This window comes from Notamacropus eugenii, chromosome 4 (genome assembly GCF_028372415.1).
Source record: "Notamacropus eugenii isolate mMacEug1 chromosome 4, mMacEug1.pri_v2, whole genome shotgun sequence".
In the NCBI taxonomy this organism is placed as follows: Eukaryota; Metazoa; Chordata; class Mammalia; order Diprotodontia; family Macropodidae; genus Notamacropus; species Notamacropus eugenii.
In genome coordinates, this window is record NC_092875.1 from 303,590,355 (window position 1) to 303,734,533 (window position 144,179).

General features: G+C 37.5%; 1 protein-coding gene across 1 annotated transcript; it reads left to right on the top strand.

Moving 5' to 3' along the window:
* The first annotated feature begins 13,691 nt into the window (after positions 1 to 13,691).
* ZBTB10 (zinc finger and BTB domain containing 10) lies at positions 13,692 to 69,706 on the top strand. The gene is made up of 6 exons (XM_072604948.1): positions 13,692 to 14,782; positions 26,000 to 26,918; positions 48,640 to 48,738; positions 63,132 to 63,308; positions 64,176 to 64,348; positions 64,660 to 69,706. The coding sequence occupies exons 1-6, from the start codon at positions 13,799 to 13,801 to the stop codon at positions 64,963 to 64,965; spliced, it is 2,658 nt and encodes an 885-aa protein (XP_072461049.1). The 5' UTR covers positions 13,692 to 13,798; the 3' UTR covers positions 64,966 to 69,706.
* Positions 69,707 to 144,179: the final 74,473 nt, after the last annotated feature.

A 144,179-nucleotide genomic window follows, 5' to 3' on the forward strand; every position in this document is an offset into this window, starting at 1 on the left:
AATCAACATGCTATTTTGTCTGAAAATGTATGCCAGTCTGCTCTTCTAGCACACTGTCTATTTGCCATGAAGAAGCATATTTTATCATCAATTTTTGGAAGTTATGATTGGTCATTGCATTAATCAGAGTTTGGAAGTCCTTCAGTTGTTTTATTTAATGATATCATTGTATAATTTCCATGGTTTTGTGGATTTCACTTTGTATCAGTTCATATTCTTCTTCCAAGGCTTCTCCGAATCTGTAGCATTTGTCATTTTTTTATGGCATACTATTCCAATATATAATTTTGTTCAAGTGTTTACAATTGATAGGTACCCATTTTTCTTCTAGTTCTTTGTTAAAACAAAAGGTGCTTCTACAAATATTTTTGCAAATATAGGTCCTTTCTCTCAATTGTATGCTTAGTTGTAATTATCACTGGGTCAAAGGGTATACACAAGCATAATGACTTAAAGGACAGTTCCAAATTGCTTTCCAAAATGACAATGAATATTACCTATCCTTATTTGTTATCTGAATTTCTATCTAGCTATCCTTTAAAACCCAACTAAAACTCCTTTTCCAGAGAGCCAGGTTCCCCTTTTCCCTTCTCTTTTTATCCTCCCTCATAACACTTTGCACCTACTTATGCATTCATTATGTATTATTTTCTATCAGTTATTTTAATATGTAATACCTTTGTGTTGGATAGTGAGGTCTAGATTCACTACCTTAGCTAAACTGTCCTACCAAAATTTTTCTACACACTGACTAATGTTCAGCTGAGTTTAACCTCACCTCCACTTCACCCTCAATCAATCAGTTAAGTACTTATGAAGCACCTGCTAGGCACTATGCTAGAAGCTGGGAATACAAAGACCAAGGTGAATCAGCCCCCACTCTCCAGGAGATTGCATTCTAATGGGAGGTGGGGGGGGGAGGGGTCAGGGTGGGGAGTGGGACAACACACAAAGGGGTGTGGTGGCCAGGGATGGTTAGTTTGGTTTGAAAAGTTAGTTTTGAATGAAACAACTGGGGAGTAGATCAAGAAAACTTTCAGAGCAGTGTCAAAGTTGATCTGATTATGATTACCCAGCTGGAAGGGGGTGAGGAGATGCAGTGAAGACAGTATAAGCAAGACCACTGACAAAAAAAGATGGTGAGGGAGTAAATTTAAATGCCCTTATACAGGCACGTTGAAGAAAAAGGGATCAGGACAATTTCTGGAGGAAGAGAATGGTACTTCGGGAAAACTCAGGAAAGGCTTCATGTAGAAGATGGCACTTGAGTTTTGAAATAAACTGGGGATTCCAAGAGAAGGAGTTAAGGAGGGAGTACAATCTAGGCATGAAGGTTAGCCAGTACAAAGGCATGGAGATGAGGAACAGGAAAACCAATTTGACTGCACTGTGCAAAAAGGAAAGTAATGTGAAATAATGCTGAAAGGTGGATTGGGGCCAGGGAAGAGATTTTACAGTAACTGAAATTAATGTGACAGATAAAACTGAAATTCATCTGGCATCAGATAAAACAAAGACGTATTTCAGTCAATCAGAGTAGTGTTGGACATCACATTCAACAGATATACATGAATAAATGTTCAAAGGTTCACTAATATCAAACACAAAGTAATTCCTTATGTAGGAATGCCCTTATGTGTGTGTGTGTGTGTGTGTGTGGAGGGGTGGAGGTGGGAGTGGGGGTAGGAAGCAAAAATGGAACAGATGAACAATAAAGGTACTATAGTACAATATGTAGAAAATGCCTTTTTTTTAAACTGCAAGTTACTTTCTTTACTAAAGTACCATATACAGAATTGGGCTCCACAGTTTAAGTGATTTGTAGAAGCTGGATAGCAGTCAAAACAGAATCACAAAGATGATTAAAGGGTTAGCAAATAGGAGTTGGGATTTTTTAGCCTGGATTATAGAAAACTAAAGGGAGACTTAATAACAGTACTCAAATACATGAAGCGTTATTATATGGAGGCTGGTGACCAGCTGCTCTTTAACCCAACAAAATGCAGCATGAAAGAATTAAGTTAGATAGAAATAAGAACTTTGAGGACAGTGAGGACTGTCAGACTATAAGAATGCTGTGAAACTTTTCTCTGGGTAGTTTAAATGTGCAACTGCTTCCTATATCTAAGGTGTTTAGTCAACTCTACTGACCACAGGAAGGTGAGTTCTTGTTGAATAAGGGGGATTTAAGGGGGACATTCTGTGTTACGGAACACTATTGTTCCATAAGAAATGGTGAGCAGGCAGACTTCAGAAAATGTGTATGAACTGATGCTGAGTGAAATGAACAGAACCTGGAGACCACTGTAACAGCAACACTGTGTGAATACCAACTTTGTTAGACTTGGTTTGTTTTTTTTTAGCAATACAATGATCTAAGACGATTCCAAAACACTCATGATGGAAAATGCTATCCACATCCAGAGAAAGAACTATGGAGTCTGAATGCAGATAGAAGCATAATATTTTCTTTGTGGGTTTTCTTTCTCATGATTTTTCCCTTTTGTTCTGATTCTTCACAAAAAAATTACTGCGGAAATGTTTAATATGACCATACATATGTAGCATATATCAGATTGCATGCTATCTTGGGGAGAGGGGGAAATTTATAACTCAAAAGGTTATGGAAGTGAATGAAAACTAAAAATAAATTAATTTTAAAAAAATTAAATACCTTTGTCATTCTGGACACTATAGTTTAAGTTCAAGATCCAATTAGTTTTCTTGGCTACCATCAAAGTGTTGATTCATGTTGCACTGTGTTCAACAAAAATCTGAGGTTCTTTCAGAAGAATTGCTAATCAGGCATCTTTTGCTCTTCCATCCCCGTCCTAAATTTGAGCAGTTGTGTTTTTGTTTTTTTTTTTTATCTGATTTATCCTTTCAATCTTGAGATCTTTGGGCTCCTGATTCTATCATCCAAAGTATTGGCTCCATCCATCTCAGAACCTTGACATCAAAGAATCTGATGTATGCCACCTTTGCAATCTTCCAGTATGCTTTAACTCATTTGGCAAACTAAAGATGATGTTTGTGTAATTAGTGACCCAAGGTAAGTCTTCATACTTATTCAGTGATAAATAAGGATTATTCCAACTCTCATTCTCTCACACCTAATATGTGCTATAGTTATAAGGTCATCAATATATATACTGACACTTTTCATATACTAAGCCTTTGCATGCTGTGCTCTCATTTTTCACTTTTCCTCAACAGCTGTTTAGATAAATGTAATCCTGAGCATGAGATGCAAAGCAATATAAATTTAGTTATTCAATCTTCCAGTTGAAATTGAAAATCCTGAAATGTTTAAAAATCAATGTTTTGGCAGTTAGGTTACAAAATCAAGGGGAAAAATGTGCCATGCACTTGAATTGTACTTGTTCAGTGAGCCTCATTATTTTAATGGCCAGGGAGGCATAACAACCTTGCACAATGTAAAACCAATTGTGACTGGCCCAGGAGAGAAGTAATACACCTTATAGTTGGCCAGGAACTCCTAAATTCTAAATTATCACCCCATCACCCTAGTAGAAAAAAAAGTGACTCTCCTATTGTACTTAAAAGTTCTCAGCAATCAAAATAACACATTGTCCTTTAAACATGAAGATACCACAGATGAGCTGTGCATAGGGTAAGCCCTTTGAACTGTTTACAATGTGCTTAACCATCCATACTCTCCTGCCCAGTGGCATATTTATGACAGCTATTCCTTTATGTCTGACACCAGTGGTGACCTCTTCAAAAACGGAAGTAAAATTAGCAGTTACTGTATTTTCTGGATCATCCACACTTTGTAAAAATTCATCTTTAGGGGCTGAAGTAGTAGTGCTGGCATCTCTGTAAAATTATTTTTTTCTGATATGAAGGTGTAACCATCTAAAGATTCTTCAGAACAACAGAAAATTAGGATCATGGATTTAGAGCTAAAAGTGAGCTTTGAGATGAACAGGACCACTCCTCCCCCATTTTTAAAAGTTTAATTCATATCTTCTGTTTTGACATCACAGTATGTCCAGATAAACCCCTCCCTCTTTTCTAACCCCCCACATTTTGCGAAAGAAGAAACTGAACTCTGCAGAGGTAAATTACTTTCCTAAGGTCACAGAAGTATTAAGTCAACTCAACAACCACTTATTAACTGCCTGGTACTCATCTGGGACTTTAAGGATAAAAAGACAAAAATGACAATAGTTATCACTTTCAAGCACTTTGAATTCTAAGGGGAGAGAGGAGGAAATACAACATGTAAACAAAAAGTAAATTTAAAACACTGAAAAGAAAGTATGAAGTAGAGGTGAATCTGAAAAGGGTTCCTGCAGGACATAGTACCTGAACTGAGATTTTAAAATACAGAAATGAGGAGAGATTGCATTTGAAGCATAGGGTATAACTGTGCAAAGGCACGAGGGAAGATGAAACATCTAGTTTTATGAACTCCTAGTAGGCCAATTTAGGCAGGATGTAGAGTGCACGAAAGGGAGCAATGTGAAGTATGGCTGGAAAGGTAGATGGAAGCCAGAAGGTAAAAGGTTTTAAATACCAGGCTAGAGAGTTTGTATTTTCTCAAAGTAATTAAAGATTTATGAATATGGAAGTGACATGGTCATATGCTCAGGCAGTGAGGAATGTGCTTTAGGAATATTAAAGTGGTACATGAAGGCAGATGGAAAATGGGGAAGAGACTAAAAGCAAGGAAGCTATTGCAATGATCCAGGTGAGATGATGAGGACTTAAATGGTTATGTGAGAAAAGTGGGAATGGATGAGAGAGATGATATGGAGGTAAAATGAACAGGATTTGGCAACTGACATGATATGTAGGGTAAGGGAGAGTAAAGAATCAAGTGTGGCTCTAAAGTTGTGCACCTGAGTGACTGTAAGGATAGCAATGCTCCCAATAAAAATATAGGAAAATCAGGCAGAGGAGGTTTTGGGGGAGAAGATAATGTTTTGAGATGTGTATGAAACATTTATGTAGAAATGTCTAGCAGGAGATATGGACCTGGAGTTTAGGAGAGAGATATATAGATTGCCTGCAAAGAATAGATATGCAGGATAACTGAACTCTTGGAAACTTGATGAGATAAGAAAGTCCAAATTAGCTGAAAGGGGAGGAGGAGGTGATACTCACAATAGAAGCAGCAAAGGAGATGAGAATGAACAGAAAGAGAAGATGAGAACTAAGTGATGCCATGAAAGCTGAGGGGAAAGAAAAGGATAAGTAAGCAAGTAGAAGAGCCCAAGATCTTTCTTACTTCAAATCCAGCACTCTTTCAACTACAATATACTAACAATTTCCGCATAGTCTCTGTGCCACTGTTATTCCATTGGTCCTTTCACATTTCACACGTGGTCTTCTTTATGGTCAAGAGTTTACATTTGTGAGACAGCTGGTGAGGGTTAGGGCCCCAGCTATGGAACAAAGCAAAGTTAACTCACCCACAGGGGGAATAAAACCCATGACCTTGGCCTCATTAGCACAGTGCTTTAACTAAGTGAGCTAAGCAGCCACAGACTAAATATTTACAGTAGACCCACTAAAATAAGTTTAAAAGATTCTGTTATCTGTGATTTTATAAAATGCAGTTTAATAAAAATCTAAACACCAAATATCTATTACTATGTTTCTCCTACTTCATAGTTGCCTATAAAATGAAAAATTTTAGCATAGAAAGGATTTACAGAGGTTAATTTAATTTCCACTTTGTCTACTATCATAGAATAAATCAATGAGCAAAGTCATGTGAGAATAGTGGTTAGCCAGAGTGCAAAAACAGAAATTCCAAAATATTTTAACTTAATACTGTGATCTGAATTCTTTTAAAACTTGTACAAAAAGCATTCAGAGATTAGGAAATTACTGAATAGTCCTGAACTGAATAGATTTAAATATATATCCTCATAGTCCTAGACTTTATTAAAGTTCTTCACTCTTACTTTAATACTATGGGCAAGCATGCAAGCAAGCATACACACACACACACACACACACACAAAAATATTTATCTGTCAAGTGACTTGTAGGTTATTTTTCCTATATTTTAATATTACTTCTTGTATATATACTCTCTAGTTCAAACAATACAAGGAATTACACATGATTTATACACCCATATGAAGATGCACTTCTAGTCAACAAATATTACTTTTCTTCTAGTGCAAAGAAGTATGCTAGGCACTACAGTTGGAGACAAAAATAAAACAATAAAACAAGTCTCAGCTCTGCTTATTACCTGCGTGATCTTGAACAAATAACTTAACCTCTTCCAGCCTCAGTTCCTCATCTATAAACTGAAAGGGGTTGGACTAGATGGCTTCTCAAAGTTTCTTTAAGCTATAAATATATAGTGCTCTTAAAGAGCTAATAATATTCTATTGGTGAGCGGGGGTGGGGAACAGAGTCTAGAATGAAGAAGCATTAAACGCTATGCTGAAAAGTTTTTATTTTACTCTGAGGATAGACTGTATAGGATTTCAATCCAAACCTGAAAAATTCTGCAGAGTGGTCATCCACTGAGCAGACTCACTACCTGCTAAGGAAACTGGCCTAGTATTGGCTAGTTCTAGAGGTTAGGAAGTTTTTCCCTACAACCAGCCTAAAACTGACTTTTTGCAACTCCCACTTATTAAACCTAGTTTGGCAACTCTGAAGCCAAATAGTACAAGAAACTTAATAAATGTTTGTTCAATAGATTTAAAGTGTATCTTTGTAGGCTGTATAAGAATACGTGTAACACCCTATACTCTCTGAAGCAGAGAATTAAGCCATCAAGTTTCCCTCTCCTCAAACTTTCTTTCTCAGGCAAAACACTCCTACTTTTTAAAAGCAATCCATATGGCATGAACTTGGGCTCCTTGAGCTGGTTGTCTTTTTCTCTGAAAGTTATCCTAGATTCATGCAGAACTTAATGCAATACTCCAGTTGTAGCCTGACCCCAGCAGAGTAGAGCAGCCTTTTCTCCCTATTCTTTGATTTTATATCTATCTCAATGTAGTCTAAGACTGCAGTATCTTTTTTGGATCCCATTTCCCATTTTTTACTTATACTGGGTTGGCAATCCACTAAAACCTCCTATGAGACCTTTTTCAGATGCACCAACACTTTTCTTACCTTATATTTGTGAAGCTGCTTTTTTAAGCCAAAATTCAAATGCTGCATGTAAAAGCTAAACGTGAAGTGAACCATGGTTTAGAACCTTACTAAGGAAGCTTGCTAATGAAAGACATTTTATAAGTTCTTTTATAAAGCAAATAATCTCATGGCTTATGTTTTATTAACCTGTATCTGCTTAGTGAAGAACGTATATGTATTATAAAATTAATATGCAACAAACTAGTAGTGTGAAGTCCAGAAAGACAGGTAGAAGACTGGTGGAAGCCAGTGCAGTATCTAACATACTTAAGGCCAGGCTAAGGATACTGACTTTATTTTATGGGCAACAGGGGCGGGGCATTGAAGATTTTAGAGCAGGATAGGAACATTATTAAGCATTTAATATGGAGTAGATTATTTAGGCAATTATATAAAGCAACTATATAAAGGATGGGCTAGAAAAAAGGAGGAAATAGAGGTAGAAACCAGTTAGGAGGCTATTACAATGGTCCAAGCAACAGGGCATAAGGGAAATGAGGATGATGTCAGGGTGGGATGGATTAAAAAAATGTGGAGGTAGAGTTGATCAAACTTGAGGGGGGTTTCTACTTTTAGTTTCATAGCCACTGAAAGAAAACTTTTGCAGAGTTCCTGTAAAATAAAATAAATCAAATTACCCTGTGCTTTTAGTGTCTTTTTCTGAGTAGCTTAATCTGAATTAGTTCATTAGTTCTCACTTTTGAGGTACCTTCCAACTCCAAAACAGATCTGATGACTATGAATGGCACAAAATCTTGGAAGATAGGCCCCGTCAATTCTAAAATCAATCCAAAATTTTTATCTTTCATAGGTGGATTTTCTCAAAATCAATGTGCATTAAAATTAGGGAATAAAAGCATGAAGCTTAAACAATAACACCTGGAATTCTAATACCCTAGGATGATAAGCAGATGACACTGAGGCATTTTGACAAAAGACCAATACTATCAACTAAAACTATTCCACAGCTTTTGAAAGGATATTTAATTATGATCAGGAAAAACTTATTTCATTATAAGGTGCTAAAATTGACATTGCTAATTTTAGAAAATTATGAGTATACATTTAGATATTCTGCAGTTTGAAATATATCACGCAATCATGTATTATGCAACATTTTAAATTGCACACGATGTAATTTAATTGCTAAGACAATTTATAGTAGTGTATCATGCACTGGAATGGCAACCTGGAATTTTATGTACTACTTACTTCTTCTGACTCACTGAATGACCTTAGGCAAGTCATTTAACTTTAACCTGTCAAAGCTTCTGTTTCCTAATTTGTTAAATGAGGATAATAGCCACCCCTTAAATAATTCATATAGTTGTTGTGGGAATTAATTAATGTCAGTAATTCACTTTAAGTGTCTCAGAAAGACATTAGCAACAAAGCATTACTAACATATTTTAATTATCATAATGAGAGGAACCTTAGCAGTTGAGAGAGTTGGCCTGGGAGACAGGGTGATTTAGGTACAAGTCTTGCTCTCTGACACATACTAGCTGTGTGACACTGGGTAAACCAACTAATCTTTCAGTGTCCCCAGGCAACTCTCTAAGACTGAAAGTTGCATAGCAATTGCAAGATCTGCACTGGTAGAGGATGCTTCTCTCTAGACCAGTGAAATCATAAGTTCAGTCCCCCCCCCAAAAATTACATATATTTTTAAGGAAATTTAGCACAAAATTTAATTCAGTCATTTAACACATTCTTTTCCTTGCTCTCTTTAATCAAAAAATAAAAATAATGCTGAATTTCCCAACAAAGAACAGCATCCCAGTAGGCAGGTTAAAAGCAACCAATTCCATGGACAAAATCCCAGGTCACTGTGTTGTCTCTGAAATGGGAAAGCCAGCAGTTAATAAATGGCTTTTCTTGCTGTGCTACACAGCATCTGGACAATTTTCAGGGCCATGGTAGCTTTAGATAATCTGGTATAGTCAAGGGAAGATCAACAGCGGAACTTGGGTCTTGCTGCAACAGCTCAGCCTAGTTGATTCTGAGCAATAGTGGGGCAGGGTCAAGGTGACCTATGGCAGCTTTAAATAGTTCACAGGAAGATCATCTGAGGACAGAAAATTAGGGGAAGTCATCAAGATGAATGGTTTTGATACCAAGACTATAAAGGACAGTCCAACATATTTTGGTGCCCAACTGGGTACAGCAATACAGACCCTTAAACTGTCTTCATTATTTGTTTCAAGCAAATACTTTTAAGGTATTAAAAGTTTCTAACTCCATTTTAATATATTGCCAGGCAAGAGGAAAAATCCAAGCGTAGTATAAACCGTAAGATTTAAGTATTGCCTAGCTACACTAAATCAATCAATAATCAATAAGTATTTATTAAGAACTTACTAGGTGCCAGGCACTGTGCTAATCACTAACTCACTTGTTTCACATACAGTGACATTACATACAGTATGGCACAGTGGAAAGAGTAGTAGACTTGGAATTAGAAGACATAGGTTTGAGTCTGTCACTTATTAGACTGCTGCTATGGATCTAATCTCTCTCTGAGTTTCAGTTTCCTCATTTTAAAAATAAGAATAATTAAAATTGCTCCATTTCAGAGGGTGATGAGGAAGAAATGATATATATGAAAAAACTAAATGCTTTACATATATAAGCCAATATTATCAGAAGGCCTTGCCCTTTTGTTCTTAACTAATTTGATTTTCAATTTGCAATCTCAAAATACTCTTACAGGAATTTTCTTTCTATACCACCCTGTGCCCTCTGAACTTATCACACAAGAAAAAAACTTAAAAGCATTAAATATTAAAAAAAAAAATTAGTGTCACTCTGACACAATTAAGCTTGTCTACTTGCAAAAAAAAGCAAGGTGAGAAAAACTCAAGAGTGGACCTTAGGGGGCTTAAAAAGATTTAGCCACTGATGTAGTTTCAAAAGGTTTACAGGTCAAAATGTATTCAGAAACAAGTGAGCAGTGAATATAAACTACAGAGCAGAGGAGTAATAGCTACTACACAAAACAGATTCAAATTTAATGAGATGCCATAAGCAGGAATAAATATCTAATGAACCATAACTACTGAAGCTATGATCGTTTTAGTGGGGTTCAGTGGTTTGTTTCTAGATCTAAAGTGGGGCTCTCCCATCTTCCTGGGGTTCCCCAATAGAGTGGGAATTTCCTTAATCTGACAGAATCTCAAATAGGAAATGTAGATTTTGAAGGGTTAGGAGAGGATTTTTATTTGCTAGCAGGAATATGGAAAGGGTGGGGGAATTCCTAGGTGTCCACTTAGAGAGCAGGGGATCCCCATTTGCTTACCAGATTTCCTTCACTCGAAGATACTATTTCATGTCACCCCTCCTCTGCCTCATTTCTATCATCCTTTCTGGATCTCTATGACAACTGACAGCATTCTAGAGCTGTTTGGTGGCTAAGGATTCAGGGATTTCATGAAATGATAAAGCCACCTGTTGTTATCAACTGGATAATCATTTATCATCAGCTAAAATGTCCAGGTTTAAGTACAATACTAGGTAAAAGGCAATGTGCATATTATAAAAACATATGAACTATGTCAAAAAGTCACTTCCTGGCATATTTACAAGTTTGGTACACATCAAATTTTTGGTGCATTACCATCACAGATAAACATCATAGAAGATGAAAAGAGAGTCTTAATTTTTTTGCTTTAAGAAAGGGAAAATTTCTGTATTGAAATAAGTGAATGCAAAAATCAACATTTCATATTACTCCCAACCCTGGAAAAGTTACTCCTTACCTTTTTCCTTTAGTATGACAAAATTATTTCTTTGCAAAATAATATGCTTTTTTTTTAAAGTAAAAGGATCAATTTAGGAAAAAAAACGAATGTACTACTAATATGCTAAGTTGTTGTTCATCTGAAATAACGGAAATATATCAGACAGTCCTAAAATGTACAGCTAGAACATCATGGCAATGCAAAAGGGTCAGTCTTAAAGACTACTTAACTGATTCTGAGAAGAGAACAACAACCAAACTCCCTACACTTTCAGGGCCACAGATTACACTCTTAACCAAACCAGATATCTCTATTGTTGGTCACCAAGTGAGCCAAGTAATAATGGGGACATCACAACTAAATCAACTATTCTACCTCACTGGGCAAAAACCACAAAAATCATTGTTTTACCAGTGGTGAGTAGTGTCATCTTTACTTAGTGTACGAAGCAGAATTGATTTTGTTACAAGTTAAATGTTTAGAAGAGGTAACATTAAACATTCTACTTGAAACTGCATCGTATTAAATGAAAATTGCTTTTAGTAGATGGCTTTCTAAGCCAATGATATAAAGGCATATTAATTTAAAAATGTTAATTCATAAAATTTCTTTCAGAAAATCACATTTTAATTTTTAAGCAAATTAACTAGATATATGGTATATTTCCTAAGGTTTTATAATTGTTACCTTAGTAATGCATAGATGGGAGGTAGTATTATTTTTATTTTAAAATGAGAATACAAAAAAATTAAATTGCAAAAATGTCCTAGTAATCACAGCAAGAATCTCATAATCAAAAATCATAAAATGCTTAAAACTTTACAAGAGTCACTTAATTTTCACTAACTTTTATCACCCTTGGATATTACAGAAAGGCAATAGCCAGAAAAACCCAGGTTCAAGTCTCAACTCTGAAATCTACCTCTGAAGTGACCCAGGGGAAGTCATTTAACCTCTCAGGGCCCCCAGTCAAGACTAAATTACATACCACTGCATAAGAACTGCAGGATTTGTATTGATAAGGGGTGTTCCCTACACCAGTGTACTGACTTTGAAATGGTTAAAAAAAAACAATACCATAAAACTCCATATTTGAAATAATAATTTTACTTGGAAAAGTTTTGCAAAATGAACGAGTTCACAATTAAAAACAGGTAAGTGCAGGTTAACAAACATTAGGTATCGTTTAAATACACATAAGCACTTTTACTTACTATACCAGCCGTCCTCAAACGAGTAAAAGTCAGAAAACGTTTTCTAGACTACAGTAAAGCGCTTTATTTTCATCTCCAATTTGTCCCTCTCATTACTTCTGATTTACAATAAAAGCGAAACCATTCAAGTGGATATTTTTTTTAAATGAAGACTGTTATCTTAAATGCACAATCTTCAGCTGCACGCACTAATGCCGTAGAAGCTGACTCCTCCCCACTCCGGGGAAAACCCTGCCTAATATTTATAACGTTATGACATACTGTAATACTCACAAGGTGGTTGTAGAAATATAAACACAACTGGAGTTATCTGATTGGCTGCCGGTGATGTAACACCCATGTCAATACTTCCCAGCGAACGCACGTGTTCGACCTTTTATTTAAATTTCCATTTCATCACAGCAATAAGCCACTCGGGGCGGTGCATTTCTGTGAAATGATTACTGCCTCGGGCCCGGGGTGCTGCCTCCCGCACACGCAGACACACACGCAGACACAATGCCTCGGAGGAGGAGGTGTCCATGGTGCAGTCCTCTCGCTCCAGCCTTTGTGAAAGGACCACAACAAGTTCGGTTACTCGGGGCGCTCCCACCCACCACGGACCAAGCGCCAGAGGCCAGATAACCCGGCTCCTGAAGCGTCCTGGGGCGCTGAGCTCGGGGCCGGAGGGGAGCAGAAATGGGCAGGCAGGCAGGCGAGCCCGAGGCCAGGAGGGGCGAGTGGGCAGAAGGAAACGCACCCTAACCTGACCAGCTGTTCCTCGCGCCCGGCCCGGCCTTTCTCCTCATCCCACAGACCAAGCCCCCAATAATCCTCTCACCGTCTGGGGTGACACCTCCCACGCCCCACTCACCTCCTCCACCCCCGCCCCCACCCCACCCCCCCGGGTCCGGCTTCCTTTCCGCTCCCCCCCACAGGCCCAGCCCAGCCCCTTTCCCGTTCCCCTGGCGCCCCCCCACCCCCAAGCCCAGCCCCCCTCCCCAGCCCGGCCCCCACCCTCTCCCCCTCCAGCGGTTACTGCTACCCCGGTGCATTGTGGGCGCACAGTCCGTTGTTCATTTGCCATTCGACCTCCGCCAGGGCCTGGTCGGACGGAAACGCTCCGCCGGGTTCATTGTCGGTTTTTTATATGGTGGAAGCCGGCCGCCCGGCGCGCCGCGGGTCCTCTCGGCTCCGGAGGCTGGCGGCGGAGTCCGGACTCGTGCGCCCCGAGAGAAGGCTTCCTCTTTTCGCTGGCCTTCCGAAGGGGGCAGGGGAGGGTCTCCCTACTCTCCGCCTCTCAACTTTGAAGGCCCCACGCACCCCCGGTTGCCTCCTCGTCCACGGCCGCCGCCGCCGCCGCTGCCTCCGCCACCTCCCCCCGCCCCCTAACCTTTCCCGCGAAGCGCTTTTCGAAATCGCCACGGAGGGGGGCGGAGGAGGAGAACGGCCCAAGGAAGAAGCCCGGCGAGCGCCAGACGCGTGAGAGGGACCGTGAGCGCGAGACCGGAGGGAAGGGAGGGGGGAGAGAAGAGGAGCGCGAGACCCGGGCGTGAGGGGCGGGGGTAGGGGGTGGGTGGGTGGGTGGGAGGGGGGCGGGGGAGGAGGAAGAGGAGGAGGGGGGGAAGCCAAGCGAGGGAGCGCGCGAGACGGGGGCACGGAGCGAGCGCGAGACGGAGCTCGAGACCGGGCGCGAGCCGGGGGCACCGGGCGGCTGCGGCGGCGCGCGCCATGTTCGCTGAGATGAACCGCAGGACGCTGGCGTTCCGAGGAGGCGGGCTGGTCACCGCCAGCAGCGGCGGCGGTAGCGGCGGCTCCACGAACAATAACGGTGGCGGCGGGGAGGCCTCGGCCTGGCCGCCCCAGCAACAGCCGCGGCAGCAACAGCAGCTCAATGGGCGGGGGGCGGACGAGGAAGTGGAACTGGAGGGCCTGGAACCCGAAGACCTGGAGGCCGCCGCCGCGGCTGCCCCTGCCCCTGCTCCTGCCGCCGCCGCCGCCGCCGAGGAAGGGAAGGACCTGCTTCTCGCGCAGGACGGGGGCGGCCCCGCCTCGCTGGGCGGCGGCGGCGGCGCCGGGGGCCCCATGTTCGCCGAGAGGAACCGCCGGACTCTGGCCTTCCGTGGAGGCGGTGGCGGGGGTCTCAGTAACAATGGCAGCGGCGGCAGCGCGGAGGCCTCGGCGTGGCCCCCGAGGCACTTCAATGGGCGGGGGACGGCGGACGACGACCTGGAGCTGGATGTGCTGGAGGGGAAAGAGTTGGTGCAGGACGGGGCGTCCCTGAGCGACAGCAGCGAGGACGAGGAGGAGGGGGCGAGCCTGGGCGACGGCAGCGGGGCGGAAGGCGGCAGCTGCAGCAGCAGCAGGCGGTCGGGAGGCGATGGGGGGGACGAGGCGGAGGGCAGCAGCGTGGGAGCCGGAGAGGGAGAGAGCGTCCAGCACTTCCCGCTGGCCCGGCCCAAGTCCCTCCTGCAGAAGCTGCACTGTTCCTTCCAAACCTCCTGGCTGAAGGAGTTTTCTTGGCTGCAGTATTGCCAGGACACTGGCCTCATGTCCTGCTCCTGGTGCCAAAAGACTCCCGAGGATGGGGGCAGTGGGGACTTGCCCCTAGTGGGTCACGATGAGCTTTCGAGGGGGACTCGTAACTACAAGAGAGCCCTCCTTCTCCGGCATCATCTCTCCGCCGAGCACAGACTCCACGAATCCAACACGCAGGTACGGTACGGCGCGGACCCCCTTTCTTGTCCGGACCCTTTCCTGCGGGGAAGGCTTACCTCCCCAGGAACTCGTATTTCTGGGTGCAGGGGTCTGATTGTGGGCTTGGCGTGGGAGCCATTGGGGAGTCGGGGTTCGGGGAGCGGTGTTGGGGACTGGGTTTTGGAATGTTTGATAGGTGACTGACACTTCTAATTGTTATGCAGAATTAGCGTTAAAGACCAGTTTTACCTTCTGTGACTAATAAGCAGATTGCTTTACTATATCTTACCTGATTGGATCGAGATTAGAAGAAAAGGTTGCAGTTTCTATTCATCTAAGTTTATCAGCACTGACGACCCATTTAAAATATACCTGTTACTTTATGGATCCTGACTAATGTTAATATTACGTCTGGCAAGTGCTGAGCCAAGTCTGAAGGCTAGTAACCTTTAAGAATGAAACATTTAAGAATAACATCCTTTACTTCAACTTTTGGGACATCCCCTTAAATCATTTTTAAAAAAAATTAAATCAGGATAATGTGAAATTTTGAACAGATTGTAGAATAGGAGTTCTTCGGCAACAGGCACTTCGTTTCAGACTTGTGAATGAAATTTTTTTAATCATCTTCTTTGCCTAAAGAAATCTTGTTTACAAGCTTATCACTGGACGATATTCTTTTTCTTGAAGTTGTTGTAAAATAGCTTTTAAATAATGCTTATTAGATACTCTTGTTTTCCTCCGTGTTAGAGGTAGGATGATATGAGCAGATAGAGCTACTTACATCAAACCATGGACTTCTGCGTTTTTGTTTCCAAAGTAATTGACTGTTTGCCAAGGTGACAGAAGTCATGAATAGACCAGTTTGTGGTGACTGGTTATGGAGCTGCATGATATTATTCTTAGAGCCAAACATAATGAAATAATAGAAATTTGGAGCTCCGGCATGTTATCTTGATCTTATCCAGCTTCATTGAAGCTAAACTGGTTTGGGGATTTGGTGTAACAGTTGTTTCAGGTAGTAGGTAGAATTCATCTATAGAGGTAGCTGTCACAACATCACTGAATCATGCAGATGCAGACTCTCAGGTGTCTGCTGTGAATTGAAGTGATTAAAATGATGATCCATATTCAGAGATTTTGTAGTTGGTCAGGCTCTTATTTGATATCAGCATCAGAATCGGAAGTTAAAATTTTAACTTCGTGTGTAGTCTAAGTAAGCAACCGAATAAGTTAGCCTAGCCTAAGAAATAGCATTAGCAAGCCTCTTACAGACAATGGCACATGGTGATGACATAAATGTTAGTTGACCACGAAGTACCTCTGGTGGAGCTCTGTATTCTAATTGTTGGAATTCATTTTTTTATTATGGTACCTTACTGTTTTTCAATCTCTTCATTTCACTCGTGAGGTTAAGCCCCAATGATTTGCCCCAAATCACACAAATTTAGCAGTGGGGGAACTGACACCAGATTCTAAGTCTCTTAATTCTTCTTAACTTGAAAATTACAGGCTTTATACAAATGCCATTTTAACTAAAATGTTATTAACAAAGTTTTTCCTTATACCTTATATGATACAGAACTGAATTTGAAGTCAGGACCAGGGTTCAAATTTTTGTCTCTGGTACTACCTTTTGTAACCTTGGGCAAATCACTAAGTCTTTCTGGGTTACAGTCTTCATTTGTAAAATGATGGGGTTGGGCTAAATCAGGAGTTCTTGACCTAAAGTCTGGTAACTTGTAATTTGAAAACTATTTCGGTCTAATCTGTTTGCTTTGGAATGCTATATATTTTATTTTATGCACTTGAAACATTTTGATAAAGGGTCTGTGACAAAAAAAAAAAATGTTAAGAACCCTTGGACTAACCCCTGAACTAGATGGTCCTTTTCAGCCTTTAAGTTCTGTGAGCTCACTCTTCATTTTGGCATATACTTCATATACCACAACATTTGTGTGATGGAGGGTGTGGACCTCTGGTATTGTTCTTGGGTACAGTGCATCCTTATACTTTGTCTTCTGCAGTATGTATCTTATTGGGGATACAGTCTTATCAGTCTTGCATTAGTGCTTGCTTGTCTCTTTACTCTTTATTCCTAATCTGTACTGACTGTAACCCACTTTATTCCTGTGCCAGAATCAAAGAATATTGCACTTTTACGGGACAAATTTCACTTATGTCCAGAGATTGCTTTGACTCAAAATTCTTTAAAATATTTTACTGTTACAAATTGCAAGCTACTGACTGGTTTCACACCATTATTTTAGGTTAAATGCAAAATTGGACTGCTAATTATTTGTTTATAAAGCAACCCTGTAGTCATATGTGGGAACTGGTTGTTGTGGGAGGTCTGTTCATGTTACTCCAGATATTTCCAGGTGTATAAATTGACTTCGTTACTTGTCCTAAACTTCTGCGGAGTGTTTCAATCCTTAGCCATCGTTTGCAGTATTGTGCTTGCCCATAGGTGGCTGTTTTAATACTAGTTGAAGTTAATTCTTACCAGTATGTATTTGAAGGATTTGATGAGATGACGATTGAGTTTGAAAATAGGGAAAGTTTGTACTCAGATAACTTTGGTAAGTTGTTAGGTTTTGAAAATTTTTGAAAATGGAAATTAAAGCAGTCCCCATTTTATGTTTATTATAAAAGTGACAGCGCTCCCAAATCTGTAGTTAATATTTTTAAGAGAGCTAATTGATCAGACCAGTGACTCTTCTCCAGTTGCCCTGACTCCACTGACTTTTCACTTGACCATTATGTTTGAGTTTTTTTGCTGATAATTATATCAGAATCAGAGCTGAATGGCAGTTGAAGCAAAGAAAGTATAGCAAATCTGTCATTTTCCCCTTTATTTGGCATAAATAGTTCCCAGCAGTTGAACTCCTTCATATCTACAAATTAGAAGCAAGAGGGAGAAATAGTTAAAGATGAAGCTTACTCAGCATTCTTTTTATATATTACTTTCAGACTAAAGTAATGTTTTAGTATAACACTCTTTCCTAGCATTAATGCTGCCCAAGTCTCTGTTGCATTTAAGTTCTTATCAGAAAGGCACTGGAGGATACAGGTGGTAGGGACATAATTACTATTAATGCTTTAACTCTTGGCTTCTTCTAAATTACATTAAAATTTAATTTTTGAATCCTTGAAATATTAAAAAATAGCTTTTGTATGTGTAAGTGGTACGCACTATGGTTTTCCATGTGTTAGATGATACGCTATATAATATATTGTGATATATTGTACAACACAGTGTATTCCCTCTAGTTTGAGGGAATTGGGTGTTAAGATAAATCCATTAGTTATTGGTTACTTGTTTAGCAGTTGAAACTAAAGGGTATCTTCAGTTATGGTTCTTAAGAGGGTATTTTACTATACATTTCAAATATGTTTATGCTTTTTAGCAGTCTGGGTTGTGGTGAGAATAAAGTTTTTAGCCTTTTGTAATATTCTATAAAAAATAAATTTTTAAAATATACCAAGGATTCACAGTTGATTAGCTTGGGATATATAGCCTGAAGTTATTCTTTTTTTTTTTTGGTTGAAGAAATAGAAGTAAGCCTTTTATTTTTAAGCTGAATGTGATTGAGTCTCCCATGTAATCATTTTTAAATGCTTCCTTTTGTAATGTAAAGTTTTCCTTGAATCTTATTTTCTTTTTAGTTAATAAAATGAAAACAATCTGAATTATCTCTAAAAGTACATTTATTCTTTCATTTGAAATTCCCTTGACTTGCTCTAAAAGAGCTAACTCATGAGGATATGTTTTCTGTGTTTATCTTCCCATTTATTGGTTTCTGCATGTAATATTTTTTTATTATTTAACTTTTAACATTTATTTTCACAAAATTTTGGATTACAAATTTTCTCCCCTTTTATCCCCTCCCCCCCAAACCCAAGCATTCTAATTGCCCCTGTGACCAATCTGCTCTCTCTTCTATCCTCCCTCTCTGCCCTTGTCTCCGTCTTCTCTTTTGTCCTGTAGGGCCAGATAGCTTTCTTTACCCCTTAACCTGTATTTCTTATTTCCTAGTGGTAACAACATTACAGTTGATCCTAACACTTTGAGTTCCAACTTCTTTAGCTCCCTCCCTCTCCACCCCTTCCCTTTGGAAGACAAGCAATTCAATATAGGCCAAATCTGTGTAGTTTTGCAAATGATTTCCATACTAGTTGTGTTGTATAGGACTAACTATATTTCCCTCCATCCTATCCTGTCCCCCATTACTTCTATTCTCTTATGATCCTTTCCCTCCCCATGAGTGTCGACCTCGGATTGCATTCTCCTCCCCCCCACCCTGCTTGTGCCCTTGTCCCCCACTCTCCTGTGTTGTGAGATAGGTTTTCCTATCAAAATGAGTGTACATTTTATTCTTTCCTTTAGTGGAATGTGATGAGAGTAGACCTCATGTTTTTCTCTCACCTCCCCTCTTTATCCCTCCACTAATAAGTCTTTTGCTTGCCTCCTCTATGAGAGATAATTTGCCCCATTCAATTTCTCCCTTTCTCCTCCCAATATTTCTCTCTCACTGCTTGATTTCATTTTTTTTTAAGATATGATCCCATCCTCTTCAATTGACTCTGTGCACTCTGTCTCTATGTATGTGTGCGTGTGTGCATGTGTGTGTGTGTACTCCCACCCAGTACCCAGATACTGAAATGTTTCAAGAGTTACAAATATTCTTTCCATGTAGGAATGTAAACAGTTCAACTTTAGTAAGTCCCTTATGACTTCTCTTTGCTGTTCACCTTTTCATGGTTCTCTTCATTCTTGTGTTAGAAAGTCAAATTTTCTTTTCAGCTCTGGTCTTTTCATCAAGAAAACCTGAAAATCCTCCATTTCATTGAAAGACCATTTTTTCCCCTGAAGTATTATACTCAGTTTTGCTGGGTAGGTGATTCTTGGTTTTAGTCCTAGTTCCTTTGACTTCTGGAATATCCTGTTCCATGCCCTTCGATCCCTTAATGTAGAGGGTGCTAGATCTTGTGTTATCCTGATTGTATTTCCACAATACTTGAATTGTTTCTTTCTAGCTGCTTGCAATATTTTCTCTTTGACCTGGGAATTCTGGAATTTGGCCACAATGTTCCTAGGAGTTTCTCTTTTTGGATCTCTTTCAGGCAGTGTTCTGTGGATTCCTTGAATATTTATTTTGCCCTCTGGTTCTAGAATCTCAGGGCAGTTTTCCTTGATAATTTCATGGAAGATGATGTCTAGGCTCTTCTTTTGATCATGGTTTTCAGGTAGTCCCAGAATTTTTACATTGTCTCTCCTGAATCTATTTTCCAGGTCAGTTGTTTTTCCAATAAGATATTTCACATTATCTTCCATTTTTCCAATCTTCTCACTATGTTCTGTGATATCTGTCTTTCTCACAAAGTCCTTAGCGTCCATCTGTGCCATTCTATTTTTGAAAGAACTATTTTCTTCAGTGAGCTTTTGACTCTCCTTTTCCATTTGGCTAATTCTGCTTTTGAAAGCATTCTTCTCCTCATTGGCTTTTTGAACCTCTTTTGCCAATGGAGTTAGGCTAGTTTTCAAGGTGTTAATTTCTTCAACATTTTTTTGGGTCTCCTTTAGCAGGGAGCTGATCTGCTTTTCATGCTTCTCTTTCATCCCTCTCATTTCTCTTCCCAGCTTTTCCTCCACCTCTCTAACTTGATTTTCAAAATTCTTTTTGAGCTCTTCCATGGCCTGAGCCCATTGGGTGGGCTGGGACACAGAATCCTTGATTTCTGTGTCTTTGTCTGATGGTAAGCATTGTTCTTCCTCATCAGAAAGGAAGGGAGGAAATGTCTGTTCTCCAAGAAAGTAACCATCAATAGTTTTATTTCTTTTCCCTTTTCTGGGCATTCTCCCCAGCCAGTGGCTTGACCTCTGAATATTCTCCTCACACCCACCTCGCCTCCTGGTCCTCCCAGCCAGTGTTTGGGGACTGGGATTCAAATGCTGCTTCCAGTCTTAGGGCTTTTGGCGTGGGGGCAGGGCTGCTATTCAGTGTGAGATTGAGTTCAGATGGTCAGGGCAGGGCCACCTCTCAGGCTCTGTTCCCTCAGGGGGTTTATGCACAGACCTTCCACAATGGATCCAGGCTCCTGCCCGCTTGGGGAGCCCCTGTCTGCAGCCGCCTCTCAGCTTCTGTCTCCCGGGGGGCCCGAGCCATGGGGGCACCCCACTCCCCTCTCGACCCGCCAAAGAGACTCTCTCACCGACCCCTGTCACCTGTGGGTGGAGGGGCTTGTGCGGCTGCTGGAGATCCCGTCCTTGAAGCCTGCTCCGATCTTTCCTCTCGGTGCTGCAGCCGCTGCAGGGCTGCCCTCTGCTCCCAGTCCCGGCGCCCAGTCCACAGCGCAAAGGACCTTTTGCGAGAGGTTTGCAGGTCTCTCCGGAACAGAAATCTCCCTCGCTCCAATATTCCGTGGCCTCTGGGTGCAGAATTCACTGTGAGTTGGTCCCCTCTAGCCGTTCTGTGGGTTGTGGGCTCGGAGCTATGTGTATGTGCGTCTTTCTACTCCGCCATCTTGGCTCCGCCCCTGCATGCCTGAAGTTATTCTTTCGCAAGTATAAATAATACCGATTAGTTGGGTTTGCCAAAGTGAATTCCTCAGCATTTGTGAGAAATCAGAATGTGCTGCTAGGCTAACTTAAATTCATTTTTTGTGAACTTAAAGCAGTCTTGATATTTTTGGTATACACTTAGTCTCTTAACTATACATAATAATAACTGTACAATTTTTGCCTTGGAAATGTGTTTTCCAAACTTAACAGCAAAAAAAATATACTGTAGAATACAACACTGTAAAATAAAATACTATAGAACCCTGCTAATGATTTAAACCTTTTTCATAAAAAATTTCATAAAATCCATCCTTGATTATTTAGTGTCACTTATCCATATTGTTAGGATTTGGATCTACTTTATATCCCTTACTACTAGTTAGGTATTTCCCTGGCCATTATAGCCTTTAAACAGACTGTTGGGAAGAGGAAGGAAAAGAAAACAAAAACTCAAAAATCAGATTTGCTGTTTGGGTTCACCTTGGTTTCTGTGAGGAAGCTAAAGCTAATCTAAAAAATTTCCTTTTTAGCCAAGAATTTGATCTTTGTGCTCTGTTGCTTATGTTACAGTAAGCTGTTAGGATAATGTGATCTTGGCGAATATGGTCTTATTTGGGTGATGGGGAAGTTTAGTTTTGCTGTTCATTTAGGGGATCAAAAGGCACTTTTTTTTTTTTTTTTGCAGAAAAATTGTAACATATAGCTGGTTAAGCCTCATGGCACTTGTTTTCAAGGCAAGTGTCTCAACAAGGCATAAGTACAGCATTCATGCAGGGTTTGATTTGGAAGTATGTTGTGTATGTATGTGTGTGTGTGTATACATATTTATATATATGTATGTATATATGCGTGTGTATCTATAACTGTGTATCTGTGTCTATCTATCCATCTATCTATCTATTACTATATAGATGAAGAAGCAAACAATTCAGGCAAATGGATATTAAACTGTGTACCATCTTTTTCTTCCAGTCCAAATTCTGCTACCTAATTTATATTCACTTGTATGGAAGTGGAAGAAATGGTGAAGAAAGGTGCTGGGTTTTGTATATATGTGTATTTTCTCTCCTTCAAATTGCTGTTACAGATTGTTTTGTTATATAACAATTCTTAGGGAATTATTGCTTTTCCCTTTCATATGTATTCAGGTTTTAGATTTATTAAGGTGCTTTTAAGTGGGTTACTTGTAGAGCTCCCTATTACCATTCATTAACTTGGCTGTTAGCTAAAAAGCATGATTCCTTCCCCCTGTTACTCCTGGTCACAAAAGTAACAAGTTATTTGATCAAATGATAAAGTTTAAATGAGATTTCAAAGGCAAATAATAAAGCAAAATGTATAGTTGATTATATAGCCAATGATTTTCTGTAACACTTCTAAGTTCCAAAGTACTTTAATTATTTCATTTGATTTTTATACCAACCTTATGAGTAGGTAATTGATAGTACCTTCCATTTGTGTACTGTTTTAAAAGTTTTCTTTTTCTACATTCCTGTGATTTAGATTGTGCAAGTATTGTCCTCATTTTACTGATGAAGACACCAAAACTAAGAAAGGCAAGCTGATTTGCCCAATAAATTCAAACAACTACAAAACACAAGTCTGAATCTGATTTCACATCCAGCACTGTTTCCTAAGTAGTGACTCAATAGACAAGGAAATGAATCCAGAACAGAAGAGACCTTTTTTAGATTCCATCCAACATCCTTACTTTATAGATGAAAAAAATTTGAGAGACAGCTTAAGTGACAAGTCCAAGATCAGGGAGTCAGGTGATTCCTAGACTTAATCTTTTTTTTTCTTTCCACGATATAGCAACTCAGGTTTCTTTTGATTACCTCCAGATTACATAGATATTAATTGGAGAAGCCTGGGCTACGAACTACATCAAAAAGAATAAGTAAATATTAGGTTAATTATGAAGGGTGTAATAATGGATCACAAAATTTCAGAGCCTAGCCATTTTCTATCAGTGGATCTTTAAATTAGTTGATCTATTCATGGAACTCTGTGCTTTTAAAAAACACAATAGTGATTGAGACTATCATGCTTGGTTTCAAAGGAGAGAAATAGAACCAGTTGGGTGAAAAAGTTGCAAGGAGATAGATTTCAGTTCCATGTAGGGAAGAACTTTATAACAGTTGGAGCCTTGTAAGTATTTATTGGAAAGAGCATTAGATTTGAAGCTTGTCAAAGGTCATTGCAATATGTTTCTGTATGACTTCAGGCGAATAATTTAACCTAATCTCTCAATCTCAGTAATCTTTATTCTTATCCTTAGCACTGTTCTGGCTGAAGCTAGATGACCACATGTAAGAAATACTATAGATGATGAAGTAGGGGTTGGTTCTCTCTTCTAGTTCTTACCTTTTATGACTATACTTGTCTCAGAAAGTTAAAAACTAATAATCCACCCATCTGTATAAAGTCCTGGACTTACCTGAGTCTTCAGATTGTTCTTGTTCAGTTCTTGTTCATCTAATTTTAGTATTCGGGTAAATTTTTTTTTAACTTTTGGAACTTGAAACAGACTAGTCATGGGCATATTAGTTAGTGCTTTAAATTTTTTTCCACCATCCCATCCCTGCATACCGATTTTAGACCAAAGAAAAATCCTCCTACTCAGAATTTACCCACTAACATGAATTTTTATGAAAAACAAATATACAGCTCGGTTGACCTTTTAAAATTTATTGGTCTATTTTCTAATTTCTTCTAGGTGCCATCAAGAATTTGATAAGTTGTGTTTTTTATTTCATATTGTCACTTTTTTATAGTGCTGTATAATTGCTGATTCTTGTATTTTAATAAAATCCTCAAATTTCTCTTTGGGGACACGTGATTTAAAGGAAAAGCACTTCCAGTTTTTGTCCTCAAGAGTACACATCTTGACTTGACAAGCTTCAATTGAAGGGCATGTTTAACAGCTGCTAATAACAAACATATGGCACAGTGCTACTATTCAAATGTGAGTAGGAGGTATTGAACACAAAAGCAATGAAAACTTCTTTAAAACTGTTTGATAACCAACTAATCCAAACAATGAGAAAATTATTTTAATTTTACTTCAGGAATATTCTAGTTTGTTTGTGTATTTGTGCCAAAATAAATGGCACAAATTTTTAGATGTGAACGACAGCAGTTAATTCTTAACTTCATAGTATCTATAGCATAGAATAATGTTAGAATTCATGTTCTCCTTCCCCCAGCTTTCTTCGCGGTGGTGTAGGGGGGCAGATCTTGGTGTATAAAAGCAATTTATTTTGGCAAGTGAGAGCTCCCTCCACCTCTGCATATTAACTGTTCATCCCTAACTTGGAGTCTTGGACATGTGCTAGAGGTGCTGAGATGTCCAGTGACTGACCGTAATCATTCAACTAGTAACAAGGGCTATACTTGGACCTGGTTCTTTGATTCCAAGGCCAGCCTTTATGGATTGGCAACACTGCTTTCCTCCCCCTCATAGGAAACTTCTTAAAATATTACTAGAAAAGAAAATACTTTCCTAGTTTAAAATGATCAGAATTTTTTTATTTATCTTTCTAGTTAACAAAATATTTGTTTCTTCTTGAAAAAGATAATTCCTATGAGTAAAGTGGTTCTTTTTTTCACCTCAGTTTTACCGAATGCAGTGCATAAACTTTAACTGGAGCTAAGAACTATTGATTTCAGATTTTTAAAAGTATACCTACCATCTATTTATATACAGTCCTTGAAGGAGCTGTAAAAGTTCTTCACATTATCTCACTATTGTCTCATCTTTGAAGCAAGTACTACAGATATTAGTCCCATTTCTTAGATGAGGCAGTTGAAACTCAGCTGTGATTTGACTATGGGTACACATGAGATTTTGAACCCACTCCTCTCCTGATTACAGTGCTCTTTCTTTCTACTTTGACAGCATGCCTCTTAAGCAGAGAATAACAAGGTAAAGAGAATTTGTAAGATTTACATAGGCAGGAAAAGATTTTTCATCCTTTTATATCTGATAATTAGGAAAACTGAATTTTCAAAATAGCATACACTTTATTTGTGCTGGCTCTTAATTCAGAAATAAGTTAAAATCCTATTCCCAGATTAAAGAAATCTTTGCAGATAGGAAAAAAAATCTGTAATAAACATTCTGAATATAAGAAATTCAATTTGTCAAGTTGGTGTAGAAAAAATTCTAGGTTTGAAGTTGGAAGTCCTGGATTGGATTTTTAGTTCTTATACTTAGCCGAGTTTCCACACCTGTAAAGCATGAATAATGCTGTGTAAGCTACTGTATGAGTTGTCTTGAGGAAAGCAAGTTGGTGGTGGGGAAGGGAATGTTGAAATGGGGAAAAAATACCTTTGAACTGGCTCATAATCTTTATGAATGGTGAAAGAATTTATAATCATGAATTTTAGTTCCTTAAAATGCCCTACTGTAGATGCCCAAGCAGATCTTTCTAGTATTTTCCTGAAGTTGGTTCCATATTCAGAGCTATTAAGTATACTGGAACTTTGTTTTGTTTTCTTAGAAAATATCTTTCACCATTTCTTTGTCCCATCTTTGTGTTACTGTTAACAAGTGGGTCAATTTAACTAGTATTTTCTTAAATGATAGAATAGCAGCACTGCAAATTATTCATTAGAACTTTAAAAAGGAAATTGATTTCAAATTCATATTGTTTTTCTAATTACAGGAATCAGAAGGAGTACCATCGGAATCAACTAATGAAGAAGGATACTGTGATTATAACAGTCGGCCAAATGAGAACTCTTACTGTTATCAACTTCTTCAAGAACTAAATGAGCAGAGGAAGAAAGGCATTCTTTGTGATGTCGACATTGTGGTGAGCGGACGAGTTTTCAGAGCTCACAAGAACATCCTGGTTGCAGGCAGCCGTTATTTCAAGACTCTATATTGCTTTACAAACAAAGAAAACCTTCCAAACAAAGAAAATCGTAACCAAACCACTGTTACCCATTTAGATGTTGCTGCAGTTCAAGGTTTTTCAGTCATCTTGGACTTCTTGTATTCTGGTAATCTGGTGCTTACTAGCCAAAATGCCATTGAAGTAATGTCAGTGGCCAGCTACCTTCAGATGACTGAGGTTGTTCAATCTTGCCGCAATTTTATTAAAGATGCCTTAAATATAAGCATAAAGTCAGAAGCTCCAGAGTCTGTAGTTGTGGACTATAACCGGAGATCCATTAGTAGAGATGGTCTGCCTTCATCAAGGGATCAGAAGGTTGCCAGATTTTGGGCAACTCGAAATCTTACAAATTTGGCAAGTAGTATAAAAAGTGAAAATGATGGTTGCAGTATTGATGAGGGCCAAATAGAAAACTACCAAATGAATGACTGTGGTTGGGTCCAGGATAGTTCACCTGAAACTGCTGAGAGTGAATCCCAAGGTCAGTCAAAAGTGTTTGTTTGGAATGATATGGGATCACAGGGAATACCAGAAACTGGCAAAGCAAGGAGAAAAAACCAAACTACAAAAAGATTTATTTATAATATACCACCTAATAATGAAGAGAACTTAGAAGATTGCTCAGTGATGCAGACATCTGCTTCTTACCAAGAAGAGGATTTGCAATTTATTAAGGAAGAGCCAGGTAACTTTTATGATTCTTTAGATTTTTGGATTTTGAAAGAAGTATTTTAATTCTATTTGTTCTTTGTTGAAAATATACTCTTTATATTTTATATTTTAATGAAGCTATGAATTATGTACTAATATTGTTTTAAATGCATCTCTATATGAACTGACTTAATCGGTCAATTTATGTTATTTTTTTAAAAGCATGCTAAAAATACTTCCCTCGCTTTCCTTGCTGTTTGCTGTGTGCTTACCTTTAGATTCAATGGAGTATGGAAGTAGGAGAGTGGTTTATATTGAGTTTTGGATTTTCCTTAGTTAAATCTTCCAACTTAATAGATCCAGAGCTATCAAGCGTTGTTAAATATCTGTTCAGTAATTATTATAAATAATTCAACTTTTTCCATTGGTTTTACTTCATATGTTTGAAGAGATATAACCACTTTAGAAATTTGGTAACTGTGGTATATGTGATAGGGAAGATTATAAACCAAATTGACTTTGTTTAAACTCAATACTTTTGCCTCAATAAACTTAGAAGAGCTAGATGTCTATTATGATATTTGTACTTTCCCCTCCTTTTTTTTTTTCAGGTATATCTTAGTCCTGAGACTTTTTAGGAGTTGACAATAGAAGTTTTTCTTTCTCTTAGGATAGAAATGGGGGAATGTAGAGTGGGACTTTTTTCCTTTTGTGAGTGGAGTAAGGAGTGACATATGAGGTGAGGCAAGAGCAAAGCCTCTTTATAGAAAGATTTTAGGTTCATGTTTCCTTTGCAACACTGTCTGCTCCTAATTCCGGTTTATTTGAAGAAGCAGCCCAGTGGCTTTGAGGTTTCCTATGTATGCCTCAGACTTGTCCACCACTGTCAGATATGATTTAATGCTTATGTTGCCTCAAAGAATTGTGACTTGCTCGAAGTGTGATGTGCTTGAAAAATCTGGTTGCCACTGGCAACCAGATTAACAGCTGCAGTGACCGTGCTAGTGCTGTCTTCTTTCTGTTAGTGAAGAAGCCCTATCTTTAGTTCCCCAAGGGGCAAACCACCGTTTTTTGTAAAATGGTTCATTTCATGTTATTAGTTTTGTTTTTCTTCATTACGGTAGAAACATTTTCATTGACCGTATGTAACATGCTTTCTGCTCTACAACTTTGTTTCTGTTTTATTTAAGGGTTTAAACTAATTTTAAAAAGCCTGTTAAGATGCTGTTTTGAGCAGTAAAAGCCTATGTAATTTTTTGTTTCTTTTTAAAAAAGAAAGTGAAATTCTTTTCACCGGCCTAATTGTTATAGAGGATCTCAAAGGAAGTCTTGAAAATTAGTACTGTACTATAGGCAAGTGGCACATGCTATGCAGTAGTATTTGTAGAAAGGTGAGTTGCTGGCATTGGTGATGGCAATAGGCATATCGCCTTCTCTGTGCCTGGCAATGTGCTGAGCACTTTACAAAAGCTGGACTTGAAATCAGGGAGAGCTGGATTCTGGTACTTAGAAATTATGTGAACAGAGGCAATCCACTTAACCTCTCTAAACTTGTGAAGTGGCAATAGCAGCACTATCAGTTACTTCACTAACTGATCTCTGAACTTTATGAGGATCAAATAAAAAATAAGTGTTAAATAGATGTCAGCTATTGTTAGAATTTTTGTTATTACTGGCTTATTGTTAAATGACTTAATTTTTCTTGTTTATTTTGTGTAGTGTGTTCTTAGGAAGTAGTTGTAGGATTAAGATTTTGTCTTTGTGTTTCCTTCCTACCCTAAAGCACAGTGAATCTCCCTTAGTAGGTGCTTAATAAATGCTTGTTGAATTAATGAATTAAATCCTTAATAATGATTTATCTCTTCTTGTCTTAAAGGAATAGAAATTACTCAATTCATTTGGTTACAGAAGAGTTTTAACTTGAATTACAGGTTGATGACTTTGAATAGTATGACATTGTAAACTAAACAGTGTCTCCAAATACTAGGCACTTAAAATTTTCTGTGGCAAGGAAGTAACTTAGATACAGAAACGAGAGTGATGCTGCAGAATTACTTCTTCAGTATCCTATTAGATGATTCTCTAACTCTGAGTATTTATAGTGATAACTACTTAACAATGCAGCCATTTTCAAGTTAATATTTAGAAAATTCTCCATTAGGCCCAAATCTGTTGACCTGTAATTTGTTCCATTGTGGAACGTTGGTTCCACTTAAGAGCGTAATCATGGGATTTAATTGGATTTTACATATCATGTTATCTCCTCCCCTTCTTTCCATACATACATTTTATAGATGAGGATTATAGAATCATAAACTGAGCTCACTGAGTTAGAGAAATACTTAGGACAGAAGTTTGGGATTGGAATCCTGATCTATCTCCTTTCCTGTTCTTCCAGTGCTTTTTGAAGCAACAAGCAAAAAAATATGTTATTCCACATGGTTTCTTTTGATTCATTTAAAAAGACAACTAAGCTATCTTTTAATTTCTCATTTCTGGGCTTAATGGCATCAGTTCTTATATATGATTCTTAAATAGGTAAAATGAGTTTTTCTCCCTGCTACAGGGAGCTACATTTATTTCTAGTATTCTATATTATCCCATAACTAACCCAAAAATGAGGTTTTCAAACTGATAGCTGTCCTATGAACTTACAGGTTCATAGTAGCATAGATTTTTGAGCTGAAAGAGATCTCAAGAGTTCCATCTACCTGGAAAGAGTGAATCTGGAGGAAAAGAGCCTGGGCTAAATTCCAGACTTGACCTCTTACTTTCCTGTGTGACTGGACAAATCATTTTTTGTTTCACCTGTAAAATATGAGTGGGTTCCACTGCATGCTTTCTAAGATTCCATCCAGCTAGAAATTGAATTCAGTTCCCAACTCCTCATTTTCAGACAAAGAAAGATACCCAGGCCACAGAGCAGTAGAGCAAGAATAGGAAGCCAGGCTTTGGGGCGCCATGTTTCACCTCACCATGCTGCTGTCACTATTCTTAGAACGTGGCTTCTAGACTGGAATATAACATTCCAGACATGGTCTGACTAGCATTTGCCATCCAAATTAGATTATTTTCTTTTAGGAGCATTATCCTTCCAATAGGTAGTTTGACAAATCAGTGATATTTTACTTACTATGTCTTTTTTAGATCGATAGGCATTGTAATGGAAAAACATTAATCAGGAAGAAAAATGAGAAGGTTGGATCTTTGAGGGTCCCTTCTAACACTAATGTTTTAGGATAGGCATTAAAAATAGAAAAAGGTTTGGGAATTTTTGGGATTCTAAAATTTCCTGATTATAGTTAAAACCTACCATGATGATTTATTTGGGAGAACAGTTAGTAGGTGGATCATTGATATAGAAACCAGAGAATTTGGAATTTCAGTTTTACATATTAAGTATTGGCTTTCTCTGGTGAACTGCCTTAAATTTTATTTTTGTAGATTGCATATTTATCCCAAGTAGAGCTAAACATCGTTTTAGATCAAGTTCTACTTCTACAGCTTATACATTATTCTTGGGTTAATGAGGAAGGAGTTGTATTATTTAAAAACTTTAAGAAATAGAAATTTTTGTTTGTAAAGTTAAGTTTTGATTCCATTTTTACCTTTACTATCTGTAGTATATGAAAAAATGCTCCAAATCACTAATGATTGGAGAAATGCAAATTAAAACTCCTCTAAGATACCACCTCACACCCATCAGATTGGCTAACGTGATAGAAATAAGGAAAATGACAGGTGATGGAGGGGATGTGGCAAAATAGGGACATTGTTGGGGGCATTATGAATGGTCCAGCCATTCTGAAGAATTGTTTAGACTATGCCGAAGAGCTATAAAGCTGTACATTCTCTTTGACCTAGCAATACTATTGCTATATATACTGTATATACAGGATATATCTGTATTCCACAGAGATCAAATAAAAATGAAAAGAACTATATGTACAAAATTATAGTAATTCTTTTTGTGGTTGGAAAGATTGGAAATTTAGGGGGATGCCTATCAGTTGGGGAATGGTTAAACAAATTGTGGTATAATTGTGATGAAATATTATTGTATAAAAATTAAGAGCAGCAAAGATTGTTTCAGAAAAACCTATGAAAGAGCTATGTGAATTGAACATAGCCAGGAGATTATAGTATATATTAACAGCATTGTTCTAAGTGTGATCAACTGGGAAAGACTTGACTGCTCTGATAAATACAATGATTCAGATCATTCCAAAGGACTTCTGATGAAAAATGCTATCCACCTTCAGTGGGAGAACTGATGAACTGAGTGCAAAATTAAAGTAGAATTCTTTCATTTTCTTTATTTTTCTTACCTGTTGGGGGGGGCAACATTTCACACATATAGTTATCAATGGATAGGGGGAGGGGTTGGAGAGAGAATTTGGAACTCAAAATTTTTTAAAAAGAATATTAATAAATTTGAAAAAACACAAAGTAAAAGTGGGAATCTGCATTAATTTTACACAGCACTTGGAAGTAGCTTGGAGAGGCTTTGCCACCCCCATTAACCACTTCCAGCCCCATCACCCCCCTCCCGTCTTCTATGGCTAGAAGTGTTGGAGAGCAGGAGACAGAGAGTGATAACTGTTGCCTACCTCAGCCTTATTGAAGGAAGGGATTGTCCCTTGGTCTTCCTACCAAGGAGCATAGTACTTTGCTAGAGTAAACCTTAAGTGTTTTGTTGACGTTTATGTTAATACTTAGTTAACACTAGTGTGTGTCTGTCTGTTACCCCACTCCCCCACCCCCTCAAAACACACACATTTTGACTTTGGTAAAGAGAGGGGAGAGACAGTGGTTATATTCCCAACCGAGGAATATTGTGAAGCTTTTCTAGAAATTCCCACAAATGCAATTTTAATTAAAGTATTAGTAACATAATTGTGTCTCTTAGAAAGTTTTCTAAAGTATATAAAAATTTATTAAATGGGGCAATGGAGTAATCATCACAATTGACATGATTATTCTGTAGTAACTCCCTTGGACATTATTCTTTGCAAGCCTTATTTTATGTTTACTTGCTTTATTTTGTATGCAGCTTGTTTGTACATAGTTGTTGACCTCCATTAGATTGTGTGTTCTTGGAGGCAGGGATTATCTTTTGTCTCTTTTTGTATCCCTAGCACTTAGCACAGTGCCTGGTGCATAGAGGGTGCTTAATAGATGTTTTTTGACTGATGCTTTCCCTTTTTTTAAAAAAAATCATCTTTACTAAACTGATGAATTCTTAGTTTTCTGCAAAATTTAGTTTACATGAGGCTTTTCCTGATGCTCTCAAAAATTATTTTTTCTTTTACATATGGGGTGGAGAAAAAGAGAATGGGTGAATACATGCACGCTCTACCTCATCGAAATTGTAAGCTTCTTCAGGGCATTTTGATTTTGGTTTTTGTATCCCTAGCATCTAAGTAGAGTGCCATCTAGGTGGCTCAGTGGATAGAGTCCTAGGCCTATAGTCTGGAAGACCTGAGGACAAATCTGACCTCAGACACTTACTAGCTTTATGACCTTGCTGTCAGTCTCTGCTTCCTTAACTGTAAAATGGGGATAATAATAGCAGCTACCTTCTGGATTAAATAATATATGTGTGAAAGACACTTTGTAGCACAGTATCTGGAACATAATAGGTACTTAATAAATATTTCTCTTCTCCTCCCCTTTAGCTAGTGCTTGCTATTAATCCATTATTGTAAATAATCTAAAGCAAACACCAAAAATTTTATATTTGATATATCAAGTATAGCAGGAAGCTGCAACACAGATTTTCTTAATGCTACTTCATCAGCACAATCAGTTAGCTTTAACTTGCTTTTGTAATATACTGCTACTTGATAGTATTTGTCTCAGAGCTTTGGTTTGAATTGGTGGTCAAGTTAACTATAGCATTGCACTCACCTGTTACTGTCCATGTTACTAGGATCCTTCCATTCACATCCAAGTTCAGAATGTTGTAATCATCTTTAACTCCTTTCTTCTCTTTCAATTATGAAAAATTTATTCCCATAATTGTTAAGTTGTTTTGAACTCACCCTCTGCAGTATCTCTCACATTTCTCCACTCCTTTATCCTCTTACAGTTCAGGCTCTCCCATACCTGTTAGCCAGGATTATTGCAATAACCTAATTGGTTTCTTCTTCTACAGGCTCTTCCTTTTCCAAACTTTCCATAAGAATCAATACTTCAAAAACACAGAACCAACCATGTTATAACCCCTACTCCCTTCAACATTTCTTAATTCCCTATTTTCTTTGGAGAAATAGGAAATCCTCTTCTGGCATTTAAAGCACTTAACAGTTTAGCTATTTTGGTACTTCATATTCACTCTCTTCAAGTAAATTGGCTTGCTACCTGTTCCTGTATCATAACGTTTCATTTCCGGACTGCCTTTGTTTGCCCAAAAAGTTCCTTGTGGTTGGGTTGCACTCCTTCCTCATCTCTGCTTGGTAGAATCCTAGCTTATGTAAATTTAGGTGACATTTGCTACATGAGGACTTTTTCCTTATCTTCTGGTTATGAGCACTGTCTCCTTCAAATTACTTTGTATTTATTTGTTAGGTACCTGTTGTATCTTTTACAGTACCAACAGGTACTGTTTCTTTCCATTTATCTTGGTTTTCCCAGGGCATTGCACGTAACACAAGTGCTTCTTTTGAAGTATTTGTTAAATTTGATCTTATATCTGTAAAACCTTAAGTGTTCCTATAACTTTTTTTGTTTAATATTTATTTTACTTATTTGTTTAATATTTTGTTTTTTCCCCAATTGCATGTACAATCAATTTTTTAAAAATTGAGTTCCAAATTCTCTCCTTTCTTCCCCTCTCCCCTCAGTGAGAAAGTAAGCAATTTGATATAGGTTACACATGTGCCCATAATGTAGTATAAACATGATTAGACTAATGCTAGGTCAGAACAGCCAGGTGGCACAGTGGATAGATTATGGGGCTTGGAGTTGAGAAGACTTCCTGAGTTCAGATCTATCCTCAGACACTTAGTAGCTGTGTAACCCTGGTCAAATAATTTAACCCACTTTGCCTCAGTTCCTCATCTGTAAAATGAAGTAGAGAAGGAAATGGCAAACCACTAAAGTATCTTTGCCAAGAAAATCCCAAAATGGGGTCAAGAATTTTCCTTTATGGCTGAAAGGACTTACCAACAATAGTGCATTAGAACATTTTTAAAACATTGATTTGGGAACGTAAAATAATGTTAATTGTTTCTTACAACAGGACACATTAGATCCACGCAAAGTGTTGTCCTTCAAGTAGCCACTTAAAACATTTTTGAAATTCCTTCAGAGCTATTTTACCAACCACACACATACATATCAGTCTTGTCTTCGGGCAAAGGACATTCTCTCATGTTCTCCTACCTTTTTTTATTCCTTCTCTCTTTGCTCCACTTCATCTCCTTCTTTTCCCACATTTGAGCTATTAGCCCCAAGCTATCAATTCTGTTGCTTGGGACCAGTGACTGAGTGGGATGACTTGAAAGAGAGGAGCTGGGGCTGGGACCTCATCCAGAGTCAGGCGAGAGGAAGCCTTACCTGAAACACATCTGGAAGCTGTCTGACGCATAAATCCATTTGTGTGCTGCCTGTTTGCTATAAGTTGAGGTAAGTCCATATAATTGGCTTGAGGGCTGCCCGTATTTAGAAAGATTAAAGAAAACTACCCAATTCAAACTCAACTTAGTTTACTAGTTAGGAATTATCATCTAATCACTTTTTAAAAAACAATCTACATTACTTGATTACATGTGATTTGGTGAAGAGTCTCATTCCAACAGTGTAGATCCTCTTTCCCTTATTAGAGCATATCCTTGAGTTTCTGAGGCGCAGAAGGTGTCACCTGTGGTGTTATTAAGAACACATAGGGCAGATTAATTATCCATTGTTGAACCCATCCTCAAGGACTTGAAACTTGGACTTGCCAGACTTGCCAGAGCATTTGCTTTGCTGTGCTCTGCCTTTTAGAACCCAGTTATTTGTGTTTATGCCTTGAATAAAAAGGTCATTTAGTAAACTTAATATAACTGTAATTTGTATTATTCTCAATTTAAATGTAATCTTTGCATATACTATAGCAATAGCCCCCTTACCTGGTCTTCCTCTCCCAAAGATTTCCCTACTCCTGTTTTATCCTCCCACACTCTTGCCAAAGTGATTTTCCTTAAAGCAAAGATCTAACCAGTAAACTTCAGTGGTTCCCTTTTACTACTCCTAAGTTCAACCATAAATATAAACTCCTGTATTTGGCATTTAAAACTGTCGATTTACCCCTTTGTTTTTCTACTCTTGCATATTACTATCTGTTATAACAGCTAGCATTTCTGTAATGCTTTAAGGTTTGCAAAGTGCTTTACATTATTTCATTTGATCCTTCATAACAATCCTGGGAGGTAGCCATTGTTATCCTCATTTTACAGATGAGGAAGCTAAGGTAGAGGGTGAGTGTCAGGCAGGGCCACAGCTAGCATCTCAGGCAGGATTTAAATTCAGGGCTTCCTGACTCCAAGTCCAGCAGTCTAAGGATTGAGCTAATTGATTGCCAATACTGGACTACTTGGTATTCCTCTCACACAGTGCTCCATCTGTGGTAAACGCATCTCTTTCCTTACCTCCCTACTTAGGATTTCTATCTTTCATAATTCAAATACCTCCTTCTGTAGGAAGCCTTTCCTGATACCCCAGGTGCTGAGACCTTGCTTTTTAAGGCTGCTTTGCATCCATGACTATTTTGGTATATATTGTCTCCCCCCACATTAGAAGCTCCTCAATGATAGGAATTTTTTTTCTCTGTCATATTTTTAGTGTTTATTAGCTCATTACATTGGCATATGGTAAATACTTAATAAATGCTTGTTGACTATACATACAAATAGCGGTGGATGTATGGTATTTTCGTCAATCTTGGGGAAATAGCTCTAGCAGTGGGGTTGAGCAACTGGAAGTTAGGTAGGCTTGGAGTCTTTATTTGAATTACATCTTGACACTGACTGCCTCCCGACTGTTTGTGTTACTGTGTAGGTAGCACTATGTAGTAGTGGAATGAGCATGGGACTTGGACTTAGTTAAGACCTCAGTTCAAATTCCACCTCTTATATTAGCTTTGTGACACTGGCTCTTTGATCTTTTTTCCTCATCTGTAAAATAAGCATAATAATACTAACAGTACTTAGCTTTTGTAAAGTTTGTAAACGTTACCTAAATGTTAATTATTTCACTGTGAAGCCTTTGTACTCTGCTAGGGCTGGCTGTAATTAGTGGAAGTTTTTTATTAGAGTGTTTTTTGTGAGCCTTACCAAAAGTCTTTTTGTTTGAATGAATGAATGAAAAAGCATTTAAGTGCCTTCTACACACCAGATGCTATAGACCAATCTATACAAACACAAAAAGTGCCCTCTAGGAGTTTACATTCTAATGGGGGAAGACAATCCTCGTGGGAGATGGGTAGTAATCAGGGAATACATGTTTTGGTTTGCAGAGTTATATGTACCTTTTCCTAGAGCATTGACGTAGTTGATATAATTATGGTCCCAGAACTGGGATGGAAGAACAGGGTGTTAATCTGAGTAGGGTATGAAAGAGTTTGTTTCAAATGTTTAGACTTTGACATTTTGGGGTGAAGTATTGTCTGTGTATCATAAAGCAAAATATAGAGGATAAACAAGTAAGTCTTGTGTCTTGTTCCGCTCTGTAGATTATCTGCACTTGATTAGAAAATAATCTTAAAACCTTTCCAGAACCAGCAAAATGAGCTTTTGGAAGGAAGGCAATTTTGGGAATATGGAACTACTCTAGTGCTCTCAGGATCTGAGACCTGAGACTCTTGATATTCCTATCAAAATGACACACAGCTCTGTACCTAAAAGCTGTCAGATACAAGAACCGAGAGTTTAAAGAAAGTCATTTACTTAAAAAAGCATGTAGATATAGTGAATCAGTCACCAGTCTCCAAGTTAAGCCAAATTAACACAAATTGAGAGAGATTTTGACATTGTGGGTCCTCTCTACAGTTGTATGTAACTCACCCCTTTCCCATACCCTGTTCTGATGGTTAACCCTTTCTTCCTCATCTATGCAACATGGCCCTTCTCTTTAACAGCCTATGCTGTCTCACAATTTATCTGAATGCAACCAGCTTTTTCTGACCATAGATTTCCTGTATGATGCTTATTATTTCTTGTCTGCTAAACATTGTTGGTAATGTTTCAACCCATTTACACCCACCGCGCATTTCTCCATTGCCCTTTGTCTATCAGTTTTAAATCTTTGAAGATTACAGCGTTCCATGACTCATAATCATATAGTATCACCCATAAAAAAAGATGGGCTTTAAAAGATGGCTTTTTGTGTCACAATAAACATGGATATAACTGTATTGGCAAACATAATTAATTATAATCCATATTCCTACATACTTCTGAACCATATATTTTCAGTGCAAACTAATTTTTTATAAAAAGCACTTAAGATACAGTCTAAACAAAATATTTAAACAATTCGTTTAAAGATCCACCCTGAATTGGTAGATAATGAAATAATGCTTAGTATATCCGCTTAAACAGTGAAGAATCTTGGTTTCACTTAGCTAACTTGTGTATGTGTGTCTTTAGAGATAAAGCATACTTGTTAACAGCCTAAGGAGATGAAAATTCATAGACAACATCCAGCCTCGGCGCTCATCCTTTGTATACAGCTGTTTTAAACCCCTTTTCTAAACTCTTTTTAAGAGCGTAATGTGAATGGTACTGTTACCTGTTTCTGGAGCCACATTTATAATAGTTAACCAAAAACAATTCTATTACTACTCTCATCATTATAGTGTCTAGTATAATACAACTCGGTATGAAAATCTGACATCTTGAAAAGTTACATGGTGTGAATAACTTTGGAATAACGGATTGTGTGTTTTTGCATAAGCAATAATTGGTAGCAGCACATTTTTCTGTGTAGATTAATAGAAATATGAAGCTGCGGTGAGAATAACATAAATTTTGAGTAGCTTCCCCCCCCTCCTAAGTTTTGAAGGAGACTAATGAGAGAACAGTATTTTATAGGTATAGTAATGGTATTTTATAACCTTAACATGCATTTAGTAATTTTTAATAGCATAACCTATGTGGAGGCTAGAATCTGGACAAAATTATGAAATACATTTAAATATCTTGGATTCCAGTTTTACCTTTTTAGAAGTCCACCTTTTCTACTCTGGCATCACTTCCTGATATTTCTAGTAATTCACTAAGGTGAAAATCTTCCCCAGGATGTTTGTATCTTAACATGAAAATTACATGTTCTTACTCTGTAGGGCATGTTTTGATTTTTGAGCTAAAAACTTATGTTCAAGGTTGTATTTTTCTCTACCTTAAGGGCAACCTATATTAAGATAAAATGACCCTTTCACTTTAAAATCATTACTTTGGAAAGTTTGGTAACCCTTAAGAGAAAAGGAAAGCCTTTTAGTTAGCATGTGCATCTCTATTTTCAATTGTACCACAGTTTTGTATATATCTGTTACCTGTTTCTTAATCAGTATCTTAAAAATGAGAACTCTATTAGAGAAACTTGTTCATCTTACCCCCGTGAACCTCTTTAGCCCTTGTTTGGTTATGAACTCTTCCCTTATCCATAGATCTGATAGGTAATTTCTTCCATGCTTCTCTAATTTGTTTGTGATGTCACCCTTTATGTCCAAATCATACATTTGCTCTGTCTCTGTCTCTCTCTCACACACACACACTCACACTCGCAGCTTTCTGCTATTTCTACTAAACTGTTTTCTAGTTTTCCCAACAGTTTTTTTGTAGAATGAGTTTTTGACTTAGGATCCTGAAATCTGTGTGTTTGTCGAGCACTAGGCTATTGATACCAAATTGTTTTGATGATGAGATCTGGTACTTCTAGACATCCTTCCTTTCCACTTTTTTTTTCATTATTTCCCTTGAGATTCTTGACCTTTTATTCTTCATATGAATTTTATTATTTTTTCTAATGCTGTGGAGTAATTCTTTGATAGGTTAGTGTGGCACTGAATAAATTAATTTAGTGTTGTCGTTCTTATTATTGGATATTAATAATATCACTGAGTAATTAATACTTCTCCAATTATTTAGATCTTTACGTAAAGAGTGTTTTATAATTGTGTTCATTTAATTCTTGTGTCACAGCAGGTAGACTATTTTAAATTTATTTTAAAAGGAATTTCTAATTCTTCCTGCTGGATTTTGTTGGTTATATACAGAAATGCTCATGATTTATGTGCATTTATTTTCCGTCCTTCATCTTTGCCAAAGTTGTTTGATTAGTTTTCTGATTAATGTTCTTGTGTGCTCTTAAGTAAATTATTATATCATCTGCAAAAAAGTAGTGTTTTTATTTCTTTTCCTAGGTGTATTCCTTACATTTCTTATTGTTATAGCTAGCATTATATAGAATAGCAATGGTAAAATTGGACATCCCTGCTCTACCCCTGATTATTTTGGAAAGATATCTAGTTTGTTATTGCAGATAATGCTGACTCTTTGATTTAGTTAGATACTACTTATATTAAGGAAACTTGCACTTTTCCCTGTTTTCTGGTGTTTTTAACTGGAATGAGTGTTGTATCTTGTCAAAAGCTTTTTCTGTGTCTATTGATGTAGTCATGACTTTTTATGTAGCCTTCTATTGCTAAGACGGTATAAATCTAGTCTGGTCACAGTGTATAATCTTTGTGATATGTTGTTGTGGTCTCTTTGCTTAAAATTTTGGCCTCTATTCATTAGGGATGTTACTGGTTTGTATTTTTTTATTGTGATACCTAGGTATCAGGACCATATTTATGTCATAAGAAATTTCAGCAAGATCCCCTTCTTTTTTTATTTTTTTCAGTTTGTGTAGGATTGGGATTGTCCTCTAACCATCTGGTCTTAGATTTTATTTGTTTTGTTTTTGAGAGTTCGTTTATGGCTTGTTCAATTTCTTTTTCTGAAGTACAGCTATTTAAGCCCTCTATTTCCTGTTCTGTTAACATGGGCAATTTGTATTTTTTAAATATTAATCCATTTCATTTAGATTGTCAGTTTTGTTGGCATATAATTGGGTGAGAATTTTGAATAATTTCTTTTAATTCCTTATTGATTTTGAAATTATGTTTTTCATTTTTTATACTGGTTTTATTTTTTAAATTAAAAATTTAGTGTTTTTGTTTTTTGCCTTTAATTTTACTTCCAAAATTTCTATTGTTATTTTGGTTTTTTTTTCTTTCTAGTTTTCTTCCTTGTATACCCAGTTCATTGATATCTTTCTGCCTAATAATTTCTTTTCATTCTTTTTGAGCTTAACTTTCATTTTTGATACTGGTAACTTTTTGAAAATTATATTATCTAGTGGTTTACCCATAAAATTTTTTAAAGCTAGTTCAGTTTATTTGTTCATTCGTTGGGGTATTTTTGTTTTAATTTTGTTCTTTTATTCAGGACTTCTGTTTTGGTGTTTGGCGGGAGTCGTGATGGTGCGTAGATTTTTTTAAATTCTATGTCTAGTTTGTTGATCTGCTCTTTCTTTATTGAAGCAAGTGTTTAGAGATATAGATTTTCCCCCTAAGCAGTCAGGTAATTTGGAAGTGTGCTAGCAGCTGGGAACTAGGGCAGATCAGGAAAGGCCTCATATGGGAAGTGGTGAAACTAATAACTTAGAAATATTCCTTTCAAGTAGACTTATGCTGATGGCAAGGGCATCCTGGCCTAGAATGTGGAATGCTAGGCTTGCAGCCTGGAAGACCTGGGCTTGAATCCTGCCTCAGACACTTGCCAGCTGCTTTTATTTCCTCTTCTATAAAATAAGAGTTGACTTGATGACCTAAAAGGTCCTTTTCAGCTTCAAATCTACAATCATTTATGTCCAGTAGAAGTACTTACCTTCATTTTCCATTACTTGAAGATTTGTATCATGAAACAGTTCTATATTCTTTGCTTTTTATCCTTTAATTCTTATGTCAGGTTAGGGGTTTCTAAGCACTAAGAATTTTAAAAACCTCACTTCTTTGCCAGGTGAATGATTAGTTGCCTGTTGTGTGTATGACTTCTGATGGATGCATCAGTATTTTCGAGTCTGAAATGAATTAATAGGTACTATGTAATGTACTTAGCAGTATTGGTGTTGGGGGGAGAGTCTATAGTTGGGACTGAGCTCATTGATGATCATAGTTATTTAAGTTTTATTGCTTTTTTATAGTAATAGTAATAGGGAGTTACAGATTTTAGGTGAACTGTTAGATGATTTTTTCCCCTTCATTTGAAATTATAGTAGCAATGGATCAATTTCTATAACACTTCACGATTTTAAAAGCACTTTTCCCCTCTCCTTAACCTTACAAGTCACACAGCTCTCAAGTAGTAAAGCATTGATTGGGACTACTAGTTCAGTATTCTTTCACCTATATCACAAGAATTAGGATCATGTATTTTTATTTTTTAAAACAAAATTGCTTGTCTCCAGCTTCAATTAAGATTTTAATTTTCAAAAGAAGCTGACTATATATAGAAGTAATGGATTTGCCATCTGCTGGGGACACTGAGTATTGGCTCACACTTTGCAAATTCTAACCTTTTGTTAATTTGGTAGATTAACCAACCTCAGAGTATATAATGTTGGGATAAACATGTAGTAAGGTTAAAACTAAATCTTGATCTTGTATTTCTTTGACAGTGAGCCTCTCTCACCCCACCGTTGCCTTCTTGCTAAAATACTACATTTAAGACAAAGTGTTGCATAATTAGCATTGTGAAAAACAGTGGGAACTGTCCATTTATTTGATTTATACTGTATTACTGTTTTTGCATTTCAATAAGGTATTTTGTCTCGGAAATAACTAAATATAGTTTGTTGGATTTACAATCTTGTTAATGTATTCAAACCATTGAACTCATTGATCTGACAGGTACAATTAATCATAGGAATATATTAAACTGGGAGGGATCTCATTCCTGCCAAGGCGCTATTCTAGTCCAACCCCCTCACTTCACAGATTAGAAAAATAAGACCCACTGAGAGATTAAGTGATTTGCCCAGGGTCACACAAGTAGTATTCACTAGGATTTGAACCCACTGAATTTAAAGCCCAGTGTTCTTTTCATTGTACCAGGAAGTCTTTTAGAAAATCATCAGGAAATCCAGTACTTATTTAGATAGATCATTTTTTCTTTTTTTAAAAATGCCTAAAAGCCATCTGATTACTTTGGGGAGTCCCACCTTTGGGTTTTAGGTTCAGAGAACCTCTTTATGCCTCTATTATTATATTTTTGGCCACTTGTCTACAAATAGAATTTGAATTGAGATAGCACAAGTCATTTTTGCTGCTTGAGATATTGATTGTTACAGATAACTTTTCTACTAAACATGTCTTCATAGATCTAGAACTAAAATACACCTCAAGGCATTCATGAAGAAGTGAAGAAATTGAAGTCCAGGGAGGTTAGCTGCAAGTTCACACAGAACAGAAGTAGAATTTGTTATTAATGATGCAGCAGTTGAAAGTAGAAGCTAATATGAATTTATTTCCTCAGAATGAGCCTTGCAAATAACATTTCCTTTTTTGAGAAGCTGAATATGTTTCCAGATGGCATCAGTGCTTTACACAGCATAATGTTGTAGTGGAAAGCACTGGACCTGAGTTCTGATGTCACCTTTGAGACAAAGTAGGTTTATGATTGTGGGAAGAGGGGCAGGGGAGGGAAGGTAATAAGCATGTATATGGCATTTACTAGGTGCCAGGCACTGTGCTAAGAAATTTTTTACAAGTATTTTAATGAGCAAGTCATAGTCTTTTTCAGCTTTAATTTCCTCATCTCTAAAATGGTCATAGTACTACCACCTGTAGTATTTACCTCTAAAGATTGTTAAGATCAGATGAAATATTGTATTTCAAATCTCTGCTTTGATTTACATATATATATTGATCATAGCAAAATGTTACGGTATTTTTTATGGCAAAGGTACTGAAACATGAACTAGTTAATAAATACCATCAGGTGGTGACTTAAATAGAATTACCAAAGAGAGTTGATTTTAATAGTTCTGGGGTCTTGCTGAAGGGAGGGGGAGGTGTCACAAAACTTCTACCTTTGACCTGTGATATGAATGAAGATAAAATAGAAGGCATGCATGCTAGTCAGCCTTGCAAATGACACAGTTGGAAATAATAGATAATAAGATTATACCCTTAGAAAAGGTTTTAGTGGTTCAGTGGCCTATTAGATCAAAATAAGTCTATCTTGTGATCAAATCTTAGGCTACATTAGTAAAATATGACAGGTTTTATCAAAGTAGACACTTGTCTATTTTGATAGATTTGGGATATTGTGTTGCTTTCTGGGTAATGGATTTTTGAGAGGGATCCTGACACACTGGAGAATGGTCAAGAGTGCAACAGTGGCACTCTGGTAAGAGTACTAGATCTTGAACCTAGGGTTCAAGGACCTAGGGTTTGAATCTTGACTTTGTTTCTCTCTCCTTACAGAGGGACTTGGAAAGTCTCTTTCAGCTTAATTCCTGTGATCTTTGGATCCAGTGACCATGTCATCAGAAGAATGGGAGGTTGTTTAGTGTTGTCTTCCGGGTATTTGAAGGGCTGTCCTTCCATGTCTAGAGTATACTTCCTCTCTTCCTTACTATCAGTCATAAGAAAATAGATTTAGAACTGGAAGGGACCTTTAAAAAGGGTGAGCTAATTCAGCCCTCTCATTTTTATAAAGAATTGAGGTTCAGGGAGGCAGTGACTTACCTCAAGTTCATATAGGTGGTAATAAAAATAGTTCATGTTCATAACATTTTAAGGTTTTCAAAAGCAATTCACAGATGTTATTTCATTTGATAAAGGTGCTAGATGGGATTCACACCCATGTCATCAACTCCAAACTCAAGCCTTATTTCCAAAGACTGTTCTTCATTGTTCTAAGACTTTGTAAAGCCTGTAAAGCTTTCTGTTCTCTTCCAGTCTTTCTACCCTAGCTAAAAGCTTCAAGTTTTCCTAGAGCTGCAATGGCAGGGCCATTCATTGCCTTAGAAAACCACAAATTAACATTATCTGTTGTATGTATTTTTATTTTTTAACATTTCTCAGTTACATTTAATTTGTTTCCAATCTACTGGAGTTTTGCAGGCAGTATGAGTACTGTCCTCTATCCTAGAATGCTTAGGATTTCTTCTTTGCCCCCTTTAGCTCACAGTTGTCTTGTACATGTGTCTACACACACACACACACAATCCCTGAAATAGAATGTAAACTCGTTGAGAGAAAGATTGTTATTCTTTGTTCCCGGCCCCTAGTAACAATGCCCTGCATAGTTGATAGTTATTTAAGAAACCTGAGATGATTTTTCATGTAGAAGAGGACAGGGCTAGGTCTGGTCCATTTTAACAAGTAGTCAAAGTGGAAATAATACATTATATTTTTCATCTCATTATAAGGAGAAAGTTTGTTAACATATAAATTTTCCACTGTGGTATAGTCTTCTTAGGTAATGAGCTCCCTGTCATTGTCGTTATTCAGGCAATGACTGACCATCTGTTGGAACTTCTGTAAAAGAGATTCTTTTATTGTGGGTGAGAGGGTTTATTAAATCAAATGTTCTTAAACATTTTTGTGTTATAGACCCCCTTTGGCAAGTCTGGTGAGGTCTGCAGATAGGAGCTTAATGTTTGTTAAGAAGGAATCTATAATCTACATTATGCTGGGGATAGAAAAGAAATGCAGGAGCTTACAGGTTAATCTGATGGAGGAGAAAACATGCAAATAACTGTACAAACAATACAGTCTATCCTAATTTTTACGTGTATAACATTACTAGAAAATTGCATGAAAGTAAAAAATGCGAATATTGATACATTGAACTTAGGGAAAATAGTGAGTAGGTTTCCTATTCTTGCTAAAGATTGCTAAAAATACTTTTATGCATGTAGTTCTTTCCTTAATTTCCTTTTATGCAGGTACTTTCCTTAAGATAGTGGCCATGAAATCACCCATAAAACGCAGTACACAAAATAAAATTGGTAACATGCAAAACATTTTTCTTGTTAGTAATTTAATTCATTTCAAGATAATACCCACTTCATAATACATGAAATCTACAATACTATAGATACTTTTACACCTTTTTGCCAATATAATGGTTAGCTTAGCACTAAACTCGTGGACTTGCTTACATTGGCTAAAGACATTCCAGTTTATCTCAACTGACTTTGCACCCTTTTTTTATTATTTTATTTGTTTTCAGTGTTCTACAATCACTTCCATATATCTTAAATTTTTTTTCCCTTCCCTCCCCACTCCCTCCCTGAGACTGCATGCAATTTTATATAGGTTCTACACATACCTTACTATTAAATACATTTTCACTTTAGTCATGTTGCATAGAGGAATTAAAATGAATGGGAGAAATCATAAAACATACCAAAACATAATACAAAAGAAAATGGTCTGCTTCATTCTGTGTTCCAGTTCCATAGTTCTTTACCTGGATGTGGAAGGCATTTTGCCTTAAGAGACCATTGGGAATGATTTAAGTCTTTGCATTGCAATGAAGTACTAAGTCAACCAGAAAAATTCCTCACACACTGTAGTTGTTGCCATGTGCAAAGTTCTCCTGGTTCTGCTCCTTTCACTCAGCATCAGTTCATATAAATCTTCCCAGGCCTCTCTGAAGTCTTCCTGTTCATCATTTCTTATAGCACAATAGTATTCCATTACATTCATATACCACAATTTATTTTGCCATTTCCCAGTTGATGGGCATCCCCTTGATTTCCAGTTTTTGGCCACAAGGAGAGCTGCTATAAATATTTTTGTACATGTGGGACCCTTTCCAATTTTTATGATTTCTTGGGGATACAGTCCTAGAAGTGGTATTGCTGGGTCAAAGGGTATGTTCATTTTTGTAGCCCTTTGGGCATAGTTCCAAATTGCTCTCCAGAATGGTTGGATCAGCTCACAGCTCCACCAACAATGAATTAGTGTTCCAACTCTCCCACATCTTCTCCAACATTTATCACCTTCCTGTTTTGTCATGTTAGCCAGTCTGATAGGTGTGATGTGGTATCTCAGAGTTGTTTTGATTTGCACCTCTCTAATCAATAGTGATGTAGAGCATTTTTTCATGTGACTATGGATAGCTTTAATTTTTTCCTCTCAAAACTGCCTGTTCATATTCTTTGGCCATTTATCAATTGGGGAATGAGCAACGTGAGTTTTAAAGGGAAATAATAAAAATATGCAGCAAATGCACAACAGGGTAAACAAGACCAGTGAAAATGCCTAGTAGACTACCAGAGGCTCCATAAATATGCCTCTCATTTTTTTTTGTCTACCGTGCATAGCTGCAAATGTGCAGTTGGCAAAGCAAAAGTGAAAATTAGGATACTCATAAAAACACAGGAATGTTTGAAGTCTTAAAAATTGAATGCTCAAATGCTGAGGATTGATTGTACTTATAGGATCAATTGGAGATAAGACTATGGGGAAGTCACTAGCATTAAGAAGGGGGCTTAGGAGAGGCTTTTTGTAGAGTTGAAATTTTAGCCCTTGATTGAAAAAGGAAGGCTGGAGGTAGAGATGTGGAGAGAGAGGATTCCAGGCATGTGGGAAAGGCAGTGAACATACTGAGAGTCAATAATCAAGGAGATAAGTTGTTCCTTGCTGTGCAAGGAACAGCAAGCCAGTGTCACCATCAGAGTGTAAGATGGGAGTGAATAACATGTATGATTGGAAAGGTGGGAAGAGACCAGATTATAAAATGCCAAACAAGAATTTTTACCTTTGGTCATGGAGGTAAATAAGGAATCAATGGGGTTTTTTGAAATGGAGGTGGGGAGAGTGTTGATGTGGGCATGGACTTTTAGGAAGATTATTCTGAGAGCTGAGTGGAGGAGTGAGGAGAGACTTGAGGCACATTGTTTTAATATAGCATACAGTATTATATATAATAGCATAAGTAGTATAAAGTATTATAAAGGAAATACATGATAATAAAGGAAATAGTTAAATTTTTTAAACTAGTTCCCAGACCTCAAGTTTAAGAACCCTTAGACTAAATACGTTGATTTTCTGCTGCCTGTAAAACTTCCTGTAATCCTTTCTGCAGTTGTATTAAGGCAAAAATCAGGGCCATTAGGTTTGTTAAGCAGACCACCCTTGTAGTAAGCATTTTGTTAGATTGAGTTTTTTTGATAATTATATGACAATAAACAAGCTAATTTATGGGATTTTGTACTTGTTGATTAAAGAAACCCATAAAATAGGAAGTTTATTTCTTTGTTTTACTCAATCTTGAAAATTGGGACAGTTCAAAGAATAAGTAAAATAAGAATATGTAGCCTTCACTGTATTAAATACAGTGGATAGACATTAGTCGTTGAAAAGGCTAAACAGTTTAAGCAAATACAAATTTAAGCAAATACATACTTTGTCATTTTTGTCTCCTTTTCTTTTTAACCTCTGGGGTCTACTTCACACCCCTTTATAAATAAAATCTATTTTCTTTGCAATCAGAGGACTTAATTATATTCTGTAAAGTTAAAGCCTGAAGAAGTATCTTAATAGTCTTTGTAATCGAAGGACTCGGTTGTATTCTACCCAGACCTGAAGATGATCACAAGTGTTAGGGACATGTTTCTACTTACGTACTTGTAAAAAAGCAATTTGAGTTATTGATCAAAGTACCATTTATTAAAAAAAAATTTCTATAATCACAGAATGAACAATTGATATTATCTAGGTCTATATTTAACTAATGGTATCTATTCCACAGCTATTTCCTTCCTCCTTCCCTTCCTTAGTCTCTTCTCTAAACTACAGCCACCCAGAGTCTTACAACTACATTTAGCTACCAGAGGCAGCTGGTGCTACAGTGGATAAAGCTCTGAGATTAGAGTCAGTAGGACTGGAGATCAAATTTGGCCTCAGACATTTATCGGTTGTGTGCCCTGAATGAGTTACTTAACTTCCGTTTGCTTTCATGTCCTCAAAAATAAGATGAGGATAATAATGGCACCTACTTTGCAGGACTGTTTATGAAGATCAAATGAGATAGTTGTAAAAAATCACTTCGCCAGTATATTGACATATAAATGCCCATGACTACTTTCTTGCTCCCCACCTCTTTAACATTTTTTTTATACTTAAGCTCCTCTGATTTAAAAGAATGATTGGGGTTTTTTTTCTTGTGTATATAATTTTGGATTCTTACACACTCATTGGGCAATATTGCATATTAAAAATATAGTTTTGAGTTTTTTATTTTTAACATTTCACTACTTCCTACTTCATTAGTTTTAAATTCTGCCTGGTTTTCAAAGCCCATCTACCTTTTCAACCATTCATAGTAATGCATCCTTTAGTCTTGTCCAACCCCATATGTCTCCACTGGTGTGGTTCAAAATATACTGCTTCTAAAAATCTCACTCATAATTTAATGCCCAGACTGACCTTGTATTATCCATAAACGTTTCTGAGTGTTCTTTCTCTTACATTTTTCTCTCTCCTGTCAACACCAATTGAAGTAATAATCTATGAATTTAGTAGTCTTATGCACTGATCAATTTATGTCAGTCTTGGTTCCTTAGTTAAGGTGTAATGTCCTTCTGCCACCCTGTTGCCTTTCAAAGTGTTGAGTATGTAGTAGACATACTATTAATATGCATATAAAACAAGAGGAGAAAAATATTTCGTGAATTAACAGTATATTTTTTCATGTCATTTTCAGATTTGGATGGTGCTCTACTTTCTGGGCCGGATTGTGATAGGAACATGAATTCAGGTTTGCTGGTTGAAGCTAACTCAAGTCAAGATGGAGGTGATGCTGGTAGGTACTAGGTGCAGTTGGAATTTTGCAGGTGACTTTAAAAGGATTTGGAGAATAAATATCATATACAGATTAGAGAGTGGAGATGGATTAATTTTATTCTGATAATGTCTGACTTGTGATGTCTGTGATTTTATGTAGTCATCCTTATAACTCTTCAGGAATTATAATTATGGTAACTATAATATTTTACTGATCAATTTAATTTCTCCGTGTTGAACAAATAAGCAAAACTAAAACCATTTATTTGAATACTATATGAATATTAAAAGCATTTTGAATTTTGTGGTTTTTTTAAATATAGGTAAATATTTTGTTTACAGAGCAGTGTGATTTATCTGATAGTGTTGCCCAGGAGTCAGGGTGGCCCAACCATTCGAATCCTCCTCCTGACACATTCTAGTTGTGTGAACCAGGCATATCACTTAATCCCTAAACAACTCTCATAATATTATGTTTGCAGGAAAATTTAGAGGGCCAGAACAATTTTTACTAATTTTGCAGATTTATAGGAAAGAAGATGTGTGTAGGAGCAGTAATGTATGAAAATGAAATGCTTTATGGAAATTCTTTAAGAGACATAGACATAGATTAGACAAGAATGATTTTTAAGTTATGCTAGGGGAAAAAATTGTATTTGTGTGTTTGAGTACCTCTAATTTGACTAGCTTTTGTGCTCCCTCTTCTGAGTAAAAGTCTCATCCTGCCAACAACCTAATAATGAACCCCAGTGAATTTAATTAGGCTACTATCTTTAGATAGTAGAAAGCATATATAGGTTTTTTAGCTTGGAAAGGACTTGCTAGAGCTTTCCATACTCACCCTTCAGGAACTCAGGATCAACTCTATGCCATGATGAAGCACTGTAGTTATTTAATAGAGGAGGAGATATGCATAAGTATACATGTGATTAGTGTATTAAAACTCTTTGTTATCTTATGGAATGGGAATATACATTCTTTTTGTATTGGGTTGTTGGAATGTGGATACTTTATTTCTTATACTTAAAAAAGTACTATAATTTACATGATTATGTTAAGGCAATTAGAAAGTTCTCCCTAAAATAAATTCACAGCAACACTGTCACTTAAGGGAGAACAGAGAAAAGAATCATCATCAATACGCACTTATTAAATACTTACTCTGTACCAGGCACTTTGCCAAACGCTGGGAATAAAAGCAAGACAAAAACATAGTCTCTGCCCTTAAAGGAGCTCACATTCTAAAGTGATAAAATGGTCCAGGGACTCATTATCTGCAATTTGCTCAGAACTTTACCAAGTTGCTTCTTTTTACAACCTGTTGTGATATAACTTTATCCTCCCAAGTTCTCCCAGGGTTATGGTGGCTGAAAATTTTATTACTTGGTGGTGACAACCTGTTGATGAGACTTTCTGAACTTAGCTGGGATAGGCATCAGAAATTGACATACAGTAGAAGGAATTTAATTGTTCTGAGATTCTGTTTGTCATGCAATTTGTGTTGCAAAGCAAATTATCCCATAGGAAATAATGTGAAGTCAGATGATCGGTACGATATCCTCAAAAATCATATGAAGTAATTATTTACAATTTTAAGTAGGTTTTTTTGTCCCTAATGCACCTGAAATATAAGAGCAATGATTAGTACACAACATAAACTGAAAATCAGTTAACCTGCACTTCACCAGGTGTCACTGGCATGAGGAGAGACAACAAGAAGGAGGAAGGGTTATTACTAGGTAGGACAATCTTCTATGAGATTTCAACGTGGGGAGTATTCTCATTTATGCTACTTTTACTAAAATTAAGACTAACACTACTGCCTTCACTTATTTTTCGTTTTTTAGAATGACTTTCATGTTTTGGCTTACTGATTTTTTTCTTTACCTTCACTTCTGACTAGGAAACTAACAACACTATTTGAGTGATGTTTTTCAATGTTTGTGCTGTGTCTCTGCAAGACAAATTTTGCAAAAAATTATAGTCCACCACAAGGTTCAATATGGAGGCCTTTCCATCTTGGTAGGGTAGTGCTCTATTGACCTAGCCTTTGAGAATTTTGAGCCTTCTTACAATGAGTTACTTCCCTCAGAGTAGTTCCCTTTTTGGAGATTTTTCTTGTTTTCATAAAAACTTTTGAGTTCATCTTTACATGTACCATCTCATTTAATTCTCATAACCCTTTGAAGGATTGGTAGACAGAAGTAGTATACTTGTTTTATTTCTATTATTTCTAAAACCAAGAAGGGCATTTAAGGTAGAACAGCAAGGATATGATAGGTTAGCTCTCATGCATAAAGTTAATGCTTTCTGTGTACTTTCAGAGGAGTGATGATCAAATTCTTCTTTAATCTCTTTGCTTCTTTTCAACATGGTGAATTGTTCCATTTTGCAGATGATGAAATGGAGACTGAAGGGTTGGGACTAGATTACCTCTAGGTTGCTCAGCTAGCCATTCATTAGAGATAGGTAAATGGGAGAATCCCAAATCTTTTCCACTAAGTCAAGTCAATAATAATATGTCACCGGGGTTCTGGCTGTTCCTGGGTACTTGGACTTATTTGCATATCAATAGAACTTGTTTTTGTAGTTGTATTGGGAGGCAGGGATGGTGATCTCCTTCTTAAGAATTGCTTCCCTTTAGGTCTGGTGGTAACTGGAAGTAAAACTATTGGTCAGGGTGCCTTTGAGCTACCTGGCACATTGATGTCGTTTGGGGAAAAATTATTAGTTGTTATTTATACTTGATTAATATTCTTAAAGTCATCATTTAAAAAAAAATTTTAAATATGTGAAATTCTATTGAGTCCTGCCCAATTTGCTCCTGCAGGCAGAGGAATAGGAATAGCCTTAGATTGGGCTAGTGTTTATTGTAATATTTATGTATTTCTTACTCATTTAACATGTAAACTGTGCTACCATTTTTTATTAGATTCCTATGTTTTTGTGTGTCCACTGACAGATTTTTTTTTTTTTTTTTTTTAGCATTCTGTCCCTTAACTCCATTTTCCCTATTTTGATTTGTGATTTTTATTGTGATTTTGTTTGGCATGGTGAGTTGTAGTAGAACTTGCCTGTAGTTGCTTTTTTATACCTGTGTTTCCTATTGTATTTTATTTATTGTATCCTGTTGTATTTATTACTGAGGTATTTGTCATGGTTAATATGAAACCATGTTTGTAAAATCAAAAGGATAATATTTTCAGTACCTACTTAACACAGGGTTATTGTGAGGAATGAAAGTACTTTGTAAACTTGTGATGTGTGTTTGTGTATGTTCTGGGTTTAAAAAACTTTTGTATTTTACTTTTGTTCCTTTTTGTTGTGTTTTTAAGTTGTTTTTTTTTTAATCTACTTTACTCTTACAACAACTTTTCTGAGGTAGCTCCCAATATCCCGATTTGACATATGAAGAACTTCTGGGAAGATTAGGTGACATGTCTATAAAATTAGAATTTTTGGCCACAGTCCTGGCATAAGGGCCTACCTCCTGGGAAGATGTAGAAATCCCATGTTGATCCTTGATTTCTGTGATAATGGCATGCTTCCCAGTGTAGGTATGGCCAACAACAGGTTAAGACCTTGTCCAGGCTCCTGTTTTGTGTCTGGTTTATGGTCTGTGGGCTAGCCAGAAATATCTGGGAAAACAACTCCTTAATGGGATCGGATGCTGAGAATGACATGTTAAAACAGTGGGGGTATATTCAGTAAAAATTTTTTTTCCCTTTTCTTTTTTGAACTAGGTAAAAGAGGCCATTCTTTGCCTCATTTTTACCTAGCTTTAATCACTGAATGGACATTGCCTCAATCAAACTGAGATCTGGTAAAGGCCTTAGCTTAAAAGGCCAAGGTCTTCCATTGCATCCAGGGCCATCTCCAGTTGTCATGTTCTGCATCTGGCCACTGGACCTAGATGGCTTCAGTGGAGAAAGTGAGACTGATAACTTTGCACAGCCCTCCCTCACTTAAATCCAATTCACTTGCCTATCATGGCATCACCTTCCTGATATCATAATTCTCTTTGAGAATAAAGGACAAACATTAACCTCTGTTAAGTAGAAATAGCAGCCGCCCCACTGGAGCCCAACTGAAACTGGCCAGATAGGCAACACAGCTCCCACCCTTCCTTCTCTTACTACCTTCTTTCCCCCTTTCTTCCTCCCCCACTCCCCCAGGTACTCTGCCCAAAGGAATGCAAATTTTCATTGCTGAAACCTTTTTCTCTTGACGACCAAGTCTTTAACTCATAGCACTCTATCTCTCATAGATTGGTCCCAGGCCAAGCTCCTCTGTGAAACGTTTAGGTTTCCTGCAGTGTACACCCTCTTTGTAACTTTACTGCTTTAGGTAATTTTTCTTTCTTGTACTACCAAGGGCCTATTGGACAGGGTGATATAGAGACTTGGGGTCTGTCTGTCTGTCCATGTGTGTTGTTCCCATCCCCCCCTCCCCAGTCTTCTTAGACCTTACTGTTTTACAGATATTCTTTAATCCAGTGACACTGGCCTCCTGGCTGTTCTAGGAACAAGATTTTTTTTTTTTTTTTTTTTGTCTCTGGGTATTTTCTCTAGCTATCTCTCATACCTGGAACACTCTCCCTTCCTCTATTTTGGATACTGACCTTCCTGGCTTCCTTTACATTTTCTGTTTATCCTGTATATGGCTTGTTTGTCTCCTTATTAGTTAGATTGTGAGTTCCTTGAAGGCACTGTCTTTTGCTATTAGGTGCTTAATAAAAATTTGATGTGTTGTCAGAGTCTTAATCAGGGATCAGATCTTCCCTAAATACTTTCTGTTTTTACTGGAAAAATATGGGATCTAATCATCTTGCTTTTCTTCGTCCCTCCTTAAAATTCTCAATCCTTTTTGATTTCTGCCTTGGTAAGAAAGGACAGTACAGTTGCTATCTTAACAGGACCATTAGGAGTTTGGCAAGGGCAGCTTGAGGTGTTAGGCTACTCTAATCAAGATAGTGATCCATGACTCCTAATAAAAAATTCTATCAACCCCCAGAGAGAGAGTATTGATGAGCCCTTCATTGTGCATTGAAGTATATGTTTTTTTCACAACTTTTCTTGATGGGTTTTTTGTTTTGTTTTGTTTTGGTTTTTGGTTTTTGCAAAATGGTTAACACAAACATTTGTTTTGCATAACTTCATGTATAACAAATTATCATTGCTTGCCTTCTCAATGAGTTGGAGAGGAGCTAGAGGAAAAGAATTTGGAACTCAGAATTTCATTAAGAAGTATATGAAGGATTATCAGAAGGAGGTGCAATTAATCCCCCCCCAAGCAAAAACAATTAAATAAAATGTATTGTTATTCATCCTTTGTTCTTGAAGAGGACCGATGAAAACACCATAGCTGTGTCTTGACTTGCTCATGAAATGGTTTTAAGTGAGGCAGACCTGCACAAAGTCATCAGTCTCACTCTTTCCTCCAGAGTCATCAAAGACGAAGTGGCAAGGCAAAAGTCAAGATTGATGATGGCCAGGGATGTATACATAGAAATTGCAGAGACTGATTTAGGCTTGACCTAAGTACTTACTTTCCCCAACAGTTATCCATAATTGGGCATAACTGTGTGCTTTTAGATATAGTGTATTCATTCCTTCTTGCCTAGAGACCCTCAGTGGGCCATCTCCAGTTGTTCTGATCTATATCTTGATACTGGACTCAGATGGCTCCAGAGGAGAAAGTGAAGCTAGTGACTTTGCACAGCCCTCTCTCACTTAAAACTAATTCACTTACAAGTCATGACATCACCTTCCTGATGTCATGGTCCTCTTTGAGAAAATGAAGACAAACAACAAGAGACCCTCAAGCAATGAATGATAATGTTTTGTATTCATTTATGGCCCCATGCATTCTGTTTCAGCTCTTGAGATGTTTTTTTATTCTATTCTTAATGAAATCATTCGATTTTTGTAATTTTTTTTCTCTCCTGCACACACCATTCTTTTAATAATGTATCACAGAATTTTGTCAATCAAAGCAACTGACTGTCCTTTGGCTTGAGAACTCGACCTGCTTCAATTTTTATGATATCTAACCCCCATTTTTGTCTTTTTGTTTGTTTTGATAGAAGTACTTATTTCTGATATAGAGTGAGTATTAAACCTTTGATTTGAATGCTCTAAGGGATAAGTAGATTCTCTAGAGATACAGAGATAGGATCTTCAGATTCCCAGTAACCCTTCCATAAGCTATAGCCAGTAGAATTGTGTGAACTGGGACACTAGTGAAATTTCAGTAGTGATTGAAGTTGCTGCTGGAATAGCCAAGTCTCTTTTATACTGTCGCTTTATTATACTGTCACAAAGACCACATATCCTCAGGGTTTTTCACTAGGAAGAACATTAGTGCCTATTATATTCCTTCATGTAAAGGAAAAGTTGTTAACTTTGGGAGCATCATTAACCCTGTTGGCATTTTGGTAAAGCCTTCTCAGAACGATAAAAGGTTAATCAAAATGAAGATATGGTTTTTTTTCACCATTCAAATACATGAACTTATTGAAATTTCCACAGTGCACCAGTTAAAAATCCATAAATATGATTAAAAAGATAAAAATACCATGATTAAATGGTTAACTCTGCTCTATCTGCACATTCCTATCATGAGTAGTTCCATCTCAATGTGTTCCTTAATTGTCCTGGAGCGACAAATAGGAAAAGACTGCTCACTAAGGAAGAACTTTAAAGTAGGCAAAGTTAATATTTTTTGACTCTCTTACCTTGAGAATTTTTGTCATTTTAGGAAACTTTTGGCACCAACCTTATCACACCATTCAACTTTACTTTTTTGGTGAACCAAGACTTTGGGATTGACTGTGAGTGTTTGGGGAAAGGATGCAATAGAATCATTAGAGATGGAAGATAGAACCTTAGTAAAATTTTGTTTAAGAAATTCATTTTGCAGATGAGGAAACTATGCTGTAGAGATAATGTAACTTGCCTGTCTCTACAGTTAATAGCACAGTTAGCTTTAGGAAACCCAGGTTTCCTAAATCAGATTTTATGGTATTGGATAAAGGAAGTAGAGTTGATAGACAAGTAGAAAAGTCATCAATTCTCTTTGTAGTGGTTGCAGTTTATGCTCTCATTATTCAGTCTTTCCTTTCTCTGAAGACTTTTTTTTCAACACAAGTAGTTTCATGGAATTTTACTCCAGAGCTGAAAACAGGTGGTTAAATACCCCTAATTCTATTGATGTTAAATTTTGACAGGGAAGAAAAAGCCATATACATAAATATGTACGTAAGTGTATATTTGGGTGTGTGTATGCAGCATTATCGTTTCAGCAGCTGGGTCCCTTAGAATCCATTCTTTGTAATCATTGCCAAAGTTGAGAAAGAGAAAAATGAAATGGAAGGGCCTTGGAACAGACAAAAAGCACATTAATTCATTGGTGGAACTGTGAATTGGTCCAGTGGTCTGCACAACAATTTGAAACTCCTTTAGAGAAATGACTGATCATTGCGTTGACCAGAATTCTTTATGATGTTGTTGTCTTTGTTATCTATTGACCTCCTGCTTCTGCTCACTTCATTCTGCATCAGTTCATTCTTTCTAGGATTCTGCTACATGATAATATTTCACTAGATTCATAAATCACAATTTGTTTGCCCACTCCTCAGTTGTCTAAGGTCTTGGACCTCTTTTCTTTAGTCCCCCTTTTAATATCCCCTTCAAATTAGGAAGTTTGTTTTGCTTGTGATTCTTCCCTACTTTTTACCCACCCTTCACTCCACCGTCCACCTTTGTTTCCCTCTGATATATTTCTACTCCATATTTTGTGTGGTGTGTTCAGTCCTCTTTGTTTCAGATAAAAATGAGGTTCATCTGATGCCCACTCCCTTACACACCTTTCTCCTTGTTTGTATATTCTTCTCATGTTCCCCAATTATGAATTATAGCAATGCATCCTCCTTTCTATCCTCTTTTCCTTCTTCAAACCCTCAAAACCAAACACAGATGCACCCCCTACCTCCAAGCTACTTTTGTTTTTCTTAACTCCCTCAACAACCTTGGAAGACGTAAAGGTTCTAAAAGGACACTTGTTTCTTCTCTTTCTATTAGAATGTCAGCACTACATTAGCATACATGCTTTATAATTACTGTTACTCTTCTAGGCTTTTCCGGACTATTGTGTTTCCATTTCAAAGTATCTACTCATCAAAAATGTTTGAGTCCTGTTTTCATTAAGGGTCCATTTTCCCCACTATATATTCATTGTTGCTAAGTTATTTTTGGTTACATATCAGTTGGAATACTGTATTCCAGAGTCAAGTAGAACTTGTCACTTCTTTTGTGATCCTATATTCCTTGATTTGGTTTGAGCTACTTCTTTCTGGATGTTTGCAGTATTTTTGTTTTTAACATGGGAACTTTGGTTTTTGTCTGACATTCCTAGAACTTTTCTTTTTAGAGCTTCTAAAGCAAAGAGGTTCTATCTTTGTCCTTCTGGTTTTCATTTATGATTTTTAGAAATAGTTGTTTTCAGTTAGTGTAGTGATTGCAAAATTATCATTTCTTGGACCTGTTTTCCAAATCTTTTTTTTTGTATTAGATAACTTATTTTTATTCTTTATTTTTATTTTTTTTCTTGCTTGCCTTTCTGTTATTGCTTGCAGTTATTTGGTTTATTTGAGTTTTCAAGGAGTCATTTCAAAGGTAGAGTTTACTACGTAATTAATTTTCTTGGCTAATTATTGTCCTTTAATTCTTGACTTGAGTGCTTATTTCAGTCCTAGTGGGAAAAAGTCTTTCACTTTTCCCTTTGAGTCAGACTGCTTCAGTTATTCTCACCTTTTGGTGTGCATACTTTTTTGTTGTTATTGTTAATAATGGCCAGTGCTTTCTTTGATTTACTCAATCTAATCTCTTCAGTATTAGCCCTTGAACTGAACTTGGTGAACAAGAAATACCTTCTCCACCCTGCCTTTTGGATGAGGTGGTCAGCTCTTCTTTGTCTTGTCCTGGGTCTCCTAGATTCCTGCACCAACTTCTACTTCCTAAGATTAGTGCCTGAGCTGTACCACCCTCCTTTTCCCCCCAGTCTTTGAGGTGCAGAGTGCATCTTGAAGGCTTTCTCTATTATGCTTTGTTTGGTCATTGTTGCTAATGCTCAGCACTCCCAGGGTTTCCACCCTGAGAGGCCTCCAGAGCTCTAAAACTTACACTAAGGGCTCAGAAGTTACCTTTAGCTGGCCTATCCATAGTCACTCTTTCCTGTTTCTCTGGGGCTTCTGCCTTTTGTGCAGTTGTAGGATTGAAGAAGTAGCTTACTGTAGTTTCTCATTAGATTTCTTTACCTTTATTCAGTCTCATCTTGGTGTTTTTCTGGAGTAGGTATGGGGAAATAGATCTACTTGACTTACATTAAGTTACAACTATCTCTTACCTGGAAATTTGATGCCTTTTTATAAATTGATTTTTTTCAGGGGAAAATCTGCATTTTCTCCCTCTCTTCCATTCTTCTTCTCCCTCCCTCTTTCATCACTGAGAAAGAAAGAAAAGAAAAGCCCCTTTTAGAAACAGAACAACTATGGGAATCTGCATCGGCTATGACCAAAAAGAGAGAAAATGCCAGTCTTCACTCTTGAGTCTATTACCCCTTTCTCAAAAAGTGGATACCATGTATCATCATGAGTCCTCTGGAATAATGGTTGGCCATTGTGTCAGTTCCTGAGTGACAGTTCTTTGTGTACTTTACTGTATAAGGGTGATGGTGGGATATCATGCAACCATGTTGAAAAATAGAAATGATTGTAAATCTTTTGAGGTATTGGAATATAGTTACCCTGAGGTATAATACTGATATACATATTGTTTTTAAAAACAATATATTAATCAACTGTTAGACTACATAGCCAGTCAACTTCTCAAACTCTTCAGGACATTAGTTCCCTAATTCCTCATGGAAGAATGTTCTGTTGCAAAATTTGGTACTTTTATCCTATGAACTCCCAGTAAGACTGTATTATTTTTGAAAGGTTAATAGAATTTGGCAACAGTTTTTTATCTGTTACCTGGAAGAAAGTTGTGAAACATGGACATTCTAGAGTAAAATTAATTGATACTTTTCTGTGAGAGATTTCAAGATGTGACTTTGCCATGATATATGCATCCAAACACAAACCACCACCACCGACTCATATAAATGCACACATACTTTTTTTTTTTAATAAGGAAGCAGATTAAGTATACTTAATCAAAAATTCTAAAATTTTCCTGTTACCTTGTTCCATTATTAGCCAAAGTCTGGAAAGTTATCACTTTTAAAGCCATATAGTATTCAGTTGTAGAGTGAGAACTATCTTGCTTTATACGGTGCCTTTTTTTTTTTTTTAAAGTAAAACAAATAAGTACTTATTAGAGTACTCAGAAATGAAAGAATTCCTTCTAGCCAAGAAACCCTAAAGAAGGATTACCAACTTAATGCTTGGAGCACATCTCCCCTTAAGTGCAATATGATGTAGTGGAAAAATTCTATGTTTAGAATTTCGTGTCACATATTGCCTTGTCAGAACAAACCTATTTCATTTATTGAAGAATTCCAGAATATCATCAGTCCAAATTCTGTTGCAGAACAGATCCTTAAAGTTATCTATAATTCGCATTTTAAAAGTTTATTTAGTATGCCACCTAGTATTTCCTTACTCTTTAAAAGTTTCTTGAAGTACTGTGTTCTAAGTTTCTGTTGTCTTGTTTCTGTCATTTTTGTGGTTTTTCTTTTGTGGTATAGCTTCAAGGCAAAAAGTGATTGTGCAAAGTTATATCTACTGTTAAAGAATGGAGTTGGGGGAGGTAGTACCATTATAGAGTACCTAAATGCAGATCTAACTCAGAGCAGATTATGGTCCTTTTAAGTTTATCATTTTATTTTGTTTACTGTTTTCATAAGTCTTTCAAAGCATTCAGTGGGTTCTGTAGTCAGAAGAAATGAGACAATAATATTCATAAGTGGAGAAAATAGCAGTATCTGATAAAATTTAAATATTTCATTTGGTGTACTTGGCAATAAGTTATTGGAAAATATGACCAATCTTTAAATAAAAAAAAGCATACTTTCCATACTTCATATATAACTTGGGTACTTCATGTCAGTCCTTTACTGACAATGCTTGAATTACTTTTTTGTAACCTCATTTGCTCTGCTTCCTTTACTTCTGTATAAAACAATACGCTTATTGTAGATGACCACTGAAAATTAGAGATCATGGAGGAGGAGAGGGAGAAACTAAGGAACTTGTAAAATTTCCATGTTTTTAGCATACCTTGATATATAGCAAGAAACATTCCTTACCATGTCCTCGAAAGGAAAGTATTTTTTTTTCAAATTATGAACACCAGCAAAAACATTCAAACTTAGAAAACATGGGAGCAGATACTTAGCTTTAAACTTTGACAAGACAGAATTAGAAGAACCAACAACAACCAAGCACATTTTAAAAAAGGTAATATTCTCTGTCCCTTTCCAAACCTATTTGAAATTCTGCCACCTTTGACCCTATTTTTCTAAAGAACATATTTTTAATAACTTAAGACCTTGCCTCTTCCTGTAGTATTTTCATTCATTTTTTTGAAATAAATTTTATTGATATCCTTTTCCCCCATTTCTTACACTCCATAATAAAAAAATGTTAAAAGGGAAGGGGGGGTAGGAAACCACTTGAGCAAAAAGCAAACTTATTGAGAAAGTCTAAGATTATATGCAGTACTGTTTGTCTGTAGTTTCCCACTTCTGTGAAGAGGGAGAAGGGATCGGTGCTGTTCTTTATTATATCAGTTGATATAAATTGATAATAAAGGTTGATGGCTGTAATTTCATAGCATTCAGTTTGTTGTTGCAATTGTGTATATCATTTCCTTGGTTCTGTTTATTGGACTTTGCATCAGTACATGCAAATCTTCTCTTGTCCAAGATGGAGCAGCTAGCAGAGGTGGGACTCAATCCAGTTTTCCTTTCTCTGATCTCTTAAACCCTAACTACCACATTGACCCTCCAAAAATTTGTTTGACTAGAGATTGTATTTAGTTTTAAACTGAAAAAAAAAAATACATTAATGATATAGTGGATATTGAAGACTGGGCTTGGAGGCAAGAAGATGACTAGAATTCAAATTCTGCCTCTGACACTTATTAGGTATGTGACCATGGGCAAATCACTTTATCTGTCAGTGCCCCAAAAAAGTCCAAGACTTACCAGCTAAGATGTCCCCATGTATTTATGGAAAACTTTCCATTCCATTCCTCACATGAATGAAATAAAGTCTTAGCTTCTAATCTCCCCCTGCCTCCAAATCCAGCTTAAAATAATGATTTTATAATATTTCTAAAAACAAAATAGATAATATGCATTTTAGTAAAACTAAGTATAAATATAAGCAGAGAGGTAAGAAAAACTTAATAGATAAAATATCTGAGTTAATAAAATAGAATTTATTTAGACTTAAAAAGAGATGGTGATGAAAAGAAAAACATTTTTGTCATGATAAATAGCAAAGCATGAAAATAATTCTGTAGTCCAAGTATCACTATCATCCAGTGCAGTGCAAACATCCCATTGTCAACAGATAGTATCAGAAGTCATGAGAAGTAGAAGAAACAATTCCTGTCCCCATGAAGGTCAAAGGAGGTCAAGTTTTTTTTTCCCATTATTTGCTTTTTGACTCAGTGCCTGGGAACTTTACTAGGCAGGCCTAAAGCTTCTGTTCATGCCAATAACATAAGACTTAAGCTTGAATTTAGGTATGTCATCACTGTTCCTTGCTACTCTGACATCTATGTTGATCCAGATAGATTAAGCTACAGTATACATATGTTTGGGTTTGTCTGTGTAACCCACTGTGACCACAGATTTCTTGCTATGTCAGCAGTCCAAAGACTCACCCTTTTTGTAGTCACTAGCAGCACCCTGATAGACTGGAACCTGTAAAATCTCATTTCATTCTTAGTGAACCATTTTTGGCCAGGACTTTTATGACCTTGTTGACCTGCATTACGAACTTACTTTGTTTCATTAATTCCCCAAAGTATCCCTTTAACTGTTATTTTGACACCAAATTTGTGGGTTACTTTGTCATCTCTCTTTAATTGTATCTGAATCAACTGTCCAAGTGAACTTCTCATTCGCTTCGAAGTCTAAGGAGATCTCACTTCTCATCTTCATGCTCCTTTGGAGCAAGGTGGTCATTGAGGAAAATTGCTATTTGATTGTTTGCCAAATACTTCATAGCAATCAACACTTCTGTTCCATTGTGCAGTTTTCTACATACACAAATCTGAACTATTAAGATAGGATTCATAGATATCTTAATTTTGTGAAATGGGTTAAAATGGGGTGTAAATGATGGTCAGCAATCTAGAGTAGAAGTTTGATCTAACAGTTGCCCAGGGTTCATAGCGTTTGAATGTATGTGCCCAGTCAAGCCAGGGTACTATCTGTTGCCCCTCCCCTTCCATTTCTGCTGAACATACATCTGTTAATAGTACATACTTACAGTCAGTCAAGTTATTCTCAATTAATTATGCCTCACCAGTAGTCATTTTTTCACTGAACATATGGCAGTGTAGCGTGAGGCACATCCCATCATTGATTTGTCCTCATTTAAATCAGTATTCTACATCCCCATCTGCATATTTTAAGTGCTTATACCTCACAGTATACCCTTTCCCTCCTTCCTTTCCCTCCCACACACCCCCACCCCCAATCTGTATTTGAAATTCTTAGGCAGCTTTCTAAGATATATGACCTCTTTGGCAGTGGAGTCCACCAGGAAAGCAGAATACCCCATATGAATGGTGCAACTATAAGAGAGTCTGCTGCATCATTTCAGCCGTAGATAGTTGTCTTCATTCTTTACAGTTGAATAGATTACTAGAATAATGAAACAGATGGCCAAAGCTATATTCAGTCTCCAGCAAAAAACCAATAAATATCATTCTGTCTCTAAATGGAATGATAGCATCTACCTTTTTTTAGAATATTTCTCTGAAAACATACTACTCTAACCTACTATGACTACATAAGTATGACTTCGTAGTCTTACCTTCTAAGGAGAGTAGCATGAGACTAATGAGTTTTTGCTAGATTGAAAAAAATGATATTAATGAAATTGTGCGTAGGTATTTGTTTTTCAAACTAGTATTGTTACTTTATTTAACATTACTAACTCAGAACATATCAAATGAGTACATAAATTTAGAGAAAGTTAACATTTGGAATAAAATTGGAAATGCAAACCCATCTTACCTTTTCACAGTATACTGCTTTGTTTAGACATGCACAGTATTTAAATTTCATTAGAACGCTCAGTTTTCTTTCTTGATCTTGATAGGTATCAAGTAACATCTTCCTGCAAATAAGATATTTAAAGGTTAAAAAAAAGCTTTTAATTTGTAATAGGTCCTTCAAATGATTTCAAGTATGGATTGTTGCCGGGTACTTCAAATGATTTCAAGTATGGATTGTTGCCGGGTACTTCAAATGATTTCAAGTATGGATTGTTGCCGGGTACTTCAAATGATTTCAAGTATGGATTGTTACCGGAATCTTGGCCAAAACAAGAAACCTGGGAAAATGGCAAGTAAAACCAACAGAGTATTTTTGAGAATTTTGAAAATTATTCCATCCACACTTTTAAGTCCTGAAATTTTTCATATGAAAAATTTGCTTAAAATCTTAACCTGGAATTGCTCACAGTTTTCACCTCCCCCTGTGCACAATCTCATACTCTGAGAAATACTTTGCCTTGTAGACTGTCATCTCAGTTACTGGGAAAATAGTGTAGTACCCTGAGCATTGAGATTTGTTTTAGTTAAGGGCTCAAAACTTTTTGTACTTAAAAGTTTATAGGGCATTTTGTCTTGGTTTAAAGTCTCTTATAAAATTAGCAGTTATGATTTCATGACTCATTTTAGAATTTATCATCATAATGAGGAGACTTCTTTTTATTATAGCGTGATGGACAAATAGCTGATTCTTGGTAAGGTATGTTTTCTCATAAAAGGAATGAAAAATACTCTTTTAACGATTAAATAGGTTTGAGGGATTCTCCTCCCTTCCATCCCCAGTTTTAAGTCCCTTTAAAAGATGCTACAATGAAATCTGACATGGTCAGGTGAGAGACTAACATTTATAGAATCCTTGTTGAAGTAGTAGGGCAGGGGAGTAAAGAACTCTTTAATTTTTTTTTTTAAGTTTTGATTATTTACTATGTGTGTAATATAGGTGCATATCCCTTCTCCTCCCTTCCTGTTTTGGTATCATTCCACTATTTATGTGTTGTACATCAACAGAAGTGGGTAGTGGTCTGCCTATTTTTGTCATTTTTAGCTATTTGAGGAGTAAATTTGGAAAGAAGTTTGTAACTTGGCTAATTATTTTAGTTTTAATAAATCTTTACCATCTCTCACGCTGGCTCTGTTTGGTCTTTTTCTCTTTCTAAAGGTGAATCATCTATAATCATGAACAAGTTAAAATGCCCTCATTGCAACTATGTAGCCAAATACAGACGAACACTAAAAAGACACTTGCTCATTCATACAGGAGTGAGATCATTTAGCTGTGATATCTGTGGGAAATTGTTTACTCGAAGAGAACATGTAAAAAGACATTCCCTGGTAAGTAATGTCTTATTGACTTGAAAATCTAACTGTATTTGTTAAATATATTTGTGAAGTTTGAAATATTTTAATATCATTACCTGAGAAGTTTAATTGCTATAGATTTATTTATGTGATCTTGAATAGCAAATGAAGTAGGAATTGAACCAATTTATATAGTCCTCTACAAGCTGGGCAGTTAGACATCATGGTCTGTTCTGTTTACCTACTTCATGGAATATCTATTATAATTTAATTTGTATGATTACTTTAATATTCTCTTACCTATTCTTCCGTACATCATCCTTTTTTTTTTTTAACTTAATCAGGTGCATAAAAAGGATAAAAAATATAAATGTATGGTGTGTAAGAAGATATTCATGTTAGCAGCCAGTGTTGGAATAAGACATGGATCTCGACGTTATGGAGTGTGTGTAGAATGTACAGATAAATCACAACCAGGAGGTCAAGAAGGTGTAGACCAGGTGCAGGACACAGATTTCACTAGAGATGAAGAGTATGAGGAGAATGAAGCAGGAGAAGCTGACGAAGAGTTGGTTGATGATGGAGAAGAACAGACTGATCCATCTCGATGGGACGAATCGGGGGATGTTTGTATGTCACTAGATGATTAACTGACCTAGCATACTCCTCAAGGATGCTGCAGTTGGACATAATATGAATTGACAATTTGAATTCTTGAACTGAAGGCTTGCAAAATATGGTACATGCTGGATGGTAGTTATGTTGCTGTGAAAACTGTAGGGTCAAAGCCTTATAGCAAAAAATATTACTAAATTTTTATATTTGCACAGGACTGTACAGCAAACAACCTTTTGGTTGAATTATACAGAGTACTCACATCTCCAATCAGTTATCAAAGTAAAAATATTTTTTATTATTTATAGGATATACAAGTAGCTATTTGAGTCATATTAAAAGCATAGTAACTATCCTTGTAGTGTTTTTACATTCATGTGTTACTTGTTACCATGAATGGGGAAAATTTTTATGGAAGTGCAGAAGTAGCTTCCTCAAACCCAATCACACTGTCATCAAACCACTCAGGCTAGTTTGTGCTAGTAGAGTTTTGTTTCTATTTTTTATTTTTAAACAAATTTTTTTAAAAGAAAAAGTAATAGAGATTTTCTGTGAGGGGCTCTAGTTCCCCTATGGTTCAACTTTTTTCAGTTGTCCAATTTCAATTGCTTCATAACTTAAAACAATTCTTTTTTGCTATTGATATTATGGTTTCCCAGCTCTTTGTTCCTGTGTGTCCCTTTACAAGAACTGGAGAGGTTATTTATTGGAATGAGCTAACTGACTCCCCCTTTCCCTTCCTCCCTTCAGACAGTTTAAATTGCAAAATCTTCACTACTTCATGAGATGTAGAATGATGTTGCTGAAGTTAACTTTATTTTCCAATGAAGTTGACAAAATACCACTAAAATGATTGATTATAAGTAACTTTCTCCTGCTGCTTTAGTTTAAATTGATAAATGGTTACTATATGACGTTTTCTGACATGTCCGTCTAGTTTTGGTATCTGTTACCTTGGCACTGTTTGTTAGCTTACCCTCTTCCCACCTCCCTTTTTTTCTCCCTCCTGTACTACCCTTCCTGTCTGGCCAGTGTATATACCTCAGTCCTCTATAAAAGGCATAAATTTCTAATAGAGAGTCATAGAATTATTAAGCCACATGATTTGTTTTATAATTTATCCTGCGTGTCCAATTTGGTTAGTTTGTTATGCAGTATAAGTCAAACATCAGGTTATTTTTACTTCCTGTGCCCTTTTTGATCATTAAAATTAACACAACAAATTGCTTTCTTCTTTTTTTTGTTTCACATTTTCTGGGCCATTGAGTGTTTTTAGAATTATGGTAAATGATTGATTTTTAACTTAGTTCTCAGTACCTTTTTTAAAAAGAAAAAGATACCTCGCTCTTATATTTATTCCTACTGGTAACTATTTCACATATTCTGTGCCTATTTCAGCATACTACAGTTTGGGGGCACTTGGAGCATGGAAATTTGAAATTGGATTTTTTTTTTTAAAAAATTAACATTTCCAGAATTATTGTGCTATACTTTCTATTTAAGGTTCTTTGGAATAGAAAAGGGTACTGTATTATTAAGTTAAACTTATCAACGTAATATTGCCTAGTGGCAAATGAATTAACTGATCATTGGACACCAAGAACATTTGACAAGATGAATTGATATGCCACAATATTAAAATATGCACAGCATTTACCAGTAACACTTAGCTAGGCCGGTGTGATAGTACTGTATAAGAATAAGAAGGTCACCATATTTTCAGCTTTGTTTTAAGTATAAAATGACTATTTTCCTATTTTATAATATCAGGTAACTAAATTATGCTAGTTGTGTGGATAAGTTTTGAAGTATGCTTTGACAGACATAATGTGTCATAATCTTTTGGTGCTCCATCTGATCAAAGTTGATATGTATTTTTAAGAGACAAGTTTTATCATTGTCCCTTATTTCAGTAGAATGATGGTTTAATGTTAGACACTGATGTTTTCTGCTGGATGAAAATGAGATAAACTATAGTTATATGGATATTAAAATGCATCTTTTTCATCTAATTGTTTCATTGGTAGCTACTGCATCACTGTATACCTGACAAATGGCTAGATTTAATTTGATTTTTATTTTAATCTGAAGCATACATCCTATTCTCATTGTTCTAGACTGAAATGAGTAATGTGTAATTTTGGTGGGGTCCAAAGTAGAAATTAGTAGGGCAAAGATAATATGAATGAAAAAGTATTTTAAACGTAAATGTTCTGCTTTGTGAATATGTAAGTATAGTATAAAGATTTTTCCATCCCATTTATCCCCCCTTAAAGAAAAACCATAGTTTACAATTGGTAGATCTGTCTATATATATAAATATATATATATATTAAAAAGAAAGCTATATATCTGAAAATCACCTAAATCTGCTTTATTAGACTACAGCTCACTTACTGCATAGAAACTGGACCTGGCTTTTCATTCTTAATGTACTTTAACTTTTTTCTCAAGGTATGAACTTATTCTCTTGAAACTGAATCTTCTTTTACTACTTAAATCATTTATGTATATCTGGTAAATTATGACCAAATTTGTTGTTAGATTGCATACAGTAAATTGAAATATACACTTGGTACACTACAGAATTGTTGTGCTTTTGTTTCGGTTATAATTTGAAAGTGAGGTTTAATATAGATGGCTTGTTACTGATAATTTAAAATATTTTATAATTGATTGTCCACTGCTTTTTCTGTTGTTATTATAGATTGGCTTTATTCTTGGTCAAATGACATTTGATACTTTTAATATTTGTTTTGAGAAGGGTAATCCAAAGGAAAAGTGTTTATATTCCTGAATATATTAGCTACAGCCTATAAAAGTTATTTCTTAAAAGTAAAAATTTTACAACAGAAATGGAATTGACAGATTTTTCTACTTGCTGACTGCCTAACTTATTTTATCTCCTGATCTTGGAGGGGCCATCTTTCCCTTTCTAGGTCTTATTTTTTAATCAATACTAAGTTATACTACTGGAGGATTCTATTTTGATAAGTGTTCCTTTATCTGACTTGCAGTGCAATTTAAGGAAGTTGTTTGTGTTGGAAAATTCTGAAAGCTTCTTTCTTAGTCCTGAAGGCAATACCAATAGAATAGTAAAGTTACAGTTATGTTTGTTAAGAAGCCACTGACAAAATTAGAAGGTTCACATTTATTGAAATAAAAAGAAAATAATTTAATAGAATAAAGAGCATAAAGCATTGTCGTATATCCATTCCATAGGAAATGGATGTCCACACAATATCTGCTAAAATTAAGACCAAGTGTTATGTTTTTTAATTCATGAAAAAGGTAATCCTTTGGTCTCACTTCTTCTTTGGTCTTACAGTATTGTAGCCATTGGTCATCATTATTAATATTTGCCAGTTATTTACTATTTTTCCTATTTTAAGCTAAAAATGGAATGCCTTGTAGGAATGGGAGAACTGAAGAAAGAAGGGAAGTTAGAGATTCTGGGAAATATCTGATGGTCATTGGTAAACTAAGGGAGAGACTAGGAATGAAGAATCAAAGGATAGATTTGAGAATGGGAATAGAAGAACAGAAAATTAAGAATAAGGGGGAAATGTTCAGCACTGTGAAATTAGTTTCAATTAATAAAGTTGTTGGAGGACCTGAATAGAGCAGCAGAGGTGTGTGATGAGTTACAAGGGAGAAGAAGTACACATCTTTAAGGCTTATGTAAACTTTCATCTACACCCAATTAAAGAACAAATAAATTGTAAGCGCAGTTTTAAAGAGATTTCCAATGATGTATGCTTGGCAAAGTTATTTAAAGGTTTAATATGTTATAAAATTATATATTAAAAGCAATTCTATCATGATTCTTTTTTTTTTTTTTTTTAAGACTGACTTGTGGAGTAAGCTTCACTTTGTTCAGTTGGTTGTCCCTTAAGCCCATGCTGATAATTTTTTTAAATGCATGAAATCTGAATGTTATAGTGATTTCTGAATGTGATGTGAAGGATGTAGATTTACTTCTATCCCCTTCTTAGTGAAAAAATTAGTGATGAATTTAAAGCCCTGAACACACAATTTCCCTTCAAAAGAAACAATGGGCCCTCCTTATCCTGTGACTCTTTGCTATGAGGTCATAGGATTCATTCTCACCCCATATCCTTCAATTCCCATTGTTTTCTTCTAATATGGTAGTTATTATTTATTACCTGGCCCAATTAATATGAGCTACACTGACTACTAATCAAATATCCCACTTTCATGTTATGAAGGCTGGATTTCAACTGGGGAACCAGAGATACTTTTTCCTGTGCCATTCAGTCACCCAGATCCTTAACTATGGTATAATTATTGGTATAAATACAGTTTTTTAAAAACTAGTCTCAGTAGTATTTAATGTGTGATGTTCCTCATTTCAACCTTGTCCCTCTCTTCATTTGAATAATTCCAGTATTTTCAAAGTCAGGGACAAGCATACTTTTAAAAGGACTATTCAATAGCTCTTGCGTTTTATACTATCAGGGTCCTTTAATTTGAGCTGAACAGCAAAGTTTTGGAATGGGAGGATGGATGTGAGCAATTATAAATGGGGGAGTATCTGTTTTAAACACTGTAAACATAAAAACATGTTCTTCTGAATGCTGTTGTTTGTAAAAGTTCTTCTGGAAGATCTTTTACAAAAATCAACCTTTTGTTGTAATCTACCTACCTAGTGTCTTAAGACATGTTTGTAAACTTCCAAAACTGTTTTGTCAGTGTATTTAGAAAATACACAATATTCTTGATCAAACCTAAAAATACAAACTTGTGAGCACTAAACTCCTTCCTGCCTTGTGAATTTATTTTAATTTTTTAACTAATATTTCAGGGTTTTTTCTCCATTTATAAACTTCGAGGAGGAAAACTTAATTTTTCAAAGTAATTTTTATTACATTTAAATGAATAAAAGAAGATCATTAGGATTACAGTATTACCTAATATATTGATTCATGGTGAACTGCTTTAATGACTAGATATTGTTATGGGAAACATCCATATGCAGTGCAAAGAGCACTATACTAGGAGTCAGGATACCTGCGTTGAAAGCCAGCTCTATATCAGTTTGTGTAATCAAGGGTAAGTCATTTAAGCAACCTGGTTTTGTGTTTTATCATTTCTTAATTGCAAAAGTTGAATTAAAATGATCTCAGGTCTTTTCTACCTCTAACAATCTTAAGACTTATTTGGTATATTTTAATAGGAAGCCCCACTGAACTAGGATCCTGTTCAGAGACCTCAGTTCAGACTGCGCCATGAACAAGCTATGAAATTTTGTGCAAGTCAATCTCTAAACCTCAGTTTCTTCACATGTAAATTAGGATAATAACCTAGTATACATTAGTATATATTGGTGTGTTTCCTAGTGTATATTAATGAGAATTAAAATCGATTATAAAGCACCTTGAAAACTTTAAAGCCTTATATGTTATTTATTATTAATAGTCATTTTAGAATTAGCTTTTAGGGTACTTGAAATTTGTTTCCCAAGGGTGGTTTTTTGTCTTGTTAGCTATTTTCTCTTGCTGCTTAGATCCTTAACAACAATAACTTCACTCTGTGAAGAAAAGATTTGCTATGCAAAATGTAGTCCAGCCTTTAAAATCCCGCCCCCGCCCCCCCCCCCCCCCAATTCCAAGTTCATGGATTGGAAATTTATGAAGTTGGAAATTATAATAGCTGATAACATCTACCTTTGTATAGCATACTTAAATACCTTAAAGGGAGAGGGAGGAGAGGGAAACAAAGCACATATGAACTCTTATTTTTAACCAGCATTCTTCTGACTAATTCAGACTCCTGATTTATTTATGGCTGTATGCCACAACATAAAACAGTTTGGAATTGGGAAATGTTAAATTTAAACATAATCACAAAATTTGAAAGCTAGAAGGGGGATATAAAAAGATTGTCTAATCAGTGTTCCATTATTACACAGAAACTGGGACCTAAAGAGTTAAGCAGATGTACTCTTCTTTGCTCTTTCTTACCACACTTGCTAGCAACATTGTGAATTACTTAAACGTATCAAATTTTTAACTTGGGGGAACATTTTAACTTTTTTAAAAAAAATTTTATTTACAAGTAAAGCAATGTGTACTTCTCCATACCAATTTTTCCATATCAATTTTTAATGTTGCGATCACTTACACATGGTCTTCCAAAAGACAACTTTTGGGATAACCTGGTATATCAAGAGCAGTTAGGATCTTAAGATGTTCTTTTCAGTTCTTCCAGGGAATTTTCTTTATTAGAAGTTGCCATTTTGCTTCAGATTGAGTATGTAGAATGAACTTTTGTTTTGACCTTAGAGATAGGGGAGATATAATCTCTTAGAATAAGAAATTCTAAGTCTTTTGGGTCTAAGTAACTCATGCTCTACACGCACACTTGAGCTATATGATTAAGCCTGTAGGCAATAGGTGCTCTGGTGCTCTTTAGTATCCTACACTTTTAAAATCCCAGGCCTGGACCTCTGACCTCTCTCCCACCCTATCACCCCAGACCAAAAGCAATCAAATTTAGGGCAAGAGAATTTATGTATCCCCGAGACATTGTTGTTCTTGTCAGAGGATGGATGGTACAATGGAAAGAACACTGGCTCTAGAAAAAGCCTCAGTTCAAATCCTACCTCTAGTGCTTCTTATCTGTGTGTGCTTGGACAGTTTACTTAGCCTTTCTGGGTCTTGGCTTCCTCATTTAAGATAAAGGTGCTCCATTATATGGCTTTTAAGTTCCTTCCCTTTAAACTCTGAATCTGCTCATCCAGTCTAACCCTCTATTTCACAGCTGAAACTGAGGCCCAGGGCAGTTACTATTGCTTGTCCACAGTCACCACTTTGTGGCAGAGCTAAGATTAGGGACTTCATGATTCCTACTCCAGGGTTTTTTAAGGCATTGGTATTTATATTGTCATGTGAATGAAATAATGAAAAATTTGCTGAGCTGTACATTATACGCATTAGTGGGACACCAGATCTACTAGTCTTTTGATAGCTTCATTTGGATCTTTAGAAGAATGAATCTTTGCCCCAAAATTTGTTGAAATCTTAAATAATCAAACTTTTGAGACTAAGAATGATGGTGCTTAGAGTTTCACTTGGGATTGTAAGTATTGTCCTATACCTACATGGATGATTTCAACCCAAAACGGTGTTGTGACTTAGGTGGAGGTACAGTAATTTTCCTTATATCAAGTACAAGACTAACTCTTAGAAAACTATTACGTTAGTCTTTTAAATTGCCTTGAGTTAATTGTTTCTTGTTTGTGAATTGACCATAACTTTAGGGTACATTTATCCCTTGAGGTAATTTAACAAAGTCAGAGTTTGAAGGGACTTAAAAGCTATCTCTAATCCGTACCTGAAATAGGAGTCCCAGAACCAAAAGCTCTGCAAACTACTTAAAAGATATCCAGTGTGGGAGAAGCTATTGCTTCTTGTGGCAGCCCATTCCACCTTTCTGCAACATCTAACCATTCAAAGTTCTGCACTCTAGTACTAAGCAGAACAAGTCTCTATATTATTCAGCATAGTAGCCCTTCGAATACTTGAAGAATACTCATCCTATTCCCTCTAAATATCCTCCTCAGGCTAAACATTCCCTAGTTCTTCAACTGATCCTTTGGCATGGTTCTTACCATTGATTAGAAAAGTGACTTTAAATAATGCCCTTCTTAGTGCTTTTGGCGAGCACCCTTAACAGTTTGGGGAAAGAAATGTATTCTTTGCTCTATACTCCTACACTTCCAGCTGAGACTTTCATTAGTACTATTCTTGACTGTTGCTCTTTCTCTCCCTCTCCTCCACCCCCCCACCCCCTTTTTTTTTAACTGGTAGTGTTTAATACTTAAGACCTATGGATGTTTCCATATAATCAATGAAGTGCTTTTCAAGATCTATTGAATTTCTTGGTTGCTGAATAATTTTTTTTTTTTTTTTGCTGTTTTCTTGATAGCTATTGCTATTTCCTACAACATCCAAATCTAGTACTGATCTTAGCCTTTAGCTATTTTTTTCTACAGTCTGTCATTGCTGTCTTACTAAGAATTAAGAGAAATCTTGGGAGATTTTCTTACTCCAACATGGCGCTCTTGGCTTTCAACTCTTCTGCTTTTGAAATGGGTATATATGGGAAAAGATTTTCAATCTCAGCCAATAAATACTAATCAAGCACCACCTACATGTCAGATAACATGCTTGGTGCTGGAGATAAAGACCAAAGAAAGGAGATTGTATTCTAAATTACTTGATATGGTGGCTATATACGTAGAGTACCATCAGATATGAGGGAAGGGAACGTTTATTAAGCACCTACCATATTTTAGCATTGTGCTAAAAGCTTTACAAATATCTCATTTCTCCTTAACCTCCTCAATCTTAAGGGTTGGCACCAACTCAGCTGTTTATAGATTGTTGGGGCTGAAAGGGATTTGGGGGATAAGAATTAAGTTTCTAAGGAGGCTTTAAAAATGGTCATGCCCTAAATGCCCAAGACCAGCAGAATTATTTCCCTATTTCATTCAGTCCTCCATTTAGTAACCCCTACTTGTTTTCAAACTAATAACCTTTCTCAGTGGAGAAATCTGTTACTTCTCAGTTTTTGTGTGAGATTGAATATTGCCAGAATGGAAAGTTGTTTTTTCTTTTGTGCAGTAATAGGAAAGTTGTTTCCAAAAAAAATGAGCTAAGTTTATTTTAGAAAGGCATAATTTTCTTTATCAAACTACTTATTGGAAGTGAAACAACAATCTTAGGCAAATTTCCCTTTCCATGGAAGGTTCTATATGTAGTGTAAACTGGCAAGACTACTCACACTAATTGTCTTTCATCAAGCAGTAACAATTGGAATGCCTTTTCCCCATGATGCAATAACCCTTCTCCAACTTTTTCTCTAGTGAGGACAATTTATTTGGATGCCACCACTGCTTGATATGGTGATGGCAACCTTATTCTCTGAGATGACCTCATAAAAGATGGAGTAGGCTATCCAAATAAAGAATGCCTTTTTAATAGAAACATGAATACATACCTTTTTTTACCCTACCTCTTCAGGTTATTGTAGGGAAGCACTTAGAACTATTTGAAATTTAAATTCTTGCAACTTGGAGCTAATCTGGACCCTTTTACTTGTCACCTCTACTTTTACCTTCAGAATGTTTTAAAAAAAATTTGTGAGTGCCTCCATCACTTAGAGATATTTTTGGTTTTGCTTGCCTGTAGAAAATGAGAATAAGGGGAAGCTACCAACAAATTAACAATAGATCTTCTGGGATATTAACATGGTAAGAATAATATCTGTTAGTAACATCTAAAATAAGACCATCTGAGAATTCCCTTCCAATTCAGCTACTGAAAAGCAGTATGGGATAGGCTTGTTCTTTTTTTTTTCCCAAATAAGGAATTCCTGGTATGAAAACTCCCATCTGCTAATAATGCAGGTTGGCATTTATCTAATTTATATTTTTAGAGGATTGCTCCGTGGCACCCAAGATGCCTATAATCACATAGCTGGTGTGTACCAAAGGCAAGACTTGAATTCAGCTCTGAAACTGATCTTGTAACCACTTCACCATCCTATAATACACCTATACACAGGTACCTCTACACTTATAGAATTAGGCTGTGGCATAGGAAATACAGAACTGACTTGGGAATCAAAGCCCTGAATTTGAATTCTTACCTTGAGATGGAACTGGATGTGTGAGCTTTGACTAGTTTTGACCTTTCAGTGCCCCTAAGCAACACAAGATTATAAATTATTGAGAGGTGCTAATCCACGTTGGTAGAAGAAATTCTTCCCTATGCTTATCCAATCACATGTCTTGTCCAGGATGATTGATAGATGGATAGGTAGATGGGTAAATGAATCAAAACACCAGTATTGAGCATTGTTTTTTTTCACATTCTCAGAATGTTTACTTAACCAGTTTCTAAAATCACCAAGTGATTTTGACCACATTCTTGCTAAAGCCTCTCCACAGGGGCAAAACCCTCCTTTGAAGATGCCAACACCAAGCTATATATAGGCAAAAACAGATCAGAACCAGTTTTAGTGTTCATGTGGTAAATTGGTCAGTGTTGAAGTGGTATTCACTTAAGATGGTAGCCATCTTAAGACAAGGAAAATTGTAGAACAATTTGATCATTAATGTATCTCTTCATTAGCCACTGTTGAATGGCTCAGGTCTATCAGCAGTCCTAATTTGGAATTGATTAATTTCTTTAGGATTGCTTCTCTTGGTAATTCTTTCTCCTACCTCCTTAGATTATGGTCCACTATTTAGTCTTCATCAGAAAATTATTTGGCATTACAAATAAAGTTAGGAGGAGCCCTTGAGGTCCTCTAATCTGGCTAAGACCCAGAAAGATAAAGCAGTTTTTCCAAGGTCACAGAATTAGATGGTGCAACAGTACTTGGATCCTGGTTTCCAGATACCTATCCCAGTATCATTTCTATCACACCATGATGTCCCCTATTACTTTGTTCTCTGAAAGTTTTTTATACCATGGCAAGTTAACCCAGTCCATCTGGCTAAGAGGCACCTTATTATAGCAACTTGTACCTCTCCCCACCTCCTAGGTCAGAAATTTCCTTCCTACAAATGACATATTAGATATTGCTCCCAGTAGTAGTCCTGAAACAATTCCCAGGAAATCCACAAGGCCATTTAACATCTTCAAAGCTACTCCTGTGTAGGGAACATTGTATGGCCAGCTGTGAGAGTTAAGTTTAGATAAGATGAAGTCTCAATATTTATGGGAGCTTATAGAGTCCAATATGTTCTTTGTAGCCTCTACATGAGCAATATGAAAACTTTCCAGTCATTCATTAGTGGTAATCTACAAAGTATCTTAAACCAAGGTGATAGGACATTTTTTTTTTCTGTATAGCTGCCTTATTTTTAGAGTAGCAAGAATTACCTTTCCCCTATTTAATGTCTACTCTAGATAATCTGAGGGTTGAAAATTAAAAGATGAATTGAGGACGTAAAAAAACAAAGTGTAGCAAATATGTCAACCAGAATATTTGTTAATGACTACAATAATACTGCCATTAGTTCAATGGGTATATTAGATTCATTCTGTCTTTTGGAACCAAAAACTTACTTAGCTCCAGACCCTCAAAACTATTAGCTAATTGCAATATCATGGTTGCAATATAATTTTAACATTCTTAATTCAGTCATTTGTGACTTTGACAATATGACTAAATGAATGGGAAAAACATTGTCAAACTGACAACAGAAACAGGAGATGAAAATCTGAAAATCCCATGAAATACAAAGAAATAGCTTTCTCTGAGCTGATCCTTAAACAGGGTGACGTGTAAGTCCCATGGTGTTTAGATATAATTTAAAGAGTTTCACTAAAACTTGTTTGAACACATAAATTTAGTGAACAGTTTATTAAACCATTTGTATCCTTCAGTCACCCAGGGATAGTTCAGATCATATTTATTTCTTCTGCTGTATTAGAAACCCTTCATCTTCTCTCTGGTAAACAAGTGATATTCAGTGTATGTCAGCTGTATTCTATAGTACCTTGGGTAGAGTAAGCTATGAAAATACACTGAGATGTCTTTTAAATTCCATATTTTTTTTAAAAGCATACTTTACAGGATATTTGCTGCTAACAGTATTCATGTTTGTAGGTAATTTGGTTTAAGATTTGTAAAGTTTGAATAAAAATATGAATAAATTGTTTGGGAGTTCAGATTTCTTTCCCAAGTTCCACTATTTGGAATGGTTCCCTGTTTTCAAATCTATCTGCCTTAGAATCACTCTGAATTACTAATTCAGTCTCCTTCAAACTGATCTAACTTTAATAGACCTTTAAGATTTTTTTTTTTTTTACATTCTCTGGTTCAGTTCTTTAAACCAGATTTAGTCATATTTGGGATATGAAACCCTTAGAAATCTAGATTTAGGTAATTTGAAAGACCCATGTTGTGTTTCACTACAATTTAATTTATTTGAAAAAAAGAGAGACTTTGTGCTTAAGTTAATCACATAAATTTACCTGGTGATTCTAATACTTTCCTGTCGGGGAGGTTTTCTTTATTAACCATTTCTGTACCTCTTGTGTGTTGGTATGAAACTGCCCCAAGTTTTTCTGTCGCTGCATTGATTGTGGCCCTCCCTTCTCAGAACAGAAAACATACTTTGCTAGAAGCACTGATTTTCATTTTTTCAATAATGTGTATGAAAGTGCACCAGTGCCCAAGAGAAACCCGTTAGAAAAACCCAACCGCTTTCAGTCTTGTTGATAATTATTTCTTGACAGATAAAAATAAATATCCACTAAAGGCTCACTAGCATTTAACAAATATCCACTGTGTGCAAAACACTGCTGTTACATAGAAGATAATTTTTGGACGGTTTCTATCCTTAGGAACTTCATAGTCTAATGGGAAGACAAGACATAACTGTAGGTAACTGGTTGTAACTTTGTATTGTCAGTGCATTAGAGATGTGCAAAACAAAGAGCTAGAAAGGGTAAGGGAAGATTTTTTTTTTCTTTTAAATTAATTTATTTGTTTTCAGTTTCCAACAGTCACTTCCATAAGTCTTAAATTTTCTCCCCCTCCATGCTCCCTCCCTGAGAGGGCATGCAATCTTACATGGGTTCTACACATACATTCTTTTTTATTATTATTATTTTTTAATTTTCTTTATTTTTCATTTTTTAAACAGTTCATATCTCATAACACAATTCCAACTGTTGGTCAGGTGATAATTCTTTTAAAGCATTTACAATATAGACCACAAACGGATTTTTTTAACATTAACCAACAAATAATAACTGCGGATGGTAACTTCGTAAACCCTTGACCTAATTGTCTTCACACTATTACTAAGAATTAAAGGACTCTAACTTGTTGTAGGTCTAAAGTCCTAAGCCTAATAGCTTAGTTTCAGACTTGACCTCAGATGTTCCCCTATCAACAATCTATAATTTGATAGATCTGCTATTAAGCTTACAAACCTTTTGACTGTAGGAAATTGCCACTAAGAGTAGGGACATTGCAGGGAAACAATATCTCCCCAGCTTCATGTCAATTACAGGCAGGAGTAGATTGTCATCTTGCATTCAGTGAGGCTTAGAGTCTGCCAGGTGTCAGTGGGGAAATTGAGTCAGAAGAATCCTACCTCAGCCCAGACTTAACAACTACTCTCCCACCCTTCCCATGATAACACCTTTTTCAGTTCACACCAGCATCTTACAGGCTTATTGGCATCATAGATTGGAGACTCAGACTGCCTTTCTTGCTATCCATACCTGGAGTTAGACTCAGAAGAACAGTCACTTAATAGTCTCATAGCATCTTAAAATAGCAAGTTCCAATAACCAGGTTTCAGATATGACTATAATTTCACATTGGCTGAGGAACATCTTTTGAGGCAAGTTTTAAGTGGTTTTACATGCCTTTCTGTACCTGTTCTAGTTCCTGCTTAAATAACAATCATAAAATCAAATTTACCACTAAAACCTTAACTTTTCCATCAATGCCAAATTTTACCCAGTTACTTGCCTCTAGGAGACTTAGACTACAATTCATTTCCCCTAAAGATGTCTCTGATTCAGTCTCAGTAATTAATTCAGTCAATTGTTTTAATACTAATTGCTTTTACATCACTTTGTAACGTCCAATTTTTCTCTCCATCTCTCCCCTCCCCCCACCCCCAATACCTTGCATTCTGCTTACCCCTTCCCTCAATGAGCCCTCCCTCCTAACACACCCCACCCTTCCCTTATCCCCATCTTATCTCTTTTCTTGTAGGGCAAGATAAATTTCTATACCCCATTCCCTGTATTTCTTATTTCCTGTTAAATGCAATAATAATTCTCAACATATGTTTCTAACACTTTGAATTCCAACTTCTCTCCCTCCCTCCCTCCCTACCCATCCCCACTGAGAAGGAAGCAATTCAATACAGGCTATGTATGTGTCATTTTGCAAAAGACTTCCATAATAATCCTGTTGTGTAATACTATATTGCCCTCTATCGTACTCTATTCCCCCTTATTTTTTTATTCCCTCATTTGACCTTGTCCCTTCTCAAAAGTGTTTATTTCCGGTTACTCCCTTCTCCCATTTACCCTCCCTTCTATCATTCCCCTCACTCCACTTGTCGCCTCCTCCTCTACTTTCCTGTAGTATAAGACAGATTTTCATTCCAAATTTAGTGAGCATGTTATTCCCTCCTTAAGCCATATGTGGAGAGAGTAGCTTCACTTTTCCTCTCTCCCCTTCTCCCTTTTCCCTTTTCTCCTCCATTGAACATGATTTTTCTTTATCTCTTTTATGAGTTATAGCCTGCCCCATTCCATTTCTCCCTTTTTCCTCCCAATATTTTCCTCCCTCACCCCTTAATTTTTATTTTATATGTTCTTTTCTGGATATCATCTCTTCTGATTCAACGCAGCCTGTACTCTGTCTATGTGTGCGTGTATGTACATTCCCTCCACCTACCCAAATACTGAGAAAAGTCTCAAGAGTTATCAATATTTTCTTTACATGTAGGAATGTAAACAGTTCAGCTTTATGATTCAGTCTTTTATGATTTCTCTTTCCTGTTTACCTTTTCAAGCTTCTCTTGATTCTTGTATTTGAAAGTCAAATTTTCTATACAGTTCTGGTCTTTTCAACATGAATGCTTGAAAGTCCTCTATATCATTGAATGACCATTTATTCCTTTGAAGTATTATACTCAGTTTTGCTGGGTGAGCAATTCTTAGTTTTAATCCCAGTTCCTTTGACTTCTGGAGTATCCTGTTCCAAGCCCTTCGATCCCTTAATGTTGGAGCTGCCAGATCCTGTGTTACCCTGATTGTATTTCCACAGTACTTGAATTGTTTCTTTCTAGCTGCTTGCAGTATTTTCTCCTTGACCTGGGAACTCTGAAATTTGGCCACAATATTCCTAGGAGTTTCTCTTTTTGGGTCTCTTTCAGGAGGTGATTGGTGGATTCTTTCAATATTTATTTTGCTTGCCATGATCAAAAAAAGAGCCTAGACATCATCTTTCATGAAATTATCAAGGAAAACTGCCCTGAGATTCTAGAACCAGAGGGCAAAATAAGTAAGAAGTCAAAGGAACTAGGACTAAAACCAAGAATCACCTACCCAGCAAAACTGAGTACAATACTTCAGGGGAAAAAATGGTCTTTCAATGAAATTGGGGACTTTCAAGCCTTCTTGATGAAAAGACCAGAGCTGAAAAGAAAATTTGACTTTCAAACACAAGAATGAAGAAAAGCATGAAAAGGTAAAGAGCAAAGAGAAGTCATAACGGACTTACTAAAGGTGAACTGTTTACATTCCTACATGGAAAGACAATATTTGTAACTCTTGAAACTATTCAGTATCTGGGTACTGGGTGGGATTACACGCACACACACACATAGAGACAGAGTGCACAGAGTGAATTGAAGAGGATGGGATCATATCTTTAAAAAATGAAATCAAGCAGTGAGAGAGAAATATATTGGGAGGAGAAAGGGAGAAATGGAATGGGGCAAATTATCTCTCATAAAAGAGGCAAGCAAAAGACTTATTAGTGGAGGGATAAAAAGGGGAGGTGAGAGAAAAACATGAAGTTTACTCCCATCACATTCCACTAAAGGAAGGAATAAAATGCACACTCATTTTGGTATGAAAACCTATCTTACAATACAGGAAAGTGGGGGAGAAGGGAATAAGCAGGGTGGCGGGGATGATGGAAGGGAGGGCATGGGGAGGAGGGAGCAATTTGAGGTCAACACTCATGGGGAAGGACAGGATCAAAAGAGAGAATAGAAGTAATGGGGGACAGGATAGGATGGAGGGAAATATAGTTAGTCTGATACAACATGACTATTATGGAAGTCATTTGCAAAACTACACAGATTTGGCCTATATTGAATTGCTTGCCTTCCAAAGGGAAGGGGTGGGGAGGGAGGGAGGAAAAGAAGTTGGAACTCAAAGTTTTAGGAACAACTGTCAAGTATTGTTCTTGCCACTAGGAAATAAGAAATACAGGTAAAGGGGTATAGAAAGTTATTTGGCCCTACAGGACAAAAGAGAAGATGGAGACAAGGGCAGAGGGGGATGATAGAAGAGAGAGCACATTGGTGATAGGGGCAATCAGAATGCTCGGTGTTTTGGGGTGAGGGGAGGGGACAAAAGGGGAGAAAATTTGGAACCCAAAATTTTGTGAAAATGAATGTTAAAAAGTTAAATTAATTAATTAATTTTAAAAAATTTAAAAGAATATTTTGCTCTCTGGTTCTGGAATATCAAGACAGTTTTCCTTAATAATTTCATGCAAGATAATGTCTAGGCTCTTTTTTTGATCATGGTGGTCTCATAATTTTTAAATTGTCTCTCCTAGATCTATTTTCCAGGTCAGTTGTTTTTCCAATGAGATGTTTCACATTATCTTCTATTTTTCAAACTTTTGGTTTTGTTTTCTAACTGCTTGGTTTATCTCATAGTCATTCATTTCCTTGAACTCAATTCTGTCTTTCAGAGAACTCTTTTGTTCAGTGAGCTTTTGAACATTCTCCTCCATTTGGCTAATTTTGCTTATTAATGCCTCCCTCTCCTCATTGGCTTTTTGGAACTCTTTTTCCAATTGAGTTAGCCTCTTTTTAAAGGTGTTATTTTCCTCAGCATTTTTTTGGTTCTCCTTTAGCAACCTGCTAACTCACTTTTCAAGCTCTTCTATTTCCTGAGCCTAGTTTAAGTTCACTTTGGAGGCCCTGGAGGCAGGGGTCTTAACTTCCTGTGACAGTAAGCCTTGTTCTTCCTCATCTGAAAGGATGGAAGGAGACACTTGTTCACCAAGAAAGTAAAATTCTATGGTCTTATTTTTTTCCCCTTTTTTGGGCATTTTCCCAGCCAGTTACTTGACTTCTGAATCCTTTGTCAAGAGATTAGATTCAGTTGCTCGATTCCCCTGGTCTTTGGGTGGGAGCCGGTGGTCATGCAGGGCTGGGGTTTAGATCAGCTGTTCCCTACCAGCAGAGGCTTTAAGCTGAACTGCCTGAACAATGGATCCAGGTTGTTTCCCCGCCTCCTTAGCTGGCTACAGTCTGCTGCCTAGGCCTCTGCCATGAGCAGAGGCTATTGCTGTAGAAACCCATTCCCTCTTGCCCAGCTGGCAAAGCCCTCCTCCACTGACCTTTGGAGCCTTGTTTGGTTCTTGTGAGTTGAGGTATCTGGGACTTTCCCTGCTAGGAACTCTGCCTGGAGGTGTCTTCAGGTCCTGTTCCTCCTAGTACCGAGTGGCCAGGGCTCTAGACCTTTCCTGTCGACCTTCCAGGTTACCTTTGGCTGGAAAACTCTTTCACTTTGTTGTTCTGTGGCTTCTGCTGCTCTAGACTTTGTTGAGAGTCATTTTTACACGTATTTTGTGGGCTGTGGGGGACGCGCTAGAGTGAATACGTCTTTCTACTCCGCCATCTTGGCTCCGCCTCCTACACATACATTCTTATTAAAATATTTTCACATTAGTCATGTAGCATAGATGAATTACAATGAATGGGAGAAACAACGAGAAAAACTAAAACATAACACAAGAAAAAATTGTCTGCTTCATTCTGCGTTCCAGTTCCCTAGTTCTTTGTGGATGTGGATGTAGATGGCATTTTGCCTCAAGAGTTCTTTGGGAATGTTCTAGGTCCTTGCATTGCTGTGAAGGGCTAAGTCTGCCAGAAACAATCCTTGCACACTGTGGCTGTTAACTGTGTATAATGTTCTCCTAGTTCTGCTCCTTTCACTCAGCATCAGTTCATACAATCTTTCCAGGTTTTTCTGAAGTCCTCCTGTTCATCATTTCTTATAGCACAATAGTATTCCATTACATTCATATACCATAATTTGTTCAGCCATTCTCCAATTGATGGGCATCCCTTCAATTTCCAGTTCCTGGCCACCACAAAGAGAGCTGCTATAAATATTTTTGTACATGTGGGATCATTTCCCATTTTTATGATCTCTTGCTGGGTCAAAGGGTATGTACATTTTTGTAGCTCTTTGGGCATGGTTCCAAATTGCTCTCCAGAATGGTTGGATCAGCTCACAGCTCCATCAGCAATGAATTAGTGTTCCAAGTCTCCCACATCTCCAACATTTATCTTCCTGTTTTGTCATGTTAGCCATCTGATAGGTGTGATGTGGTACCTCAGAATTGTTTTGATTTGCATCTCTCGAATCAATAGTAATTTAGAGCATTTTTTCATATGACTATATATAGCTTTAATTTCTTCCTCTTCAAACTGCCTGTTCATATCCTTTGACCATTTATCAATTGGAGAATGACTTGTATTCTTGTGAATTTGACTCAGTTTTCTGTATATTTTAGAAATGAGGCCTTTATCACAGACACTAGTTGTAAAAATTATTTTCCAGTTTTCTGATTCCCTCCTAACTGCATTGGGTTTGTTTGTGCAAAAACTTTTCAATTTAATGTAATCAAAATTATCCATTTTGTACTTTATTATGTTCTCTATCTCTTGTTTGGTCGTAAATTTCTTCATTCTCCATAAATCTGACAAATACCCTATCCCTTGCTCCTCCAATTTGTCTATAGTGTCAGCCTTTATACCTAGATCATTACACCTAGTCCAGATTTGGACCTTATCTTGTGTACCTTATCAGACATTGGTTTATGCCCAGTTTCTACCACACTATTATCCAGTTTTCCCAGCAGTTTTTCTCAAAACAGTGAGTTCTTATCAGTAGCAGAAGATTGTTAACAAAAGGGAATATTAGGGACAGTTTTCATGGAAAAGATGACACGGGCTCAAATACTAATTATTTCTTACAGCTCCAGAGTTTGTTTCTCATTCAGTATAACTGCCATCCACCAAGTCACCGAAGTTTATAACCAGTCCTTTAATTCAACAAATATTAAATGCCTACTATGTGCAAAGCCTTGCACTAGGTTTTAGGGATACAAAGACAAAATGAAAAATAGTCCCTGCCTCAAGAAGTTGATGTTTTGCGGAAGGATGCAACATATAAACAGATACAAGAAGATTTAAGTCAGGAGAGCACTAAATGAGTTGAATAAGGAAGAAATACTTCTAGGGAGTACGTAAAAGCTTGGAGGTAGGAGTAATCTTACCAAGTTTTGGAAGCATCGGGAGGCATATTGTGAAAGTCTAGAAAGACTGGTTCTGGATTGTAAAAGACTTAATGTGGCAGGCTGAGGAATTTCTATTTCATTCTGGAGGTGATAGGGAGGTAAGAATTGTGTTTTAAGAAGAGTAAATTGGCAGTCAAAGGGAGGATAGGTTAAAGAAAGGGTGGAGGGAACTGGAGGCAATTACCATCAACAAGAAGAGATAAAACTTAAGAGAAGGGGCCTGGTTTAACATTATTTGGAGGTAAAATTGACAAGTCTAGACTACTGATTGGATAGGGGTGGTATGAGGGAAGAGTAATAGATCACTAAATTCAACTATTTATAATTTAAAAATTTATATCCAGGTATGTATCCCTCCCCCTTCATCGAGCACAAGTCAGAACTTGTCACTCCTCAGAAAGCTTTAGTTCCTTATTACCTCTAGGATAAACTATGAAATCCTTTTATTTAAAGCTCTTCACAGTCTGGATCTCATCTATTTTTTCCAGATGGATTTAATTACTCCTCTTCACAAATTTACCATTTCAGACCAATAGGCCTATCTACTGTTGTCCATAAACAATACTACATATCCCATCTCTTTGCCTTTGCACAAGCTGCACACCCCACTAACCAGAACTTTTTGATTTCCTAGCTTCCTTAGGGTTTGGTTTAAGTGCCAGTATCTTAAATGTAGGCCTTTCTTGATTCCTGAGTTGATGCTGTGACCCTGACTCCCAAATTTACTTTGGTTTTATTTTGAAACTATTTAGTATTTACTTATATGTTTCCCCCAGTGGAATGTGTTCCTTGAGAGCAGGTATTGCTTTTTTTATTTCCTATTCCTGATTCCTTGCACATAGTTGTTGCTTACGTGATATTTATTGAATCAAATTCAGCTGATTCTCAAACATATATAACCTGTCATCTCCCCTCATACACTCTCATCCCAGTCTGCCCTTCTTCCAAACTTCCCTGTTTCTGTTGACACCATCATCCTCCCAGTCACTCCTTGAATCTTCTCTCCCTCACCAATATCCAATCAATTCTATTCTGTCTTACAAACTCTTTTAAGGACAATATTACTTGGTATTCCCTAAAGTGGACAATCCATATCCACCTTTGGTTGTGCAGTTGTGTGTAGTAGGCATCCCCATGCCTGAGAAATACTACTATCTCATTTTTATCTTTAGAATCACTTGAGTGCTACTTCACTAAAGTCATCTCTCTCCTTCCACTTTTTACACTTGGATTATACTTGTACATTCATGTCTTCTTTCCACCCCTCCCCCAATTCCTAGAATACATTCCCCTGGAAAGCAAGATATATTTTGTCCTTGTACATTCAAGATCTAACCCAGGACCTGGTATAATGTAGATGCTGAATAAATGGGTTTTGCATTAAATTGAACTTTAAAGGATAGGTGAAAATTCTGCAGGTGGTCAGGGAGAGATCCTTGGCATAGAGAAACCCATGCACAGAGATTCAGAGGCAGAATAACGGGATGTTTTCAAGTGGCAAAGAATAAGTAAAACTGTTTGACTGGAACCTGTGCTCATACGCAGCTATATTCATAAATGTCTATAGGCATTGTCAGAAGTTTAGAAAAAGCTGGGAGTGTTAAAGATCAATTGGAGGGGAGAGTGAGTAGAAAGGAGAAGCACCTATTGGATTTTTCCAGTAATGGGTGTAGGGAGGTGGGAGGGATGATAGTGATGGCAGTAGGAATAGAAAGGAAGGTGTAGATGGGAGGGATGTTATGGTAGAATTCACAGGATATGTGGAAATATTTCATAAGAGAGGAAAGGTTCCAAGAGGACCCTAAAGCTTTTGAACATTTGGAATGGAATGAACAAGTGGGGCTACATAGCCTGATGTTGGGAGAAGAGGCTAAGTTAGGAAAAGGTAAGTTTAGTTTTAAACATGTTGTTTGAGATACTAGTGGAACATCCAGGTGGAGATCATTTGATCATAGATGGCTGGAAAAACCTTTGAGAGTCAACTAATTTGACCTTCTATTTTTTAGATAAGTAAGCAGTCACAGAGAGATAATGACTTGCTTAAGGTCACAGAGGTAGAAAGTAGCAGCATTAAGATTGGAACCTAGGTCCTCTGATTCCAAACCTAGCACTCTGAATTTCCTATACAAAGTCTGAGATTCAGGTTTAGGAGCTTAGACAAAGTGAGGAGTAGAGAGGATTTTTTTTTTTTAGTCTATGTGCTTTGAGATGGGAGGTGAAGCCTTAGTAACTGAATTCACTTCAGGAAAGTACACAAAGTGAAAAGACCACCAAGATCACAGGATATATCCATAGTAAGTGGTCAGGAAGAAGATACTAATTTTTAAATATTAATTTGGCTTACTCATCTCTTTGGCTTTAGTTCTAGAAGTGGGGCTTTGTATTAAAACCAGGCTCTACACACTTCTGAGGTTTGGGGTTGGGTGATCAATCCTTTGTCTCACCCTCGGTCACTTGGGTTCCTGCACTTAAAGTGAGCTAGGGGTAATAAGGACAAGATAGATAGATAGATTTCTATCTGTTTGCCTGTCTGTCTGTCATGTGTGTGTGTGTGTGTGTGTGTGTGTGTGTGTGTGTGTTTGTGTATTACTGAGGAGACGTGGTCATGTTTATAGATAGGGAAAGGAGTCAGTGATGGAAGGAGAGATGTTTCTAGAGCTGGTCCTAGGGAAAGTAGGAAGGATTGAGATCAGAAGTTCAGGAAGTCATAAAGACCTTTCTCATTATTAGGGTAGTTAGAAGGAATATATATTGACAGAGGATACAGGTGTAAGTTGACTATAAAGGGATGATAGCTAAAAAATAAAATTAAGGAGTGAGAGGAATGTACTGGAAGAAAGAGAAAGGGAGAGATAGAATGGGGTAAATTATCTCACATAAAAGAGGCAACAAAAAGCTTTCACAATGGAGGGGAAGAGAGGGGACATGAAGGGGAGTGAGTGAACTTTACTCTCATTAGAATTGGCTCAAAGAGGGAATAATATACACATGCAATTGGGTATAGAAATCTATCTTACCCTACAGGAAATTGAGAGGGGAAGGGAATAAGAGAAGGGGGTTGGTAATAGAGGGGAGGGCAGATTCGGGGAGGGGGTCATAAGCAAAACACCTTCGAGGAGGGACAGGATGAAAGGAGAGAGAATAGAATAAATGGTGGGGATAGAATAAAGGGAAATACAGTTAACAATAGTGAATTTGTGAATGTATAGTAAATTGTGAATAGTAAATGTGAAAAAAATTTTGAAGCAAGCTTCTCTGATAAAGACCCTATTTCTCAAATATAAAGAACTGAGTCAAATTTATAAAAATAAGGGCCCTTCCCCTGCTGATAAATGATCAAAGGATATGATCAGTTTTCCGATGAAGTAATCAAAGCTATCTATAGCCATATGAAAAAATACACTAACTCAGTATTGTTTGGAGAAATACACATCAAAACAATTCTGAGGTACTACCTCATACCTATTAGATTGTCTAACAGGACAGAAAAGCTAAATGACAAATGGTGGAAGGGATGTGGGGAAGCTAAGACATTAAAGCATTGTTGTTGTGACCTGATTAAGCTATTCTGTAGAGCAGTTTGGAATTATGCAGGAAGAGCTATAAAAACTCTTTGACCTAGCAATGCGCTAGGTCTGTATTCTAAAAGAGATAAAAAAACAAAAAGGAAAAGAACCTATATGTACAAAAATATTTATAATAGCTCTTATCTGGGGGCAAAGAATTAGAAATTAAGGGTATGCCCATCAATTGGGGAATGACTTGAACACATTATGATATGTGATTATGATGGAATACTATCATACTATAAGAAATGATGAGCAGGCTGCTCTTTGAAAAACCTGAAAAGACTTGCATGGGCTGATGCAAAATGAAATGTACTATGTAAAACGTACAGCAATATTGTAAGATGATCAACTCTTAATGACTTATCTATTCTCAGCAATACAATGATCCAAGACAGTTCTGAAGGACTTATGATAAAAAATGCTATCCACAGAGAGAGAACTGTTGGTGTCTGAATATAGATTGAAGCATACTTTTTTACTTTGTTTTTCTTGAGGGTTTTTGTCTGTTTTCTTTCACAATATAACTATTTTGGATGTGTTTTGCACATGACTAAAATAAAAGTTCAGGCAGAAAGATTAGTTTTAGTGAGAAGAAATACCTCCCAGAAAAGTGATATTATTTTCTACCCCTCAACTCAATTAATTTTTGTGTCAATTTGCCAATATGAGATCATGTCATAGTCTATGATTTGTAAGGGAGGCTTTGACTTCAGTACCCCATTCTAAAAGACTGTGTTAACCCTGATTAAGTCTGAAATACAAATCTTACCCTGACTTGTGGCTATAAATTTAAATACTGATTCATTTTTAGTCTCTTTCAGGGTCCAAAAGGGTACAGTACTAAAGTATTTATTTTATTGGCTGGGATCTATTATTTCAAATATGGGAGTGGGTGGGGCAGCATTTAAGAGTAAACTCCCAGTTCTGTGTTGTAGGGATTTTAGTGACTTTGAATACCTTTCTTTGTTTCCACAGTGATCATGCCTGGTCCTGGAATGGTATAAAGCCACAGGTCTGGGTGAATTTCCAAAACACTTAAAAATACATATACTAGCTAATACCTATTTCTCAGCTGATTTTTCAACTATTCTTGCCATGGATGTAAACCATAGCTCCTCCACTCTGCCCTTACCAGGAAAAGGCTGTGTAAAATTCTTCCTGTTAGGTGCAAGGCTCTTTAAATGACTCATAATAATTCTTGTTCAAGATGGCTCCAAAGGCCTAAGGCTATATTTAGGAACTTGCTATAAAAGTACCTGCTACTAATTTCATGGTCAGTTCCAACCAGTTTTTCCAACACAGTGTAAGGAGAGTTCCAAGTTCAACAAGTCATACTTTATCTCCAAACTGGCTAAAAACTCTAGTTTTAAATTTTGAGATTCCCTTTAGTATTAAGTTATATATTTTGTACTCGACATATGATTTCATCAGCGTAGTAAGCTCTGAATAAGGAACATCATTTGACAATGCTGATTAGCACTTTACCTGCATTTTGGAGTTTTAGAAAGTTGCCTAGAGACACTGGAAGGCTAAACAACTTGCCCAGGGTCACATAGCAGGTATGTGTCTGTAGCAAGGGTGGGCAATCTGGGGCCTTGAGGTTTATGGCCTTCTGGGTCCTTGGGTATGGCCTTTTGACTGAGTCCAAGTTTTACAGAACAAATCCTTTTTTTAAGGGGATTTGTTACATGAAGTTTGGATTCAGTCAAAGGGTGTGAGGACCTAGAGGCTCCCCACCCCTGGTCTGGAGGCTGGACCTGAGCCAAAGTCTTTCTGTCTCTAAGGCCAGTTCTCTATCCATTATGCCTTACTGCTTTTCTATACAACATTCTTTTTTATATCTTATTTATTTTCAATAAGTATAAATCTATCTTTTCTCCATTGCTCTCTAACCTTTACCTCCACCCCCAACTGAGAATGAAAGGAAAACAAAACCCCTATTTACAGACATACATAGTCAAGTAAAATATATTTCTACATTGGCCTTGTCAAAAAAAAAAAGTATCATTACACACTTTACATGCTTCACTTCTCTGTCAGGAGGTGGGTAGTGTGTTTCAGCATTAGTCCTCTGGAATTATGATTGGTGATTACACTAATTACAGTTCCTAATTCTTTCAAACTTATTGTTTTTACTATATTGTTGTCAGCGTATAAATTATTCTTTTTGTTCCATTTACTTCACTGTTTCAGTTCAGTAAATCTTCCCAGGTCTCTCTGAAACTATTTCCATTATTTCTTACAAAACAATAGTATTCTGTTACACGCACACACACACACACACACACACACACACACACACACACACACACACACTATAACTTGTTCAACCATTCTCCAATCTGTGGACATCTCAAATTCTCATTCAATACTATCTCAAATAGAGCTATAACTATAATCCTTAGATTTTGTTTTGCTTGGGACTAACCCCTCTTTTAATTTACTCTTCCAATAATTATCCCTTCTCCTTTTATTTCTCTATTGAATGAAATGTATTTTTGTACCCAATCCTGTGTATGTGTGTATATTCTTACCTCCTTTGATCAGTTCAGATGAGACAAAGATTCAAGTGTTAGCCATTCCCTCATTCCCTTCTCGTTTTTTGTATAATAGATGCTATTTCTGCAATATATAAAATAATTTTCTCTAATCTGACGTTCCTTTCTCTTCCATTGTATTCCTCTTCTCTTTTCTTTCCCTTCTTAAGGTCATCATGAAATAACAGAAACCTCCTCCCCAGACCTTCTATCTAATTATGACACTGATGATGATAGAGTTCAGTAGGGACACGTGTATCATCTTCTTTTATTAAAATGTAAAGTTTATTCTTCTGTAGTCCCTTATGATTGTTCATTCATCTTTACTTTTTTATATATCTCTTAACTCTTTTGTTTAAACTTCAAAGTTTCTACACATCTCTGGGCTTTTCTTGGAAATGCTTGGAAGTCCTCTTTCTTTAAAAGTCTATTTTCCCCACTGTAGCATTATATTCAGTTTTGCTCAGTAAGTTATTCTTGGCTATAAACATATATCCTTTGCTTCCTGGAATATCATATTCTAAGCGCTGTGTCTTTTTCTCACCTAAATCCTGTGTGAATCTGGCTGTGGCTCCTTAGTACTTGAATTTTTTCTTTCTGGCTACTTGCAGCATTTTTTCTTTGACCTGGAAGCTTTAGATTTTGGCTATAATATTCCTGGGAGTTTTCATTTGGGGGCTGATGGATTCTCCACTTTGCTCTCTGGTTCTTAGGGATCTGGACAGTTTCTTTTAAGATATCTTAAAACATGATGCATAGGCTCTTGTTTTGATCATAGCATTCAGGTAGTCTTATGATTCTTAAATTTATTTCTCCTCATTCTGTTTTCTAGGGCTGTTGTCATTGCTATAAGATACCTTACATTTTCTTCTATTTTTTTCAACTTTTTGAGTGTTTTAATATTTCTTATCTTATGAAATCACTGGATTCTATTTTGTCCATTCTGATTTTTAGAGAGTTTGTTGGTTGGGCAAGATTATGTACTTCTTTTGCCAAGCTTGGGTGTTAATTCTCTTTCCAATTCTTTCTTCCATAGTTCTCATTTCTTTTCCACTTTTTTCCCCCCTTTAGCACTCTCATTTCATTGACAGAAACATCTTTAGCTTTTTTAAAAACTCTTAATTCATCTCTCCAGGAATTCTTGTAAAATTTGTGCCCAAATTGTATTTTTCTTTAAGGCTTTGCTTGTAGATATTTTGGAATAATTCTCTTTTTTCCAGGTTTGTGTTGTGAATGTTTCTATCACCACAATAGCTTTTTATAGTGACATTCTTCTTGGTTTGTTCATTCTTCCAGCTTACTTCCTGGTTTCAGACAATTTTAAGACTAATCTCTATGCATTTCTGTAGGGAATGTCTGGACTGGTCCTACTGTAGTTTTCTTGGGGAAATAGATGTTATATTATTCTAAGTTCTCAGGAACAGTTCAGAGTAGGGACCTGTAAGCTTTCAGTGCTCCTAAAGTGGTCTGATCTACAGTAAAGTCTGATTGATGCCTCGTAGATCTGAGGTCTACCAGTACCTGACCTGGGTTTGGGTCCGAGGAATAGTACACTGCTGGTGTGATCAGCCCCTATCAGCCAGCTAAGAAGTTCTGCTGGCTGAGGGATACAGAACTTCAGGCTTCCCTTTTGGATCTAGGATTTCTTCTCTGGTTAGGCCTCTTCAGGCTGAGCTAGAAGTTGCAACTGAGATTCTCTTTTCTTCCTGGGACCTGAGCCCCCCTGAATCTTGGATCTGAAACTGAGTCATAGACAATAGTGCTTCCAGTTGACACCTGTTCTAATTGTAGTGCCCTGGTAGGAGTCTGGAGGTACCCTCCCTAGAATGGGTCTAGGATCTCAGTGCTCCTTTTGTGGCCCTCCTGGCCAAACCTGGTCCCCACTGTCCACAGACCTGTCTCCCTCTGCCAACCTGTCCTAGAAAAATGACTCATTGTGACTTTTCTTAGGCTTCCCCATCATAATTTGATTTGCAGCATTTTCTGGATCTATCTAAAGGAGGTGGAGGGTGGGAAGGTGAGGGGGGGTATCTCATGGTACTACTTCCTACTATTCTACTGCCACCTTTTAGAATAGTGAAGTAAATAAAAAGCTCCCTTTCTGTGATATAATTTTATCTTTTCTCCTGCTTGACATAAGATACTATTAAGTCTTCTTTAAAAAACATATTTAAAATGATCTAATAAACATTCTGTGTAGTGACCAGAAACTCCAGTAGTGGAAATAATTGTAAACTTGGAATTCCTGGATCTAAATTCAAATGCCAGCTCTGCTTACTACCTATGTGACTTTGTGTAAGTACGTAACCTCCATGGACCTCAATTTCCTCATCTATAAAGGTAAGGAATTGATTTAAATGATACTTCTAACTCTAGACCTCTTCCTTTAAAACATAGTCTCTTAGTAGACACTGAGTAAAGGAGTCACTCCACCAGAACTCAGCTGAAGACATCTGAGGAGGAAAGAGATGAAGGTGCATTTTCTCAACTCTTCTCTAGGATCATTATAATTATGCAAAAGTTAAATAAAATTAGAGCATTTATCAAGCATCTCACAATGTGCTAGGCACTGTCCTAAGTGCCATTTAGTTTTGCTTGCTTGTTTTTTCAGTTTACATTGGTCTCATCGTGTATACTGTTCCTGATTCTATTTGCTTCACTTTCATGTGCCTTCACACGTTACTCTGAATTTTTCAGCCATCATTTTTTTTACACCATAGTAATATTCCATTACATTCATATACCACAATTGGTTTAGTTATTCTCCAACTGCTGAGCACCTCCTTTGCTTTCAGGTCTTTCTTACCACAAAAAGGACTACAGTTAATATTCTGGTATATATGTGACACCTTTCTGTCTTTGCCCTCCTTGAATGCATGCCTTCATGCATTCTCTTGGACAGGGTATCACGTATTATTCTTATAGAACCATGGTACTCTGTTGTATTTAGACTCATACTTGTCCTTGCTTCCATCTTATTTATGTGTTTTTTATTATGGTTTGTTTTTAAATATCAGTTGGTCACAGGGCTCCTGATCCATCCACATTGGCCTCTTCAGGCAATTTCTCCTTCCTGCTAATCAATATCATTTCTACATGCCCCCAAAATCCTGGTGCTTTACCTCAAAATTTATAAGGATATTTACATATTTATCTTTTTTCTCTAGGAGCTTGGCTTGAGTCTGTGCTAGTCCAGTACCTATAGGTGCCACTGGATCTTTGGCACAGAGACAGTATGGTATAATGCAAAGTGTGCTGAATTTTGAGTCAAAAGACCTGGGTTCAAATCCACATCTCTCTATTTCAGTTTACATATCTGTAAAATGAGGGGATTAGACTAGATGACCTCTTACATTCCTTCCAGCTTTAAATTCTGTGATCCTATTCATCTTCCCAGCTCTTCTCCAATAGGAGTTGGAGACTAGACCTACACTTTCCTCTGATAGAAACTCTCAGGCAAGGACCTATCCCTCTGCGCCCTGCCCATGGCCTAGAAAAGTCTATTGTACTCCCACAGACTTCTCCTAAGAAATAACTTCTCAAAACTACTAATCCATTAGATTAAAGCCATGGCACTTTAGTTCAAATACCACCTTCTTATAGGGAGCTTTTTCTCATTTCCCCAGTTATTCATACCTCCTACCCCAAAATTATATGTATATTTACTTTTTGTGTGGATGAGTGTATTTGTATTCACTTAATTGTGTACATGGTTTTCCTCCCTTAGGGGCTGTTTTCATTTTTGTCAGTGCATCCCCAGTGCCTGGTACATAGCAGGCACTTGTTGAATTGGCACCTATCTAGAGATTGTCATGCTCTGGTCTCTTCAGAAGTTATTCACTCCTTTGCCACTTATTCTCACTGCTCCCCCAAGGAGGATTTCTTTAAGCTCAGTTTTTCAGCCTATTCAGCCCTTGTTGAAGAAATGAACACATTCACCCATACACCTTGTAGGCCCAACATCTTGACCCAGGCCACAGGGATGGATTCATTCTCTTACACTGTAGCTATTCCCACCAGAATAGCTCTTTTGTTGTTGTTGTTGCTGAGATGTTTCAGTCCTTTCTGACTTTTCATGACCCCATTTCAGGCTTTCTTGGCAAAGATACTGGTTTGCCATTTCCTTCTTCAGCTCATTTTACGGATGAGAAAACCTAGGTAAACAGGGTTAAGTGACTTGCCCAGGGTCGTACAGCTAGTAAATATCTGAGATTTGAGCTCAGGTCTCCCTGACTCTAGACATGGCACTCTATCCACTATGCCACCTAGCTGCCTACTTACCTCTCTAGTTTTTCATAAAACTATTTTTATTAAATAACCGTAAACAAAAGCAAATAATCATACACATTATAAGAGGCAGTGTGCTGATGGGAAATGAGTACTGGATTAACAGTCAAAGGACCTGGGTTTGAAATTCAGGTCTGCCAATTACTATTTGTATGACCCTGGTAAAGTCATTCACTTCTCTGGGCTCTCAGTTTTCTCCTCTGTAAAATGAAAGTTGTTCAGGGACCAGAGGCAAGTTTCCTGAAGACCCAATCCAATTTACTTTTAAAGGTTTTCTGACTAAAGTCCAGTGAAGGAAAAAAATGACCAAATTCATGAATGATATTTTGTTTTTGCCTTTTGCCAAATTGTCAGTGCTATTTTTTAAATCATGTAAACAAAGGGATATTTGTTAATATATATGCACACACAAATCATGAGTCTACTTTCTAAGCCTCTGTCCTGGGAATAAAATTAAAAAAGCTTAAGAAATTCAGATGTCTTATGAAATCCAAGAGAAGCAGCACGTTGCAGGGGATTAAGAGCCTGCCTCAGAATGGGGAAGACTTGAGGATTTCATCTGCAACATCCTGGCTGTGTGACTCAGAACAGATCCCTTAAGGTCTCAGTAACTGTCTAAAGCTGTAAGTTAATAATAACTACAAAAACAATAATGTTAGCATTTAAGATTTACAAAGCAGTTTACAAACATTTATCTCATTTTATCTTCCCAACAACTCTGAGAGGTAGGTATTTTTATCACCCTCATTTTGCAGATGAAGAATCTGAGGCAAATAGAGTTTAATGTCTGAGACTGGATTTAAACTGGGGTCTTTCTGACTCCGGGTGAAGAAGGAGGAGGAGGAAGGGAAGAAGAAAAATCAGTTTCATTGAATGGTGATAAAAAATTACTTCCTTAACAACTAGTTAGCAACTTCTCGTGGACCAAAGAAACATTATATAATAATATGAGTTAACAGTGTAAGAATATCTGACATTTGTACAGCATTTTGCATTCTCTGTGAGCCTCAAATGACCTTGCGAGGTAGGCACTACTGGCATTATTACCTTTATTTTACATGGGGAAACTAAAACTGGGAGAGGGGGAATAACTTGTCCATTTGAACCTCGGCTTTTTTTGGCAGGAGATCCAACACTCTGCACTACAACATACTGATTTTTTTCAGTAATGCAAAACCAAACATGTCCCAGGGCTGCATGTGATGAAAAGCCAGGTACTGATAGGTTCAGAGGAGGCCTCATGAAGCAAATAGGAGTCTTGAGTTAGAGAGGGAGAATAGGATTTGGATAGATGGAAAGAAGGGGGAAGCTTTTCCAGGGAATGACTTGAGCACAGTGGAGGAGAGACTTTACATACTATTTCTAGGGAAAATAAGGCTTTGGAACAATCTGGCTGGAGTAAAGTATACTTGTGTAAGACGTTAGGTTGAAATGGTAGGCAGGAAGGCCTTGAAAGCCAAGGTAAATGTTTTCTACAGAGCTAAGACAGAAAGGCAGCCTTGGCCCTAGGCAGAAGTGTGAGCTGAGGTTTTTAATTCCCCAGATTCTCCATTCTCATCTCCCTTCTCAACTCCCTTCCCTTCCATTTCCCCTAGTGCCCAATGTCTAGACTTTGTCTTCATAGCTAAACTTGCAGAATTTTTTATTTTAATTTCCCAAGTATAGGAGCATCCTATTGAGGAACCTTATAACATTTCATATTAGTACCTCCTCTATGATTTATAAAAATAAATTATTATTATTATTAATTTTTTAAAGAGTTGCCTGGGGCACTGAAAAGTTATATGACTGGCCCAGGGTCACACAGCCTGTGTTTTGTCAGAGGCAGGATTTAAACAGCTCTAGATGTCTGCAGCTCCAAAGTATTCACAAGAAACACTCTGAATTGATTCACAATGAGGTGTAACTGGCTAATAACAGCTTGAAATATTATCCAAGTCTCTGAAAGGGAATTATTTTTTAACTGGGATTAAGCCTTTAAATTAAGGGGAGCAACTTAAATCTATCTTTTGAGGGGATGCTCTTAAGTGAACCTTTCTTAGATCACTGAATTCACATACCATAGGCTATTGTCTTATGAAACTGCCTCTTCTAAGACTCATGACCTAATACAAAGCTACCAGAACACATCTGATCATTTCTCAGAGGGTAAAGAGCTCATTGAAGGTTGCAGACTACAATGATATCCAAGAAGAATCATATTGAGTAGTGAGATTATAAGGGTGCCTCATGAAGTACCATAAGATTTGGTATTAAACTGTCTTTTTTTAACATCATTACTACTACCAATAATAATAATATTAATTAATTAATAATAATAACTTGATAAATGTGTTTGAAAGAATGCTAATTAAATCTTCAGAGAGTAAGGATTTAACTATGGGGAATTTCAGGCACTGGTGAGCAGTGAACTAACTGGTACCCAGAAAATACGATAGTTTAGAAGTAGAGACAAGGAAATAAAAGGAAATCCAGTTTAGGAAAGTGTGGGAGAGGCAATCTGGAGGAAGTCATTTCTAGAAAGGCATACCAGCAAGCAGCCGTGTTGAAGGAATAACTGGATGAGAGAGACACAGAGCATCTGACAGCCTTGTTTTTACTGTACCAAAAGGAGTCCCAACAATCTTCTGGTGTGAAAGTACACTACAGTGAAAGCTACCTCTGTCTTTTTGCGCTTGATTCTCCCTTGTTTCTAAATCCTCTGCAGTCTGGCTTCTGACCTTCCCACTCAGCTGAATCTGCCCTCTCCAAATGAGCTCTTCATTGCCCAATCTAATGACTTTTTCTCAAAGTTCTTCTTTCTTGACTTCTCTCCAGCCTTTGCCATCATCCGTCACCACCTTTTCCCTCCTGGATACTCTCTCTTCTCTAGAGTTTTGCCCCAGACCTCTCTTTTCTGACTCTTCTCCTACTTCTGTGACCACCCTTTCTCTGTCCCATGTTGGATCTTCATCCAGCTCATGCTTGTTAGCTATGTTAGCTCCCCCAAGGTTCTGGTCAGGGCCCTTTTCTCTCTTTCCTTTATCCTACTTGGCTTAGTGAACTTATTAGTTCCCTTGGGTTCAATTTATTATCTCTGTGAAGATTATTCCTAGCCCTAAATCTCTATACTGAACTTTAATTCTGCGTTACTGCCTTTTTGGCTTACAGAACCACTACCCCTAGTACTGCATGTCACCACATCTTACCTGGGCTATTGTAAAAGCCTTTTAATTAAGGCATGTAAGTGATACAGTGGATAAAGAGCACTGGCCCTGGAATCAAGGAGATTTGATTTCAAATCCTGCCACAGATAATAGCTGTGTGACCTTGGGGAAGACACAACCTCCTTCTGCCTCTTTTCCCTAACTGTAAAAATGGGGGTAATTAGCACCGAACTCCCAGTGTTGTGAGGTTCAAATGAAATGACATTTGTAAATCACTTAGCATAGTGCCTGGCACATAGTAGGTACACGATGCTTTTTTTCCTTCCTTTTCACTCTCCTCTCTGCCTCAAGTTCTTCTCTGCTCCAGTTTATCCTCTACTCAACTGCCACTATGATTTACCTAAAAAGCAAGTCAATAAACTATTTCCTTCAGGATCAAATATAAAATCCTCTGTTTCGCATTTAAAACCCTCTACAACCTGGCCTCTTCCTACTTTTTCAGTCTTTTTGTACTTGACTGATCTCCACACACTCTATTATCCAACTTCATCAACCTACTTTCTATTCCTTACAAACAGTTCTCATCTCCCCACTCAACACTTCTTCCGTGGCTATCTCCCATGCCTGGAGTGCTCTCTCTCTTTAGCTCCCTCTTGATTTTCTTCAGTACTTTCTTCTGGAGATCTGTCCTGGTTCACTTTGCTGCTGATATCTTCTCTCTTAGATTAGTTTCCATTTAGATGACATTTGCGTTTCTATCGTTATTTGCAGTTCGTGCCATCTATTGGAATATGAACCGCTTGTGGTTAGTCAGGGACCGTTTTTGCCTTTGTATTCCGAACATTTTCCATGGTGCCTGACACATGGGAAACTCTTAATATACAGTTCTTGTTGACTGACTTCCAGGTTGTTTCCAGTTTTCTTGTAATTAAATGTAATGCTGCGATGAGAATCTCTGAACAGAGATAGAATTCTGCTTGGTGTACGCCTCGGTCAGATGTTTATTTACTGGGGAATTTTTTGATAGCTTGTCTTATTTCTTCCTCTGAGATTGGTCAAATTATATTATTTTCCTGCTATTTACTATAAATTCTATTCACCATAAATTCTCCAATTCTCTACCTACGTGTAGCATTCCCTAACGTTCTTGATTTCTTTTGTGTTTGTTTTGATCTCTCTTTTCTCATTAGTAATTTTGCTGATTAGGATTTACCTTCTCCTTTTTATAAAAAAAAATTACATTAGCTAATGGCTTGTCAATCTTGTTGGTCTTATTAAAAATCAGTGTCTGGTTTGCCTTATCAATTCAGTTGTTTCCTGGCAGTATGATCTAAGGACAGGGACCAAGTCTTCTCTGTCTTTTGTATTCTTTATAGCACCTAGCCCTGGGTTAGACAGACTATGTCCTTAATTAGTACTTGTTGATCTGGCTGGCTTATTAAAATGAAGCCATGGGATGGGAGAACAAAAGATGGCTTCTTTGTTCTCTGTTCTTGCTGTGAGAGATTTGGATAGTGTAGGTCCAAAGGGAATGTTCAACAGGCCTAAGGTGTCCTTGCCTTCTAGGGGAGTCCAAATTTTGAGTCTTTGAGGGTCTGGGTCAAGGAACTCATGGGAAAGAATTCAACAGTGTCAAGGAATTGCCCCTCTGGCATATCCAAGTTCATTTCCCTTCCGAAAGAAATTCATGGGCTACTGTAAATACTTTATTTGTTTTCTGAAACTGTTTATGGATTCCTATGAGTTCTTTGAGGATCCTGAATGTTTTCTTTTCTGTTCCTGTGAATCCTGTGCATATTTTTTTTTATGTGGGGTAAAATAGAGGCTATCCTCTAATCATACATTTTGCTACCTTGAGTGCCTCTTTGGGGGCTGAGAATCCTGTTACATACATTTGTGGAAACCTAGACAACTCTACATGAACTATATTTGGAGATATTCCCAGACTCAACTCCAAGTTTGGGCAATGCGTCAAAGAGAAAAATTGGCCCTCAGAGGTCCGCCCCACCATTAGGACCAAACCTATGGGCTGAAAGTCTGTGGGGACTATTGGGCCATAAGCTGCACTTTCATCTCTTTGCTGCTGCTTTTCTTATAACTGAATACTCTTGGTTTTAGCTTCCTTTAAGACACAAATAAAATCCTTTCTTAAACTAGAATCCCTCCTCAACCCCTCTTAATTATAATTCTTTCCCTCTGTTAATTACATCCTATTGATCTCATGTATATAGCTTGCTTGTATATATTTGTTTGCACGTTGTCTCTTCCATTAGAATGGAAACTCCTTGAGGTCAAGGACTGTCTTTTGCCTCTTTCTGTATCTCCAGCACTTACACAGTGCCTCACATATAGTAAGCGTTTAATAAATGTTGCTTGCTTGATTGATTCAGGAAAGAAGATAGGGTGAATACTGGTAGAAAGCACTGTATAAACTGTAGTGTTATATAAACATCCTATTCTTATAAAATTTAAGTACCAGAATTAATTTCTATTGGTGTCAACAAAATATTCAAAATTTTAGACCTATTTTCCCAGCAGAGCACTCCCTCTTGCCCTGCCTTGTAACTCCGGAAGCTGTAAAGTCCTCATTTTTACTTGCAAGCTATAAAGTGGGGCAGGGCATAAGTTGCCTGTTCCCCTCATTTGTGCAGGCACTGGCCTAATGGAAAAGACATTAATATTCAAGATTTACCCAGCATGTATCATGAGTCAATTTATAGTAATAAAAATACATAATATTTATATAGCACTTGAGGATTTGGAAAGTTGTGTGTGTTGTGTGTGTGTGTGTGTGTGTGCCCAAAAAGTCAATGCAGTTTTAAGCTTTAGGAAGTGAAAGGCTTTTCTTTTGCATAAATGGAGCCTAATGATCTACTTCCTTCTTTTTAAATATTTTTCTTTTTAATTCTGAACTGTTTGAGTTCAGAACTTAACTGTTTAAGTTTGGAATATTTAATCCCCCAAATGAGCATTTTTACATACAAAGTAGAACACACAAAAAAGGGATTATATATGAAACTGTGAATTTCTATTTTATACTGTTTGCTTTAAAAAAGTGTCTATAACAAACTCAGCCCATCACTTTCAAAACTGCCTTGCTAATCTGTGCTTCCTTCTGGACTCCTCTGTTCACTTTTTAATATGTCTCAATAACTCTTTTTTTCCTTTTCTTTTCCTTTTTGCATCACCATCACTACCCCATTTCCTTCTTCCCCTCCTCCTCTCCCAGTGAAATAGGGATCATTTCCGTTGTAATGGAACTCCTGTCACCTGAGAGTTAGAAGCATGGAGTATCTGTGGTTCTGTGAGACTCCATGTGCTTCAAAGATGAAGGGACTTTAGAGACCATCAGGCCTAGCCCTCTCATTTTACAGATGAGATAAATGAGGAGTATGAAAATGTGGAGTGTCTTATTCAATGTCACACACGTATGTCACATACTAATAATAATACCTAGCATTTTTACAGCACTTTACGGTTTGCAAAGCATTTTAATCAGTCCATAAGTCAGTCAATAAGCAGTTATGAAGTGCTTACTATGTGCCAGGCACTGTGCAATGCACTGAGTTTACAAAGAAAGGCAAAAGACAGTCCCTGCCCTCAGGGAGCTCACCATCTAATATTTACACAAACTGTCTCATTTGATCTTCACACCTATCCTGTGACATTTTTCTCCCCATTTTACAGATAAGGAAATTGAGGCTCAGGGATATTAAGTGACTTGTCAAGGTTCACACAACTATCTAACTATTAAATAAAATTCAGTTCTTCCTGACTGCAAGTCCAGCCCTTTATCCACTACACCAAAAAGCAGCCTCTAATAATTGATAACTGACATTTATAGAGAGGTTTAAATTTGCAAAACCCTTTCCATGTATGTATATATGTTCACAGGAATTCTGCATTATTTATCTAGTGAGCCTCAGGTGGACTGATCTCCCCTTTCTGTGGGAGAAGAGGTGGGAGGGGGAAAGGGAGGAGTAAGAACCACTCAAGATGGGGTGACGGGGAGAGGACAAGGAGGAGAGACTGGCTGAGCAGGTTGGAGTCCAGGGACATAACTGACACTGCTACTGACTGCTGTGTTGGGGACTCCTCTAGGAGAAGCAAGCAGAAGTGCTGCTACCACCACCCATGCTGGGACTGGTGAGCACAAGAAAGTCTTACAAGGAAGCAGCCCATAGTAGGGAGACAAAGAAGGCAAAAGCTATGGGGAAAGCTACCCTGGAGGCAAGAGTAGAGTGAGGTATCTCATTATTATATTGTATCTGGCGTCAGGTTGAGGCTTATCTGGGCAGATCCTCATTTGCTGAACTCACCCAGAGAGGCAGATCCAAGATGATTACATTTCCCCTCTTTCTCCTTCCCTGAGAGAGCATGGGCTTATTTCAAATATATCTCTGTTTTGTTAAAGTAAATTTTTTTAAATCCCCTGCTCACACAGTCTTTTAAATTAGTATTAATGTAAAATGCTTAATTAACCATTTGAATGGATGATCTGTATGTTTCATTACTCAAATGCAACTGAGAGGCCACAGGTAATAAAGCATAAAGGAGAAGGAAATAGGGGATTTTGAGCTGAGATATGTTATTGTTGCCAAAAGAGAGATTCTCTAATCTCTGAGACCTTCCTAGATGGGGACCGGAGGGGAACAAAAGAGAATTCCTGATTCATATTTTTATAACCTCACTAAAAGAACTAGGAGAACAATTTACGTAATGACAACAATATAAAGAAAAAGCAACTTTAATGACTTTTGAATCAATGTCATAACAAACCAGAACTGATAAGCAGCAAATTCCCACATTGCCATATCCAAAAGTGTATCTCTCTTTTTGAATTTTAAGTGTGTCACCCATCAAGAGATGGATAGCTTGTTTCATCTTTGATCCTCTGGAATCATGGTGTGTAATTGCATTGATTAAAGTTCTAAAGTCTTTAGATATCATGATGGCTATAACAAATATTTGTTGTTGTTTTAAATTTATTATTTATTAAAAGATTTCTTTTTCTTTTTAAATTTTGAGTTCCAAATTCTCTCCCTCCCCTCTCCCACTGAGAAGGCAAACAATATTATATCAATAATACATGTTAAATCATGCAAAGCATATTTCCATATTAGCCATATTTTTTTAAAAAGCAAGAAAAATAAAGTGAGGAAGTCATACTTCAGTTTGAACTCAGAGTACGCAACTTCTCTGGAGGTGGAGAGCATTTCTTTATCATGAGTCCTTTGGAATTTTCTTGGATCGTTGTGTTGATCAGAGTAGCTAAGTCTTTCACAGCTGATTATCATTACAACTTTGCTGTTATTGTACACAATGGTTATCCAGTTCTCACTTCACTTTGTATCAGTCCATATAGGAATTTTTCTGAAACCATCCCCTCTCATTATTTCCCATAGCACAATAGTACTCCATCGCAATCCTATGCCACAACTTGTTCAGCCATTCTGCAATTGATGGGCAATCTCTCAATTTCCAATTCTTTGCCACCACAAAAAGAAACGGCAGATTAGAGACTTCCCAGGTAAATTCTCTTAATATTCCCCCCAAAAAACTTTAACCTCTCAAATCAAATTTTGGAGTAGCAGAGCCAAGAAAAGGTCAGGGTGAGATCCCTCTGGCCTAACAAAACCTAGGTTCAAAGGGTGACACAAGGTTGAAGCTCTGTCTGGAGCCCATGTGCAGAAGCTTTTGCTGCTTTGGGAGCTCTTAGCCCAGAGACATTATGAGGGTTGGACAACTGGTCAGAAAGAGATTACAGGGAACGCTTTGGTGGCACTGGGTTCAGCTGGCCCTGATTGTCAACTCTTGTCCATGTGTAGTTCTCGGTTGCAGTTCCAGGTTAGAGTTCCAGGGAAAAGAGGAGCCCTGGGGTTCCATCACAAGGGAGCAGGGGCCCTGGTTGCAGTTCCAAGGCAAAGAGGAGTGCCAGCACTTGTGACTGCAAGGGAGCAGGGGACCTTCCTGGGTAAAGACCAGAGCATAGACTGGAAGAGCAGTGACCACACCTCTCCCAGGATCACACCATCTTGGAAGCACCAAAAACTTGCAGACCCCTAGAACTAGCTCTGAAAATAGCAGCATGAAAAAGGCTGAAGCTTGGGACAGTGCCTCCTCCCCACCCCAAGGTGACCAGAATTCAACTTTAACATAAAATTCAAGGCTAGAAAAATGAGCAAATTTTTAAAATAAGGGTCTTATTTTCTTTTAAATTTGTTCATTGGTGTGGGCAAGTGGAAGGGAGAGAAAATAAATGTTTGTTAATTGGGAAAATAAAATTTAAAAATGAAATTATAGCCCTTTGTTTCCCAAAGAAGCTTTGGATCATTGATAAAAACTTCTGTATAATTTCCCAAATGTAATTCAGTCCACCATCATCCTGCTTAATTCTACATCTAGTTCATTGTTTATGTATGAAGTCTGTCTGTTATATATGTATATATGTGTGTGTGTATATGTACCTATACACACACATATACTTACTGATAGATCAAGTCTATGAGTTGTTAATCCTTTTCTATATTATGGTTTCAACAATAGGTATTTTTCATCCACATGGTTTTTCTTATGTGGATAGTTGACAGAGCTCTTTGGAATGCGTATAGACTGAAGTGATTAGTTTTCACAGAATAGGTAGGATTTGCTCTGTGTCTTGAAAGATAGGTAGAATTAGGATCAGTGAAGGGGAGCAGCAGTAGCTAATAGCAGACAGCAGAAACTTAAAATAAGTACATGTATGAACCAGAGGGTGTTTTCCTCTTCCTTTTGTGGCTAAAGAGTCAAGGCTATGGAATTTTTTGCTCTGGCTCAGGCTACTTGGAAACCCTACTGGAAACATGAATGACTCCATGTTCTTATTAATAAGAGCATGTATTTATGCTTGTTTATTTACACTTCTAAATAGCTCTTGTATTTTCAGACTCCTTTCACATTCTTCGTGTTGTCAGTTCAAACATTTGCTCTGAATAGTGGCAGAGATCTGTTGGATGAATTGGGAGTTTGGAGACCTGGATTTTTGTCCCAGCTTTCAATCCTTTACTGGATGATACCTGGTATATCAATATCACTTTATTTTAAGTCACCTGTAAATGGGGGTGAGTCCCAGACAGCTGGGAGAGCCTTAGGAAGGGATGTTGTCTATGTTTATGCTGCCACTATCTAGTGTATTTCATATTTTATAAGTAGTTAAAAAGTTCATAATCATCCATTGGGATATTGCTATGAACCATGTAGAATAAAAACATTCAACAGAACTAAATAGGAGAAGGCCAGTACAAATTGGTGATAATTTGAATTATGAAATATTTTTTAAAATTTAGGTTTTTGTGTGTGTGTGTATACGATGACATTCAATTCAATACGCATTTATTAAGCACTTACTAAGTTCTAAGCACTATGCTAGATTTTAGGAATATAAGGAGAAGTAAACAGAAATATGGCCACTGACCTTGAAGAGGTTACATTCTAGAAAGGGAGGTCATAAAAGAAAAAGAGGAGGACAGGTACTTGGGCCAGAGAATAATAGAGAAAGAAGTCCAGAGAATCAGGAGCAACTAGGAGAAGAATGAAGGAACCAACCAAGTTGCTTAGTAACCAACCAAGTCTACCAGTCAACAAGCTTGCCTGGTAGAAGTCTTCCAAGACCTATTTTAGTGATTAGATCAGATAGATGAGTAATAAGTATGTCATATACCGATGTTGCTTCTAGAATGTTTCAAAATAATTTATTTGCTTAAGTTAAAACTGTTGTCTCTGTAATATTTATACATTGTTTGTTTATCAACCCCTTTGTTTTGGACCAAAGGTCAACAGAACCCCATAAACGTTGCCCAAATTATTACAAATTTAGAATTTATAAGGTTTCGCTTTATTATAGCTCAAATAGGCTCCTGAGATGATGGTAAAGTTTTCAGTATGAGCATTTACACCTTGGACATGGGCAAACCCTACAAATGAAGGATTGATTTATTTTATTGCTAACTAATGTATAGGCTTAGCATCACAGCGTAGTAGGTCTAAGGTTCACGGAAAGGAAAGGAAGGGAAGGGAAAGAAAGAGAAGGAAAGGGAAGGGAAGGGAAGGGAAGGGAAGGGAAAGGAAGAGAAGGGAAGGGAAGGGAAGGGAAAGGAAGTTAGGCAGTAAAACCCAAGTCAACTGGACATCTTTTGGCCATCCAAATTTACCTTCCATGGGGCCCCTGCTCTCTGCCTGAAGGCTCTCTTCTGGACCCTCCTGGCTTCAGAATGATTATCAATAGTAACTGTTGCTGTTTCCCTCCCAGCCTGATGTCTTTCTTTTCTTTTCTTAAAGGGGCTATCCCCTGGGCCTCACCCTAAGTGAGTACTTGCATAGACCTTGGCCTAAAGGGCCCAAGATCTCCCATTGCATCCTGGGTCATCTCCAGTCACTGGATTCAGATGGCTCTGGAGGAGAAGTGAGGCTGGTGACCTGCACAGCTCTCCCTCACTCAAAACAAAGTCAAGTGCAAGTCATGTCATCATGTCTCTGATGGCATGGTCTTCTTTGGCAACGAAGCACAAACACAACAACAACAAGACTCAGCAAAGTGATGAAGAAAATGCCAATAATGCCAATTAAACTTAAGAGTATGTTCTGGGCAGGAGTATGCTGGTAAATGTTTAATAATCAATTTGCTGAGGGAAAAATGTACACATTGACACAGTTTTAAATTTAATCAGGCTCACACACACTCCTGATTGTATACATATACCCACCTCCCCCCTCCCCTGCTGCAAACTGGTTGTTAAACATTTACCAACACACTTCTGAGTTTAACCAACTGAATAACAAATTCAATAAACATTTATCACATTCCTGTTCTGTACAGAGCGTTGGGCCAAGCCAAGTCTGTACAATATATAGCCCACGGGCCACTTGTGGCCAACAAACGATTTACGATGGCCCCTGAAAAATATAGGGTTGCCTCTGCACACTTCCCTTTTGTCTATTGACTTGTGGCAACCAACCATCATCAGTCTGTCTCTAGTCTAACCTGTTTGCAGTCAGAAGAAATTTAGTCTTTTAATTTTGGCACCTACACATTGCCAAGGTTTTATACTGGACTAAGCTCTCAGAAGAATACAAGGTTCAGGTAAGGCCCTATCTTCAAGCACACATTAGCAGGGTAATAAGTTTATTGTTCAGTTGTGTTCAACTTTTGGTGACACCATTGGGGGTTTTCTTGGCAGAGATACTGGAGTGGTTTGCCATTTCCTTGTCCTGCTCATTTTATACATGAGGACACTTGAGGCAAATAGAGTTAAGTGACTTGCCCAGGGTCACACAGCTAGAAAATGTTTGAGGTCGGATTTGAACTCACCAAGATGAGTCTTCCTGATTCCAGACTCAGCACTCTATTCACTCCACCACCTAGTTGCCCATCACACAAGTAGCTATAATATGCAATATATCATGATGAGTCCACTAGAGTGTCACAAAACAAAGTACTATGTGTGTGGTCTCAGTGGAGAAGTTGTTATACCTGTAGGGAATCAGGGAAGGCTTCCTGCAGTAGGTGGCACTTTAGCTGGGTTTTAAAGGATGGAGAGTAATTCAATAGGTGAGGAGGGGGAAGGAAGGAATTCTGAAGGAAGACCACAAACAAAGGCCAAGAAGCTGGAGGAAGCAGAAAAGGGCATTCCAGTTTAAAAAAAAAAATACAAAAAACAAAAGCACTCTTCCCCCATCCACTCAAAAATAATAATAGCTGGTATTTATATAGCACTTTAAGGTCTGCAAAGCACTTTACACATGTTTTCTCATTTAATCGCTATATAAATGCAGGTGAACATTACTATTAGGAGCTTGATTTACTCTCTTTTCACTTTACTCTTTTCTCATTCACCTGATCTTTATTTTCTGGATACCATGTAGAAGTCAAGCCCATCTGTAAAACAGAGCCCTTATTTGGAGAATGATGTTCGCCACCCATGCTAGATTCATCCCCTATAAACTCAGCTCCAGAAGCCAAATCATTCATACTTTGTTCCCAAATTCACCGTCTCTGGATTCCTGCCTGGGTTTGGGACAACTCTGCTGGGATTTTTTCCAGCATTTTGGGCTTGGTCATGCCCTCCATTAGGAGCTACTTTTCCTTCATCCTGGAAGCAGCCATTTATGATTGGTTCTTACGATGAGCCAATGGAACTGAATCTGAGGCACTCCCTGCTATGTATCTTTTATGATGAGTAGATCATCAGAGAACTGCTGGGTTGGGCTGATTTTCATTTTCCTTGTGGATAATGCATTATGATGCATCACAGTCCCAGAGCGTGGGGAAGTATTTCCATTTTACATTAATCCCTCCAACTGCTTCTTCCTACTTGTTTGGACTTCACTGGAGAAGAGAGTACACCATAGGCTCTAGTTGCTAAAACAGTCTCTCCATCAGCAGCTATAACGTACCTGATGCTGTGGTAGGTGCTGGGAATATAACAACAAAACTAAAATAGGACCTGTTCTTGAGGAGCTTACATTCTAAAAGGGAGAGAAGTGCACTTATAATTCTATATAGTATAAAAATAAAATAAATACAGAGTTCAATGGAGGTAGGGAGAGAGGACACTGGCAGTTGGTGGGAAGGGATAAATGGATAGAATACCTGTATCTGGCTGTTTATGTTATAAATTGCCAGACTCTGTGGATTCTCTTTGATTAGAAGGCCATCACTCTCATTCCTTCTCAGATCACAGGAGGGCAGACCTAGAGGGAGAAGGGAGGAGGGAGATCATTTACCCCAACCTCCTCATTTTACAGAAGAACAGATTGAAACCAAGGGAGACTAAGTGACTTGGCCAACCTCACATAGGCAATATGAAGCAGACCTGGGTTTTGAATCTCTGACTCCAGAGCCAATATTCTCTTTACCTCACCATGAGTCCTTCTATCTAAATACATATAATCACGAGATGATTAAATCATGCACCATGAAACCCCAAATCTCCCGACTATTTTACCCCTCCCAGGCAGGACTGTTGGTCCTCCATCATTTTTTAAAAGGACCAATGACATCATGGGGTGATATCTTGATTTGTGTATGAATTGGATTGTAAGCAAGGCAGTATTGCACAGAGTCATCAATTGTACTCTCTCTTCCAGAGTCATCAAAGTCTGGTGGCAGTACAAATGTCAAGACAACTGGTGATGACCTGGGAGGCAGTAGATGACCTTGTCATCTTTGATGTCTGATCCACGGTGCCTGCTTCAGCCACCTTTAAGGTCACTGGAACAATGTTCTCATCGACCCATTTGGCTTTGGGAAATTTTCACATGCTTGGGGGAGTTACCCACTAATTCACCAACAGGTTAGAGGCCTATTGGTTACTCTCAACTTGCTTTAGCCCTTCTGCTGACACGGTTTTACTGGGGTGTGGCTTCTTGGAGCCACAGGTGAGAGTTGAGTGAATGAGGTAGAGACCAAAAGTGGATGAGCAGCCCTGAAAAGGGCTCCATAGCCCACACAGCAGAGGTGGTAGTCCTCCCTGAATGTCCCCCACACCCCATAGGTGGGATTAAACAACAACAGAAGGAAGAGGTTCATTCTCTCTTCCCCTCTTCTCATCATATATGATGAAATCCAATCAATCCAACAAGTTACCTATTACATGCAAGGCACTATGGTAAGTGATAGGGATAAAAAGTAAATGAAAAATGGTTCCTTCCCAAAGGAGTCTACTAGGAGTATATAATATGTAAACTGATGAACATATAATCCACAATGAGGAAGGAGAAAAGACCAACTGAGATAATTATGATTCTGTACACATGAGCTAAGCCTTGAAAGAAGCTAGGAATTCTAAGAGGTAGAGGCTAGAGAGAATTATCTTCCAAGTATGGGGGACAACTTGTGGTACTATATAATGAAATGTACTGAAAACTGTCACTGATATTTTATCCTACAGAATTTTTCCACATACTGTGTGCCAAAGGATTTATGGACTTCACTTATTTCCTCTAAAAGCAAAGCTTGGGGAAGAAGGAATGGCAGAAATTAATTGATACTATTCTCCTTCCTGGATGAAGATCTTATTCATCACTTTGAATTCTGACCTCTAAATTTCTTTCCAGCTGCAACTTCATAATCTTATGATTCTATGGGTAAGCTCCTTATTAGATTCAAAGACCTCCTGATTGCCTCATGCACTTCATTGATAGCTCTGATTCATTAAAGGGTGACAGTATAGTGATATCCCCTGCCTTCTTTAATTTTGGGATATTACTGGGACCTTAGAGTGGCAAGAGACTCCCATGGTTATTTAGGCCAGCATTTCTGCCAGTACCAAAATCCTTTTATACCATACCTGACGTGATCATTGGCCTTCAGTTTGAACATTTCCAGTGACAGTGAGCTCAGTACTTCTATTACTTCCCTTCCTTCACTCTCTGCTCTAGTCAAATGGAACTACTTATCATTCTCTGATCTGGTGCTAACTTGTCCTGGCTCTGCCTTCAAGATTCACATCCTCCATGAAGCCACCCTGGATTCCCCATTTAGAAGAGATGCCCAAGCCTCTCATGTCAATCTGCCTGATGTCTCAGATGCGCTTAGTAACATACTAATTTGGATAAAAGTTATATGTGGCTTAAATTTGGGTCTCTGACATTTCTGAGAGATCTGGCCTGTAACCGTTAGCTACTTTTCCTAGGTTCAGTGTGGGTGTTTTTGGTATTAGGTTCTCTGTCATGGTCTGAGCCCCTATCCTTTACAGCACTCTCTATTATAAGACCGTGAAAGAGTTGTAAATCCAGTAGTAAAAGCATTAAGACACAAAATCAGTGTAAATAACAAGTAGTAGAATAATCATCTGCCTACCATAAGCAAATGAAGACAATTTCCTATATCTCCAGAGACCTCCTATGGAATGCTATTGAGGAGGGGGTAAGGAGACTGTCCATCAGTATGTGGGGAAAGGGTCAGAAAATTGCTATTTGGTTTCTTCATTTCTCAGTGACCCATATGGAGAATTACTAACTTCTCAAGTCAGGCTGTCATATATTATTATTCCTCTTATCTTGTCTGCAGAGTCATCAGGAATCTGTCTAGGTTTGAGGATGCCATAGAATGAGTGTTTTATGTATCTTTGCTTCAAACTCAGTCTGCAGCTTGCATGTCCACCCCACGACGGCTCACTAATAATGATAACTGACATTTATAGGGAGGTTTATATATTTTGCAATGTGTTTGATATGCATTATCTCTTTGGAGTCTCACAAACAACCCTGTGAAATAAGTTCAACAGGCGTTATCCACATTTTATAGATGAGAAAGCTGAAGTACATAGAAGTTAATTGACTACCTTTGTTGACATGACTAAGAAGTGGGAGAGAGGAGATTTGAATTGACTTCCTGACTCCAAGTCCCAACACACTATCCAGGATTTGGTAGGGATCAAGTACCTGTTTATATACTGTTCATAAAGGTTTAGCATTTTTTGAATCTTATCATGCTAAATAAATGAATTATTATCATTATTATTCACTACTAAACAGTGAAATAAATGCTAAATAAATATAAGCTTATTATTATCCAATACCAAACTCCTCCACACCTGCCAGTTACCTCTCCATCCTGTTTCCCCTATCCAACTCATTTATCTTTTTCTGCCACTTCTACCATACTGTCTTCTTCCTTTTCCAAATTTTTACCACCTGATGTCCAGTCAAGGCTCCGTAGGACTTTCACATCTTGGAGTTATCTCCAATGAACAGAATGGACCTCACCTCATCACAGTGTATCTGAAGCTTTACACCAGAAATTCCATTAAAGGTAGCCTCTCCCTGTTATATGTATTCATGTCTTATCCCTTCTCCTCATACCCCAGTAGACTGTAAGATCTTTGTGGGGGGCAGAGTCACGCATTATTCTTTAATCATTTTAGTCTTGTCTGACTTTTCATGACTCCACTTGAGGTTTTCTTGGCAAGGGTAATGGAGCAGTTTGCCATCTCCTTCTCCAGCTCATCTCTTTCTCCAGCTTACTTTACAGCTGAGAAAACTGAGGCAAACAGGGTTAAGTGACTTGCCTGGGGTCACACAGCTTGAAAGTATCTGAGGCCAGATTTGAACTCAGGAAGATGAGTGCCAGTTCTACATACAAGCACTATATTGGCCTTAAATGAAGATTTTGGGAGGAGCTCTCTGCTCTACAGGCACGCAGGTGGGTGTAGTGGATAGAGTTCTGGGCCTACAGTCAGCAAGTCTCCCTTATTTTGAGACTTCTTTTGAGTATGCCATGACTCCTCCAAAGATAATTAGACATACTCTCAGAGTGTCATGAAGGCAGAGAAGGGAATGATTTAATGTATGGAATCTTATGATGTGATTACTGAGGAGATAGCCATGGTTTTTTACATGAAGATCTTTTGACCAATTTTTTTGTCTCTGTGAAGTCATTCTGGACTCATGCAAAACTAAACCACATATGATTTCTAGGCCTAGAGGATGTACCAGTTCTTATTTCTTGCACATCAGTCAAGTGATGCTCCCTTACAAAGATAAGACCAACCCCTAAAGTTTCAAGGCAGGTTTGGTTGTCAAAACCTATTGACATCTGGGGTCTTCCCTGGGTTTAGTACCCTCATGGCTTTAGTATTTCTTTCTTTTCATTTTCCTTCTTTAAGATAAATATTATTTACTTCCACCTGCAACCTCTAAAAGAGAAAACACTGACCAAATGCAACATTTCTGCACATCACATTAGCAGTTCCTTAATAACTGAGCATAATTTGCTCATTCAGTCAGGAGGAATTATCTGAACATCCACTGTTGCCCTCTGGGGATAAAAGAGGCATCCTGAAAAGGTTGAAGAATTTAAAGTCAAGAAGACCAGGTACAAATAGTTATGTGACCATAGAAAAATAGCCCTCTTTCTGCCTTGGCTTCTTCATTAATAAGATGGGAATGATAATAATAATATCTGTAAGATATACCTCAGAGTGTTATTGTGGAATTTTTTTTTTTTTTTAGTCAGAACCTGTGACTTCTTTGAAGTGGAACTCCTCTAGAGGTCTACTCATTTGTACCTCACAGAATTTGGGAGATGGAAGAGACTACACTGACTGTCTGGTCCAAGCCATACTCAAAAACAATCCCTACTAAAGTATAGCCAACAAGTGGCCATCTAGCTTCTGCCTGAAGATCCCTCAGGAAGGGGAACCTACCATCTCTTGGAACAGGGGGAAGGGAATAAACATTTACATAGCATCTATTCAGTGCCAGGCACTTACACATATTATCTCATTTTGATCCTCACAATAACCTTGTGAGTGAACTAAGGAAACTAAGTCAAACAGAGGTTGTGATTTGTCCAGGATCACACAGCCAGATTTGAACTCAGGTCCTCCTGACTCCAGGTCCCATAGTCTATCCACTGCCACCACCTAGATGCATTTGAAGCAGCCCATTCCATTCTGGGGCAGCTTTACTTGTTTGGAAGTTTTTCCTGAAATCAAGTCTAAATTGCCCTCTTTTAACTCCTACCCTATTGTTCCTGGTTCAGCCCCCTGGGACCAAACGGAACAAATCTAATGATTCTTCTGTATGACAATTTTTTGAATATGTGAAGACTTCCGACTCCCCTGAGTTTTTTTTTTTCTTTTTTAGATGAAATATTGCCAGTTCCCTCAACCAATCCTCATATGACATGAACACAAGGCCCTTCACCATTTCTAGTTGATCTCTGCTGGACACGTCAATTAATAACCCTCTTAAAACATGGTTCCCAGAACTAAAAAACAACACTCTACGTGAAGTCTGATGAATGAAACTATGGCTGCTCTATTCTTAGAAGCAAGCCATGCTCTTAGTAATTCTGCCCAGGATCACCTTAGCCTTTTTGGGTGCCAGATCATGATGTTGACTTGTGGTCCACTAAAAACCCCTGCTATTTTTCAGAACCAGTAGTATCTAACTGTGCTTTCCCTATCTTATTCTTGTGAGGCTGATTTTGTGCCCTCAAATATAAGACCTTTATTTGTCCCTACTGAATTTCATCTTAGTAGATTCAGCCCAATACTCCAGCCTGTTAAGATCTTTTGGGTTCGTGTTTTTGTCCTCTAGTGTTTGTATCATCTGCCAATTTTGTAAGGATAGAAAAATATCAGTCTGCCTGTATCTGTCAATGACAAAAATGTTAAATTGCCTGGGGCCAAGCACTGCTTCCCTAGGGCCCTCCACCTTGTTGACATTGAATCATTGACAGCTACTCTTGAGTCTGCTCAGTCAACCAGCTTTGAATTCATCTAATTGTATTATTATTTAGTACACATCTCTCTCTTCTCTCCACAAGGATAGTATGAGATCCTTTATGAAAAGTTTGCTAAAATCTTGGCAAATTATGTTGGTAGCATTCTTATCTTAATTTCTAACCAGGTTTTAATCTGCACTCATCTATCATCTGTCATCCCCAGAAAGTTTTTCGGCACTGGAATTTACCCATCAGAAGTACCCTTTGCCCATGCACCACCCCCTCCTCCCAGAACCTCCATTTAAGGAGGGTGGCCAGGTAAGCCATATCTTCTTTTCTCACCAGGTTAAAATCTGGACTTTCACTACAACTTGGCCACCTATTCTCTTTCTCTCCTGCCTGTCTTCATTTCTCAGCTTTCTTTTATGTGTTATCTTCTCCCATTAAAATGTCCTTGACCACAGGGGTCATCTTTCTTTTCCCTTGTATTTGTATCCCCAGCTTCACACAGTACCTAGCACACAGTAAGGGTTTAATGCTTGTTGGCTGACTGACTCACCTATTAGTTTAAAAGGGCTATGAAATAGGTCTGACAAGACCTGTTCTTGATGAAACTGTGTTGGCTCTTGGTCATCATCACTTCCCTTTGTAGATCTTTGCCAATAATTTCTTTAATGATCCATTCCAGAATTTCACAAAGTAGTAAAACCCACCACTCCATAGTCTGCAGTTTCTGTTCTGATCCTTTTTTTTTTTAAATTGGGACATTTGCCTTTCTCCAACCTTGTGGTACCTCTCCCATTTTCCATAATCTTTCAAGTATCACCCACGGTGGTTCATCAGTCATATCTCTCTCAGTACCTGAGAGTGTAGTTCATCTGGGCCAGGTGACTTGAATTTAATATAAGTAACTAAGTGTTCTCTTACTGTTTCCTTACTTTGGGTATCACCTCCCTGTTAGACATTTTTGTTTGGTCATTTCCAGTACAAAGTCTTACAGAGCTGAGTAGGGTGGGGAGACTTCTAGTTCTTTGCCAAATGTCACACACCTATCAAGTGTCAGAGGCAAGAATAATTGAGCTCAAGCCTTTTGATTTCAAGACTAGTCTTCTATAATGAGTTGACTTTCTTGTAAATCTTAGTACTGCATAAATGTGGGTTATTATTGCGTAGAAGCTATGATACACTGCCTTTGGGTATTTAGTGATCTTTTTAAAAGGCAAGAAACAAAAACATGAAAGAAATACTAAGCCAAACCAAGTGCCTGATGAAGTCATTCAAACTATGCACCATGTCCTTAGGGAACACAATCAGACAATATTAATTCAACATATTTTTGCCAATTACCTGCTATATATGAGACCCTGAGTTATACACTCTGGGAGCTACAAAGTTGTCAAAGACAAAAGTTCCCTCCTCAAGGAGTCTGTTATCTACTAAAGGAGGTAAGGTATGTTCCTCAAGGGGAAAAGAAGTTCTCCTAGGTAAATTTTTGAAATTAGATACATACATACATATATATACATATATATAATATACATATATATACACATATATATTTATTTTACAAATATACATATACTAAGAACATTTCCATATGCAAGGTAGAACTTAAAAAGGAGTAGAGGGAAACCACAACTCAATTATGTACAACTTGTTCTTTGAAAAACTAAAGTATATAATAAATTCTTTATGTTATTTTGAATACTGTCCTGTTTGTTTCTTTCTTAACATCCTTCTGTCCTCTTCTGTGCATATAACAACTCTTCAATGATTGCCTTTTCTCTTTTCTTTTTTTTTTCAGATACCACTATTAGTTTCTCTTTCCTTTCTTCTCCCTCCTCCCCCATGAGGAAAAAAATAAGAAAAACACAACTATTTCAACAAATAAACATAGTCAAATCTAACAGATCCACACATTGGCCATGTGAAAAGTGTGTGTTCATTATTCTGTATGTTGAGACCACCACTGCTCTGTTAGGAGGTAAATAGCATGTTTCATCATTGGTCCCCTGGAATCACAGTTGAACATAGCACTGATCAGATGTCTTGTGTCTTTCAAAGTTGTTTAGGCATGTAAATAATTAATCATCCTTCAGGGATCAGTGCTTTCATTTATATGGTATTCCCTACATTGTCACTGATCCCAACCCCTTCTACACCATAATAGACTATATTGTGACTTGCTTGTGGCCAAAAATAACTACTTGATATGCAATTTGTGGTGATGAGCTTCTATGCACTCTAGACTTGTCCTTGGATCCATCTGGATGTTGGACCTGCATGGGAAGGCTTTCTGATCTGGTGGGAATTTCTACAGCTTATACTCTGCTGGCCATCACGTTCAAGTATAATATAAAGGAAAGAGCCCTGAATTTGGAATCAGAGGACTTGGGTTTTATTTCTGGTTCTTTTATTTAGTGTCTGTGTGACCTTGAATAAGTCACTTTATTTCCTTGGCCTACGTTTTTTCACCTGTAAATTGATGATGTCTAAGGTCCCTTCCTTAGGGAGGCAGCAGGGTGGTGAAGTGAATAGAGAGTACGGGGCCAGGAGTCAGAAAGTCCTAAGTTCAAATCTGGCCTCAGATACTTATTATCTCTAAAATGAGGATAATGAGATGATATTTGTAAAGCTCTTAGCAAAGTACCTGGCACTTAGTAGGAGCTTTGTAAATCCTTCCTTTCTTCTCTTCCTTCTGTCCATCCCTCCCTTTTCTTCCTTCCTTCCATCCATCCTTCCTTCCTTCCCCTTTCTTCTTTCCTATTCTGAATCCTAGAATTCTAAGAATACAAGGTCTCTTAATATCAGACTTCAGAATAATTGGAGGAAATAATTATAATGCCAGCTGTATAGTATGAGTTCTATCTGAGATGGATGGCCTACATGCTATAACTTATACATGACTTATTTCTTAACCTCCACAAGTTTTTGTATACTATGCTCCCTAAATGCCTGAAATGCTCTCTCTTCATCTGCACCTTTTGGAATCCTTGTCTCCATCCAAGGCTCAGCTCAAGTGCCACCTCCTACAAGCATCTTTTCATTCCAGTGTTAGCACTCCAGATCTACAATCTAATCTAACTGTATGTAACATCTCTCTCTCTCTCTCTCTCTCTCTCTCTGCTTCTCTCTTTCTTTCTCATTAGGGTCCCCCACCCCAACTCTACCCCAGTAGAATGTAAGCTGCTGCGGACACAGATTTTTCATTTTTTGTCCTTCTGGGAAATGTATTCCCATTGCCTGGCACATTGGTGCAAGAGGGAATGAATGAGAGATTAGGCAAGAGGGTACCTCAGAGGAAATGAAGATTAAGCTGGTTATAAAGGAGGAGATGGCTAAGAAGAGGTAGGAGAGGAGCAGGGAACTGGGGCACTTAACACCCAGTTTAACCTAGAGAGGGTTAAAATAATCCTATCCAAGCTCCTCTTTGTGCAGAAGATTTGCACATGCATTTGTGCATAAAGATAGCCCATGGGCCACAACTGAAAGCAAATTCAGTCTACTGGCCTCTTTGGTTTCTAACTATGATGCCCTGGCTCCACCTCCAACTAAAGAGATTCCTAGATGAACTGAAAAGATTCCTGCTCCCATTTCCCTAGTTCTTCTAGTCTCTAACAAACAACTTTCTCCTTCCCAGTCAATTAACAAGCATTTATTAAATGCCTACCCTGTCTCACTGTGGTGGGCGCAGAATACAATGCTAGAAACTGAAACTGTCTCTGCCCTCAAGTTGACTTTCTGTTGGGGGATTTTTTGCCCCTTTAAATAGTATTCTATTTTTTCCCACAATTATACATCAAGACAATTTTTAGCATTTATTTTTACTAGATTTTGAGTTCCAAATTTTTCTCCTTTCTCCCACCCCCCTTTCTGAAAATTTAGTTTGATATAGTTTATACTTATGCTATCAGGTAAAATACATTTCCATATTCATCACAGTTGTGGAAGAAGAAACAGACTGAAAAAAAAACACAAGAAGGAATAAAGCAAGTGAAAAAAATTTGCTTCGATCTGCATTCAGAGTCCATCAGTTTCTCTATCTGGATATGGACAGCATTTTCCTTCTTGAGTCCTTTGTACTTGTCTTACATCATTGTGGTGCTGAGAAAAGCTGAGTCATTCATAGTTGATCATCACACGATGTTGTTGATACTATGTACAATATTTTGTCAGTTCTGCTTATTTTACTTTGCATCAGTTTGCACAAGTCTTTGCAGGTTTTTTCTGAAATGTATCTGTTCATCATTTCCTATTGCACAATAGTATCTCATTACATTCATACATGTGTCATGTATGGCTTGTTCAGCCATTCTCCAAATGATTCGCATCCCCTCAGTTTCCAATATTTTGCCGCCACTACAGATAGGGCTGCTACAAATATTTTTGCATATGTAGGTCCCTTTTCCTTTTTTATGATATCTTTGGGATACATACCTACTTAGTGATATTTCTGAATCAAAGAGTATGCAAAGTTTGGTAGCTCTTTGAGCATAGTTCCAAATTGCTCTCCAGAAAGATTAAATCAGTGCATTAGTGTCCCAATTTTCCCATATCCTCTCCAACATTTATCATTTTCCTTTTTTGTCATATTAGCTGATCTGATTGGTGTGAGGTGGTACCTCAGAGTTGTTTGTTTTAATTTGCATTTCTCTTATCAGAAGTTATTCGGAGCCTATAGATATCTTTGATTTCTTTGTCTGAAAACGGCCTGTCTATGTATACCTTTGACCATTTATCAATTGGGAAATGGCTTGTATTCTCATAAACTTGATTCAGTTCTCCATATATTTGAAGAATGAGAAATTTGCTGTAAAGATTGTTTCCCAGCTTTCTGTTTTCCTTCTAATCTTGGTTACATTGGTTTTGTTTGTACAAGAGTTTTAAAATTTAATACTATCCAAATTATCTGTTCTACATTTCATAATGCTCTCTATCTCTTGGCTGGTCATGAATTCTTCTGAGGGAAACTCTTAATCTGGGGTCTGTGAACTTGAATTTAAATTTTTTTTTATAACTTCATTCCAGTGGAAATGGTTTCCTTTGTAATCCTTTGTATTTTATACATTTAAAAATGCTGTTCTGAACTTCACGAGACTGCCAAAGGAATCTATGACACTTATAAAAGGTTAGGAACCAGGGTGCTTTTGTGTCCTTACTTGTCTATATCCCCTGAGCTGAATAGAGGCAGAGTTGATAGGCAGTAAAAAGAGCTACAAAAGAAGAATAGTCATGAGTTGAAGAAACAATTACTCACAAACACATGAATTGAATTTGCTGGTCCGTATTACATAGTTCTGTAGTACCTTTGCCTGGAGTAGGGAGGTAAGGAAGCATCATCACAAAAGTAAGGACCCACCCCAAGGTTTGTAGTTGCCGAGATTGCCAAAGCTGCATCTCAATATATAAGCAGATGCGGTTGTGGCAGCAAGGTGAGGTTGACTTAAAGGTCTTTGGTGCAGAAATATGGCCATCATAGTTATAAATAACAATAGCATTTCTATAATATTTTTAATCTTGTGAGGTAGGTGCTGTTATCTCTTTGAATACATGAAGAAACCGAGTCAGAAGTTAAGTGAATAGCCCAAGGTGTCACACAGACGTGAGAGTGTCTGAGGCTGGATTTAAATTCAGGTCTTCCCGACTCAAAGTCCATCTTTCTTATCCACTGTGACATCTAGCTGCCTGGATGAAGAATTGAGGGGAAGAATTAAGGAGTGGACCAAGGCCAGGAGGCCCTCTGAAAGATTCTGTTATAAGTGTAACAAGTTGGTAAAACCCTGGACTAGGGTATTGGCTGAGGAAAGGGAGAAAGGGGTGGAATTCAAGAGATACCTTTGGAAGATTTTTCAGGAATTAATTAGAACGAAAGAGGGAAAGGAGTTAAAGATATCCACCAAGGTTGCAAATCTGAGAATCAAGGAGGAGAGTGGTTTCATGCCAGACTGGATAAATACATTGTTTCTGACATGCCCAGGGTTAATCTTCATGGCAGACTTTCCAAATGGAGATAATCCTAATGGTCTAATATGCTATACACTACTGGAAACGCAGGTGAGGATGGAGACACCAGTCCTGCAGAAAGCTAATATTTTGAGCATACATGAGCTCTGTGAATAAATGAATGTACAGAGAGAATTGCAGAAGACTAAAGGACTGAGCTTTGGGGGATTCCAAGGGAGAGGAGTAGGATAGATGGGAATGAGGGCAGATAATATTAAAAACAGAAAAGAATACTTCGGAAACTGAGATATGAATCATGGTCAATTTTAAATTTTGTTATACTTTTATCATGAAAATTTTCAAGTATGTTATGAAGAAATTAATTCATTATTGAGTTTGATGAATTTTCCAAAATCTCTTAATGAAGAGACATTCAACAATAAACAATAAAACATTAGCTGAACTACATACACTATGCAAAAAGGCTGATGCCAAAAGCAACATGCAATATAAAAAAAATACAATAAAAAGAAGACAATCTTCTGAGTTTTAAAAGCTACCTCAGTATGAACTCTTTGCTACCAGCACAGAATTAATTATCTATGGAATCCAAATTACATCCTTCAATGCAAATAACTATAAACTAAAAGGAAAAAGTTTATAGTTACATTAAAGTATTTTAAGCAATAGTAAATCAAAATAGACATGAGTTATAGATTAAAACTCAGCAATTTCTTAATTGATTTCAAACCCGCCCCCCCAAACTTTTCCTTCCTTACTAACTTCACTAGATTAGATATCCAAAAATTTACCACCACACACTCTTTGCAAATGTGCCATTAAAATTCTGAATATTTAGGGATTCCCAGCAGTTGTGGGGATGAAGGTGGGGGGATGGGAAATCAAGGTAAGATATCTGAAAATCGCCAGACTCCAAAACCCTGGGAAACATTTTACAGGTACAAAGGTAGCATGAAAAAAATCGTAGGAGACACAAATAGAAGTTATGTTAATACCTTGTTAAAGTGAATATATGTATATATACATATATATATGTAATTTTCATAGCTTAAAATTACGTTAAGACTTTTGGGACATGCCACACATTGTCAAATTGTCCATAATAGAAATTCATAGTTTCTTTTAATACTTTATATTAGTGCTAAGGTTTGCTAAAGTGTTTGTACACACACAGACACACATATAATTTCATTTAATCTTATGCAAATCTCTTGTTCTTTTTCTTACGGTGCAATGTTTGTATTTGCTGAAATTCACAAATAGAAAATTTAAAAAAAAATAAAAAGAATACACTAGACCATCTAAAATGTGCAAGAAAAAGAAAGTTTGAGTTTAAGTCTTTGGAACACAGCCTAATGACCCTGGACAAGTGACTTAACTTCTCAGTGCCCAAAGACTATAAATATAGACCGATCTGAATTCAGAAAGGGAGTTTCCAAAACTAAGGATTTCTCTATACTGGAGATTTCCCGTCAACACCCCCACCCACTCCTAATCCCCAGCCTACACCCCACCCCCAATAATTCGCAAGGCTTCTTCTTGGGAGGCTGGCAGCGTGGGGTGTGGAGGTGAATTGGGGCAGATGAATAGGATTCATTTTATGCCCTGGAGTAACTTACAGTTAATTACCGGTAACAATATAAGAAAGCAAGTAGTTTCTTACATTTAAAACATCACAAAGAAGCTTCATTTCCTCCAGAAAAGAGAGCTATTCAACTTAACAAGGTGCTAATAAGTTGTAGAGAACTGGTTAAGCTAATTAAGCTTTCACCTGGCCCTGGGGGAAGTTTGTTCTGATTGGACCAAGACTTTCTCTTTTTTCCAGTTAGAGACTTCCAGACTGATGATCTGGGCATCCAGTTGGCCCTAGGGCAGAAAACTAAGGGAGGAGGTAGATAAAGAAGGAACGAAAACCCATCTGCATTTTTTCCTGCCTGCCTCGGAATTCTCTGCATTCTAGATCTTTTTGAGTCTGAGGGAGAAATATTTTTGCTGAACTTTTAAAAAATATTGTTGTTACTTCTCTAAATTACTTTGACCTTATCAAGCCTAGCGTGATCATAAAACAAGTTCTCAATGGGGCCGTTGCTTCATGTAAAATTACCTTGTTTATCTAAGGATGGGATCTCCCCTAGTGCTCTCAATACTTCCTCCCAACGCCCAGTTGGGAACCGGAAGACAAACTTGCCATTGTTTTATTGTCCAGTGATCTACTGGCACCTCTGATTTCTTTCTGGCCACTGTCTAGGAAAAGAAATCCAAAATCTCTGGACCCTAAATTCAAAACCCTATTTCCTCAGGGAGGGAATCAGACTCTCCACAGTATTTCTGCCCCTGATAGGCAAAAAATGAACATACTCTTCAGGACTATAGAATGCTAACATATTTTTTTCATTCCGTTAACAAGAAAGACAGCTTGCTATTTCCACCTCCACAGCATGCAGACATTTTGATCTTTCTAGTTTAAGAAAGTGGAGGAAACACTCACACTGATGATGGTTCACGTCCATCAAAGGATTAAGTGTCATGAAAGACAAAGAGCATTTAGAAAATCGAGAGATGAGTACTTGTAAAGGACTGTTATGAGAAAACCTGACCTCGGATGACTAGATCTGAATTCTATGGCAAAGGCAATGAATGCACTAGCAAGGTCATAGAACCAACCACCTGGTGTTTTTTGGTTTTTGGCTTTTTAAACAAAGCCAAAAACCTGAAGAGATAACTTAGAAAACTTGAGAAAAGCAGTTATGGTATGATAAAAATATTCTATACTGTAGCTTTGCTAGGCCTCTCTCCAATAATAATAATAAATAAATAAAAGACAATACCATCTGGTAATCCTAATGTGATAGGGTAGAGCATAAATTTAAAAATGTTTTTCTGTAATTATTATGGAAATTAAGTGAACCTAGCCCCTAGGAGCTACCAACCCTCTGGACTTTCTTAGGTTCCTAAATGAGGGAGGCCCTAAAGCAATGGTTCTTAATATATGGTCCATGAACCCCCTAGGGATAAATGGGTAGACATAAGGAGGCCCAGGAACTTGGACGGGGGAAAAAATTATATCTTTATTTTCACTAGCGTCTAGTTGAAATTCAGTATTTCTTTCACTATATAAAATTATTTTGAGAAGGGTTAAACCAGTTTACCCTGGATCTGAACCAGATTAAACTGGTTTGGACTGGATTAAAGTGAATTGAACTGGTTAGGACCAGGTCAAACTGGTCGGGCCTGGATAGAACCAGATATGGCCAGTTTTGACATGGTCACTAAATTCCGTTCTGTTAAAAACTAACAGAAAGATCTATAATTTTCAACCTCAAATTCGTATCTCACAATACTCCATGGTTTGGTTTTAGTAACTCAAAAACACAGCAATAACTGTTTATTAAAGAATACAGCGTCTCATGCGTGGTATGATAAGTAATACTCACATTCATGCAGCACTGCAGAGTCTTTCAAAGCACTGATAGATGCTTTCTTTCATCTTTTCAACAACCTTGTGAAGTATTGTAAGTATTATTGTCCCATCTTCCAAGTGAGGAAACTGAGGATAAAAGAGGTTAAATGACTTGCCAAGATAAAGTATTTGACAGACTTAGGGCTAGAACCTAAATCTTTTGTCATCTTATCACTTTATCTATCCACTATACCACACTAAATATTTCTTTTTCTCCACCCTCCCTTTCTTTCTTTTCTTTCTTCCTCTCTCTTTCTCTTTTTCCTCTCCCCCTTCCCTTTTTTCTCTTCTCTTTATTTAATAGGGAAAATGTAATTTTACTGGTATGAATAATTGCAAATTGGGGAATTTCCTCTACCAATGCAAGTCAACACCTTGTTTTGCAACTTATACTTTAGACATGGGACAATTGACTTGCCCAAGGTCACAAGTCAATAAGTGTCAGAGGTGAGACAGGAGAGTCTGGGGCCCATGGTATAGCAAATAGAGTCTTGGACTAGGAGTCAAGAAGATGTGGATTCAAATTCTGCCCCAAATATTTACTAGCTGTGTGACCCAGGGCAAGTCCCCTGACTTCTCTGGGCCTCAGTTTTCTCATCTGTAAAAAGAGGAGGTTGGACTTAATGGGCTCTAAGGTGCCTTCCTACTCTCGATCTATGCTCCCATGAGTTCAAGTCTTCCAGACTCTGAGATCAGCTCTCTATCACCACTAGAATTAGTCTCTGTTAATTCAATTCTCTTACAAATGCCTGTGGCAATTTTAGTAATGTAACCTTCACATCCCACCTGGTATCTGTAAACATTCATTTAACACACAGGCTTCAAAAACCTTGGCTGTGAAATATAAAAACTTTCTGGATGGTTCCTGAAATACAGATTGCTTTTCTACCAAAGAGGGAAAAATATTATGTTTTTGTTTAAAATTCTTCAGCAAAGGAGGTAGGAGACAGGGTCTCTGAGAGTTACATGCATATTTGCTTTTCTCTTTGTTTCTACTTTCATTTCAAAATGCTTATTTCTAAGGAGAATTTTGAAGACAAAAGCCATTGGACTAGCTTATCCTGAACATATTCTCCAACACTAAGTGAACAAATAATCCAGGAAGGGAAGAAACATTTGAGGCAAATAGTATAGTGCAGTTGGAAACTACTTGCCTTTTTTTTTTTAACAGCTTCTAAAGAGTGTTTTTCTTGTTCATTTTCCATGCAAGAAATGACATTTTCCTCCTTATCTAAATTTAGATGATGGAGTTACAAGGAACACAGTGGAATCAAGTAAGCAGAGATAAAGCAATGTTTTTCCTCAAAAGGTTGACTGATCATAATATTTTCAGACCAGAGAACTGTGTAGCTAACATCTGTAAGTTAGTATAGGCAGATCCTGTTTGTCTGATAATTGAAAACTCCAAAATATCAAATTATGTTTTGGAGGGAAACCTAAATGATGAAACTAATAAACATGAAGTTTTGGAGAAAGAACTGGCTCAGAGTCAAACTAATTGAATTTGGTCTCTAGCTTTGCCAGTTAATTAACTGTAATTTTGGGAAAGTCACTTAGGCTTCTGGGGCCTCAATGTCTACCTGCGAAATGGGAATAATAAAACTCATGAATAATACATTGAGCAGAAGCCTTATAGTCAAGAACACCTGAGATCAAGTCCACAAATTTAGCTTCTGACCACATACTGCCTGTGTGACCCTTGGCAAGTCACTTAATCTCTTTAGTAATCCGGGCAACTTCCTAAAACTCTAAAATTCCAGAGAAGATACCAATTAGCTTTCCTCATTTAGGACATCACATTTTTGAAATGAGATTGTGGGTTCAGATACCATCATTAACCTCCACCAAGAACAAAACAGGATTACTTCTGAGGAATGAAAAAAGTGAGGAAAGTGCTTTGTAAACTGTAAAGCCTAGAAATAGGAACCATTGTTTTTATTATCAGTAGATTTTTCTCAATATCTGATGACTGCTAAGTAAGTCAGTGGAATTCTCTATGGCCATATGCACACACTACTCTTATAAATTCCCCACTTGTGGGTCATGTGTAGAAAAAGAGGATGGGACTGATAAATGAACTTAAGACAATCTATAAATATCATTCACATTAATTGCTTTACTCTTCCCCTACACCATTTTATAGGAAGGTTATAACAAATTGTATTAACTTTGAACCTCTTGTTGCCTTTGGAGGTTCAACTCTACCACACCTTGGAGGACTTAACCCTTCCAAACCTGTATAGATTACCCTGGCTCTCACATTGGCACATCCTCACATTGGCAGTTGTTTCTGTAATGCACATATATATCTAGGCATGGGCACCAATCAAACTTCACTCCTGGTCATCTCTCCACAAGTCGCCATGTTGTTGTGGCATGCCCTGCCCTTGCCCAACCCTTTCCAGTTCTGGAACTATAACCAAATCAACTCTGCTATTGCTGCTTAAAAGTGTCTATCAATCTATTCCGCTATGGTTCCACTTACTATCCTTATAATTTATCAAAGGGACAGCTAGTTGGTGAAGTGGATAGAGCACCAGCCTTGGAATCAGGAGGACCTGAGTTCAAGTCCAGCATCAGACACTTACTAACTGTGTGACAGTGGAAAAGTCACTTAACCCTGATTGCCTAAATATTGTTATTGTTAATAACAATAATTTATCATTGCAAAATATCCCTTCAGGATCATCACTACCCCATTTGGGTTGTTCTCCCTCTTATTAGAATATAAGATTTGGTATACAGCACTGCATTTGCTCATCTGGGTTAAAACACTCGCAAACACCAAGACTGGTTTAATAAAAATGATGGGGAAATTCCGAAGTTGCTAAATGAAAAACAAGAACTCCATAAGGTTTACCAGCAGGATAGTTCATCCATCTCTAAGAAGGCAGCATTTAATTCCATCAAAAGTCAAGTACAAGTAAAGCTTAGAGAGATGCAGGATTCCTGGCTCAGTAAGAAGGCAGATGAAATTCAGTTTTATGCTGATAGTAACAATCCAAAGTGCTTTTATGATTCCCTGAAAGCTACTTATGGACCAAAACCCTATGGTGCATCACAACTACTTAGGGCTGATGGAGCCATATTGATTAGTGATAAGGACATGATCCTAGAGAGATGGGCTGAACACTTCCATAGTGTTCTCAACAGACCATCATCAATCAATGCTGAGACCACTGATCATTTACTTCAGGTTGAAGTCACTCCCTCCTTAGCTGAACTTCCAACTGAAGAAGAGGTTTTGAGGGCCATTAGACTCCTTTCATGTGGCAAAGCACTTGGTACTGATTCCATTCCAGCTGAGATTTACAAGGTAGGGGGACCATTGCTCATACCAAAGCTGAGTGAAATTTTCCAAGTTATATGGCAAGAGGAGGTTATCCCCCATGAATTTAAGGATGACTCCATTGTCCATTTCTATAAAGGTAAAGGGAATAGATTTTCCTGTGACAATCACGGGGTCTCTCTCTTAGTCATTGCTGACAAGATTCTTTCCAGAGTCCTCCTTAATAGACTGATCCTTCACCTGGAAGATGGTCATCTACCTGAGAGCCAGTGTGGTTTCAGAAAGTCGATATTGTGTTTGCTGCTCAACAACTTCAGGAGAACTGCCAGGAGCAGAACAGAGTTTTGTTTGTAGATCTGACCAAGGCCTTTGACACTGTTAGTCATGAGGGCTTATGGAAAATTGTCAAAATTTCATTGCCCAGAGAAGTTCTTCAGTATTGTATGCCAATTTCATGATGGCATGTTTGCCTGGGTTCTAGATAGTGGACAATGCTCTGGTGCCTTCCCAGTCACCAATGGAGTGAAACAAGGCTGTGTGCTTGCTCCCATGCTTTTTAGCATGATGTTTTCAGCCATGTTGTCAAATGCTGTTAATGAAGATGAACAAGACATCAAGATCAGCTACCGTATTGAAGGTAAATTCTTCAATTTGAAAATGCTACAAGCCAAGACCAAGTGGGGGGAGTGTTGGTGCATGATTTTCTGTTTTCAGATGACTGTGCACTCAATGCAGCCTCTGAAATTGAGATGCAACAAAGTATGGATCAATTCTTTACTTCCTGTGCTAATTTTGGCCTAATAATTAACACCAAGAAAACACCACACCATCCATATGTGGAACCATCAGTTACAACAAATGGAGAAGTTTTGAATGTTGTAGATAAGTTCACTTACCTTGGTAGTGTACTTTCCAGGGATGTACACATTGACAATGATGCACACATTGCCAGAGCTAGCTCAGTGTTTGGGAGGCTCCAAAGAAAAGTATGGGAGAAAAGAGATATTAGACTGACTACCAAACTGAAGGTCTACAGAGCCATTGTGCTGACCTCATTGTTGTATGCCTGTGAAACATTGACAGTCTACCAGTGCCATGCCAGGAAACTTCATTGCTTCCATTTGAACTGTCTTAGGAAGATTCTGAAGATCACCTGGCAGGATAAGGTACCAGACACTGAGGTCCTTGCTCTAACTGAAATGCCAAGCATTCAGACTATGCTTCAGAGAGGGCAACTCTGATGGGCTGGCTATGTTGTTGGAATGCATAATGTATATTTGCCAAAAAGACTGTTTTTATGGAGAACTTGCATGGGGCAGGCAATCACATGGTGGTCAGAAGAATCTATAGAAGGACACTCTCAAGGTCTCTCTCAAGAACTTTGGATATGATTGTGCAACATGGGAGACAATGGCATAGGACAGCTTAGCATGGCGAGCCCACATCAGAAAGGATGCTGTGCTCTATGAGCAAAGCAGAATTGAAATAGAACAAAGAAAACGTAGAATGTGGAAATTGGGAGTATCCACCCCAAATGTTCATGCAGACTATCTGTGCCCAACCTGTGGTAGAACATTCTGAGCTCATATTGGTCTGATCAGCCACAGTGAGACACACTGAAACTTGACTTTATCATGGTGATGTCACTTTGGTCATCTTCAAGAATGAAGGACAACAACCAACCAGAATATAAACTCTGAGGGAAAATACTCTCTTTTGTATCTATATTCTCAGAATTTAGCACTGTGCTTGCCAACAATAAATGCTTTTTTTCATGAATTCCTTTATTGTTTGTACCTTTGTGTTTCATGCTCAGTTTCCTTTTAGTAGAGAATAACAGAAGGTGCCTTTAAGAGGATGGAGACCATTGTAGTGTAAGGGTGGAGTTGAAACCACCTCAGTTTAACTTGGACGCCTTAACCTGGGAAAGAACATTCTTTGATTCAATCAAACAATCAGAACTGAATGTGAACAGGGACACCTCCTTGAATTGATCCATGCCATTGGGTGAGAGACAGTGTCATATCCTAAGCGATTTGTATAAAAAGGAAGAATCTATCTTAGAACTGGAGTCAGTGATTCCGAGAGTCTGAATTTGTGAGGTTAGAGCAAAACTTGACATTTCAGGAAGTTCTGAGGAAATATCAGCTTTTCCTGTAACTTCCACTCTGTCCTCCAGAGCAGAGGTGTCAAACACGCAGCCAGCAGGCCCCTTAGGCTGGCAGTAAAACTCCCAAGGGCCTCTTGAATCGAGGTTAAAATGTAATTGGAAAATGTTTAGCAAAATAAAAATACAACACAATGTTAATTTCTGGTTTTCTAAGTCAATGTGTTGCCCAGACTACTAGGCATCTGTTTCTATTTGAGTTTGACATTATTGTTCCAGAGGTATCTTTCAGGATACCTCCCACATTAGGCTTTGGGATCCTTAAAGTTTGTCACTACTGCTCAAAAGGCATCCTAGAGGAGTGATTGTTCACTCAGAAACCAGTGCTGCATATTGACTTGTGACAGGTAGGTGGCAAAGTTGATAAAATGCCAGCCTTGGAGTCAGGAAGACTCATCTTCCTAACTTCAAAGATGGTCTCAGACACTTACTAGCTGTGTAACTGGGCAAATCACTTAACCTTGTTTGCCTCAGTTTCCTCCTCTGTAAAATGAGCTGGAGAAGAAAATGGCAAACTATTCCAGTATCTTTCCTAAGGAAACCTCAAATTGGATCATGAGGAGTCAGACACAGCTGAACAGCAAAAAATGTTATATTACCTTTTAATTTATTTTATTATAAGTTTCCCAATTACATTTACTCAGGTTTAGGAGGCACTCAGCTTCGTGTTGGACCCATCTGTTCTAGGTGCCTCTCTATCCAGATGCTATAATATAATCTGTTGCTTCATTACCCAACTGTTTCCAGTAAAGTGAATTTTGCCTCTGCTGCAGAGGTTAGTATAAATGTAAAGTCAGGCAAAGAAGCCAACATCTACCCTAGGTGTTAAGGGCTCAGTAATGGTGACTGAATTCAGAACTTTGGATCTAAGATAAATTGAAGAAGAAAAATAAGTTGAAGAGGAAGGAACAAAGTGGATAGAAAGCATTACAGTGCTTCCTTGGCTTAAAACAAGCTAATTATTGCAGTAGAGCATTACAACAGAAAAACAGAATCGTAGAAATTTGTAACTGGAAGGGACCTTAGAGGTCATTTAGTTAGTTAATCTCTTTATTTTACAGAGGAGGAAACTTGGGCCCAGATGTAAACGTGATGTCTTGATTCACACTCAGATTTCACTAGGGTGATGTCTTGACTAGTACATGAATTACAAATGGAGAAATTTTGAATACTATAGATAAGTTCGCTTACCTTGGCAATATACTTTCTAGAGATGTACAAGAAAGGATGAAGTTGACCCATGCATTGCCAGAGCTAGCTCTGTATTTGGGAGGCTCTGAAGGAAAGTGTGGGAGAGAAGAGGTATACTGATTACCAGACTGAAGGTCTACAGAGTTGTTGTGCTAACCTCATTGTTGTATGGCTGTGAAACATGGACAGTCTACTAGTGTCATGCCAGGAAACTAAATCGCTTCCATTTGAACTCTTAGGAAGATTCTGAAGATCACTTGGCAAGATAAGGTACCCGACACTGAGGATCTTTCTTTGAACTGCAAAGCGTTCAAACTCTACTGCAGAGAGTATAACTGTAATGGGCTAGCCATGCTGTTGGAATGCCAAAACTATGTTTGCCTAAAAGACTAGTTTACGAAGAAAACTCCACAAGGCAAGCACTCACATGGTGAGCAGGAGTCATACAAGGACATTCTCAAGGTCTCTATGAAGAACTTTGGAATTGATTGTGAGACATGGGAGACACTGGCAAAGGATCACACAACATGGTGTTCCCAGAAGGCACTGTGCTCTATGGGCAAAGCAGAATTGCAGTAGCTCAAAAGAAGTGCAAGATATACAGATTTAGAGCACTCACCTTATATGTTCACCTGGACTATTTGTGCCTCACCTGTGGTAGCTCTTATTCCAAGCTCTTATTGGTCTGATTAGCCATTTTGTGAATATGAGCAATTATTTATCTGTTTATCCTCCTGAGCATCTAGCACAGTGCTTGCTTTTCAGCTGGCCTATCTCAAATAACAATGTAAGGACATAGCAGCATATTGGACTGATGTCCTCAGGAGACATAGATAGATGAGTAAGCAGATAGATAGATAGGATAGATAGATATGTGTAAGCATATATAATATAATATATGATATATACACCCACATACTCTAAGGTTTGCAAGGTACATTACATGCATTACCGATGTTATTATCAGACTGTGATGTAGGAAGAGGGATATGTCACTAATCTTTTAAGACTGCAGTCTTCTTATATCTTATTCCCTTATACATTATTGCAGATGCTTTTATCCCGAATGCTAGATGCCGTGTTGGGATCCCTTATACATACTCTACCATACTCTACCATACAGTGACAATGGCCTTAACAGGAAACTCCATCTCCCAACTTCATGCATTTTCAAGCTAGCTATCATCTCCTATGCCTGGAAACTCTATCCTCATCTCTACCTCTTGGCTTCCCTGGCTTCTGTCTAGTCTCCACTAGTCTTGCCTTCTGCAAGAAGCCTTTCATAATCTTAGGGCCTTCCCTCCAATATGATCTCCAATTTATCCTATATGTATCTTATTTGTAAATAGTTGTTTGTATCTTATCCCCCTTGTAAGATTGTGAGATATTTGAGAGCCGGGGTTGTTGTTTGGGTTTTTTTGCTTAATTTATTTTATTTATTTATTTGTCTCTCTCTTTATCTTCCTCTCTCTCCTCTCTCTCAATCTGGTATCTCCAGTTCTAATGTACAATGTCTGGCACATAGTAAGTACTTAATCATAAATGCTTCTTGCTGATTTGATGATTCCTTTAGGCAGTAATGCTAAGATAGGAATATGATGGGAGAGGGAGAGATTAAATGCAATTTTCTCACCATAGTATCACTGAACTCTGTTTACATTTGAAGACCTAGAATCTTGGGGATATTTTTCTAGTTGCCTTCCCCTAGAGGTTATGTTTCCTCACATGATGAGGATCCAGCAAAAGACACTGAATAGGAACAATCTTATGGAGAGGAGGAGGCCCAGGAGACAGTGGTGTCTCAAAAACTTAGAAGACAGTATCAGGGAGGAGAAAGTGATCAACAGTGAAAAAGGCTGCATAGACTGAAGAAAAATGAAGATTGAGAAAGACCATGGCCCCTTACCAAGGCTCCTCCACCTGTGTAAGGAATCCCATTCCATCCTGTCTTCTCCAACAGAGGTCACCCCTCCATCATCCCACTTTCTCATTTATCTTCAATCGCTCCCTTTCTATGGGCTGCTTCTCTATTGCCTACAAATATGCCAATTTCTCCCTCATTCTCAAAAAACCCTCACTTGACCCTTCCATTCCTGCTAACCATTGTACCATATATTTCTGTTCTTTGTGGGCAACGTCCTTCAAAAGGCCATCTATAATAGGTACCTGTACTTTCTTTTCTCTCACTCTCCTCTTAACCCCTTATAATCTGACTTCTGACCTCATTGTTCCACCAAAACTGATCTCTCCAAAATTACCAGTGATCTCTTAATTGCCAAATCCACTGGCCTTTTTTGAATCCTGTTTCTCTTGGACCTCTCTGCAGCCTTTGACACTGTTGATTACTTCCTCCTCCTTGATACTTTCTCTCTTTTCTCTACATTTTTGAGATATCACTCTCTCCTGGGTCTCTTCCTTAGATCATTCCTTCTCATTGTCTTTTGTAGGATCCCCATCCACACAATGCCCTCTAACCATTGGTGTCCCACAGGATTTTGCCCTGGGCTCTGTTCTCTTCTCCCTCTACATAACTTCATCTCATCACCTCCCATGGATTTAATTACCATCTCTATGCTGAGGATTCTCAGATCTACCTAGCCTGCCCTGTTGTTGTTATTGTTTGTCCTTTGTTCTCGAAGAGGACCTTGACATCAAGGAGGTGATATTATGACAGGCAAGTGAATCAGATTTAAGTGAGGGAGGACTGTGCAAAGTCACCAGGTTCACTTTTTCCTCTGGAGTCCTCTGGGCAGGATCTCCAATCTCGCATCTCCAACTGTCTTTCAGACATCTTAAACTGAATGTCCTGTAGACATCTTAGGCTCAAAATATCCAAAACAGAATTCATCACCTTTTGCCCTAACCCTTCCCCACCTCCTAACTAACTTTCTTATTACTGTCAAGGGCAACACTGTCTTCCCAGTTCCTCAGGCCAAGGCCTGTCAATTTCATCTTTGCACTATCTTTCCAATATTCCCCTTTCTCTAACCTGATGCTGCCATCAGAGTAGTGCAGACCCCTATCATCTTATGCCTGGCCTACCATAGTAACCTGCTAGTGGGTCTGCCTGCCTCAAGTCTCTTCCCACCTCAATCCGTTTGGCCACCAAAATGATTTTCCTAAAGTGCAGGTCCAACCATGTCACTCTTCTTCAGTGAAGCAGATCACAACCCTTTTGTGCTTGTCCATTTTGTAGGACAATTGTACGTGTCCTTCTAAAGTTTAAAACAAGGGATCTACAAAACATGTTGGAGGCTTTGCTCATGAATGACATCAAGGTACCAGTGTGGTACTCTACCTGTCCACCTGCAAGTTCCTCACTCTCCACATGTGATTAGATCATCTTCTTTTCCTTTCATTTAGTTCCTTGATGATGTCCTTTAACTCCCATTTGCCTTAAGAGTTCCTCATTGGTTCTATGTTGCAGTCTGCTTACATCACCCATGTATCTCTTGATGGCCCTCTGTGATACTTACTTTACTTCTATGGAGATAGTTACAGTATATGTTTCACTGCCCACTGGTAGAAGGTTGATATTAAAAAGGTGATCCTTTACTTCATGGGAGCTTGATCTTAGTAAAGAAAAACTTTGCGATTTCCTGAAGGCAATCCAGCCCATTTTTCTCCTCCAGACTCAATCTGTTGTTTATCTTTGCTTTCCGTCCCAGATTTACACATTAGTGGTCAAGCTCTGGAAATTATTCATCCAAACTTGTGTTGAAATATGAGCAATAGACATTCATTGTCCACTTGGTCTTTCTTTTGTGATTGGTCAAGTCAAACTCTTTCAAATGATTATAGATCTCTTCCAGGACGTTTTGCAATGTTCTGGGGGCTTTATACAATCAGCATGATATCATCAGCCACTAGAAAAATCTGAAGGACTCCACTATTCCCAAGCAACACTTCTCAAAGAGGGAGCCAGAGTATACACTTAAAAAGTGTACACACTTAGTTGGATATAGAAATCTATCTAAACCTATGAGGAAGTAGAAAGGGACACGGAAAATAGAAGGGGGAAGAGGGGCTGATAAAAGGGAGGCTATATTGGGGAAGGCATTGATTAGAACTAATGCTTGTGAGGATGGAAAGGGTGAGAGGTGGGGGTGAGGTAAAACAAGTGAAAAAGCATGGAGAGCAATACATGGATCTGAATTCTTTGCTGGATCTCTTCTACCACACTATCCCATAAAACACCATTTTGTTCTACTGAATAAAATACTTTTTGGTAGTCAACTAACAGTAAACAAAATGAGATGTTATATTCTCTGTACCTTTCAGCTAATTGCAAAATGATATAGATTTGTTGAATACTTTTACAAAAACCTGCTTGTTCCCTACTAATATTCTAATTGAAAATGTCCTCCAGCTGATATATAGAAATACTCATAAAGATTTTGTAAAAATGGGAGAGTGCCTTTGGTATCTTCTCCTCTTTCATATGCCTTGTATAGCTGTCCCTCAGCTTTTCCCCACCTCACAATTGTGTCTTCTTTAGCACAGATGGACTTCTAGGAAAACTCCTTAATGCCTCTCTTATGATCACTTTGTGATCGATTACATTATGGGCCTTCAGTGACAACATCAGCTGAAGTAGGATGAGTAACTTCTTCTTTTATATATACTTGACTGCTTTTCCCATCTTTGTTCTCTTTACTACCATTTCTGTCTCCTGTATAATCATATTCAGAACTGTAATGATAGCTCCAAGTGTGGTAGTTTCACTGTTTGTTGTTATAAGGATTTTTGCAAATCTTTTCCAATCTTTTATCCGTTTGTAGTCCTTGTTCCATTTTCATTCTTTTTTTAAAAAAAATTAATGTATTTGTTTTCAATTTTCAACAATCACTTTCATAAGACTTAAATCTTCTCCCCCTCCCTCCTTGAGACGGCATGCAATCTTACATGGGTTCTTCACATACATTCTTATTAAACACATTTTCACATTAGCTATGTTACATAGAGGAATTAGAATGAAATGGAGAAACTATGAGAAAAAACAAAACAAAACATAGCACAAGAGAAAATAGTCTGTTTCATTCTGCGTTCCAATTCCATAGTTCTTTTTCTGGATGTGGATGGCATTTTGCCTCAAGAGTCCTTTGGGAATGTTCTAGGTCCTTGCATTGCTGTGAAGGGCTAAGTCTATCAGAAACAGTCCTTGGACACTGGCTATTACTGTGTACAATATTCTCACAGTTCTGCTCCTTTCACTCAACATCAGTTCATGTAAATCCTTCCAGATCTCTCTGAAGTCCTCCTGTTCATCATTTCTTATAGCACAAAAGTATCCCATTACATTCATATACCACAACTTGTTCAGCCATTCCCCAACTGATGGGCATCCTCCTCAATTTCCAGTTCTTGGCCACCACAAAGAGAACTGCTATAAATGTGTTTGTATTTGTGAGACCTTTTCCCATTTATATAATCTCTTTGGGATTGTCCATTTTTATTCTTAAAAACTGTTGGAATAATTTGCTTAATTGCACATCTTACCAAACTTTCTTTAAACTAGTTTTGCTAACTCTATTGTCTATTTCACCCTCTACTTTCTGTTTTCTTAGATGCTGTGGCTAATAAATTGTCCATCAAAATCTTTCTTGGTAAGATTTTTGCAAATGAGTCCATATTCTACCTTGGTGCTGCCTTTGGTAACCATTTCTCTGTTTGGCAAGAAAGACAGATGTTTATTGACAAAAATGCTTTCTTTTCTTCTCTTTATTGTGTCAATTAGGCTACATTGATTGAACTTCTGGATAAAATTGTTATAGTTGTCATAGATACTATTTTTGTTGTCCATTCTCCATTTTGGCTTGCAACAACTTGTTTAAATATTTTAGGGCTAAGTTGTTTCAATTTTATACTATGTCTTTTTCTCATTATTATTTCTTTCTTTCTTTTCTCTTCTTTTCTTTTTTTTACTAATTCTAGTCTTAACTCTGATAAGTCACTGGTCTAACTGTACATAGAAATTTGATGCTGGCATAATTCTCACATCAATTAATCTTTTCCTGTTTGTTAAAATATAATCGATTTCATTTTTGAAGATATTATTTAGTGCTCATTATGACCAGGATCTACCAGTTATCTTTATGAAGAAAATTATAAGAGGTTAGAATCATCTCATAAATTTATAACCTATGAACGTTGGTGTTCTCTCATCACTTTGGTGTAATATGATAACCAAATATCTTGTGAAGTAATACTTCTTATTATTTTGGGCACACACTTTGCCAACTTCTTTCTTTGCGTTTTCCAGGGAATACCTGAAAGCTATCTTTCCATCTAGGGCAGCTAGCTGGCACAGTGAATAGAATGTCAGCCTTGGAATCTGGAGAACTGGAGGTCAAATTTCATTTCGGACACTTACTAGCTTTGTGACCCTGGGCAAGTCACTTAACCCTGTTTGCCTCAGTTTCCTATTCTGTAAAATGAACTGGAAAAGGAAATGACAAACCATTCCAGGATCTTTGTCAAGAAAATCCCAAATGGATTCACAAGGAGTCAGGAACAATTGGAAATGATTGAATATTTTCCCATTTAGCTGAAACTTTCCTTTTTATTTTGGTTCCATTTGTAGCAATTACATGGTTCAACATGGCCACATTTTGGTCACTGAATAAAGATTTCACAAACAGAGTACTAAACATCAAAATGTAACTTATTCATAGTCTGAAAGCTATACTTCTTAGCACTCTATGCCCCCTCTCTTATCACTCTTATCACCATCATTGCAGAAGTGGAAGGAGATAGTATAGCATCGAGGTCCATTTTTGTAGGCAACTAGGTGGTGCAACTAGATGGTGCTGGGCCTGGAGTTGGGAAGACAAGTTCAAATCTGACCTCAGACACTTACTAACTGTATGACCCTGGACAAGTCACTAAACTTCTGTTTGCCTCAGTTTCCTTGATTGTAAAATGGGAACAATAACATAACCTACCTATTAGGCTTGTTGTGAAGATCAAATGAGATGATATTTCTGAAGCACCAAGCACAGTGCCTATCACATATTAGGCACAATATAGATGCTCATTCTCTTCCCTATTTTGTATTTTACTTTGTTTCATAAATTACCGTGGCCAAAAAAAGATGATCATCAGTTGGCCAACTGGTGATGTGCTCCTCCATAGATAGCTGGGTTGGTCTTTCAAAAACAGGTTCTGTGCTTTATTTTAGTTCTTGAAAAGAACCATTACATCAGGGAGATGATGACATGATTTGCAGTTTACTTTGATTTGAGTGAGGGAGGGCTATGCAAGGTCACCAGCCTCACTTTCTTCTCCAGAGCCATCTGGGTCCAGTGGCCAGATAATTCATCAGGACTGGTTCAGTGCCTAGAAATGAATGCAGTATTCCAGATGAGGTATGATGAGGGCCAAGTACAGTGGGACTATCACCTTCTTATTCCTAGAATTTATGCCTCTCTTAATGTATTTTAAGATTACTTTAGCTTTTTTTGATCATCACATCACACAACCAACAAGTCACACCAAACTTGTAGTCTATAGCTCCCTAGCCAACTGGTATTTTCAAGAACAATTGCTTTCCAAAGCATGTCTCCCACATCTTATACTTGTGAAGCTGATAGTTATGTGTCCCAGTGTAAGACTTTATTTTTATCCCTATAGAATTTCATCTTATTAGATTCAGCCTGATAATCTAATCTGGCAAAATCTTTTTAGATCTTGACTCTGTCACTGAGTATGTTAGCTGTCTGTTTCAGCTTGATGTCATCTGAAAATTTGATAAGGATGTCAGTCTGCATCTCTGCCATTATTCAAGTACTTGATGTAAATGTCAGACAACCTAGAGCCATGCACAGATTTCTGGTTTATTTTCTTGGAGACGTCCTGCCACATTGACATTGAACCATTAACAATGATTCTTTGAGCCTGGCTATCCAACCAATTTCTGAATCCTCATAACTGTAGTATGATCTTGTAAACATTACTCCACTGGGAGATTGGAATTTGAACTGAGACACTACTTGAGACTAGAAACTGAGAGATGCTGATGAATCATGGTTGGCAAGAGACTGCACCTCAAGCTCCATGGGCAGTGGCTACCTTTACCTTCAATGGCCACATAGGAAAATCTGAGACACTGAGGAGACAGTGTCTGAGTCATTGGTCACTATTGACTTTTCTTTTGAGCAGATTTTAAAGTGTCTGTCTCCCGTCTCTCAGCTCTTGCTATCTGAGAGAACATATGTTAAATCCATGGGTTTTCTGTTCTTTAAAGTTTGTTCATACTTTCTGTTTAATGAGCACTAATGCTGGCTTACAGATTTGGTTGATTATAATTCCTTTGATCCATATATTTCATTAATAGGAAGGTATAAAAGAAATAACAGTGATTGTGACTGGCAAACTATGTGGAGGGAAAGGAGGAAGAAACACAAAGAGGTAGATGAACTCAGATATTATATTGCTGATTTCCCCCCTGGAATCTGGCTGGGGGTCCAGGAGAAGAGTGAGAGAGCATCTTATTGATAGTTATATTTTACAAATTTCCTAAATCAGGATAAAGAATATATGAATCCAGGGTTTCCCTTAGGCGAGTTGCAAATGAAAAGTAATTTGGTTAAGAATAAAGGCTAGATTGCTATGTAGAGTTACTGGCCTGGATCTACATTGTTGTCTTCCATGAATGCTTAAAGACATACCTTTGTAAGGGTGGAACCTCAAGAGGGCAATGACTTGAAAGTAGGTGAAGCCTGGTGGGAGGAGATGGATATATGGCTAAAATATGTGGCATCCACACTCTAAGGGTGGAGGACAGAAGAGATTGAGCAAGAACCATTTCTGTAGCATAGGCCAACAGGTGAAACTTTTGCCCTCATGCAAATGAACCCTAATGAACCCAAGCTTCCCTGCTGTCTCTGTCAAAAAAAGGAATTGAACTTAATCAGGGATGACCTTATCTTGATGAAACCATGCTAGTTCTTTGTGATCACACCTTCCCTTTCTATTTGTGTGTCGACTATCTTCCCCTATCCATAATTATGAAAGATATTTCCTTGTTTTCTCCTCTAGTTTGTTCATTAAATGACATTTTATGTTTGTCATGTATCAACTTGGAATTTATTGTGGCATGTGGTGTGAGATATCATAAAATCAGTGAATCAGGATCTAACGTTGACAAGGAAGTCAGGGTCTAATTTGCTTGGGCTGGCTAACTCAACTTCCTCAATTTACAGTCGCCAGCCTAGAGAAGTTAAATGACCTGCCTAAAGTCACACAGGTAGTTGTACCATAAGTGTCAAAGGTGGGAGTGGTCTAAAACTAATTTCTGCAAGATTACTTTCCAGTTTTTCTAGTAATTTTTGTATAACAGGGAATCCTTGTTCCAATAGTTGGCATCCTTAGATTTATCAAACATTGTCCTGGCATGTATGTTTCCAGGTTTTATTTACCTGATCTGTTCCATTGATCAACTTTTCTATTTTTTTCTAATTAATACCAAATCACTGGAGGCCTTTAAAAAAGTTTGGATGAACACTTGTCATAAACAAAGCATGGTTGGGGGTAGATGGCCTCTGGGATGGTTTCCAACTCTGGGTTTCTGGGATACTGTGATAAGAATCTCAGATGAGATACCCCTCCTTGATTGGGGATGCAAGACTTAAATTCCAAATGTGAACCTACTCACTACTCTCTCCTGAGAAGAAATGCCATTGGCCTATAAAGTGGGGAACTTAACAGACATAGGTCTAATGTGAAATATGCTGGTCTGTGGGTTAAGAAATCTGAGTTCTGGGTTTTGCTTTGTCACTGATTTTCTTCAGGCAAGTTATTTAACCATTCAGTCTCAGTTTCTTCATCTAACAAATGAGTAGATTGGACTAGATTGTCTTGAATGCCTCTTTCAACTATTTTTTAAATTTAAAATTTACTTAATTTTTAATTTATGAAGTAAAATGAGTATTTCCATAGCAATATAATAAAAAAATGATTGCACATGAAACTGTAACTTTATTAATACAACTTGCTTTCCTCTTAAATATGTGATAGTTATAGTGTAATTTTCTTTTCTTTTTCCTCTTTTTTCTTCCCTTCTACCCCCCACTATTAAAATGCCCTTCCTTTAAAAGTCTATGATACGTTTTTCTTTTTCCTTCTTAATCAGGATATGAGAAGGAACCAAATAGGGGCTAGTACAGGTGGTAAGAAGGGAAGCACGTGATTAGCCCCAAATCTGGATAGTTGGTCCCTTTGCATGCTCTGCTGTTTTACATACCAAGAGGTAAGGTATAGTAATTCATTCAGAAGGAATCAGTTTGAGTCACAAGCTGTATTACCCTGTTTAAGTTCCTTAATCTTTCTGTACCTCATCTATTGGGTTTTGATTGGGCTAGGTGACCTCTACAGTCTCCTACAGATTTAACATCTTGATCTTAAGTGTCTTAGTTGCCCTATGCCTCCATTTCATGGAAAGTTATTCCTTCTCAAGGTGTGAAGAATATGCTTTGTAAACCTTAAAGCAGTATACTAAAGTAAATTATTAAATTCCCAACAGAAATGCCAACAGATGCTACTTTGGAAGCATGGACAGATCTTTCTTGAAATATCACTTTAAGTGATTACACAACAGTTGTAGCAAATTCCTTTAAAATCTTATTGGTGTGTCAAGAGTCACATTATTGATTCAGGAAGTTTAATTATCTAGCACTGGCAGTTTATGATTTTGCAATGAAAGACCTATTACTTGCTGCATGATGATTTAGAGATTTGTCCAAAGATACTGTCTAATCGGAGTGTGAACAGAATATGGTTATTGACCTTATCAATGCTTTTCGACATAGTAAATCATATCTTGATGAAAAAATTATGTAGAGGTAGAATGAATGAAGCAACTGTAAATTGGTTTCCTGGCTGTCCTATGGGGGCAGAATGCTTCCCTCCCTGGGAACAATCCTTGTGACAGCTAAATTAACCCCAAGGTACTAGGAGGGTTGGCACAGATTTACATACTTGGATTTTTTTCTGCATTCTTATTTATGAAGGGCCAACTTCCTTTGAGAGAAGAGCAGTATACCTTATGTTTAAATTAATGAAGAAACGCATTACTTAGGAGGAAGGAAGAAAGAATGCAAGTGATGTTATCAGTCATTTCAATCTCCTAGCAAAAGCTCCAGAGTGTGACCTCACAGAATACTGCCTTCATTCTTCAATTCAGATAAAATGTAGAGGATCTTCTATTAAGAACAAAAGGTAGCAAGGTTATCAAATACTGAATTTTTTCCCTCTGGGTTTCTTTAAGGGTCATCTACCCTTTTTACTGTTGAGATCTTCTTGAGACAAAGAAACTCTCAAATTTTGGTTAAAATTCCTAACATCATAAAATGTTAGAGATGGGTGGAATCTTAAATGTCATGTAGTCCAACACTTACTTTATCAGACAGAAAATTGCTTTGAGTCAGTGAATTACACCTAAAAGATGGAGCAGAAATCATCATGAGTGAGAGTGTAGGGACAGAAGATAATTTGGGAAAGAGCTTAAACCACTGAATTTAGAAATGAAGAGGTTAGATTGGTTTCAGTAGAGTGATAGGGGTGATAGCAGGAGGGGTACAGGAGGTTGAAGATAGAGTGGAGTGGATACATTTTCTACATGTTTAGCACTGAAGGTAGGAGTTATCAAGGTCTAGGAAAGGACTTTTTTTTTTTAAAGGAAAGGAGAGACTTAAACATACTGATAAGCAAAGTGAGGAGAACCTAGAAGAGAGGAAGAGATTGAAGATGAGAGAAATGGATGGACAGCCTACTGAAGCAGGATGCCAGCTGAGAATGAAGGGATAGGATTGGCAATTCCTCTCAGACTTGAAGGATAAAAGAAAATGGGCAAAAACATTGAGACCTTTAAAGGAGTGGAAGAGAGAAGATGAGGTTCACCAGAACAGACTATTTTTAACTATAACAAGTAGGTCAAAGTGAATGACATGCAAGTATGGAGAAGTAATGAGTTTCCAACTACACAGGACTTTATAAAACATTTTTTTTTTGCAACAGTCCTGTGAAATATGTATTATAAGTATTATTATCCACAGTCTTTTAAAGGCAGGTACTTGGTAAGAACACTGGAGACAGGAAAACCTGAGTTCAAACCCAACCCTAGGTCTATGTAACCTTGGCCCCAGGAGAGTCACTTAACCTCTGTCTGCCTCAATTTCATCACCTGTTAAATGGAGGTAATTTAGAGCAGCTACCTCCCAGGTTGTTGTGAAAAATGAGATAATATTTTTAGTGTTTTGCAAACCTTAAGATCACTATATAATTTCCACTTATTATTAGTTAGGAAAACAGAGAAAGCTCTCCTAAAAATCTGTGTTGACAGAAAAAAAGTGTGATAAGGAGGTAAATTAAAGCAAAATCCCAAATCCATATAAATAACTGATTTTAGAAATTTTAGATAGGAATTTATAATAAATTTTTAAAAACCTGTAAATCCTTTCCTTCCATAAAAGGAGAAAAATCCACCCCTATTCTTTAAGAGAAAGATTTTTGTGAATAACCTCACTCATTTAATTCATTCTTCTATTTATTAAAAAATAATTTATTATCTATTTATTTATTTATTAACTATTTATTAACTATTGAATGTAATCAGAAGTTGCAGCTAAATTCAAGGATAGCTTGCAGGTTTTCCTTGGGGAAACAAACAAACAGGTTGACAGAGTGGCAACCAAAGACAAGAAGTCCCTTCATTTCATAGGATTCACATTCATCTCTCCTAACAGTTCTCATAATAAGCAGAATTGAAAAGCCCACCATAAACATGACTGTGATTTATGTGTCCATTACTATTATAGAGGTTCAGGAGGTAGAAGAATTTTATGAAGAACCCAGTTGAACTAAGGGTCCTCAACCTTTTTTCTGTCATAGACCCCTTCTGGTGAAGCCTGTGGATTCCTCAGAATAATGTTTTTAAAAGCATACAATGAAATCCATAAGACTATGAAGGAAAAACCAATTACGTTGAAATATTGTTTCTCTCTCTCACTCTCTCTCTCTCTGTCCAGCCATCCATCCATGCAACCATCCATCCATTTATTTATCTACCAGTTCCCAGACCCTAGGCTAAGAGCCCTTTCTCAAAACAAATCTACATACCCTCTAGTACTTGATGGCTTCAATGCAAAAATAGATATTGGAGAAAAAGATGAAAAAATGTGTTGGAAAATATGTTTAAGGATTAAGGAATGACTTCTTTCACAACATGACTAATGTGGAAATATGTTTAATCTGATCAGATTGCATACTGTCTTAGGAAGGAAGTGATGGGAAGGAAGGAGAAAAATTTGGAACTCAAAATCTTATAAAAATGAATGTTGAAAACTATCTTTACACGTAATTGAAAGAAATAAAATACTATTAAGTGGGGGAGGGAAAGGGGATTAAGGAATGAAAGGCTTGTTGACTACACTTGAAGTCTCAGATCTACAAATCATGAACACTTTCTTCAAAAAGAGCCAGAAGGTTTTGCATATGAAGAGAACTGAAGAATATCATACACATGCAAAATCACACAGAAAAAAATGAGAATGATTATATCAACAGACAGGAAATGACTGGTTACGGATGTGGGAGTCCTATCAGAATCAACTGTCTCTGTGAAGTAAGACCATAGACTTGTTAGAACAAAGATCAAAATCAAAACTAAATTAGAAGAAAAGATAAAGATGAGAAGTAGATATATAGTACAACTAGAATAACTCTAACATGCATATTCAAATAAGATATCAATCTCCACTCCCACCCCAAATGAGAAATAGAATAAGGGAAAGTTAGCATGGGCTAGCAATATTTCCTACCTAATTGTAACCATTGTGAAGCAACTGACGTGATTAGGAGTCCGAAAGAGCCTAGAAAGGAAGAAGAAATGAAGAAGTATTTATTAAGCACCTACTGTATGCTAGGCATTGTGCCTGTATACTGTACAAACATTATCTCATTTGCTCTTCAAAATTAGCAAATACAATCTTCTTAACACTACAGCCAAGGGTAACACTAGTGCATTATTATTAACAGTGATAATAATAACGAGCATTTATTTAAGTGCTTTAAGGTTTGTAAAGTGCTTTACAGTTATTATCTCATACCAATTCTGGGAAATAGGTGTTATTATCATACCCATTTTGCTCTTGAGGAAACTGAGGCAGACAGGGTTAGGTGTTTTGTCCAAATTGCCACATAGTTAATAAGTAAGTGTCTTCGGCCAGATTTGAATTCCAGTTTCCTATCTCCAGATCCAGCACTCTATTGACTGTGCCATCTAGCTACTTTTATAATTTAGAC

What these genes read in the sequence shown, in the direction of transcription:
- ZBTB10 (XM_072604948.1), top strand. Translation starts at nt 13,799, where the DNA reads ATGTTCGCTGAGATGAACCGCAGGACGCTGGCGTTCCGAGGAGGCGGG. An exon ending in ATTTATTAAGGAAGAGCCAG is followed by an intron (nt 26,919 to 48,639) that starts GTAACTTTTATG and finishes TGTCATTTTCAG; the next exon opens with ATTTGGATGGTGCTCTACTT. An exon ending in ATGTAAAAAGACATTCCCTG is followed by an intron (nt 64,349 to 64,659) that starts GTAAGTAATGTC and finishes TAACTTAATCAG; the next exon opens with GTGCATAAAAAGGATAAAAA.